Source organism: Alexandromys fortis, unplaced genomic scaffold (assembly GCF_014885135.2).
Source record: "Alexandromys fortis isolate MF-2015 unplaced genomic scaffold, M_Fortis_MF-2015_v1.1 scaffold_57, whole genome shotgun sequence".
NCBI classification, from domain to species: domain Eukaryota; kingdom Metazoa; phylum Chordata; class Mammalia; order Rodentia; family Cricetidae; genus Alexandromys; species Alexandromys fortis.
The window spans coordinates 5,128,494-5,246,754 of NW_026067941.1; the positions used below are offsets into that span (position 1 = coordinate 5,128,494).

General features: G+C 40.4%; 1 protein-coding gene across 2 annotated transcripts; it reads right to left on the bottom strand.

Annotated features, from left to right (window-relative positions):
* Positions 1–28,214: 28,214 nt before the first annotated feature.
* Ptn (pleiotrophin) lies at positions 28,215–110,971 on the bottom strand. 2 transcript variants are annotated; one of them, XM_050148044.1, is made up of 6 exons: positions 110,654–110,971; positions 72,983–73,029; positions 46,830–46,946; positions 45,771–45,944; positions 43,098–43,259; positions 28,215–29,013 (listed from the first exon to the last, which is right to left on the bottom strand). In XM_050148044.1, exons 3-6 carry the CDS (start codon positions 46,942–46,944, stop codon positions 28,958–28,960), a joined length of 507 nt encoding a protein of 168 aa, XP_050004001.1. In that variant the 5' UTR covers positions 46,945–46,946; positions 72,983–73,029; positions 110,654–110,971; the 3' UTR covers positions 28,215–28,957. The 2 variants fall into 2 exon arrangements, with proteins under 2 accessions (XP_050004001.1, XP_050004000.1); XM_050148043.1 differs by lacking the exon at positions 72,983–73,029 and having other exon boundaries at positions 110,654–110,969.
* Positions 110,972–118,261: the final 7,290 nt, after the last annotated feature.

Genomic DNA, 118,261 nt, shown 5'->3' on the forward strand with positions numbered 1-118,261 from the left:
ATTTGTATATTAAATATTTATATAATATATATTCAATATATATACATACACTAGAACACAAACTTTATTTTCCATTTATCATTTTGGCAAAGGTTTTAGTGCTTAGTCAAAACTATTTTGGAAACAATATGAGAGAAGAACATTGCATAAACTTCCAATTAATGTGCAAATATACTCAAACTTAAAGAGATATTAGAAGCATTTTGAAAATGCCAACTCTTATCTTCTTTGACTCAACTGTTATATCTGGGAATATGTCCAAAGTTAGTGAGCAGATATGCATGCTAATATATGGATAACTCACAGATAAATCATTTTAGTGTTACTTATAATATTATAAAGACTAGAAATAATTTGAATGTTCATCACTACGAGACATACTCAATATAGTGCAGGCATTCACTATGGTTTTCCTAAACAATTCTAGTTCATGGCTTTGTCCTATCATAATTACAGGTAGTCCATCACCCCAATCTGTTACTATTGAATTATCTTTTCTTGAAAATTGAATTGTAGGATCAGTCTAAGCAATATATTTTATCCAAAATGTTTTTGTATTTGCTGTATAATGACAGAAGCCTGTCTTACCTGACATTAGATGTCATATATGACATCCAAGTATAAAGTTGACTATAATATACAGCTACTATATTTATTAAAATATACATACAAACGTGTACTTAGATCTATGCCAATATTTATTGATATAATAATAATTTAATAACTTTTCCTCGTAGAAGTCAGGAAAAAATGGTTCATTTTTTATATTTCTACAACTTAAACTTTCACCATTAGCATATATTATGAAAATAATGAAGTTGCTTTCATTTGGAAAGAAAATCAAGTCATAAGCATGAATGTTTCAAGAAAATTAGATACTATATTTTAAAAGACTGACGCAGCCCTATGTCCATTAGATGGTAAAACATTTGGTTTCAATGCTAAAGATCTAAAGATCATATTTATGAAAAGATTCTAAGTCTTATAAAATACAATAAAATTTAACTTTATTGCTAATATCGAGTTAGTAGATGCATGGCAGATGATGGTTGGATGGATGGATGGATGGATGGATGGATGGATGGATGGATGGATGGACAAACTAATGTAGAGACAGAAATGTACAGGAATGAAAGTAAATCAATCGTTTCATCAAAGAACAATGTGACCACTATCTTAGAGTTTTTATTGTATTATTTCATGGCTCAGTATTAGGCCAACACTAAATAACAAGTGCTACTAGGTTAACATTAGATTAAACTGCATTTAAACTTCTACAGTTAAGCCACAGAATAGTAGAAAATGTCAGTAACAGTGATGGGACGAGAGTGAGCTAAGCAACGTCTCAGCTGTGTCTAAATTGCCTGCTTCTCTGCTCTGTGCTGTAGGCATTTTTAAACTGTCAACAAGAAGGAATTCCTTTAACTGGTTTTATATCATGTATAGCTTCTCCTTTCTCTAATTTTCTCTGGCTCCATCTACTAGATTTTAAATTTTACTTTATAGAAAGCAAACGTTAAAACAGAAAAATAGATGCAGAAGCAAAGTCAAAGCCAGGGCCTTTGCTTAGTTTGTCTTTGACTATAATTTTTAAAAAATTTTATTTGCTGCTGTCAAGCTTTATTTGGAAGAGGTGTCGGTGCTCAAGGACAGCTGCAAAGTCAAAGGATGGTCTGCAGAATCAGGAAGATTCTGGTGCCTTACTAAACAGCTTTGTGCAATGTACAAGTTTCTTCTTGAAAACTTGATATTCAATTGTATTAATTATAGTATGAAGCAATGACATCTTCAAATAACTTGGTCACTAGTCTATTTTAAAATTTAAATCAGGAAGGTGATAGTTTAAGAAGATTTAAAATTATCCTTTTAATTTAAGATGTATATTAAAATTACATATTAATATCAACAAAAATAGATATTTTCTTTTCTAACTTAGCACAGTATGATACTAAATGATATTTTTGCAATGGCAGTTTTTACTGTTCTGTTTTTCTCACATTTTAATGAAAGAAGGAGCATTAGTGAGCCAATCCTATTTGCTCTGCTGTATCCATTCTTGCCCTAAAATGTTCTGATTTTATGGCTCTCTGTCAAAGTAGTTTTATATCTGCATATAGTTATTACTTGGTGCAAAAGAAAACAAACATGTATCATAATTTCTTTAGATTTATTCATTTTATTATATTTGTTTGATTTTTTGCTTTATGTGTGTGCATCACATGTGTGCCTGGTGTCCACAGAGGTCAGAACAGAACATCAGATTCCCTGGAACTGGAGTTTCGAATGTCGTGAGCCCGAACCGTATTGAATGGTTGTAAACCACTCCTGTGTTGGGAACCAGACCTGAGTCCTTTGCAGGAACAGTGCTCTTACCTCTGAGCTATGTCTCCAGCCATAATAATTCGCATCATAATTTAACCCTCTTGAACACCTGGCTGATGTATAGAGGATGTGCCTGTGTTTCTGCTTCCAGGATAAATGGAGAGGAAACACGACTTCCTTAACTAGAGACATCCAAACAGACCAGTAGAAAGATAATGCCAGCCTCTATAATAAAAGATGATGATCAATTATATCTGTCAGCTTTTGAACGCTTCATCTGTGGTGCTTTATTTTCTCACTAAATACTCACATTTGTATTAGACTGATGCTCAGAATTTAGTGCTTGAGATAATAAACAAATTCTTAAAACAATCCTTTGACTGCAGCACTCAGAATCCATAGACTTGACCCGTCCCTGAAAACTTAGATTGCTTCTCTTTCTGTTATGCACAGGAAATCACAAGGAGCAGCATAGACGTGCACATCACAGAGAACCCAAGAGCACAGATGGCACCCATAATTCCGATATACAGCGAAAAATATAATCTGTGACTACAGTCACTAAACTGCTGAGAAGAAAAAAGGATTCTTTGAGTACCTCTGCAGACTCCTTAGCATGCTGCCATTGTATTTCTTTCCTTGAATCAGTAATCCCCAGGAAGCCAGCCATACAGGCCCTGATCTCAGGAGGGCTCCATAGCTTCAGCTATTTGAATGCGCTTCCCTACCTTATCCCACCAAAGTCTTCATCAACTCGTGAAATTCAGTTCCTAAGAAACAGTCTGGAAGTCAGGGGAAGGCGGACAGCAGCAATGAACTAGGACCGGGAGTGCTCGGAGATGACCCGTCAGAAATGAGTGTGTGAGGCTGTGTGCAAATGAGTTAGTGAGAAGCACTGTCTTTTCTGTGTTTTATTTTCTTGAGATGATTGGGATCCTAAAAAGAAAAGCAATAAGAGACTAAAAGGAGGGGGCGGATTCCAAGGCTTAAGCACCCGGTGATGTCTGGCTCTTCCACTGTTGGTCTCAGAAGGCTTTTCAACCTCCTTCCTTTTAGACTTTCTGATAAAGCAGATAATGAGAGCATACAGTTCAAAGGATTTGCAGACTAACTAAATAAAAATACAGGAAGCACTTGGAAAAACGCCTGGAATATAGTAAATGCTGCTTGTGAGGCTGATAGCATTACTGTGAGTTAGGCAAGGTGCTCAGAACGGAGTCATTCGTCCCTTTGCCCCCAGCCATGACCAGATATGGGGATTTCATTTTCTCCTTCAGATGTGATAGAAATGAGGCAAAACAATTTGTTTTTAGAAAATAATTTAATCTCTATATAAGAGAATGGCAGATTTACAAAACAGCTACTGCTACATTCTATAAAAACACTGATTTTTTTAAAGTGCATTTTAACCAAGAAATGTAGAACAGCCTCTAACAATTTGTGCAATCAAGGAAAAAAAGAGACCAAGCTGGTTTTAATTATCTGAAATTCAAAAGAAAATTTCTGCTGTTGGATCAGCAAGGAAAGCCCACAGAAAGCACAGACTAGCTTAGCGATATATCAAGGTGCAAGGGATGAAGGATGAAGGAAAGGAACCTTCTCAGAGGTACTGTCAAAACAACTGGAGTGGAAAATAAAAATGCTCTTTGGCTGCAATAAGGAAAAGAGAATCCACAACATTCCAGGTAAACCAGAGCAAGACAAAGAGAGCATAGGACTGTAACAGGAAGTGAGTAAGCAAGATGCAGCGTAAAAGCATCAGTCAGACCTAATCAAGCAAAGGATAATATAATCCACAAGTAACACTGAACTAGTAAATGGCATTTATTAGCAAGAGTCAAGTAGGAAAATTTGCATGAAAATGAAGCTGTACTAACACAGGCTGATGTTAGTTTTATGAAAATAAACCAACACTCAGATCCATAAGAGTTGTCTTACAGTTATGAGAGAAATATATACTCAAAACCCTTATACTTATGTATAAGGTATGCACACACACACACACACACACACACACACATATATATATACATATATATATATATATATGCTCAAAACCAAAAGGAAATACTTATATATAACTAACTTACAATAAAAGTAAACGGTAAAAATAGAAAATCTGACTGTACCCACTCTAGCCTCCTGAAGCAAAAATGAGAGAAAAGAAAGAAAGCAAATTCCGTGGGCAGAAAGATGCAACTAAACATGGGGATAATTAAAGGAATATTGAAAATTCAACAAGGAATATTGAAAATTCAGAAAGTAGCTGCTCAAGCTACTTTCATTTCTGTTTATATATCAAAACTACTCAAGACTCAGTCATTAACAAGGGAGAGAAGTTTATTCTTGGCCTACAGCTGTAGAGGCTGAAAATCCCAAGGTCAGGGGGTTATTTGGTCAACATGATATCCAGGGCTTCCTGGTGCCTTTTAGTGCATCCAGAAGACCAAAATGGAATGAGGCAGCAGAGATTTGCCTAAAACAAACAAACAAACAAACAAAAAAAAAAAAAACAGTCTCCTTAGAACAAACCCATTTGCTCTAAAGAAAGATATTAATCCTGTTTACTGGCCAAATCACCTCTATTTAAGATTAAAGGCACAAGGTATTAGATACTATTCCGCAATGTTTTAGTAGATTCCTCCCAGTGACCTCTTCTATCTTCATCCTTCTAGATGCCCTTGTAACCTCTTCCCCAAATCCCATGTTCATGTTCCTTGTGTCCTTTTGCTCTCTCCCTGCCCTTCCTCAATACCTATTTTCACTCTTTGTTGGTCTCCTTTTTAGTTTTGAGCTTTACTCACATTTACATCCATGTACATATGTGTGTATTACAGCTTGGAAGGCACACACAAGCCAGGATATGTGGTATTTGATTTACTAGGCCTGGGCTACCTTGCTCAATATATTTTTTCTGCCTCCATCAATAATCCATAATTTTATTTTATTTTCAGTTGAATTAAATTCCACTGTGAATAGTATATTTGTTTTCTCATTCATCTGTTGATGGAAATTTATAGTGATTCAATTTCCTAGTTACCGTGGATAGATCAGCAATGTACATGGATGTGCAATTGTCTCTGTAGTAGGATACAGAATTCTTTGAATATGTGCCCAGGAGTGGTATAGCTGGATCATGTGTAGTTCTATTTCTGGGTTTTTGAGAAAGTTCCAGACTGTTTTTGAAAGTGACTGTACTACTTTACACTCCCACCAGCAGTGTGGAAGATTCCCTTTCCCACATCCTCTTCAGCATGTGCAGTCATTGGTATTCCTGATAGTGGTCACTCTGACAAGGGTCAGTCGGGAGTGTAAAGTGGTTTCAATATGCATTTCATAGATTATAAGGATGCTGGGTGCTTTTTAAAAATATTTATTGGCCACTTGTGTTTCTTCCTTTGAGAGTGGTCTTTCCAGTTCATTTGATGATTGGCAGTTTGTCTTCCATCGCCAACATCATGACAGTCAAATTTCAACCTGAGTTTCAAAAGAGAAAAATCACAATACCAAGATGATGCAATTTTAACACACCAATATGTACACTAACAAATACATTATATAATCCAGGATAATTGGTCCTGGCTTTTGATTTGGCCATGACCTTACCTCTTCTTACTATCAACTCTGCTTTACAGAGATAAAGCTTCATGTTAGGCAACTAAGAAATTCTGAGAGCTGGAGAAATGGTCTTCCTTGGGGAAGAACAAGCCAATGGATTACCCCCAAATAAATGGTCAGCCTTGAAAGCATACATACAATCAACACTGTAGAAAGACCTAGCAGGTAACATGGTGTGTGTGTGTGTGTGTGTGTGTGTGTGTGCGTGTGTGTGTGTGTGTGTGTGTGTGTGTGTGTGTGTATGGATGGATGAATGAATCGGGGAAGAACACGCCAGTGGGTTACCCCAAAACAAATGGTCAGCCTTGAAAGCATACATACAATCAACACTGCAGGTAATGAGCAGGGTATATATGGGTGTGTGTGTGTGTGTGTGTGTGTGCATGTCTGTGTGTATGGATGGATGAATGTATTATATATATGAATATATATAATAGATATTGTAAATATTTCCTTACAGACAAAAGTAGTGGTAAACAAGGTAAAAGTTATCATGAGTGATAGTTAATAACTTGGAAGATAATTCTATATTGCTGTTAGATTCTTAGAGGAGCCTCTCTGCCGATGCAAATAATTCCAATCAGACCACATAAAAAATGCCCATGTTTAATGTGGTACTCTCAGGTGGCACTGGGAAAGCATGGTTAGAGGAAAGGAGAGAGGGGAGACCATGTGTTCATTCTCTGGTGGGGGGAGCCTAAGTAGCCTGTAGGCATTGTCCTGATCCTCCCTAGGGAGGGGTCACCACTTGGCAAGCTTTCCCAGAGGTAGAATCTGGACCAAAGCAACTCCCATTGGAGAGGGCTTGAAATGGAGCTTCCTGCCCAATATTCGAAAGATGGGTGCCAGGGGCTGGGATAAGGCCCCCAAATATAATATTCCAGACAGTTTGTATAAGGGGTGTTAGGGAGCTGGGGTGATGCTTTCAACCAAATAATTACATCAAGCCTTAAAAAGCAATCAAAATACTCCAGAATAATAACTCCTAAATAACTTTTGCCATTTACCCTTTTATTGAAAATAGATTTTTTTCACATATTATTGTAATGGTCTGTCCTACCTCTTTAAAAGACAAGCCATGCCACTCCCTTCCCTATCTGCTGAGACAAGCTGATCTTCAGCTTCCAGCCTAAGTCTCTTTTCCTTCTCCCTCTCGAAGAGGCAGCTTCTGCCTCTCCTCACTTCTCCCCTTCTCCCCCTTCTGTTTCTCTCTCCTCCTCTCTCTCTCTCTGTATCTCTCTGCCTCTCTGCTCTTTTCTCTTTTTCCCTTCCCCTCCATAACCCACTAAATAAATATTCAACCTCACTATGCATGGTGTGCCTATTCATGTCTCTGTCTTTCACATGCTGTGTGGTTCCCTGCCTGTGACCAGCCACCTTCGGAAACCTGCAGCATGATCTTGAGGCATGCCCATCTGCCTGTCTCTCTTCGTGACCAGCTGCAGCATCCCTGCCTGGGACTGGCTGCTTTAGGGGTCTGATGCCTGCTGCCACATGGCCTGTTGCCACTGCTCAGAGACCTGCAGCAATTCTGCAGTTGCAGCAGTCAGGGATCCTGCAGCATTCTTACTAATCTATTACATTATACCTTGATTATGGTTTCCCCAACCTCTGTTCTCAGTTCCTCTCCACTTCCCCTCCCATCTGGATCTATTCTTTCTCATTAGAAAACAGACTCCTAAAGAATAAGTAAGACAAAACAAAAAACTAACATCTTGGAATAGGAAAAAAAAAAAAAAAGAAAGAAAGTGCCCCTCCCCCAAAAGTGCAAGAAATAGGTATAAACAGAGATCTACTCATTCACACACTCAGAAATTCCATTAAAACACTAAACTGGAAGACTTTATATATTAAGAACTTGCAGAGTAAAAAGAGAAAAGTATATAAATAAAAAAAATAAAATTAAAAATGATACAAAATTTAAAAATAAGAAAAACTCTGGCATGCCGTTATAAGACAAGGACCCACCAAAGATGTTGGGTTCATTTTCTGTTGGAGGAAGTACATACAGCCTACCCTTAAGATTAGTTTGTTTAGCCAGTGAGACTCCCTAGGAGGAAACTTAAATTTTCACTTGTAAGTAGTTATCAGTTGGAAATAACTTCTGGGTTAGGGATGGGGCCATGTATCCAGTTCTACTTTCAGCTCTCAGACCTCACCTGGTACAAACATGTTCATGCTGCCTCCATCTCTGTGAGTTTATACGTGTCTCAGAGTGTTCTGTATAGAAGGCCTTGTTTTCTTTGTGTCCTCCATCCCCTCTGGCTCTTAACCCTCTTTCTGCTTCCTCTTCCACAGGATTCCCTTAACCCTGAGTAGAGGGATTTGATGGAGATGTCCCATCTAATGCTGAGTGTTCCAAGGTCTCTCACCGTCTGCACAATGTCTGATTGCCTGGTGTGGGTCGCTGAGTTAGCTCCCTTCCCCTGTAGGAGCAGGTTTCCCCGATAATGGCTAAGCAAAGCACTGAGCTCTGAGTATTAGCAGTATGTCATTAGGAGTCATTTTATTGCTACATTCTTCTAGTAGTAGAACAATAGTATTTGGTTTTACCCTTGGTCCCTGGGCTATCTAGTTTCAGGTTCTCAGTCACCTAACTTTTATAATAATATCACCAGAATCTAAATTATAAGTGATGGTATGCCTGGATAATGAGAATAAACTGTGTCTTCCTGTATTATGCCCAGGAGAGAGTACCTTTCTGACCACCTCCTAGGCTCCTTGCAGCCTTGCCCTCAGAACTAGCCAGCTCTTCCTGCAAGTGTCCACATCTCCTTCCAGGTCAGTGATTGATTGTACATCTTCATTATCTAGGCCATTCATGCACAGAATGTGGAATAGACTCAGCAGCCAAAGAAGGAAACGGGAAAACAAAATTGTGATTTGGGACGTGGTAGGATTTAGGTAGGAGCTGTGTTTAAACAGCAACTGTGGGGGTCCAAAAATATGAGCCTATTTCCACCTTGTCTGAAGGTCAAAGAGTTTGAGGTTACTCACAATTGTTGACAACCACCAGGGCTACATATCCTTACCTAGGTTGTGGTTGCGTGTTTCTTTGGACATTAAGATGGCCCACACAGTTGAACCCACTCCACCCTGACCAAGGGTCAGGATATTCAAGTGTAATTCTGCTCCTTCTTGAAATAGAAGGTTTGACCTTGCGAGTGGCTGTCTTTAGGATACTAGGTCTAGGGAGGGTTCACTGCCTAAACAACAGAATGTTAATGACTTGATGTCTCAAAGTGTTGAAGCAAGTCACAGTTCTAGTTGTCCTTTGTATCTTGTTAAAGTAGTCTTTTGCCTTATTCCTCTGCTGTACTGGAGTATAAAAGTGTATGGAAATTTAGTGCGGCAATTTCAGTATTCACTGGAACTCCCTCCCAGTACTATCCTGTGTTTTTTGTTTTATTATTTTCACTGGCATCTTCATATTCTTTACTAATTCTTCTAATCCCCATGACCCTACTCTGGTAAGTGGTATTTTTGTCAAAACTGGTCTCTGACAAACAACATGCTAAATTCTATGGTAATCCCATTTGGCTGTCAGTGTGTGTGTGTGTGTGTGTGTGTGTGTGTGTGTGTGTATTCTTTCACAGTGAAATGAAAATGCCCTTGAAAAATGAATGGTTTTAATTAACATATAAATATTTTCTTTCTGTATCTTGGAACATTGCAATTATGGAGCAGGGGGAAACATTCAGGTCATCCAGGTCCAGTAAGCATGGACACTTAGACCCCATCATGAAACAGTTTATTTTATTATCACAGAACAAGAAAAAAACTGTTGTTTTCCAAAATGATTTGCCACCCCAGTCTTAGGTTTATAGGACCATTCACCCTCTCAAGGCCAGCCTTGATCTGCTAAGAACAATGGCTGTAGGAAAGAGAGATAGGTCATGAAAAGGCAACAAGCTTCACTGCTGTTCCCCAGAAATATGAACTGGGAAAGTGGAAGAGAAGTTCAGGATGTGTTGGTGGAAGAGAAAAATGGATGGAAAGTCAGAATAAAATGTGAAAGATAGGAATTACTGCAGGTTGAAAACTATATTTGTTGTTCTGTTTCTTTAATATCTACAGAGCGTCATTTCAAAACAAGTAGGAAAATGAATGATAAATTGAAGAAATCTCATCAGGTGGCAAACCCTGGCTCTCTGAGGGCCTTTCTTCTGCTTTATTTTGTGTACCCTTGTCTTTCCCTCAGAGATAATCTGCCAACAAATTCACTGGAGGCCCAAAACTCTGGTTTAAATAAAGTAAAACAAATGATTGCCTATATATGCAAGCATTTAGGGTACTTTTATGAAATTGTTCAAAGAAAGGTCATCCCAGTCCTGTCATAAATGTCATTATTTTAGCTAAATTGCAAGATAATTTAGGCTTTTTAAATGTTTCAGAATATTTGTTTACACTGTAAAGATGTATCTTTGCCTAGATGCCTTCTGATTGGTTTAATAAAGAGTCTAATGGCCAATAGCTAGACAAGAATAAGTTAGGTGGGACTTCCAGGGACAAAGAGGACTCTGGAAAGAAGGCAGGTGGAGATGCCAGGAGATGCAGATCAAGCCAGATGTTCAGGCGGAGCAATAACTGCTACAAACCACATGACAAAATGTAGATTAATATAAATGGGTTATCTTATGTTATAGGAATTAGTTAGAAACAAGCCGAGGCTATAGGCTGAGTTTTCATAAAATAAAAGTCTCTGTTTCATTATTTGGGAGCTGGCTGGAGGGACAGAGAAAGACTCATTATAGTTAAACATCATTATTTTGATTTGGTTTGTCACAATCATTTTAATACTTCATTCTGAAATTTGTTATTTAAGCTACTCTCCAAATTCTATGTCATATGCCAGTTTGGTAACCATGTTTTTTAAGAATTTCATCATGCCATTAATAAAATATAAAAATGACAAGAAAAATAGAAATCAGCAACATTGTGTTAGAAATGCCCCAGCAAACAGAAAGTGGAAAATGGTAAACATCTCTGGAGTGGCTGTTTGATAATCTGCTGAACCACCCAGAGTATTTTTCAGTGTATCATTGATCACGAAAGACAGGTAGAAGCCATTACACCCAACACGTCATCCCTATCTTTAAAAGTCAGTATATTTTAATGTATTAGTAATCATTAAGCCCAACACACACACCCCGTAGCCACATAAGCTTTTCTACAGGCTCAAAAAATAGTTAAGACTTCCTTGGGTATTTATTCCAGGGACTCCATGTCAGTATGCTTGGAGCATTTTTTCCATTTTCTATAATGAAAAGCCATAAAGTTGTTCCCCCGGGAGTTCTTTCTTTCTTTCTTTCTTTCTTTCTTTCTTTCTTTCTTTCTTTCTTTTTTAGTATTGTTCATTTTTCTCAAGATATACCCTCCATTTCATAGGTTTCATAATTCCAGCTACCTACATTGTGTATATCTATTATTTTGGAACTCTGTCATTATGTTGCGAACAACATAGCAGTATTTGGGAACCAGAAAGTAGACTGAGTGTGAACTTTGCATAGAAATGGATTGAGTTTCTTAATATTGCTAAGATAGCTTGGTATTTGGAAAACAGTTTGTCTTTTCCAACGTTTCTGCTAGCTGGCCTTACTGGCTTGACTATTCGAAAACACTAACTCAGCATCTTGTACCATTTAGCTCGTTTAAAACTCTGTGTCTCCTCTTACATATAAAGGTTTAAAAAATGTTTCCTGCTAAAAATCGTGGGTTTGAATAGCATTTTTGAAGCTTTAACTTTATTTTCAGCAAACCTAGGGTTGGTCAAATCCTCATTTTATATTTTATGATTGCATTGATTTTAATCACACTTATTTTAGCGATTTCAGCCTGCCTTTGACTAGGAATTCACCTTCTCTCACCCTTCCCGGGATCTTCCTCAGGTTTGCTGCCCAAGGCTCAGGTAGGTTGACCACCAGGTATCCAGAAAGCCTTCTTACAGCAAGGACACACTGATGGATGGCTCTGTCCTCTGTAGCTTCGCCACACAAGGGGCATGCTTTCACTGCAGTTCCTTCAGAGTCCACAGGATGGTGGCCTTGTCTCCACAAACTGGATTTCAAGTCCTGCGTTAGGACTTTATTGGACTCAGTTTCAAGTTTGGCTCTCAAAGCAGCTGTCAGCTTGTCAAAGTTCCTTGAAATGGGAGCTTCTGGGCTTGGGCCCCCTCCACCGCCTGTGGCTGTGATGCAGGCATTGTGAGTTGCCGCGTGCTTGCAGTGAGCAGCAGAATATCCAAAGACTTTCTGATCTTCTTCTTCCTCTTCTTCTTCTTCTTCTTCTTCTTCTTCTTCTTCTTCTTCTTCTTCTTCTTCTTCTTCTTCTTCTTCTTCTTCTTCTTCTTCTTCTTCTTCTTCTTCTTTATACTAGTGTGTTTTGTTTCTGAGTTCTACTTTTCTATTGGTTTATTTTAGCCCAATTGAAATTTTGAGGACGGTAGATAAAAATTCACAGCGAGGACTTAAGTAAGAAATAATATTCTATTCTCTTCATTGTCCTCTATTCTTAATTATTTGCCTTCTGAAGAGCATTGTTTGACAACATGTGGATTCTGAGTACCTAAGGCCAATTCCAAATTGATATCTATGTCAAGTGAAAACATATGTGAGATTTCAAAAGTCCAATACCAAAGGGATAATGCAAAAAGTTTTTATGCTCTGATGTATACAAAAATGCTTTTAGTGTATTAAGTTGAAATATGCTATTACACCTGATTTCATTTGTTATTTCTTAATAATATTTACCAAAAATTTTGAAATTGCATGCATTTTTTTCCAGTTCACAAAACAGTGCTGTTGTACTGAGTTTTTATTGAAGAAAACTAGATGGTGCTTATCAAGCACCAAGAGAGAGTTCTAGTGTTTCAACATGACAGTTCCTCATTCCCTGATAACTTAGCAGGCTAGTTGTCAAGCCTTCCTTGGAATCTGGATCCTAGAAAAACAGGTGAGACTTTGATGTGACTATGGCTTAGGTGGATCTTACAGGGTCCTAGAGAAGAATTGAGTAATTGTGCTTGACCATCAGAATAACAGGTGACTAAATGATGCATACTCCCTACCTATAGATGTTCTGATTTTAAAAACATACTATAGATTGTAATCTTATACTTATTTTTCCTTTCTTTTTCTTTACTTGTCAAATCTCATTATGTGAGAGAGATGGGAGCTCAACAAGTGCAGACTGAGGAGCACCACCTTCGGTCATAGTCTAGAACTGTAATGATAGACTGGAGAGTGGCACGCTCAATGTGATAGTCAGAACACGAATGCCAGGCAACAGAGTGTGAGGTCTAAAGCATGGATAGCCATTTATCTAAATGATGTAAAATTCGAAGCATGATTTGACTCTTCTGGAGGCATTTGCTGTGTAAGCAGTTACAAAATCAATACACTCTACTGGAGCGCCAGCAGGTTCTTCCCACCACTACTTAATGCACTGTTTTTATTTTTGTCATGATAAATCATTGTTTGAAATAAACAAGTTGTTTTAGGGTGAAAACTGGATATTAGCATGATTGGATCTGAAGAAACCATAAGACTTTGGTGGGCTGGTGAATGGTGAGTACCTAGAGAAGATTGGTGCTGCCGTTCAGGAAAGAATTAAAATTTAATAAGAGAATTGATTAAGTTACCACTTCACTTAAGTATTCACATATGGCTTCTCTTTCCCCTTCATGTGTGCTCAACCTATGTTGTATGTTAGAAATAAAGCAATGGGGAAAAGGGAGTCACCGAACTCTCCCACTGCAAAATGTTCTTTATTCAATGGTTTCCACTTGCCTATTGCTAATAAGAAATTAATTTCCATATAAAAGGCCATTTGTTGGCTTCATGGTTTACTTCTTCTGAAAACAGATTTATGTGTGAAGGCATTGTACACGTGGGTGCTTGTACGAGGCAGAAGATGGCTTTGGATCCCCTGGACTGGAAATCCACGAGATTGTGAGCCGCCCATGTAAGTGCTGGGAAGAGCTCTCTTAACTGCTAAGTCATTTCTCTTGCCCGTCCTGCAAAACTTCCCTTTACCTGGCTTTGTGCTCAGGCTCCCTGCTCTATTTTGTGAAGCTACCACCACCATGTCTGGTTACATATGTGATCAATTGCTGGAAGCTTCCCAAAGATTATTTACCATGAAAGCCTACGAAAATGATTGAACTTCTGAATGATTGCAAATTCTCACCATCAGTTTAGAAACTGCATGTGGCTTAGCTTACACTAGGAATTTTATATGCCCCTTGATATGTAAGTTCTTCAAGGACATGTTATCTACTTTGTTTAATGCTCTACCCCAAGATTGAGAAGAATGCCTGGCATACAGTAGGTAACCAAAAAAAAAAAAATACATGAATAAATATACGAATGAATGAATGAATGGTAATATTAGATTAAATTGATCTTTAAGCCTGGACTCTTAAGAACTGGACATCACACCTACTGAACGGGTTTAGACTAGGCCAGTGCATAGACCTTTCAGGATTTCTGAAACATAGTCAGGAGGGAGGCTGAGGCCCCACATCCATTTTGTCTATAGAAAGGTTGGCTGTCTGGAATTATTCCCAGCAAAGTGGATAGCCTGGTTTCTGTGAGAATAATGGTGCTGAGGGTGACGCAGTAGCATGAAATTACCCAAGACAAAAAAAAAAAAAAATAGCATGAGCACCTCAGTGAGAGCCACAGCAAAATCACTGGCAGAGGCTTGGAGTATAGAATATTTGCTTTCTAAGGCGCTAACAAGGGACAGCCTAATGAAGGCCCGCTTAGTCTGCATAGGTAGAAAGCTCTGGGTTTGATGAACACAGGAACAACCAAAATGATTCAATTACCAAGCAGAGTAATTAGTTAGCTGAACTAGGAACGCAGTGGCACACGGCCCAGCTGTGTCAGGTAAGGAGGTACATGTCATAATGACAGGGCCATGGAATTCAAACAAGCCAGCAATGAATATTAAAAGGCGATTGCAGGAAAAGATTAACAGCTTAGCGGACCTCCCTGGAACCTTGATTTTAGACTGTTTGACTGTCAGAAATGAATATGTATTGTGTAGGACACCAAGACTATGGTTATTTATTGCTGCAGCCTGAGCAAAGCCAGCAACAGAGGTCACCCTTTGTTCTTTGAGACAGTCCAAAGTAGAGGGGCAGGTGGCCTAATCACTTGACAATATGTCCGAATGCTATTCAAGGAGAAAGAAAATATGTCTTAAGCAACAGAACTCAATTTTATTTCTTGCATAGGAAAAATGTCAGGCGTTTGTCTAGAAAATCAAGAGGATAAGTTCACTTTAAGCGAGTTCTATCCAACTAATCAAAATATTGATAGAAGCATCAAGTCTCTTGTGTATACATTGCCTAGACATTTTATTTCTTGGTAACACTAACAGAAGCCAGTATGTATCAGAGGGTCATATAAGATGTTTCTGCTATACAAGACTTTCTATATCTGGCCTATAAAATCTATCTTCTCAAGTGTGTCCTATAGTCAGCAAGAGCATAGTCAGGTATTTCAAGATGACTCTTTCTTCGTGCACCTGTTCTCTGTGGACTCCACAATACTATAAGGGCTGCCATTCGTTCCAGTTTTGGAGGTTTTCCTTGATGAATAGAAACTCTCCCTTCCCGTTACCTCCTTAACAGCATTCTCTTCCCACCAATCTCATACAATGTGAAGAGAGGCTTCTTTCAAGAGGTTGTTATAGTTTCTTTCACTGTCCCCTGGCTGGGAATGAGGTTTCCTGGTGGTTTAATTTTGCTGTGCCTCCTCCTCCCTTGGGTTTAGTTCTATCCATCACGATGGGTATCAGAGTAAAGAACCGCATATTACTGTGAAAATGAGAAGTGTGACTATAAAGCAAATGATGCTTTAACTAATTCAATTCAGGACGCTGTCTACTCTGAGAGTTTTAATGGTCTGGCATCAACTGGAGGAATTTTGGAAACAGGTACAAAATACAAAAGTATCACTTGGGAAGGTCAGGCTGTACACTGGAAACTGTCTCACTGGGCAACATGACATGGGCTAGTGTTCTTTGGCTCGAAGATCCCCAGTTGGCACAAAGAATAAATTAGCATAATAATTTTAGCCAACCATGACAGAGTGGACTCACATTAAGCATGCTGTAGAGCTGAAATTTAAAATCATAGTCTCTGTGAATTAATTCGTAGAGATGAAAGTAACTGGATTTTGGGCTCAGTTTATTGTTGTTTTGTTTTGTTTTGAACTCTTGGCTCTTTTCTCTTTATCTCTTAGGGGGCCTGCCACCCAGCTCCCAAATAAATTACACAAAGGCTTATTCTTTCTTATGAACGTCCAGCCTTAGCTTAACTTGTTTCTTGCCACCTTTTCTAACTTAAATTATCCTGTCTACCTTTTGCCTCTTGGCTTTTACCTTTTTCTATTTTTGTATATCTTTTCTTTCTTTTTTATTCTGTGCCTGGCTGTGTGCTTCCATGGCTGGCCCCTTCTTTTCTCACTCTTGATCTTCTTTTCCCAGATTTCTCCTCCTATTTATTCTGTCTGCCAGCCCCTCCTACCCCGCCTATTCTTCCTCCTGCCTAGCTATTGGACATTCAGTTCTTTATTAGACCAATCGGGTGTTTTAGGCAGGCAAAGTAACACAACTTCACAGGGTTAAACAAATGCAACATAAAGAATGCAACACATCTTTGCATCATTAAACAAATATTCTACAACATAATCAACTATTAACACATTTTAAAATAGTATTCTACAACATTTGATGCTGACAGTAACATGGCATTGCTTTTCTTCCTATGTGGAGTATGTAGAGACATAAACATGATAAAAGTAGCCTTAAGGTTGGTAAAGTTGAGCTAGACAATACGAGTAACCCCTCTCTAAACATACTCACACTTAGATTGCCCTGTGGGTAGCTGCTGTCCTTCTTCCCCTGTGTAAACCATCCTGTCTCATCCTTAGCTCCCAGCTCTTATGTTAGCCACTTGGGTTAGTTACTTTTCTTGTTGCTGTGATCAAATGCCTGACAAATGCAACTGTAGGAAGGAAGGGATTACTTTAGTTTACAATTTAGTAAGAGGCGAAGTCTCACTGCAGCAGGAGGTGAAGGCAGCTAGTTACTCTGAGTCTGTGATTGGTGAGCAGATGGGGATGGATGTGGGTTCTCAGTTCTCAGTTCTTTGACTTTTCTTTTCTAGTCTGGTACCTCAGTCCATCCTGTGGTGTTGATCATTTTCAGGGTGGGAACTTGCCTCTTCAGCTAAACTTTTTAGGAAGTCTGAAGAGATACACTCTAGGGCCCGGGCCTGCCTCTTCTCCTGGGGTGCATCTTGAGGACATTTTCTGGTCAGCCAGCTAAAACATTCTGTTTGTTCCTGTGCTCCCTCTGCCCCGCCTGGTGATTAGCTGTAGGGCATTGTTTATTCCATCTTTGGAGTGGTAATTTCTCACATGCCTGGGTGGAAAGCCTTGTGCGGCAGCAAGGTATATTAGGATTTCCCCAAGGTTGAATAAATGGCATTCGGCTGATCTCCTTTCGAATGACCCAAGTCTCTTGTATGTTCTTTCAATCTCCAGGCCCTTGCCCAACTTGCATACTGTACAGTGGCACGCAAACTGTACCAAGAGGGTAACACAGAATCGGGTGTTACAATACACCTTGTTGCAGGTCTCATTAGTTCTAGGAAGACAACAATGAAGACTCTCCATCACACTATCTCTTTTCCTCTCCCAACTCCTAGTATCTCAGGTCTCATCTGTGTTTGAAAGCTTTGTGGAAGGAGTCTTATTCCTTTTAATCAGTTCTTTTCATCTAAGAGCGACTGTTCTTTTTAAATGGACTTTACATGTATCCTCTGGGACACTGAGTTTATGATCACTTTTAGAAAGCAATCACTTCTTAAAATGTATTTGTTAATGTCTCTAAGCTATAAGTGCATTTTTGTATTTTAATATGATGTATTAATTGTATATCAAAATAAAAATATCATATATAATATGTGCTATACTTGGATCTGTATTATACATGTAATGTGTGCTATATGTAATATGTAGTATATAATATGTAAGTATATAGTATGTGATGTACATATGATGTGTGTATATATGTACATATGTGTATATATAATATATACATAATATATATATAACAAGGAAAAGCACAAAAATTAAAAATATATACTGTAATTCTTTTTCTAATTAAATTAGAAAGTACATTTGCCAAGTCAACAGCTGTCTACAGCATAGCAGAGGCATCATTAACCTGCCCTGCCAATGGTGCCAGGACTGGCGCAGCTTCTTTATATGGAGACTTTTGCAGTGTGCATTAGGTTTGCATTGGTGGTCTCCATCACCAACTCAACTCCAAGGGGTCCTTTGATTTTTTTTAATTAAACATATTGATTTCACTGGGATGGCAGCTGCAAGGGTTCCTTTTGACAGCTTTTTCTTTCCACCAATGGCCCAGCCTGGCAGATATTGAAATTACTAACCATACCCATTCCAATTAAACATTCTGGAACTTAGACTATTTGGGCATGACTGGGTCTGCAGACGGGATTGACCGTCTGTGACCTGAATGTTATCTAGGGCGCGTTTCTCACTTGCTCCTGCAGACCTCCACTTCTGCAGACAGTCATGATGGTGTTAGGCACAGTCTCCACACAGTAGGTATCCTTTCTCTAGTACACAGTAGCCAGCAAATGTCTAGAGACACACTTGGGGAAGGGCCAAAGGGACCACTGTCATAATTCATTGCCATACTGTGTCAAAGACTTTCCCTTTATTGAATTCAACATCTTTCCAGTAATTTGATTGTAATTATACATAGCTTAGAATTAAAACCTGAGCAGCAAATTTTAGAGGACAAACGCCAGGCTCTCCTTCCATCTCCACTTTTCCCTGGCTGTAAATATCCAGGGCCATAGTTACCGGTTGCTTTGCCCACTGCTCTGGTTTTGTCTCTAACTAGGATAACTGATCTAAGGGCTCCATGAACCATTTCTAAATTCTCTGACAGTCCAGTCTGTTTGGCCATCCCTCAGCTCCCATGATTGCTAAGGTAATTGAAGTTCCTGGGTGTTGACTTTTAAAGATCAGCACTCACTGAATTTCTTATTGAGTCTTATCCTTATCCTTCAAGCAGTGGTTTCCTGGTGACCCGGTGGCCTTAGGCAATAGTGTGTCCCTGGACTCACAGGACAGCAAGATCACCTCAGGAGGTTTTGGTCTTCAGATTGACTACTCCCCTACTACTGATGTTGTTTTCCTGTAACTTCTGATTTGAACTCTCCACACTTTTTACATAGCTCTGAGAATCTTCCCATAGTTCCTCCAACAGGGAGCTTCGTTGACAGACTCTTGTGAAGGTATTAAGTCATTTGTCCCAACCAAAAGAGAAAAAAAAAAAAAACCAAGCAAACAAAAAAGCCACAAACCACAAAACATATCCTTCTTTATTAGGTGCTAAATTTATATCATTTCCAGCTGAAAATCTTACTAGTGAATTCTTTCGCCCACCATCGGAGCACAGCACCATATAAAGACTATTGTTTCCATCCATACAATATGCCTTAAGAGTGACACACAGGATGCAAGATGCACACAGTTACAAATTCAGTTTCTCTACAAGTAATTTGTTTGTATAGGAATGTTCCACATATCATTTGTGACATGCTTATACTAAAATACTCCATTAATTGAAATTTACCTGAATCTTGCATTTTTTTCTTTATTATTCCATTTCCTTACATGTTCTAGAATACAATGCCGACACTACACAGATGTACTTCTCAAGTTCTCATAGTTTAGCTTTGCTCTTTAAAAAGGTTTTTCCATCTAGTTCTGGTCTACACACCTCCAAGCAGTGTTTCTATGTTGGGTCCAGTAGATCCTGTGGTCATTTATCAATTAAAACTAAGTGGGTATTCATTGTTGTTGCTGCTGTTTATTTGTTTGTTTCTTTTACTGTGAGATGCGTCCTAAATTTAATAGACTAGTTCTTAGGTCAGCAATAAATAAAACACTCTCTGAGCCAATACATAAAAGGTGGCATAGAAGATAAATGCATATCTAAAGTGTGAAACCATTTACATATAATAGCTTGGCAATGTTCTGTAGGATATTTTTATTCAGGTTCAATCAGAGTATATATTTCAGCATTGCTCTATCTGCATTCATGAAGAAGAATACATGGAAGAAAGTATAAAAATGTACTATGAATTACCTCAAGAAACTTTTCCTGAGTTATTAAATATTTAACATGCTTTTATATTATTAAATTCATATAAAAGAAATGAAAAGAGACATTTAACTGTAACTCTAATTCATGTCTGTGTCTCTTGATATAGTTTATTTTGTTCTCCTAGGCTACAAGTATTGCATTAACCTAATGAAACACTAACAATTGCTATTTAATATAATAAAAGTTCCAAGGCTCCTGTTTCATCATTGATATAGGAATCTATGACTTAGCTAGAAGAAAGCATATTTATTTTCATGCAGTACTAATGGGACTAAAATCACTGGTTTTCTCCCTTGTAAGAAAGACTGATAAACCACAGTAGCATGAACAGTATTTGTGGATTTGTCATTGATTGACAGATTCCTCCCACAGTAGACAAGTGCCATTACGACACACTGCCACTCTCGGGAGCTCGTCTTACTTGATTTGTTAATAACGAGACAGAGATTTTCTAAACAAAAATTTTGTTTTCTCAGTATAATGATAGTAGTATTTTAATATAATTGGAGTCATTTATAATCAAATCTATTTTGAATTTAATAGGCAGTATTCTGTTAAGGACACACGTTACTCCAGATAGTCAAAGAGGTTTATAAAACAAACAGAAAAAATGTTAGGAATATTTTTCTGCATTAGATTTTGTCTTTAGTCTTCTTCATTCTTTTGTATATCCCTACAGCATCTATTAGTTTTCTCCAGAAGGCTCGAGAACTTGGTGCAGAAGGCAATTGCTAACACTGTATGAGTGAATAAGATTTTATACTTCGCATCCTTTTCCCCGTTTCTTCACTCTCTTTCATCCATTTTGATTCTATGAAAATGAACTCCCCTTCCTCAGTGCCCACTTGAAAATAAAAGTGGCTGGCTTTAGAAAGTTGCATCTAGAAACAAAGGTTATGTGTGCACGAGAGATTCTAAAGAAAGGAAGAAGATGTTTGAAGACGAAACAGCTGCAGAGGGTAAGACCAGCGCAGTAGGAAGAACCGATAACAGCATGGAGAATACTTGAATGGAGCTTAGACGGCCTGACCTTGGGAGAACCGGCAAGAAATGAAAACACGTATTGAACAAGCGAACAAGGAAACCACAGTTGTAAAGTCAAGCAGAATGTGGAGTCCTGGCCTGGAGAATGGGATTGCACCACATCGCTCTCTGAAGCTCTGGCAAGGTATTCAAGCAAGAATGAACTTAGGGTGGTGATGGTGTGCCAAGGTGCTGATGAAGATGGTCAGGGAGAGGAAACCAGACCCAAGTCTTAAAGAGACTGCACTTCCGGGATGACTACAAACTAATTAGCTCAGGACCCGAGAAATTTTGAAGTAAACTCAAGACTTTATCTCTGATATCAAAGCCCAGGTCTTGCTCCTGGTCCTGGGTTTGAGGTGTATATGAGAGAAACAAAATGTGATCCAAACGTTTGTTATTTTACCAGATGGTAATAAATAATGGAGTGGAGAGTGGTTAGTGAAGATGGGATTTGATCTGTTGGGGGGGACGTGGGCAGGGAACCTCACTGGTTAGGTGAGAGCATCCATTCCCCTATTCGGGAAGTCGTCACTCTCTATGACACCAGGTCTCTGATGCCTGGGGTACCAGGTTATTGTGAAGTTGGATCTCTTGGGATCAGAAGAAAGCAGTATTTCAGCAATAATAGAAGAGGGGGAAATCAAGAAAGAACGTAACTGGACAGCTGGAAGCAAATATGAGGCAGATCCAAATGACCTTCATTATTTCTTAGTTGGAAATTTTCGCTGATTTGCTAAATTAATTGCCACTTTAACTCTTTCATTGATCAAGCTGATGATATAAGCCACTTCCAGGTGGCAAACTAAAATTCTGTCTGTGTAAATACTGTCATTTACTTGGGATTCTCCTGAAATTAGAGATGACTCTTCATTGACCACCAACCTCCTTTCTTTGCATTCAACTTGTATATAGTTGAAACCCATGCAAATGCATAACTTCTAGAATTTCTTTTTAAAATCTTAATATTTCAATCAATTAAAATGCATATTATTTTAATGCATTCTGACATTCCTTTTTCATTTCAGAGAAGTGAATCCGTCTTTGGAGAATTCTTTCCCTTCATTTCCGTGTGATTCTGGTAGACTGTCAATAAGAAGACCACAAGCTTTGACAATAAAGGAACCATTTGACCCTTACTAAGGAGCATCCCACACTAAGACTTAAATTGATTGGAACTAATGAAGAGCTATTAATATCTTTGGTCCTGCATCTTTCAGCATTCTCATTCCTCTAGCCTTCTATAACTCAGTTCCCTGAGCTGCTGAATAAAGTTATAAAAAAATTTTCACACACACAGAGCTTTAAAATAGAAGTTTTTATTATCTGTGACTAATGAATACTGACTTTTGCAGAATCTGATGCTTACAGATCTCCAGGGACCACTGGAGTATGGAGAATTTATTATTGTGCTAAGGTCATAAAAATGAGATCAACATTACTCTTAGACTAGTAATATATATTGGAGAATTCTGGGATGCCTGGGTTACTGAGAATGAAATTTATAAGAATATAGGAGAATTGTACATTTAATGCTAATGTTTTTACCTTTAGAGCCTTCCTGTGACCATATCTAAGGATATCTTTTGGTGAATTGCCATGCAACATTGATTAATGAATCAAATTGAGAAATGTATCATGCAGCTTATTAAATTAGACTAGGTCAACTAAGGGTGTTCTCCGCCTATCTTATATGAATTTTGAGGAAACTATTGGGCATGAGATACTTAGCAAGTTTATAATTGAGCATTTGAAACCCTCAAGAAAATTCCAACTTTGAAGTCTCTTGCCTTTGTTCATCTTTTGTTTCCTTTGCTTGGGCAAACGGGGTCCCTCACAAGAGAACTAAACAGCTCTTTCAGTCTTGGCCGTCACTGGTACACAGCTCATTATCATTGTTTTCTAACCTCTTGGACCTTCTCCTTTTGCTCACATTGCTTTATCTATAGATTTCTCACTTCTCCTGGAATTTTATGAAAATTCCCTTCTAAGAACTTTTGCACTGATTGCCCTTTGTAGTTGCTCAACTCTGTCTCAAGGTCATCGTGAGATTTGGTCACCTCTCTAGGCTGTTCCCTTAACTAGCAAGTCTGCCTTCTCTATTTACTCTCTCTCTCTCTCTCTCTCTCTCTATATATATATATATATATATATATACATATATATATGTATATATCCACTTCATCCCCAAATTTGCCCCCAATAACCTATGACTCTAGATTAACTTTCTTATGTAGTTCTGTCCTTAAAATATGGGCTTCCCTTTTAAGTCCTTTCATTTAACCATTAGATTTTGGCTTAAAAGGTGGTCAGATCCTGGGTTGAGGCCTATGAAGGCTTGGTGGTTTTCATTTTGAACATCGGAGTGCTTTGTGAGGCCATGTAAAAAGAAAAGACTGGTCATTTTGATGGACACACTTTTTGGGAAAAAATGATGTACGGAAAATATGAAGTATTGAAACCACCTACATGTCCAGTATCAGACTTCAATAGTCTGTCTCTTTCTGTAAGAAGTCACATGAATGTGAGTCAGATTAGCATCATATGGCACATAGTCTCATGGAACAACGGGGAAAATCATGCCATGCCATGCCGTGACACGACCACACTTCGACACATCAATTCTATGCTGTGCAGCAACATTCAGTGTGCCTTTCCCCCATAGGAGTATCAATTTCCTGAACACCAAGATGTCGTTTTGTTCTTTGTTGAACTCCCAACATCTGTACCAGTGCTGAACATGTCATAATGATGCAGAACAAATGAATGCATAAATTATTAATGAATATAAGTTAGGGTAGCCTATGGGGAGAAATGTATGATCCATGCTTAGAAGCAGAAACATGCCCAAGAATATTTTCAGGAACTAATCTGTATAGTTAACCAAGATTCTTATTTGCTCAAAAAGACTTTGGAAGCACACTTCTTAAAAGAAAATAATCTCATTTTGAATTTGGTTAGATTTCTTGACTAGGGTGTGCTTGTCAGAAAGTGTGAATTCAACTTCCCACCTAAGGTTAACTTTCTTTATTAAATGATTGGAAACTCTGGTCAAATGCCACTCAGAACAATTGTTCAGCTTGTTAGACATCTTTTAATTTAGAGGGAAGGACTCAAACATTAGAGGATAGATTGGGGCGGCAGCACAAACCCAGTCCTGTTTCCTTCTAACAGCTCAAAATAAGCATTTTATTATCTCTATCTGATCCTGATTATAAGATTGGTAAACTTATAATATAAACTAGTAAGAAATGCAATTATAGCCTTTTCTCTCTTCATCTAGACTACTTGAAATATAGAATTCTGGAAAAGCCACAAAGGCTTAGATTAATACAAGCCTCTTCAGCTGGGCAGGAAAAGAACATCCATTTCTCAGGCCAAGGGAAGGCAAGTTGTTTGCTGAGATAGCTCACCTTTTAACCCAAAGGAGAGGTCACACAATGAAAGTTTCCCTTTGCTTGTTAAAAATAGTCCTTCATTTCATGGGGCATGGAGAATGCCAACACTTTGTGTCACAGTGTGATTCAAGAGGCTGCCAATCCCTCAACCCCTATATACTATAATTGTCTAAAACATTTCTAAAATCAAGCTGATATGAGTTCACAATTTGGACAGAACACATACTCTTGGCATATGGTACACCATGGGAGATAGATGTGCAAATCGAAAGATGTTTGTGGGAAATGAGGGCAGCCAGACAGCACTCAACAGATCTTATCTATCACATGTGCCCAGAGTTAGGACATCTAAAGAGTTCTCCTCCATAGGGCAAATTAGATAATTCTTTTGCAAACCTTTACTTCTTACTCTATGAACTCTCATATTTCACTGTATGTCCTCCTCATATACAAACTGTCTGTATTTTTTCCAAAGAGTGTTTTTGAATAATACTAATTCATTATCATTAGGTAGAACTTACTTGACTTGGTGAGCACCATGATAGATAATTGATAAGTAGGTAGGTAGGGATAGATAGATAGATAGATAGATAGATAGATAGATAGATAGATAGACAGACAGATAGATAGATAGATAGATAGATGATAGATAGCACATCTATCTGTGCCCTTTGCTTGAGTGCCATGATGTTTCTCCTTCTCTCTAGAATGCGGTCCAGTACTACATACTTAGACATAATACTCAATTTGTGATGTTGGCAATTTTGAAACGGGGGTCCAATAATTCTGGGCCCCTGAAAATAAGATTAATGTCCACATATCTTATGGTAATAACGTTCTTGGGAATGAAAATGACAGTATACGAACAATTGTTGATCTTATGTTCAAGTTTGCGTTCATTTTTTCACAGTTAATTTTCCTGAGCCCTCAAGACCTGGGATTTGTGACAACATTTGTCCTATAGTAAGTAATAGATTAGATGTTTTATATCCCTGACAGTAGAAAGGTAGCTTGTTGTATTACAACTCTTTTGTGTTTTACTGTCGACCTGTGCAGCACGTGGAGCATCCCATCTTCCCTGTTTACTTGTATCTTCAGTGACGAGTCAAACAGTTTCCTCGTGGAAAGGTGGAGCCTTGCTCGCTATGCTCACGTCTCACGCTTGTCTGGTGATGCACAGACATGTAAGTACCAGGAAGCTAGCTGTGGGGAATTCAAGGTAAGCCCCCATAGAAGAGTCAAAGTAATGCGTTTGCATCTGAGAGAATCCTCTGTTCCAGCTACAGGCCTACCACACATCAGCCGTCATACTCAGAGGAGCAGCAGATCAAGAGGACATTTCACAAGGGGTCACAATGTAACCGAAGGCAACCTTTGTTTCTCCTGTGTATGAAGAAAGAGGAAGGGGGAGAAGGAGGACAGTGGAAAAGGACTGAGATGAACACAAAGAGAGAGAGAGAGAGACAGACAGACAGAGACAGAGAAGAGAACCTAACCTAACAGGTGCCAAAAGCCTAATTCTAGAGGTACAGCTGAGACCTATGCCTTTTCCATCCACTATTTTACTTATTTTTTTTCCTTGGGAAATGCTCAGAGATAAATTCGCTGTTTCGTTCCTCTTCAACAGAGACAACAAGATGTGAAGTCGTTCATGTTTTTACAGTGACTCTCTGCACACCCGGGGGTAAGAGTCTCAAATCGTCAAGATCACCAGAAAAGTTGGAGGATGGAGAATCTGTACAACATACTGAGCAAGAAGCCTTTCTGTACCATGGGAAGTCATATTTTTACCAGGGTTCAGGCAAAGCTGTGTTGTGTCTTCCCAAATATAGGATGGAAATCACTTTAAGAGTTTGAGAAAACGAAGTTGGTTTCCTTACCTTTCTCTTCCCATCTTTCAGGAACAATGAAATGTCATTGATAAAAATGGGGACACTTGAGGAGAGGGCATTTTCTTGACATTGTATCCAGTGAGTGGCAGTCTGCTATTTTCTTATTTGTGAGCACCATTGGTTTGGTTAACTGTTTCTTACACCAGTTCAGTGCTTCTGTGCACTTAACATCTTAAGATGTTCGAAGTTCTCAAGACTTAAGGAGAGTTGAATGTCATACCAGGTGTGAGGGTGATTAAGATTGTGACCCCATTTTCTTCTTGCAGTGAATTGGGGAGCTGTTAAGTATATGCCAAGAGTCGTAGTTGACACGGCAGAGAACACCGCCTACTTAGATTCCTGTCTTGTCCTGTGACTAACGGAGCACATCATGGTTATTTACAGGGTTGCCTTTCCCTTGGGAGATTCTGGTCTAGTTCACCTTCATTCATCATTGATTCATGGCTGACCGCTTTGCTTGCATGATGATGACAACAGTGTTAGTCTGGAGTCTAACAAATGTGGCTGCGGAGTCTTTCATCACTCCACCCTTTGCTAATACGCTGTCAAAACCCCACTTGAGACATTGCCTTTCTATCCCCGTGTCCATCCATCCCCATGAGTACCTTGTCCTATGAAGGCCGGCACATAAAAGGACCACATTTCTATCTGTGTTTCTGACAGTTGGGCTTTCCACGGCACTCTGATTTTATTAAGCACTAATACTTAAGATGCTTACAAGTTCATCCTTGTTAAGTTCCCCACTGGCAGCTGGCTTTGACTTAGGGCTGAAATGGACTTTTCAGCTTCCCAAGCTCAGGTGGCGTCTTGGACAAGATGGCCTGCAAGGCTTAGCTGTGGATGCCTCTGGCTATTTATATATAATGAGCTATTTTGTGGCTAGTCCACAATGTGCAGGGCTGCCGTCTATGAAAATGGGTTTATGATCATCTTGGTAGACAGATACTTGATCATCCAATTTGAATATCTTAGGATCGGTCATGACTCTGTCAAGACTTTGTGCCATAGTCTAGAGCTTTCCAGCATCTTTGTTTCTCTGAGAGGGAGAAACCTGGGCTTGTTTACTCAAGATTACACTTTAATGTCAACTGAGGAAGGAACCCTCAATCTCTTCAGTATTTGCGGTATAGGACAGACTGCAAAATCTTGTTTCTGGAAACTGTCAGTTTGTTTGCGGTTTGTCCTTATCATGCTTATCCCAAACTCATTCAATAGATGAACCTTCCTCTCTTGCATTAAACACTAATTTGAAGCTTTATTGAAATTTGTTGAATTCCATCATGAATTATTCAATACTGATACTGTCAAGAGTCTTTTATCTCAAATATTTGGAATAAGGGATATCATATTTGAATTTTTTAACTATGAGGTGTCTAAGGAAGGGAATCTAGCACTAAGTACTGACTTGAATTGTTTCCTATGTACCTTGTACACACAATCCCAGGTAAGTTTATGCAATACTTCTGTGTGCTTGAATTTTAACTCTGAATCTTCCCTGGGTTCACGGGCAGAATTTTTCATGTGTGAAATCAGGTCTGTACACAAAACTGTTGGGTATTTAGCACATATCAGATTTGGTGTTTAGGGATGTTCAGCCTGTACACCTTACTAAATCACAAAAGAAAAGAAAAAAGAAGAAGAAACACATTAGTAACATTTGTGCCCATGAGGATTTTAACTAGCTTGCGTGATGGACTTTCACAACATGGCTGACAAAGAGAGAATTACAATATGAAAATATTGCACACAAACCACCTTTTATTCAGTATCACTTTGATTTATTTTTCCTAGATTCTCTTTCCTCAGATGGAAAAATAATTTCATCAAGAAAACCAATGTTTCTGCCAAAGTGAAAGAATTCCATGTCTTAATGCTTTTTTAAAAAAACAGAAATCACCATGAATGACATCACTGTTTTGCCTTTCTCCTTCTCTCAATTTGTTAATTTTTAAGAAAACATCCCTGGCAGAAAGCAATGTATTTCTCTCCAATAGAATGATTATATTTTATTGCTGCTTTGTTTAGTATATATTTTTCACAATCGGGAAAAAAAAGTCTAGGTGAAAACCTATCTAGCAAGAGAACTAGTTTACATGGTTGTAGCATTTAAATTGCTGCGTGGGGGGGGGGATGTAAAAAAATTAAAGAAAAAAGATTTAAAGGTGAAACATCATAGAACATCAAAAAAAAAAAAAAAAAACTTACCTCAATTGCCTACCACCTATCACATACTACAGCTCAACTTTCTAAACAGTATTACAGTCCTTTATTATAAGCCCCTAGTGGTTCTATGGCATACATTTTTTTAAACGCTACTACAAAAAAAAAAAAAAAAGTCTTTTCTCGTTTTTTTTTTTCTTTTTCCTATCGTGTACTTAAGCTACAGATAACTGTTGAATAAAAAGACTACGGTAGGTATAAATGTAATAGTTAATCCTGTTTGCTGATGTTCTTTTCCTGGCCCACGGAAGGTGGCGTCTTTTAATCCAGCATCTTCTCCTGCTTCTTGCCTTCCTTTTTCTTCTTCTTTGATTCTGCTGCAGTTTAAAAGAGGGAGAAAGAGAACATCATCAGGGTACTAATCTGTGAGAGGGAAGACAGGTTTCTTATAATTGGCCAAGTTCAGCACACAAAGTGTTGGCTCTTGCTAAATTGCCAGAGTGTGTACATGTGCACAAACAAGAGCCGGGGGAATATCTATAAAAATAAGCAAGAACACAGCCTACCTATGTGTACCACTAAACATGCTTGTTATCATGTTGCTTGCTTCCATTTGGAATGTCAAATATTGTTTGAGGGTCCTGCTTAGAAAACATATACAGCAGACTGGCCTCTCTTGGGAGTGAACCGGATCTCTTCCTGATGGAAGGCTTCAACAGCCTGGTTTAGCTCCAGTGCGTCTCAGAGTCCCTTCAGCTGAAAATGTTCATTAGCATTCTTTTTCTTTTCCTTCTGAGCAAACAGTTCCTAAGTGCTTCTAGTCTGGATCTCCAGCTGCTGATACATTCAGGCAGCTCTTTTTATAGGAGAACAATGGACCATATGGTATATAGTCCATCTACAGGGTCATAGAGTTGGGTGAAACACAGAGGGTATCGACCTGCCTTCTACTAGATCCACACATTAGCCCATTAGGATTTGCGCCAAATGGCTCCATCCTTCTCTATTCAATCTTCTTACATCTCTCTTTGACTGATATGAGAACACAGAGGGTCACATTTGGAAGGTTAACATTGTTTTCTTACGTTTAAGAGCAAAGCCTGAATTAACTCTCTGGATAAAGCCAGTTTCATTTCAGTAGTTTTCAAGGTAAGACAAAGGTTTGGTATGAGCATGAGGGTCCCCACTTGACCTAGGGCAGAACTTCACTTGGTGAAGCCAAGTGCTTTATAGTGGTCATGCAGTGGCCACTCTCCAAAGCATTTAGAGTCAGGAGGACCCAGACACTGATGTGTAACAGTAGAACACTTTAGTTCACACTGAACAGAGACAAGTGACATGACATGCCAAACATTAACTCAAACCCCAGGCTCTCCATCACTTTCTCCCTCCTGGACTAATCTCGTGAAGCAGACATGCTTGCTAGAAAATGAGCAACATGTGAGGGGTAGGGCTACTGTTGGGGGAATGTCTTCTCTGTTCCCAGCTCCAGATATTTTACACATAACATGAGCTCATGTAGAAAATATAGAGACATACATCCATCACAGCAACACATTGATGTTTCAGCCCCCTGGGTTTGCAAACCCTCATCCTTTCTTTGGCCTATGACTAAGTTCATAGAGGAGTGTTCATGGTTGGGACACAGATACAAGATGGCCCTCGCTCTGTAAAAGTTCACATTGTTAGATTAGAGATGCCACTGTGTTTGCAATTAGTTGGAAAGTGTTCCTAAAGTCCTGAGACCTTCTAACAAAATAGCAAAATTTCAAGCACCTCCTATTGCTATAAATTATGATTATAAGCTCCATCATTATGATGGACTCCAAGAACCAAAGGAACTACTATAAAGTGTAGCAACTACCTGTTGTGGGGTATTTGTCCACTGTATGAAGATGTATTTCTGTGACTGGTGTGATAGAGAACGGAATGGCCAATAGCTAGGTAGGAGAGGATAGATAGGTGGGATTTCCAGGGAGAGAGAGAAAGAGGAGTCATCTAGACATGAGGAATGCACCAGGGAGATGCAGAGGATTGCAGGATGTGCAGTACTGAGACGAGCTAACGAGTCACGTGACAGAACCGTAGACTTAAAAATATGGGCCATAAGAGCTAGTTAAAAACAAGCCCAGCCAAAGGCTAAGCTTTCACAATTAATAATAAGTCTCCTCCTTGTTATTTGTGAGCCAGCGGTCTGAAAGAAAGTCAAACTACAACTGCCAATAGGAAAGACGAAGGAAATGAGAAGAATGGGGAGAATGTTTCATGTCATAGCACATCCTGGGCCCATCTTCTGCATGCACAAACCTCGAGACTTTTGTGAAGCACTTACTAAAAAGCAAGTGCCAACTTGAAGTGACATCTGCTTCATGTCACTCCCTGACACACATCAGCCCTGTGTCGGGCAAATCAGTCAGTCTGCCAAGTGGCAAGAATAAAACCCGCCTCCTCATGGAGGGATACTGGGATTGAGTCCTGTCTGAGATGATGGGCTCTGAGATCCACTTCATGACAACTGCCTCCCAAACATTTATTTCTTCAGTGAGAAACACATATGCACGCCATTTCCACTATGTACCAGATGCAGCTTGAGCATCTCACATGTCATGGCAGAAGGAACAAAACTGCATCCTCAAAGAGCTGGTATAAAAAAAATTTTTAGAAAGAAATGTTTTCAAGATTCTTCTATGTGCATATTTCAAATTTTAAAGATATTTAAAGGCCACACTTATGTTGAAGATCATGCCAGGGTTTTAATGGCTTGGGGACCAATTTTTCTTGCTAATTTACTGCAAATACATTACAGATTTCTGTGGCATAAAGTAGTGAACATCCACAAGGAAAATGAGTTAATAAGAAGAAAAGTGTTTATAAATTTTAGGCAGTGTGAAAAAAGGATAATTTCTCCCCTCTGGGTTATTTTATCATTCTTGGAAATATTAATAACTTTTCTGTTTTTAAATGTAGCATGAGCTCATGTAGACAATATAGAAACATTTTACATTCTAACAGGAGTTGTCCATCATTTTACAATACGGAAACAAAATGATTATTGGTAACTTCTATTTATATTTCTTCCTATTGTTTTTATTAGGGATGCGCTGAAAACAGTGGAGTACTAGAGAGATGGCACAGCGGTTCAAGTATTTGCTGCTCCTGGAATGGACCTGGGTTATTTTCTCAGCACCCACATACAGCTCAGAACCATCTGTAGCTCCAGGGGCAGGGGATCTGATGCCTTCTTCTGAACTCTCTGGGCACCAGGCTCTGACTTGGTTCACAGACATACAGGCAGACAAAACACTCATACGTATAAAATAAAAATAAATAAATCTTTAAAAATCTGTTGAGTCTACTTTCTGTGAAACATGAAACCTTGAAACATGACCAAATAGTATTTTAATGATAGAAAATAAAGTATCCCATTTTTCTAAACAGTTCTTCCTTTATAGTTCATTTGGATTGCTGCGATGGCTTTTTTTTTTTTGTTTTTTGTTTTTTTGTTTTGTTTTGTTTGTTTTTTTTTTTTTTTTGCTCACAATCAAGGTGCATTAAAATGTTTGTCTGAGTATAGATTATTAGGAGATGATCCCCTGGATAGAATAAGGCATTTTAAAACTCCAGATCAGTATTGTACTGCACTACACTTCTTGTAAATTCTAATCCAAATTCTTATCAGCAGCTTCTATGAGATCTTATCACGTCAGTTTGCTCCACAAAGCTGAATAATCAAAGGATTTGAGCCATCTCCTCCTCTCACCACGGGCCCTTAGAAACAACCGTTATGCGGTTGGCAGAATAACTTCTAAACTATTTTCTATACTAGGGAAATGAGAAAAATGGTGTCGGGGGGGGTCCATTTAAACACTTTAAGGACAGATACTTTCTAAGTGAAAGAGTTGAGTATTCTGGGGAAGATTTATCTCAGTTTCATAGCAAAAAAAATGGCAGGGATGAAGAAAGTAATGTGGTGGTTTAAATAGGAATGGCCCCCATAGGCTCGTATATGTGAATGCTTCGTCATTAGAGAGTGGAACTACTAGACAGGAACTGGGAGATGCGGCCTTATTGGAGGAAGTGTGTCACTAAGGGTGGGCACTCCTACCACTCAAGAGACAGAGGCAGGCAGTCTCTGTGAGTTCATGGGCAGCCTAGTCTACAGACAGAGTTCCAGGAGAGGCTCCAAAGCTACAGAGAAACCCTGTCTTAAAAAAGCAACAAAAATAGTAATATATAACATGCTAAATATTATACAAAGTGGTACAATACAGGTAGATTATTTCTTTCAACCAAATAGAGCCAAGTTAACAAAAGTCCCTAAAAATATTTTCCAAAGGAACTCACGCACCTATCAATAAACTGTTGTAAATAAAGAAACAAATAGCTATAAATAAAGTGAATAGGCAATAATGACATCTAAATAATGTAAACCAAATTTATTTTTCTTTCTACAAGCATCCCAGTCTCTTTTCCCTCCCAACTTCCCACTTCCTTTGTGTGTGTGTTGGGGGGGTATATGAGGTCTTCTTTGCTTTCTCAGAAAATTTATAATGTACTTTCTATGTATAGTTGACATGAAAGAAAAACCAGCCATGTGTTGGTGTGTTAGGGTCACTGATTGACTTGACTCTTCCATATACAAAGTAGGAAATGGACAGGTTTTATTATTAGTTTACTAATATAGTTAGTTGCACAATCCTAATATTCTAACACCTTTTCACACACAGAGATGATGGCTTTCTCTTTTTCTGCAAAAATCTCTTCCCTTTCCTGAGTCGGTGGGCCACTGTCATGATCTTGCACTCAGCAATGGCTTTCCTACTGACATCTTCCACCCCGAGGCAACAGGGATGACATCTAAATATTTAATATATTATTTCTGAAATGAGAAACATTTGCCGTACTATAGATGATAAGCAATTATTTTGATGAGATCTGCTAGAAATGTCACATTTCCACTTAGCTCATTAATGTTTTCCGCTGCCATACCCAATAACACTTTAATATATGATCAGCATCAGTAAAATACCAAATGGTGATTCACAAAATGATGAGAAGTGTGAACATCAGGATATGAAGATTTTTATAACCCTGTGAATTGTTCCTTGTTTGCTTCCATATGAATTTTTCTTGGGGGTTCAAAAAATGGTAGACATGGATGAAATGAGGTTAAATATGTTCTCCCAAGTACATGCTAAAGCCCCAATCCATGTATATTGTGGGGTCAATATATCTGGAGTAATTCAGGAATAATTCAGTCAAAATGAAGTCTCAATCTGGTGACTGGTATCCTCAGAAACCTGAGGACACTGGAAGAAAATAGCCTTTTCCAAGCTAAAGAGAGAGATAGCAGAAGACACCAACCTACACAGACCTCAGTCTTACTTGTAGCTTCCAGAATCATGCAGCAAGGTATAGTGTTGTTTAAGGTATTGAGTCTAGGGTGCTTTGTACAGTAGCTCTAGTGAACAAATACATCACTGAATTTGTGTCTGACCAGTTCATGTATGTATGTCCTTAAGATCCTCTCTAGAAGGTAAAAACATGTGCTCTTGCCCTTTTCATTCGTCCTACAGAAGAAGAGAATATGTTTTAAATGTATCTTATTGACACTGAGGACAAAGAGGCGGGGGCTGAGAAGGAGGATCAGTAGGCAAGGTGCTTGTGGCAAGAGTATGAGGACTTGAGCTTGAATCCTAAGTGCTTATGTAAAAGGACAAGCTTTTCTATGATGGGCTCTGCAGTGCTTGTCTGTATCCCAGCTTAGGTAATGAGAGAGACAGACAGGCAAAACATTACCCAGCCAGCCTAGCCAAATCGGTGATTCTGGTTCAGTGAGTGATCTTGTCCCAACAGGCAAAGTGGAGAAGCTAATGAAGAAGACAGCCAACTTCAATCCCCATCCACCACGTGCACATGAACACACATGCATGCGCACACATACACACATTAAAATATAAAGAAGAGGGGAAATGAGAATTATTGCACACATTCTGTCATAGAATCTAGATCTGTACATGTAGGTGTATGACACATGACATAAAAGCAAAAAGAGACTGTCTGAGAGAGGAAGGTGACCGGAAAGGTGGAAAAGGGGACACGGGAGAGTGATGAGAGGTAAGGTGAGCAAAGTCCATATGAAAATGTCACAGTCACACTCATTATCTGACTATAAATATTAACACTAGAAAACTTATGTCCGATTTTATGTTCGATGATGGTCACACAAACACACACAGCATTAGTCCTGCTCCCGTACGTCTCCACGCTGGTACTCCTGCTTCCAAGCAGAAGAGACTCGGTACCCATCTGTAGCACAGTCAGTACCAGACCTTCATCGCTCTCCCTCAGTCTTTCACAGTCTGCCAGTAACTTTCATAGCGGCTGAATTTATTATTTTTTTGTGTCTAAATGAAAGCTAGGAAATAAGGAGCTTTTTATTTATTTTTTTAGAAAAATAAATAAATGTTAAAAGTCTCCTAAGACTGAATACTAGGAACACTTTAATCTGTGAAAATTTTCTCCAGACTTAACCTGTGTGCCTAAGCAGGAGCCTAGGAACACTTTTACCTGCTCCCAGCCTTTGGATTTCTGATGAGATTTCCTAGGAATATTGCTTATTCTTCTAGAAAAAAAAAACCCTTTGTTTATTTTCTTTCCTTTCACTGCCTCTGCGTCCTGAGCCCCAGCCAGTCTGCTTTGATTTCCCTGTGGGCTCCCGCCAGCTTTGCATCAGTGCAGAACTGAGCGGGACTGCTGGGAGCAGGGACAAGTCCCTCCTGACAGCGCTTGTTACCTGGACCGCTGTGCCTCTGACACAGAGAGGCACCAGAGCCTCCACGATGCTCAAAGCAGAATCAAGATGATCTGGTTCTGTCTGGGAGGCCACTGGTATGGCAGGGCGACTTGATCTACTATTCCTCACTTTAAAACACTGTGCCCTTATTGTAGGGTCTTAGTTGGATACATACAGTACTAAAAGCTCTCATTTGGTTTCAATGCAATTGCTATACAAAGAGAAACTTAAGCCAGGAACTGTCTAATATGACTCATCCGTAAATGACCCCACATATATTTATATGACTGGATGTTTTAAATTATCACAAAACAAAACAAATCATCCATTTTATTTTTATAATTTCATATACTCTTCTGGAAGTCTTTGGTATAGAAATAGCAATCTCTGTTTCCAGCTTGGCCATTTACTGGCAGGGTGAACTTTTATGAATTGTAATTCCTAGACTGTAAAATGTGGTCAAACACCTATTAGCTGTTGTAAGGATTAAGGGAAACAAGCTAGGCCAATAAATTAGCATAAGGCTATACAAGTATCCGATAAGTAAACTAGTATTATGATGCTCAAGAGATGATAATAACTACAGAGAACACAAGAAGTACTTCTTGACTGAGAAATTAGAAGGCAGAATCACAAAGACTTCCTGGGAGGGAAAACCCAGAATCTCCAGCCCAAAAACGTAATCAGTGCGAATGTTGTTTGATTGTGCTGCCTTCCTTAGCTCTAATTATTACAGAGCTGTGTTCTGTGTGGGCAGCTAATGAGCCTCTGAAGTGTGGAATTTACCCAGGGAGATGCAAGCAGACATAGAGTGAGGTAAGCTCCACAAATATTTATAGTTCCTCGTTCTTACGTCTGCCTTGGCAGTAGGATGAGAAGTTCTTGCCTAAGGACAAGATCTAAACACCCAAGAAATTCTTTTGGGTGGATGAGGCCCCAGCAGATAAAGGAAGTCAGTGTAGGAGCAGCCAGCTCCAGTGAGCCAGGCAAGAGAGTGTAACTGCATAGATCATTCATTCTTGTGCCTGTTCACTCCAGCCAGGTCCCATTCACCCAGCTCCTGAAGTTTGGATGCTTGGCTTCACTGGTGTAGAGCGCATGGACAATGTGTAGAGCAGAGACCAGGTAAAGTCCAGGCAGGATCATCCTCCTGAAGGCTGGTAAAGATTCAGGATGAGTCTGGAACTCATTAACTTCCTTACATAGGATCTGTGACATCTATATCTACATGGGCAAAGGCTATATGTGATGCAGAAGATCCAGACTCAGACTGCGGCCACCTGTCCAAGTCCACGACTCTGCTTGTTAGGATGGACTCCTACTGAGTGCCCAGCTTCTCTAACGCTTTGGCTCCCGATCTATGAAACCAGAAGTTGCAGTACATACTTCAGAGCTTTCTGCCTGTTTTGTGGTAGTGCATATACACTACGCTAAGTTGTGAAGTGTACAAGTAATTTATGGCTAGTTCTTACTACAATCACCACAAGTCTTCTTCTATCAGAGGTGTGAATTGTGAATTGGCCATGGTGGTGCACATGTAATACTACTGCTAAGAAAGGTGAGGCAGGAGAATTGTGCATTCAGCACCAACCTGAGCTATGCCGTGACTTCCAAGCCAGCCTAACCTACAGTGTGGGAAGTTGCTTTAAAAAAAAAAAAGAAAGGAAGGAAGGAAAGGAAAGAAGACAAAACAGAACAAAAACACTGAAAGTACGTACATCAACAGGATGTAGAAAACAGGAAAATAGTTTCAAATTTCTTGCACACTTATCAAGCACGTTATCTATGGTCCTCATTTTCATTTTTCTTTATTAGTAATATTCTTCATTTATTTGGGGGGAATTTCATATATATGTACAATGTGTCTCCATTTCATCTTAACAACATGGCTCTGTTGTATTTACTGTCAGCAGTTTGGAAGGCAAAACACATCACTCTGACTCGAAAGGAACAGAGTCAGATCTTGCTTTGGGTACGATATTATAAGCGGAAAATAAAAATATAGGTGCTATCAAACATTTCCTCAAGCAGAATAGCAACAGATGAAAATCTGAGTGCAGTCTGAGAAAGAGGGCTTCTCTCTGACCAAGAAGCATGGATGTCCTACCGTGTACCCCATGCTGCCTTTCCTACAGACCAAATGGAAGAACAAAAGTCATCAGCACCCCCCTTCTCCAGTCAGAGTCTCAGCCGTTGAGGCAGGTCCTGAGCCATCCTGCAGGGACTCTGCCCTATGTAATCTCTCCACATGGTTAAAAGTCCAGAGCCTAGGAAAGTCTGTATGCTCCGTACAGTGATGCCTCTTCCTGCTGGATGACAGAACCCACACACCCCCACCTCCAAAATGGGGGAAAATGTTGAGGAACTTCTTTTATCTTCAAAAGAACAAACAAAAGAAATCTATTTAGTGGAAAGAGAATGGAGAATGCTGGGAATATCACTTTACTGACCCATTTTCCCATTCAATAGTCAGCTGCCAAAAGCGGCACACTGCACGCAGCGGAGCCTGGCTCTTTGACTGTGGCCATTCTTTTCATCTGTAGAGATGAATCATCAAACCTAAGAGAAAGCTAGGCAGCTGTCCCAGACAGAGCAATGAGATGGAAAACTTTTAGAAATAGCTAGGAAAAAGAATGGGTATTATCATGAGTGGAGAAATTCAACAAGCACCTGGTAGCAGATTGTAGATTGGAACAAAGCTAGCAGACTAACTTTCATTCATTTCCTCAGCTACCTGCAGGACAGACATCTAACTTTGTGCTCCTGCCATGGACCATCCCAGGCACATTTTGGACAAGCCCCAGGTGCCAGACAAACTCAAAAGTCAGTGATCACCCTGCCAACTAAAGCAAGCTCTAAATGAACTTCAAGATACCACAAATGCTTCTAATTTTAAAATCAGCTGTCATTTAAGACAAAATTCAGAAAATCCATAGCTCACTGAAGTTCCCACATAAACCCCATGCCCAGGCCCCACGTGCATATCTGTGCTGGTTAGAGGTTGGTGCCTGTGTCATGGGCTGAACCACTCACAAAGATGAGGCTGGTGGTAGGACCATGGTTCCCCACAGAGGGTCCCTCCCAGGCCCCTTGCTCATCGCAGTCATTTTCTAACTTCCCAGTGACCCAATCATTTAAGGGGACCCTTGAAATATAAGATTCAGGAAATTTCCTGAGGTCTTTGCTGTGGTTCTTTCTACAGAACCATCTGCATAGGGGGACTCTTATTTTCCTCACTGTTAAAACAGCTCAATTAGCTCCATGGAGAAAAATAATGATTGTTTCAAGAAGAGACCTAACTCTATTGTAAATACGTCCATTGTCTTGAATAAAACCTCTCTAGGCAATGCTGTCTTCTTGGAATTGTAGCAATGCCTCCTCTACTACACAAAGAGAACGGTTCCAGCTAATTATACATGCCCTAATACATTGCAACACTCCTTCCCAATCTGAAAGATCAGTCCACTAAATACTAAATCAAGACCCTTGCAGCAGGCTGTCCTGTGCTGACAGATAGAAACTAAAGAGCCAAATATATTTCCCAGATTCCTTTGCATCAAGATTCTGAGTTAGATCAAGCAAGTATGTTCAAATGAGATATGGAGGTATAAACGATACATGAGAAGCACACAATAGGTACCAAATTTGGAGATATTGGATGCTTACACACACACACACACACACACACACACACACACACACACGTGCGCGCGCGTGTGTAGAAGGGTCTGATTTGATAAACAAGCTACTCAGATTTTCAGGCTTTGAGTCATTGCATTGCATGCGCTGAGTAGGGGGTACTTTCAGTGGAAAGGTTTTTGCTAGAACAATTTCTTGTGGGGTAGATAGATATTTTTACTGGATCTGTTGCCTTTGGCTGTATTGTTACTGGCCTTGCACGGTCCAGGCCAGATCCACTGGGCTCCTGGAGAGTCTTTGAACTATATAATACCCTTGAATAAACTTCCTTCTGCTTAGCCAACTGGTGTGGATCTTAATACACCTACAATCAGTAGCCAATACAGGGTTTTCCTGATTAAATTAAACTTGATTAAAACTCTTTTCTTTCCTAAGCAAATAAAAGTTGTAGTCTCCAATATACTTATTCCCTTAATTGTCACTGCTAGGTTGGCAATAATTAAGTAAGTTCTGAATATATCTGCCCGTCTTAAGAGCAACACTGCCTGGATGGACCCCTAGGAAAACTATACCCACTTAATGTACCAAATATATCCCTTTGTTACCCCTCTCTTCTGAGTATACAATGTTGAGGTTTTCTTTGGATTAAGAATGTTTCCCACAGGCAAATGTGGGAATCCACATTTAAGACGATACCCTATGTCATTGAGATTGTAGATTTAGCTTGAAGGGTATAATTTGCATAATATTAACAAAGTAGCAGCAAGTACCCATTCTACATTTTGAAAGGCTGCGTTGACAGAATGTACTGGAATGAATTTTAACACAATTTTTGCCTGAATGGTCTAGTTAGCAGTTTTGCAATTGTTTTGTTAGGAACTCTAGACACTATAGGTTCCTTTATTTTCTTATCAGCTACTCTAATCTTTTACCTTATTAGCAGTAGTAAAGTCTCAAAGACATTTTCCAGGCTTTCTTCAAATTAGTCGTGAGTATTCAAAGTTCTACCAACAACCATGTTCCATGCTGAAATTTAATTATATAGTCTTCATATTAACCTGAGTGTTTTCTGAACTAAACTGTAAGAAAGAAATGAAGAAAGAAAGAAAGAAAGAAAGAAAGAAAGAAAGAAAGAAAGAAAGAGGAGAGAAAGGAAAGAAAGAAGAAAGAGGGAGGGATGGAGGAAGGAAGAAGAAGAAAGGAGATTGCTAAAAAAACAAAAACAACATAAAACTTAAAAACCTAGCCTGGCCATGTATTTGGTGAAAGAACTTAAGACTGGGAAAAACGAAGAATCAAGCTGTAACCTCAGAGACTCAAGTATTTGAAATAATTAAACATGTTTTAATGATTGTTGGTTTTCCTCAAGACCACAATATCATATGTTATTTATTTTGGAAAGTCTGAAAGCTATTAAAAAGTTTCATTCAGGTTGGTCCCATGTATGAACAAAGAAAAGAAAATGTATTCAGAAGACAAGAACATACCTCAGGCTATGCTTTTAGACACCAGGCAGGATGGCTGTGGCTGAGCCATCAAATTATTGCTGTATTTATTTATTACACCAAGGCTAGATCAGATACTAGGCAACTTCCCAGAAGCTCTGCCATTTAATACGTCTAGACAGAAGAACAAAACACCTCACATGATAAAAGTTTCATGAGTTTACAAGATGGGCGGTAGCGTGGAACAATATCTGCCATGTCCATCTGAGGAAGGCCTGATTGCCTGGTCTGTGGATTACAAGCCATAGAGACTCTTAGAAACAATGTCTGTGTGTGGAAGGGCAGCTACCATCTCCCATTCAGCCCACTGACATGGGGCTTTACAAAGCTCCAGAGCTTAGTTTATATTAGCGTAGTTTCCATAATGTATGAGCAAGCAGAACAGGGAGTTATGAATGCAGAGCTTGCCAAATCTTGACTATGTCATTCCTGAGAGATACACCACCGGCTAAGAGCAGTATCCAGTATTTGTCTCCTCTCTAATAAGGTTGCATGGGCCCTTATGACATAATGTCTGTACAGTACAAAGAGCACCGTGAGGGAGAGGAAACAAGCATGATAATGGCTATGGAGGTTCTCACTTGGTACTTGTATTGTGTTTATTGAATGCCCATAAGGATCTTTTTCAATTGTGGACTATTAAGGTTTTTGACAGTTTTTTCTATTCACTAAGGTCACCATCACCCTGGACTCCTCACCTCTTCTCCCCATTTATCAAACTTTATCTTTCCTCCTCCACTGCCACAGGGACGATGTGTGTATACACCTCTTCTCTGGTCAATGGATTTCACACTAAACAGGGGTACTTTTAATTTCGACACTGTAACAAAATCTTTTAAGGAGCATTCATCCTGTTGGAACTACCAGGTGTAATTTGGTCGGTCTGACAAAGTTGGGGCAGTGGGAATTTTCATGGCTCCCTCGGCAAGCTCTTGCGTACAGTTCAGGCAGAGAACCATAGGGGATGCCTTACATTTTTCTTCCTTGCAATTCTCTATGGATGCTGTAGGTTTGGGTTCAATTACCACTTTGAAATAAGTCAGTCTGAAGACTGAATCTATGAACTTCCTTTCTGAAAATGGCTCCTATTTTTTTTGTTTGTTTGTTTTTAAATCTGGTATTGTCTAGATAAGCAACAGAGTTGGTAGACACTCCTCTGGAAGGCAGTCAAACCTCAACTCTAGCATCTGAGGTCCTAGAGTACCTAGTTGTCATGAACTTGGAGGTAGCCCTTGCCATTGCCAACTGCATCAAATGATGGAAACCTTGGCACGTGGAAAGAACCCTCTCTGGTCATCAGTATATATCACCAGCTGTCTTCAGTTTCTGGGGGATTTCTTTTTTCTTACTTTGGCTAATCACCAGTATTTATTTGGATTTCTCCAGTGAATCTGAAAGGATGAATTTTCAAGTGTATTTTGAGAGTCAAGTACAAGGAGAGGTCAAGGGGGTATTTTCACTTGGATTTCATTGAAGCTTGCGGCATGAATTGTCTGTGGGAGCTGCATGAAGCACCACGGCACAGGTAACAGGTAGCTTACATAATAGGCATGTACTCTCTCACCCTTCTGAGGACTGGAAGCCTGAGATCAAAGTGTTGGACTGACCTGGTTTTCTGTGAGACTTCTCTCTGTGGCTGGCACTCCCCACCTCCCACCATGTCCTCACACGGTCCTTTATGTGTCTGCTTTCTAATCTCCTCTCATTAGAACATCAACCATATTGGATTTGATCCCATTCCTCTGACCTCATTTGAACTTACTTACCTCTTGAAAGTCCATACTTCTAAATATAGTCACATTCTGAGATACTGGGACAGGGGGTAAAACTTGGAAATACAGATTTGGAGTAGACAGAATTCAATCCAGCTAGCCATGAAATGAAAGGATTTACCACCTCCTGGGCTTCCTCCGGCTGGCCTTCCATCTGCATGAAACCACAGCTATATGGTTCTGCTTTACCATCTCCAGCATCAATGCAGAGCCTGGCATTCTGGGAACAAGTAACGCTGCACAGTTTTAAAATTCTGTGATGAATGGGTGTGGAGGCTGAAACACCTCAAGCACATAAAGGCTCTGAAATAAGTCCAAGACATATAAAGGCTACCATCTCACGTAGTAAAGGGAAGGAATAGGTACCATGTCTTTTCTGAGTCTGTGAAAATTACATTGTAGATAATCTGAGAGAGGCCTGATTGAAAGTTCTCTGCATTACGAACCCTGTGAGTTTATTTATCTTGTCTCAATTTGAAAACTGAGACAGATGTAATCCATGCAAGAGCCATCTTAACTAGCATGGTTTGCTGAGGCATTCAGTTGTATTCCTGTTCAGTTCCTAACGCCCGAGGTGTTCACGTCTGCAGAGAACGTCAGTTTGAACTCGGAGACCACCGACGGAGAGCATGCTGCGGAACTCACAAGTGGGCATTTTTCAGCCACTGTCCTAACATTCTCTCCTGGAATATTTGGGCTTCATCTGCCTCTCCCAGTCTATGAAAGCTGTCGGAGTGGCAGCCTCTTACCTTGAGGCTTGGGCTTGGTGAGTTTGCCACAGGGCTTGGAGATGGTGACTGTCTTCTGGCAGTCGGCGTTGTGAAGAGCTCGCTTCAGACTTCCAGTTCTGGTCTTCAGGGCGGTATTCAGGTCACATTCTCCCCAGGCCTGGAACTGGTATTTGCACTCAGCTACAAAGCATGACAAGATGAAAGAAAAATCATTAAGAGAGCTTACTGAGGTGATAATAAAGGTGCAATTTTGATGTCCAGATTTTGGATTTAAGCCATTGTACATTCTCAGGCAGTTATTAAGAAACAACACAGGGACATTCCATATACTTTTTGCCCAATCCCTGCCCCCCCAGCTTTGGCATTTTGAATAACTGTGGACCTATCCTGTAAAATGGGAATTGATGCATTTTCAAGAGTGTAGGCAGATTTCTTCAGTTTCCTATGCATGAACATGTCTAGTTCTCTCCATGTAAATGCACATGATAAACACCATCAATGGGTATGTATACCCATTACAAGTCCCAGTGCAAGGGGCCCACTGTCACGTGATTTATAGTCACTGTCCTCTTACCTCCTACAATCACAACTGTCTTCTCCAGCTCATTTCATTCTGGAGATGAGATTTTAAGCTGTGTAAACTGGTATGTTTTGCTACTCTGGCAGCCACAGAAGTTAGTAGATAGTGTACAAGCCTCTTGAACTGGAATAGCCACCATACATACAGTGGTGGTGGGAAATTTTCACTCAGGTCACTGCAAGAACAACGGGTGCTCCTAACAACTGAGCATCCCTCTGGCTCTGAGACTGGCTATTTCTTTACTTAGCGTACGTTTCTGGTGATCAACTCAAATGAATCAACAGTATCTACTTTTATACAGCTAAGTAACCTTCTATGACACAGATATATCAAAGTTTATTTATACCTTCACAAGCTGAAAGATGCCTGGACTGCTTCTATAGTTTGTCCAAAATATACACATATGCATATATAACATATGCAAATGTTATATATTCATGCAAGGGGTTTTGTGAAAATGTTCCCCCCCCCGGAATAAAAAGCGCAAGAAACTGTGGAGTTACATGGTAAGCACAACTCATGTTCAACTTCATACAAACATAGAACAAGCAACACCTCTAAAAAGTAATATTCTTTTTTTTTAGGATGGCTGTGCCATTCTTCATTTCCAGGGACAGTAAAGACAGGCCCTAGCATCTCTGCATCTTCACTGGCATTCGGTATCATAATGTTCTACTCCAGCCATTCTGATGGGCACATAGTAATATGTCACCAGGGTTTCGATCTTTCTTCCCTTAATGGGACAGAAAAATGGACTATCTTTCCAGGTGTCTATTCATTGCTGTATGTCTCCTGAGAAAACATGTGTGTTGATATTTACTATCTTCCCGGATAGTTAGGGTTGTTGGTCTGCTTGCTTGCTTTGATTCTATATTGATTTTTGAGATTTAAATAGATGTTCATGATATGAATCCTTTAAGACACATCCCGCAAACTTTTTATAAGTGAGTCCATACTAGTTAAAGTCTAATTTATGTGAACTCTATTGCCATCATGGCAGTTAAAGCCATTCATAAAAACATGCTCCTAAATTACAGAAGTCAGGGCACATGCGCACACATTCATCCTCTGTCTTTACTTGCATTTTAGCTACAATGTGTTTCTGTAGGGTACAGGTAGGACACCATGGTCATTATGTCCCATGGTGGTCAGGAAAAAACACAAAGTGTGTGATGCAGAAGAGAAAGCCATTTGGATTTTTGAATTGGCATAGGAACACTGGGAAGATAACTCAGTGGATAAAGGGCTTTGCCTCACACACACATGAGAATCAGAGTCTCGGCCCCCAGAATCCACATAAAAAGCTGGGCAGATGTAACAACCCAGCTGTAATCCCAATGTTCTGAAGTCAGAGACAGGGATCTCTGTGGCAAGCTTAGTGGAATCACTGAGTTCCAGATTCAACAAGAGACCCAGCCTCAGAAAATGCAGATAAGAGCAACAGAAGAAGACACACAGCTTCAACCTCTGGCATTCACACAGGTGACCTGGACAAATATGCACTCACAAACACACAAGTGCACATGAACACTACACAATACAAAACACATACGTGCGTATAGATGGATGTGTATGGTTAAAGATAGAAATGTTGGATAATGGGTTAAGGATGGAAATATTGAATATTGAAATAAAGCTGAAAGTGTTGAGAGAACTTGTCTCAAGCAGATCTATCAGAACACCTAGAAGGGAAAGTAGAAAGTGACGTGGAGGAGATGACGGAACAGGAACATTTTTGGGAGGGCACCAGGGCATGTTTTGTGCCTGTATAAGCAATGATTCTTAACTACAAATAGTTTTGACTACCAAATGACATTTGTCTAGTTTTTTCTGTATTATGGTTAAAAGAAAAAAAAAAACTGGTAAATGACAAGGATGTTGCTAATTATCTTATGATGTACAGGAGAAACACAAACAAAGACAGCCAAAACCCATCTCCTAATATCACTAGTGATGAATCTGAGAGGCAAGCTCTCTGGTCACCTTGTGTCTAAGAAAATAATGTATTTAACATAAACGTGAACTGGCCTTCAAAATAAATTTGATAGAAATATTCCGAAAGACTTTCATACTAGTAGACTAAAGCGACAGGAGCACAGGGTGAGACTGACCTCCAAACTGCTTCTTCCAGTTGCAAGGGATCTTACATCTCTGCGTCTTCATTGTCTGCTTGCACTCGGCGCCAGTGCGAGTGCCCTCGCGGGTGCCCAATCCGCAGTCTCCACTGGTGGGGACACACACGCTCCACTGCCATTCTCCACAGTCAGATTTTTTCACCTTTTTCTCTGCAAGGAAGGACACGAAAGCAATCACCATGCAGAAATGTCCCAAACTCCTCAGCACCCTGATTGTGAAGTCTATGTGTTTTATCTTTATCTGCATTGTCCAGGAAGACAGTGGGAATATGACAGATGTCTTCTCAATGATCAAATCAATGCATGGTTTAGAGAAGAGATGAAGAAAACATGGGGGTGGGGGCAGGACTAATACTACTAAATGATGTGAGTGATGGAAACTATTCTAAGTGAATTGCTAACATTTCCTTTTAGAAACAAATGCTTCTCAGTGAAGGCATTGCCTTCCTGCCTGCTTCCTGACCACGATGCTGTGAGCTGTGATGGACGGACACCTCTGAAGCCCTTAGTGAAATAAAGACATCTTCCTCTTAACCTCACATCTCAAGGGTTTGAATGCAGCAATGAACAGTTAACTAACACACGTGCGCCAGAGGCAATCTGAAGATTTGTGTAATTTTGATGAAAACCTTTGAAAGTATGAAATTACAAAAAGAAGAAAATATTTTTGTAAAAATAAAAATCTCAACCAGTTTATTAAAAGTTTGAAAATGAAGAGGAAAGGTCTATTAGAGGTACTAGCAGTCACACTAACAATTTCATTGAAAATTGATGATCTGGTTTTGTTCTGTAGATAGAAAGGCATAATGGAAATGTGGTATGGTTTCATTATACACCCCCAAAATCACAGCCCACTCGTGACTATGCAAGGGCTTGTGCATTCAGGAGTAAAATGGGGCAATATAAAACAAGTCTCATGTAGAGTTTCCCTAAATAATTAAAAGGAATTTGGAAATGATGGAAAAGACCAGAAGCAGGTGGCTGGGTGCGCGGTTACCATCCAAGGAAGCGTCTCTCTGCGACTCCACTACTTACCTGGCTTCTCTTTCTTCCCAGCCTCAGCAGTGTCCACAGCTGCCAAGATGAAGATGAATACCAAGAAGGCAGCTGCGAATTTTCGACGTTGCTGCTGGTACTGTTGGGACGACATTTCTGGGAAGGAGGAGAAAAAAGAAAGAAGGTGATTTCAACCCAAGTCAGGATGAAGATTCAGCTCTGTGATGAAGCAAGCACCTTCCCTGAAGCTTCTGGAGCACTGGAATTTAGGAAAATTGTGTTGATTATTGCAAGTGGAATTGTATCATTTCCCCCAACAGCTACAGAAAGCAATAAGTCACATGGCCATTGACAATATTCAACCACTCACCGTATCAGATTTCACAGCTATTTGTTATGTACGCCCCTGGGGTAATGTAAGCAAGAGAATCTTAAAGACTGATTTTGAGCAGATTCCTACAGTCCATCTTGCTGCTGGCATCGCTTGGTAATAACAACTCCAGTCATCTTCAGGATGCCTGGAGGTTCCCGGAAGCATCCACCGCACCGCAGTCACAGGGCTCTTCAGTGTGGCCATGGCAAATGATAGCGCACAGTAATGTACTGACTGGTTTTTTATGTTTAGATACAATTGCCAGTGAGCAGCATCTCTGATTCTTATCTATCCATGTTCGTTTCAAACATAATATCATCCCATTATTTTTATAGAGTGACTCACAGAAAAAGAGCAGGCATGCTATGATACTAAAAAGTTATAAATAGACTTTACTCAAGAACCACTAAACCCTCAGACCTGGGGAACAGTGATTATACTTGCTCAGAAGTTGAAATACCCCTCATTTCACATAAACCAAAATCCCTAGATAACACTAGAAAGACCCCTGTTATACTTAAAGACACTTGTGGTAACCTTCCGCCAAGATGTTATATTGCTGAAACACCCTTGAGGAAGCCATTGACTACAGAAACTTGCTTGATAGTCATTTACTTCCATTTGCTGTTAATGGTGTTGTATAGATCAAATGAAAGTGTAGAAATAATCTTTGGTTATTATTAGTCTGTCCTATTTTCTTTTATAGCAAAACTAGCAAGAGATTAGTTTTTAATGATTTTACAATCTCTTCAGTGAATAAGACTAATCCTATATGTGTGCACTCATGTGTGTTCATGTGCGTAATGTGTGCGTGTGTACACACCTGTGTGTTGGTGATCACTTATCATGAAACTTGCTTTTCTAATTCATAAATATCTAAAAATTGATACCATGATTACTATGTATCAATTTTCATACATTAGAATTGTCACTTATTAGTGTTACATTTTCCTTGCTATCAATGACTGGTTTCAGTAGTATGAATAAACATATTTTACCTCTGAACAAAAATTAACAATTTTATCACTTTATCATTTAAAACATGAACTTTGTTTCCATGTACAACACTCAAGTCCAAATGGATCAAAGATCTCAACATAAAACCAACCACACGGAACCCCATGAAAGAAAGTGGGAAGCATTGGCACAGGAGACTACTTCTTAAATACAACCCCAGTAGCACAAACACTGAGAGAAACAATTAATAAATGGGACCTCTTGAGACTGAAAAGCTTCTGTGAAGCAAAGAACACAGTCAACAAAACAAACCAGCAGCCTACAGAATGGGAAAAGATCTTCACCAACCCCACATCAGACAGAGGGCTGATCTCCAAAATATACAAAGAACTAAGAAACTAGACATCAAAAGAACAAATAATCCAATAAAAAATGGGCTACAGACCTAAACAGAAAACTCTCAACAGAAGAATCTCAAATGGCCGAATGACACTTCAGGAAATGCTTAACATCCTTAACCATCAGAGAAATGCAAATCAAAACAACTCTGAGATTCCATCTTAAACCTCTAAGAATGGCCAAGATCAAAAATATTGATGACAACTTATGCTGGAAAGGATGTAGAGTAAGGGGAACACTCCCCTATTATGGTGGGAGTGGAAACTTGTACAGCTGTTTTGGAATTCAGTATGGCAGTTTCTCAGAAAACTAGGAATCAATCTGCCTCAAGACCCAGCAATATCACTCTTAGGCATATACCCAAAGAATGCTCAATCATACTCCAAGTATTTTGCTCAACCATCTTCATAGCAGCATTTTTTGTAATAGCCACAACCTGAAAACAATCTAGATGCCCTTCAACTGAAAAAAATGGATAAAGAAAATTAGGTACATTTATATAATGGAATATTACTCAGTGGTAAAAAAATATAATATCTTGAAATTTTCAAGCAAATGGACAGAACTAAAATAAATACTAAATGAGATAATGCATACCTAGGAAGACAAATATAATCTATATTCACTTTCAAGTGGCTTTTAGCCTACAGCCCACAACCCCAGAGAATCTAGACAACAAAGAAGACCCTAAGACAGAAATACATGAATGCAATTAGGAAAGAGAAAAAAAAACAAGATCTTCTGAGTAAATTGGGAGCATGGGGTGCAGAAGAGGAGGGTGGAAGGATAGAGGGGATAAAAGAACAGGAGTGAGAAAAAAATGTATAGCTCAGTTAAAAACAATAAAGTATATTTCAAAAAAGAGATGAACTCTGCTTAGCTACTCAGCACCATTCCCATCCCCATCCATAATCCACTATTGGCAGCTTTGCTCTTCCTAAGGCTGCATTCTCATGATGCTCTCACTGAAATGTCCCCGGCAAACCTGAGGTGAGTCCTCATCTCGTGATTAGACAGGAAACCAACCTAGACTCACTGATTTGCAGGCTTATCGGAGTTCTCAGAGATGAGTTCTCTGTGCAACTATGTGATGCACTTTTTCCTAGGACAAATACCATTTAAAGTGATTAAGCATAAAGGACTACAAGCCCTGCTTTTTCCAAAGGCAACTAACTACCTTCTTTAAGTCCCTAAGAACTGTGGTGAAACTTCAAAATTCATAAAAGTTAATTTTAATAAAGAGTTAATTTCTCTTTCATTCAGGATTTTCAATTTTGACTTCAACGTAGATTTTGCTTTAATGTGTGAAAATTACCTACAAATTACCCTTTTTTTTCAGTTTTTCAAGATAGGATTTTTTTGTGTAGCTTTGGAGGCTGACTAAGCAATGGGGTGGTGATGCCCCCGGTAAGGTCAGAAGTCATTCTGATTAAACCAATATTTTAATATCTCAGTTTTTATGGGACTATAAAAAGAGTAAAGGTTTAAAAAAAGAGAAAGAAATGCACTGATTAAAATTACCCAAGTAGACCAAACAGTATTTAACACCATTTGAGTGCTCCAAACAACACTCAGCTAACTTTCTGGCACCTCCCTGGTCCAATAAATCTGTGAGTGATATATATGTGTGCAGATAGCAGCTTGCATGTGGCATCTTAATATTTGCCTATTTATCCTCAGCATCACAGAAAAGCTCAAGCTTTCCATGCATAGAGTTTAATTTTGCTTGTTCTCCAACATGCTGGGTACCAGATGAACATAGAAGTAAGAACAAGCCCCCCTCAGACACACAGAGCAATTAGGGAAGTGGCTAATTATTCTTCACACTGAGAAAAAGACACAATGGAAGAATAAAACTTACTAAATTGGCTGAATTCTTTTGAGGAATTTCTTTATTTCTTACCACCTTCTGCCATCTTTATTGTATTTGACCTGACAGACATAATTCACTGGGTTTAACAAATTGGAAACTACCACAAATGGAATCTGGGATGCGGTGCATACTGTTGAGTTATGTCAAAGAAGCCTGAAATTCAATGACAAATAAAGGAACTTACTGGAGAAAAGCATTCACTTGTTACACTTCAGGGCTGGCTAGAATGTGTAGGAACTTCCTCCTTCCTAAAGCAATGGAGTAGGGTCTAAGATTTTGAAAATAGCAATACCTGGTGTAAACACAGACAAGGATCCTGGAAACTGTCCCTGCTTATCCTATTTAGAAAGACTAATAGAGTATCTGGAAGCAGAATTTTTTATTCAAACTTTAATACTACCACTGATCATTTTCTGTCGTTGAACAAAATCAGAACATCACAACCCAGTTGGTTTTGCTATCAAAAGAGTGGGAGTGAGCTGTAGGGTTGGTAACTGCTAGAGATACTTCTCATAAAAGCTACAGGATGCAGACATGAAGATAACACGGAATTACATTTTCAGCTTGGCTTACCTCTACCACTCTGTGGTTTGCATAGAAAGTGCCCTTTGAGAATTAGAAGCTTGATTCCCAAATCTAGCAAGTCGGGCTTTGAAGAAGTGAGTGGACTTTATCAGAGATTGAATCATGGATGAATTGGAAATCTGAACAGTATTAGAGACAGCGGAGCTGTGGAAGATGGAGGCTGGCTGAGGCAGTAGGTCACTGAGGGCGTGTCTTTGAAGGCCATGTCTCACCCCACCCCCTTTTGTTGCTTCTGTCTGCTTCCCCACCTCGGTGAGATGAACCGACAGACATCTCCTACAGTATTCTGGGTCACCTTGCCCTCAAAACAGTGGAGTCAGCCCACACAGACTAAACTAGTTGATACTGTGAGCCAATAGAAACCCTTGCTTCTTTAAACTATGGGACTGTTTTTCAGTGTTGAAAAGTTTGACAACACAATTTTTTTTATTGAAAAAATATAATAAACATCAAACTTGGCGTTTTTGTTTTATATCAAAGAAAAATGTCTCAAGACAGAGAAATTATTTAATTAAAAATCAGCTAAAGGCTCCATTAGTCTTTTCAGGACACAGATTCATTCTGCCTTTACTTTTGGAAGCACAATACAAATTCAAGAAACAACTCACAGTATATCCTTTGAGTCCTGAGACCAGCATTGAAAATTAGTGACAATGTCAATGCAATTCAACTGTGTGAAGTGAGGAAAATCAACTCCATTTACAAATATATTCCATGCCCTTTCACATGGAAAAATATCCTCTTCCATCTTTTTATTTGGAGTAGTTAAGACAAAGGCCCCCCCCCACCGTGCTTAGAAGTTGCTCCTAAAACTTTGATCTTGAAAAAGTCACAGAAATATAGCTTAAAATGGAGGAAAATTAAGCTAAAATAATATCTTAGCTGTTTGAACCACTGGATATATATATATTATATATATATGTATATATATATATATATATATATATACAATAAGCTGGAAAAAAATCATTGCACTCTCCAGAAGTGTATCATAAGGAAGACTGATCAGCATGCCTAAAAATGCATTTGTATCCATTCACAACACTAGAACATACTAGACGTTTTGTGCTTTACTTTCTTAAGTGCCTATGAAATAATATTTTTTTCAATCCACATGTGCTCAGCTATGTTCATAGCAGCTTTGTTTGTCATAGCCAAAACCTGGAAACAACCTGAATGCCCCTCCACTGAAGAATAGATAAGGAAAAGGTGGCACAGTGATACAATGGAATACTACACAGCAGAGAAAAATAATGACATCTTGAAATTTGCAGGCAAATGGATGGAGCTAGAAAACATCATATTGAGTGAGCTAACCCAGACCCAGAAAGACAATTATTATAAGTACTCACTCATAAGTGGTTTTTAAACATAAAGCAAAGAAAACTAGCCTACAAATCACAATCCCAGAGAACCTAGACAACAATGAGGACCATATATACATGGATCTTATCTACATGGGAAGTAGTAAGACAAGATCTTCTGAATAAATTGGAATCATGGGGACCATGGGAGAGGGCTGGGGGGGGGAGGAAGAGGCAGGGAGGGGAACAAAGAAAAATTTATAGCTCAATAAAATCAATAAAAAATAAAACAAAATAAATAGTATTTTTAAGCTTGTAAAATGAAACATAAGACACTGAAAATCATGCAAAGACACAGAATACCTGAGTGAATCTTTATAAAAATAGACGTCTTGTCAAGGGACTTTGCACATTCCTTGTCCCAGCTACAGCTCATCTCTCAACAAGTAACTCACAGAGAAATTATTTTCTTGTATTTTTGAGGGTTTTATTTAAATATGTTTTAGACTTACCTACTTAAAAACATCTAAATGCTTTTTGGCTTGCTTTTAACATAAATAATAACCAACCATCCACTGACTTCTAGTTCTTGCTTTTTACATTTTTAGAAAATACAAACCATTTAATCAATATACCCCACATTCTGGATTTTGGTAATTATATATTTAGGTAGAAATCACTATTCCTCTGTCCAGATGAAAATTAGCAACTGGATATAGAGCCCTTCCCAGAACGACTTCTAGAATTCAGTAATTAGCCAATTATGTCTCCTGTGTGACCTTGTTCTTCTGACTCTACTGAAATCTCTGAATCACTCGGTTTCCTTAAGTTTAAGATCAACTACTTAGTTCACTAGTAGACAACTAGTCAAACATAAAAAACTTAACAATTCAAAATTAAAACAAATAAAACTTAATATTCATCTAAGTAATATTTACCTTCTTTAAAAAAAAAAAAACTAAGGACAACCATGTACTTATTGATACAAAATACCCCAGGGATTTCTCTGATGTGTTCTGGCTTGGTAATATACTAATGAATCTATTTTGGTGAAAAACATGTAGCCTTTCAGTTCTGTCCCTTATAAATCTTTCCAAAGTGTGTAAGTTTCTTGAAAATTTCTGTGTTTGTCAAATTGAGCTCTCAGTACACAAAACCCATGCAACAATAAGGAAGGGAAAACAAGTTCTCTACAAGAACTCAAGACAAATGAATATATCTGATAATATTTGCTATTTCCTTTATAACATGACTGGTATCTAGATGTACTTGTTAATTAATGGTAGATCAAACTAGTTAAATGGCTCAAATTATCTGCATTATTTCTTTATTGCTTTGATCTATATAATCAAAACAAATTAGAAATTTAATTTCAAGGTTATAGAATGTTCTAGTTTCTTCATGAGCATTTTAATGGTTATGTACTGCAATTAAGTACAAGAGCAATTAATAGCACAAAGCAGTGGCTCTCAACCTTTCTAACGCAGCGACCCTTTAACACGGTTCCTCATGTTGTGGTGAACCCTACCAAAACATTATTTCATTGTTACATCATAACTGTAATTTACTGTTATGAATAGTAATGCAAATATCCAATGCACAAGATATATGATATGTGATTCTCAAAGGAGTGATGACCCACAGGTTGAGAACTGCTGTTATAAAGGGAGGCCAAAGAATCCATTCTGCAGAGAAAATCCTTAAGCTCAAAAAGTAAACACTTAATAGGTTTCAGGAAGTCCCTGAACTGACAAGGCACACTAGACTCTACCCTCACCAAGTCATTATAAAGCAGTAAGTGTTGGGAGCAGTGAACCCCCAGATCTTGAATTTCTTGTAAACAATTTGTTTTCCTCTGCTCTGAGGCAGACTGCAGCTGCTCTGAGCACGAGACCCTCAGGAGTTCCTGATGGCAGGGGAGTGGTTTCTGGTAGGTTTGGCTGGGGCGTGGCTACCAGTTACAGATCCCTATATAAGTGGCTTTTGTACACAATCAAGGGGGCATTCTTGGGGCATTCCTGTTTCAAGGATGACCCATGTCTCTATCTGTGAGTCTTTGTGCGTTTCAATCTCCAGCCCCTTGCCAGGTTCACGATCTGTATGATAGTGCATAGAGCGCAGATGGGCGTGGTGCGCTACAAGTAAAGATTGCTGGAAATACCCTCTGAGTGAGACCAGCCAAGCCACCTGAAGGAAACGGAGACCTGCAGTGCTGACTTAGAAGCCTCCAAAACAGTCTGAGAAGCCTGAATGAGGTAAATCAGTCCGGTTGCTTAGAAGAGGCTCAGGTCAATCTAAGTATCTTGAAACGACACTCTCACGCTTATAAAGCCACACAGTGCAGTACAGGTTTCCTGTCTTCACGGCGACAACTTTTGGTTTGTCTTTGAACACATGTTTGCTCCTGTCAGTAACAGCTCACCCATACTCCTGTAAGTTATCCCAATTAAGTTTACTTGTTCCCCAAGCTGACTTTGCCGGTATTCTTATGTGAATCTGTTGTTGGCTCCCTGTCTGGAGTAGCAGACATTCGTTCTTGTCTCCTGATAGTGTCTCCCAATACATTGTAATCCAGCAGACACACAGTATCTCTCCCCTCTGTATTCTTCTATGTTACACTGCAGTCTTCTTACAGTTTGTCTTTAGCTGACTCTGTTATCAGGCTTCTCCTGTAATGGATACTGAATGTTTCCTGGCCGGGATGGCAATGCACACTCCTTTATCCTGTCTCCTGAATCACCATCCTACCTCTCTGGTTTTCTTTTACTCTCCCTTCATCTGAAAAGCTTCTCTCTTGAGAGCGTCTCTCACGTTGTCCTCTCTCACCTTACCAATCTAGGCTTCTTTAGCCACAAAGAAATATTACACTTCTTTAACCCTGAAATGTTTTAATCTGCCAATGCGAGCTTGTGCTGCTTCATGTGATAGGAAATCTTCCCCAAATCTCTCTATCTGGCTAAATTTTTTCATCTTGGATGCTCGAATCCCAACAATTTCACGTCTCTGAAGACTTTGCCAAAATCACCTTGTTTTTTCTCTGATCCATGTCCAGTCTAGAGACTCGGATCACAAGCAAACCCTGAAAGCAATCGTCATGTTTTATAAATTCAGTGAAATGGAAGAGGAAAAACAGGTAAGAAAATGCCAGGATCTTTCACAACTATTCGATTTAGGAAGCAACACATTTAGGTAAACAGAATGCAACTTATAAATGAACTTATAAATAAAATAAAGAAGATAGGAAAACAACCAGCTACCCACTGTGACAACTGATCATGCATCTACGCACACACAAACACATTTCCTCATCTGGATTTGCTTTTCTATAATACAGAAATGAACTTCTTGGCTTACTGAAGCTTTATTCTTGTTTGCTAATTATATGTCTATATTCAGAGGCCACGCTGTGTAGAATTGTAACACATGCTGGCCATAGAAGTCACACTGAAGTCTGCAGGTAGAAGTATATAGAAACATAAGAACACATCTTGGGGGTGTGCAGACAACAGCATTTTTCTCTATTAGTGGAGCTAAAATATATGCTATTTTAGATATATTTTTGCCTTTTTTTAAAGGCCAAAGAACCTGGTATTTTTTTTAAAAAGAAAAAAGAAAAATTAATTCCTTTTTCCTCACTGTGCTTGGGAGTGCAGAATCTTGTTGGGACTAGTTTATTCTAAGTCAAAGATCTCTTTGACAAACATAACACCCTTTTTTACCTTTATGCTTTCTGAATTTACTGAACAGTAGTGATTTTGTGGCTTCCAATTTTATATATGAGAACTGGTTTCTAAAGGAAATTTCTATAAGTTTGGGTTATGTTTTTTCTTATTCTTTGATTACTTTCTTCCTATATTTTTAATTAAAAAAACTTCATTTTTATTTTAAATAACTTCACACTGGCCTAATGTAAAAAGATCTGGCCATTTCCTTGGAGTCGCACCATCTCATAAAGTCACATATCGGGCTTATAATATCACTAAGTCATCATTTACGCCAACCTTCTTGGACCTCCTTATGCAAACACTAAGTCTTGAAAGAAAGTGTCTGAAGTATAAGCACAGAACACACAGCATAGGGATGAGTCCAACAGTCAATGCCCACTGCAATGATGAGCAGACCAATTAGACAGATAAAAGAGGGCATTCAATTAATTTTATATGACTCATGTCCTAACAGCATGCAACTCTCAGACATAACCATTTCAATGGCATAGTTGCAGCTGCCAGAGCGTGTGATAGTTTAGATACTTCCAGTTCTCATAACCTCTATATAAAGTGGGCGTGTGCTATGTGAGATATGAACAGTGACTATGAGGCAGAGTCCTCTTAAATAGTCCTGCAAGGTGGGGAGAAAGAAGAATTGAATGAGTGTCATGTGCCCCAGTAGTAAATGTATGAACTGTCCTCTCTGAGTACCCTGGCCCAAGTAGTCACCTTGCTCAGGAGAATGGAGGGTGGGAGAGAATTAGGACGTTTTGTTTATTGATTTACATATTTACTTACATATTTATTTTGGAAACCTGTAGACGTTTCAACCTTCTCCATAAAGAAGGAAGGAAATGAGGGGAACTTGAGGCAGAAGGGCCACAGAATCAATGCATAAAGATGGTATTTGCAAGATGTTTAGCCATGTAGCATAGGAAGCAGCACACAGCAGAGACTAAGTCGCCTACAGGAGACTGAGGCAATGACTAGAACTGATATAAAAGTGCTTTTAGAAAATCAAGTGTTTATGACTTTAAAAATCTAGTTTGTTATTGGCCTTGTCTCATTATGGGAGATTGGAATGACCTTTCTCATTTGGGGGCATTAAAAAGCAAAGGAACGTATTGACCAACTGAATCATAATCTAGATGTAAGAATCACTGTTAGTAACAAGTCGAGAATAAATGTCCTCGGTTGGCTGCAAACCTGACTCTGTATTGTGCAGCCCAGCTCAGTAAAAGAGCGTATCCCAAACCATGTAACCTTGGCTACAAATGGAAAGGATTAGTGCCAGGAGTGTTACTGTGCTTTCGTGTTGTTCTAAAAAAAAAAATTCAGTGTGGCTTTACAAGCTACTGTGTTCAGACAACATGTCTAATATCTGGTGACTTTGCTCATTCAGGCGGAGTGACTCAATTAAAAACATAATTAACAAAACAGCATGCAGATTTTCAAGTTCACTGGCATGCCACTAAGCAAAGGAGTAGCGCCACACACTCTGGAGAAAGATTAAGAATACATATTGTGGTTCTGATCTCCGTGATGTGTGTGAGGCAGGGAGTTCTCCAGGCAGCATCAGTCTCCAGTGCATCTGCTACTACTAAATATGATCAATAACTACTAAAAACGATCCATGCGAAAAGAATTTTACAAAGGAATCTGATCAGTTGATACGAAATATTCCATTAATTCAGAAAGGTAAAGGGTATAAAAGGGTAAGACACAGGATGGCTTTGGAAATCACTTATTTTCTCTTATTCATAGTTCTAGGATAGCTGTCGGATGTGCTAGCAATACTATATTCTGAGACAAGGAAGAACTGATCAAAAGGAGACAGACTCTGATCCTATTCCTCCTAGAACAGAAGGCCCTGTAATACATTAGCCTGGACAGCCCTGTTGTCTATGAGACCCCAAGTAGAGTGGGCTTTGGGAAACCCTCAGGTGTGGCGAAGTGTGGATTGCACGTAGACAAGACTGTGTCTCTCCTAGAAAGTGTCACAATCTTTGTGGGACTGGCTAACCATGAATTCTAAGCCTCTGCTATCCTTTGGTGCCCATCTGTGAGTAAGAAAGTTGCTCTTTGTAACTCATGAGGATGTTTTACCTGGAGCATGCTGGCTGATACTGAAGTATACAGGTGGTATTTTTAGATTCTTCTAGAATGCATACAGATGCATGGTAAACTTGATTTGCACTTAGTTATTATTCAAGCTAGCAAAGAAAGTTTTCCTTAGAATGTGAAAACACATCTACACTATAATCAATCACTCACCCTAATAATTTGGTATTTCTCTATAAAAATATAAAAAGGTCTACACTTGGACAGAAATGTTTTTAGTAGTTTGCTTTATTTGACCGAAAACTTTGAGAAAATTTTTTCTTTAATTATTATTTTATTGCATTTTTGTCTGTGTACATGTAAAGTCACGTGAATGCAAGCACGTGAGAGCCAAGGTGAGCATGTAGAAGTCAAAGAGTAATTCTTGGGAAGTGAGTCTCTCTGATCCAGGGATTGAACTGAGGTTATTAAGATTGCATGCAAGCACCTCTATCTACTGAGCCATCTTGGTGAACCTGTGAAGCATTCGGTAGAGCTCTATGCATATCTATCCAATTTCTGGACCTCTTTGAATCCCTGGCAGAAACAGGAAGGTACTTTCTTCTCCTTCATTATGGTAGAAGCATTATGTCTTTCCTCAATGCTTCCTAGCAGATAGGCTTGAAGTTTTCTTTTAGTTTTAGTGTCAGGAGCTCCCTTAGTGGCACTTTGTCCCCTTGACTCTGGGCAACCTTTTTTCTTGTATCTTTTCAGTTCAGAGACCTCCCAGATGCCACATTGACTATGTTCTAGGTTCTTCTACCACTGTGACTCAGCCGTGTCACACACAAAACCCAGAATCCAAGAAGCACTGTCTAAATTAATACTATCTTGCTGTCCATACTGCCTAATATCACGTCTAGAAGTTGGCCTATGCTTAGTTAAATAAAGCAGGAAATATAAGAGCCTCTACCCTTCTCTGCCTTGCCCCCCACCACACACAAGTGCTGCAAACTCCTTCCCATGCAGTTCCTGTATTACTCAGAAGGTTTCAGATGGGTACTGAGGCACCACAAGGTAAGGCTAAAACATGTATTTCCTTGGTTTAGCTGGCAAATGCTGGGTTATGAATGCCTGGTTCCATACTGGAACAAAACCTTCGAGTAAATGAACTGTTGCCCAGGGAGCCGTTTGGACTGAAGCTGGCCTCTGCTTCGAGAACGGAAGAGCTGAACCTTGCCATTCTTGATTTGCATGCCTTTCAGTGACTATTTCAAGTTGATTCAGTTCATACAACTCTCGCTTTCATTTAAGGCCTAGCTCATTGACTACAAAGAAAATAAAGAAGCAGAAAGGAAGGACAGAAATGCAAGGAAAAGCTTCATTGATTATGCAGTGTTGCTTTGGGAAAGGGGAAGATCTTGTTAGAAACCTGGCAAACTTACTTCATTAGGGACCTACTGACATCTGTAGTCAGAGGGTGCAAGGTGGTTTAAAACTTGGATTGTCCCAGTAGCTTGGTGGGGGTGCTGGGTCCCCAGCTGCTTTCTCAACCACATTCTCTGAATTCCTCCTCATGCTTTAAGCAATGACAGAGAAAAGTGGCAATTCAGAAAGTTATGCTGAAGAGAAATGAGGTACATTAGAAAGTAGACTCGTGACAAATGAGAATGGTGAGTCGAATTACTGACCCCATTCCCTAGAAAGCAGATTTCTGCCTTCTGCATACATGGTCACATGGGCCTCACTTCCCCACCCTCCTTTCTCCTATACACAGCCACACTCAGTTTCCTTTCCCCAAAGGATCTGCTGTGTGCAGAGTTGGTGGACCGATTTGCGTATTACCATCTGCTCTTAGGTAGTATGGGAGAGTCAGCTACATCCTGACCCTTGCAGAGACTCTGAAGAAGGGCAGCTTCCACATTAATGAAAGGGCTTGAGTCCTTTTCATTCTTTCTTTGGAAGTATCAACTGTTCCCATCGACTGGCCTCCCTTCCTCCCTAGAAACAATCAAGCTTAGGGATAAAATGACTATTGAAAATTAGTGAAGAATGATCAAAATAGTTCATGCATACCAAAACAAACCTTAGTTTTCTAGGAATATGTCTAAATTACAAAGGCTGCATTGCTTCTAGGTATCTTGGTTTGTAGAAATTACTGGAAAAATGTTCTCAATATATACTTATATATATAACTATAATTAAGCTTAGATGACTACATTCTAGAGAAGTAAACGAGGTTAATGGAGATTAATCTGTTCTGTAAGGAATGCTATTAATAATCATAATGACAGCATGAGAAGAGTTCAATGTGCAGGTAATAGATATTGGGATAAATCTGAAATCACATTGACAATGGAATCAAGAGTAATAGTGTTCCAGGTGGTGTACAACGTTGACCTGAAATAGATCAATCAGAGGCTAACAAGGTAACTTATAAAACGTTGCAACTAAACACACTTCAATTGATAAATCTAATCAACTTATTTACAGCAGCTCACAAGGAGCAGGGGAGGGCTTTCTTGAGCACACGCTTAATGTGCACCAAGGAAAATGTGAGTGGAAAACAAAACAAATGAACGACCCAGTCTCTGGCATGGCTAGGGAGTGCGAACTGCTGGAAAGTTCTTCCTTATGTTGAACTGGAATCTGATATTTTTGTTTGCTGCTTGTCAGAGAGGAATGAGGCTGATGTCCTGCCATGTCACGAAAGATGGTGGGTTGCAGAATGGGTCCCAGTTATAACATGTCTGATGTGCCTGGGACAGCAGGGAACTACCTACTAATGGATTAGTGATTATACATCCTGTGGGTACTAATTATAGCTCAATTCAAAGGTGTAATAGTCGCTAACCTGGATCTTATAACCATAAGATGTTTTTTTTAAGTGGGATCTAATAAACCTTGCAACTACATGTAGGTAAGAAGCAACATTCCATGTCACCTTTCTAGTCCTATTGTCAGGAAAGCACCTAAGCAATTGGCAATCGCTGAATAAATGAATGGATGAAATTTGAAAGACTGACTGGCCAAACCCAATGCAACCATAGCACATGGCTGATACTCTTAGGTTATTCATTACCATTAGAATACATGTGTAAATTCTGTACTTTGGCTGTGAATTTTCAAGTATGTAATAAATTTTAAAAAAATGAATAACATACCCAAGGATGTTGGTATCTGAATAAAATTAAAAGAAAATTATTGTTAAAAATGATAGATACTCCCAATAACTCCCAACAAACTCCGCTTTGTCCTGAAATCTACTGCCTTCACAATACTGTCATCCCCATGTCAACTGAGATCATCAAGAAACACACTTAATGAGTCATTGTATAATTGACAAGACAAGAAAGTTCCACACTCTACATTGATAAAACAAACTTACAATAAAATTGTTGGAAACCTTAGTACTCAACAACAAAGGCTCTCTGTTCACTACACCAACCCCAGTATGTAGGACTCCTGAATTTTGGCTCCATTGCAGTTCTGGGGTCTATGACAGCAGCCTCTTTGGAGATTGTCTTTAAGAGGATTTTTAGTCTCACCTCAGTGATCATGACAACTCAGAGTGGTAGCAAGATATCTTGCTCAATTTGTAGGTAAGTAAATGAAATTAACACCAAAGAAGCAAAACGGAACCATCTCCCCTTCAAAAGCAAAAGTCTTGTTTTTTCACAAATCCATTTATAATCATCAAATCACTAGTATAAATGTAAATCAATGCATTGAGTAATGAAAATATAGATCAATTGTGACTCTTTTGAGAAAGTACAATACAATTATTTGAATGAAGAGTTTCTTAATGTATTAAGAATTGGAGGATCTGATGTGCCTTAAATACTATATGACTTAATTTTCTTTTTAAAATTGTGGTTCTATACTTCATAGAAACAAATGATCAATAGCTATTTCTATTCACTAAAATGATCTTATTTTACCTTGCTCAATCCCCAATTCTGAGATAAACATAATGGGCATTGCTAATATTCAGTCAGCTAACTATGAGACTGGAGGTGTAGTAGATTGAAAGACTTAAACCAAACACAACTAGTTAATAGTGAAGACAGACAGGGAGTTGAGTTTACTAGAATCCTAATTAATAATTCTTATCCCAATGTGGTAAGATGTTTACAAAGCAATATACTGAATAAATTAGGTTTTGCCACTGAAGGGTAAGCAAAATTTGTTGCTTGGCTAGTACAACTTTTCTGCCTGCCATCTTGGACTTCCACATACAGAATTCCCTCCACTTACAGTGCTCCTTTGGACTGGCTTTTTCCAGAGGACTTGTACAAGTGACTTACAAATAACCCTGTAGGCCATATATCCCATAGTCCACATTTAATTACTATTACAAACCTTACAATTATTGTTGGGGTGACATGGGTATGACCCCTTTTTTCTAAGATCTAAGATAAAAACAGAATGTATAGTTTTTCCCCCAAAGAGTTTAGGAAGAAACGTGACCCTAAATTGATTCTTAGATTTCTAACCCACCCCTTGAAGTTGTTTAATGATATCATTCAAATGGCTTTACAGACATATTAAATTTTTATGTAACACACCAATATTTCATACTAACTTTGTAAAGGCAGCTGTGGTAATTAAGAGAAAAATACTACATTGAATTAAAAGCTTTACAAGATCCATGTTCACAAAATATTTACAATGTAGCCAATTTTAAAGACAGTCCATCAAATTGCTTCTACTTTTTAGTATTTTCCATATTATTAAAGGTACATATGACAATTAATGTCAACTGTTTATCCTTTCTAGAAGGTTGGTTTGATTATGTGAAGCCATTTTTTTTAAACATAATTGAAGTCAGAACCTGACCTCCCTGCCTGTTATGTCAGGATGACATTAGCGGATGTTTACATAGTTGGAAACTCTCACCTCCATAGTGTAAATTAGATCCTTTAAAGCAGGACAGAGATTAGAGTTTGGTAAAATTTAGAACATAATGATTGATTGAAGAGAAATGTTTGAAATGTGTCTTGATAACTGAGTTGTCATTTAATAACCAAGAAATTGATTGTTGTAATGAGAAAGCAATTTGCCTGTATTGGCTCTCAGCAATTTTGTGAAAAACAAGCCTTAATGCCCTTTCTGCCCAGTTGACTATTTCTCAGAAGAAACTGAGAATCCCTGCTGGGCATCAAACTCATTTTTTTTTCTAGGTATTGCAGGTGACATGGAACATGGTGGTACTACCAGCTTCTTTTGTATTGTTAAACATGATCTGTAATTACTGTTACCGCCTTAAAAGACATCTGACCATGTTCTAGGAACATGCCATTTAAAAAGCATATACCTTCCTTGTCAAATATACTCTTTTAATTTTATCTGAAGCAAGAAGTGGTTCAAAATTTAATGCTGAAACATAATAACCAAAAATACGTATCTGCACTAATATAGAAGGTGCTGCTTATTTGGAGGAAGCAAAGCCTTCCTGTAGAATTTGGAAACTTTAGACCTCTCAGTGCCCAAGAAAACTAAAACAATATGTAATATATTTTTAATGTAATTTTCAGTGAAGTACTAAAAGAAAAGTTAGCCTGTCACCTGGCTGTGAGTTATTTAAAAGGCCAACAGCAGAAAATAAGGTAAATCTGATAATAACATGAGCCTCTCCATGACAACAATACAAACATTACTATGTGCTTTTGCAGTATAGGCAGGTGTTGCTCTAGGGCTGAGTATATAATGCTTTTTTTTAACAACTATGAAAAGCTTATAAGACAGGTAATGTATCACCTTTTTATAGAAAGAGAAGAGTCAACCAGTTACACTTATTGCTCAGCTCATACACACAGGGGGTGATAAAATCGAGTTCTGAAGCTGGCTTAGCTATTTCTTAAGCCTGTACTCTGAAGACTAATAAGGGAGGTGAGAGAGTGATTATAATAGAATTAAAATTTGGAGCTTGAGCATCAGGGTGACTTTTATACAAGATGATCTCTTTTCTTCAGAGGGAACAAGCAGGGCTATGAGTCACGGGAAGTGAGGCACCCTGACTAGGGACTACATAGAATTCTGTCTATCTAAATACTTAATCTTCCCCCATCATTTAGTAAACCACTAACATAAGAGTTGCTGTAGGTTATTCACAGTCAGAGTCAGGGACACAAATCTTTCAGTTTTAAACGAGGTAAGAAGATCTGAGTGGATCTGACTCAAACTCAAGAAGTTGTTCCATCTGAATCTTGTGACCAACAACAGGGTAACTCAAAATTCAAAACGTGAGAGGCATTTGGCAATAGGCTGTGATGTAAAAGGGAGGTTAAGAAATGTGCTCTATCTATCTGTCATTTATCTATCTATCTATCTATCTATCTATCTATCTATCTATCTACCTACCTACCTACCTACTTACCTACCTATCTATTTCTATTGATGTCCTCCAGGTGAGAGTCAGTGGGAAAAAAAGGTCCTCAATCAACGTCTTCAAGAAACTCAATACCAGCCAGTCTGAGGTATTAGTGTTATTGTTTGAATGTGACAAATCTCCATAGGCTTATGCTTCATGCCTGGGGACCAGCAGCTGGCAATAGAGACCAGTGACTGGGGGCTGATGGTGTTAACTTTATGAAAAGACTAACCCATTTCATTCGTAACAGAATAGAGTATTGAGAGGTGAGCCCTACTTTAAGGAAGTAAGCCATGAGGTCAACCTTTGAAAGGTGCATCTTGTCCTGCTTTCTTCATCTCTACCTTTACTTTTCCTTTGTCCCTCAGGTGGGCAGCCTCTTCTGTCATGTGCTCCTACTGCCATGATATTCAACCCCATCACAGAACCACAGCTAAGACCTAGCTCACTATGGACTAAAAACTCTGAAAGGCTGCATCAAAATCAACCATTTTCCCCTTAAACTGTTTTTCTCTGGTGTTTTGCTTTGGTGACAAGAACTGATTGATCTAGGAAAAGATTATTCTCTATAATCTCCAGAAACCACAACAACCAAAACCCAAGCCAAGAACCCAACCAACTCTTGACCAAACGTCTAATCTACAGAAATGTAAGCTAATAAAGGACCATTTGCCTTAAGCAACCAACTTTTGTAGTAATTGATTACACAATAATAGAAGAAAGGGAGGGTTTCGAAATATCTTCATATAACAACAGTATTAAGCCAAGATTAGGGTTTAATGAAGTTTCTACAAGCAGATTGCTAGGTGATACTAATGAGGTAGAAATCAATGGCAGCTCCATTAAATTGCTCTGGCCATCAGATCATGTGACCCTCGAGGAAAACAATGGTAATCTGGTTAATAGGGATATACTTCTTCATTGTGTTCAATGTGCTTCTACATGTGTTCACCACTTGAGCCTTGTTATAACTCAATGCAGTAGAAAACCAAACATTATCATCTCTCCTGACAGTGTAAGACAGTGGTTCTCAATCTTCCTATTGCTGCAACCCTTTAATACTGTTCCTCGTGTTGTGGTGACCCCCGACCATAAAATTATTTCATTGCTATTTCAAAACTGTAATTTTGCTAGGGTTATGAATTGTAATGTAAGCATCTGATATGCAGGATATCTGATGTGAGACCCCTAATGAGGTGGCAACCTACAGGTTGAGAACTGCTTGTATAAGCCCTGAGTACATGACTGGCTAAGAACAGCCTCAGGGATTTGCAGTGAGATGGGGTGAGCTAGAGATGACGACTAAGAGCTTTTAATTTCTCTTAAAAATCACATTTTACTTTCAAAGCTGACAATGCTTTGACAATACATGGAATTATGTTCCTCTTTCTTTCTCTCTGCCTATTTCAATACAAAAATAACTATTAGAAAATAATATGTACACTATAATAGAAAATATAATTGAAATACTTGGAATAATTATTTCATCCCCATGTCAAACATTAATACCACTTACAAAATATAGAAGACTTTAAAGATTCCCTTAAAAAATTTAAACTGCTGTTGTAAAAGTTTGAAAGAAGCTCAAGAATGATCGAAGGAATAGCATGAAAAATTTCCTACTGCCAATAAGGAATTAATTAAAACATTTGTAAGATGAAATTCCATGTAGCTATTAAAATGCAATCTATAGTTATTCATATCACACTATCGTTCATATTTATCAAAATGAGAATTATGAATTCCATGAGTGCAATACAACACATTTATTAGAAAGGTCTAAACTTGCACACACAATTATGCACGTGTATAATATTTATTTTTTGCTTGGCATTATCCTTGAAATGTGGAGCATTTTGTTTTCCTTTGAGGACTTGTATAAATTTTCTGCATTTTAAAGAATACTTTTAAAATATCTTATTTTTTTAACTTTATGCATATTACTGGTGATTTTTGTCTGTGTACCTTACGGTGCCCACAGATACCAGAAAAAGTTGTAGGATCTCCTGGAATTGAGTTACAAATAGTTGAGTTGGTGCTGGGAATTGAACCCCGGTCCTCTGGAAGAGCAGCAAGTTCTTTTAATCACTAATTCCTCTCTCTAACACTAATTTTAGTCTCTAACATAAAACATTTATTATCAAGAAAATAACACTGAATTTGATTTTATTTTGTACAGTAGCCTGGCTGAAACTATCCTTAGGTCCTATAGCAAGGAAACAGGGCTACTATTAAATGTCTAAGACTCTTTGTGAAAGTTGAAGGTTAAATACCCTTACTCCGTAAAGGTCTCATTACAAATCACTCTTTGCCTCCAGTAACACAGCTGGGCATCTCTGCATCCTGCATCTTCAGTTCATCAGCCAAAGCCACAGCTCTCTTGATATTCCTGACCACCTATTGGACTTCAGTAGCAAGTGCTAACTAATGTCCCTAACAGCACCCCAGACTTAATCAGGTATTGTTTGACCTGAAGAAAGACCTGGGAAACCCTTGTCTTCTCTATGATAAGTATAGATGCCATTTTTTCCAAAACTCTGCCTGAAGAAAGCTGAGGTATATTGTCCTTCTTCGTTTTCTCTGGAGGAGTGTGAAAATGCCAGTCTCTCCAGCCATTGCCACCTTTAAATTTCTAGCCAAAGGTAGTGAGATAAAAACCGTTGGGATTACTTTGACACACTTCCAAATCTAGTCCCCTTATTCAGGCCATGTGCTGAAGCACCATCCCTATGTCATTCACTTCCTCCCATCCTTCAGGTCTAGAGACCAAAGGTGGGATTCCCAACCAGCCAGAGAAACCTCGGTCTGCCCTGAACAGTCCAGTAAATAAAAACGTTCTTACTTCTGTCTGCTGTCATGGGCGGGGACTGTTCTATTTAGGAGACTGTTCATTTTAGAGACTGTGGGTGGTGATTCTGATACAGTGTAATCATCTTCTAAAACAACAAAAACTATTCATCAAAATGTGAAATAACAAGATCCAGTTAAAGTCAGGAAAAGAAAGGAAGGAGTCCTTTGGTCTAATCCTGTCAAAATAATTCAATTATTTCGGTCCTGAACTTACATGCACACTTACTCATTTTGACAGAGATGTCATTTACAATTGCATCTTGCATTCCTCTTTTGAAAATGTAACAAACCATGAAATCTCTTTCCACACTTCCATTTAGTGTCTTGATTTTATGCTTATTTTTTAATAACGAAGTGAGTGCTTTTTAATAGTGCAAAGCTTAAAAACATTTCTTTTACTGCACTGATGGAAAAATGGAAAAAATTAAAAGCATGTGAAAAATTTAATAACCTTTAATGGCAAGTGCCTATTGCTATGCTAAGCTTTAAGCAGGATCAGTGTCTGATAAAAAAAAAATAGGAGAAGGTCTATGTGTAGATGGGGTAGGGAATGCTGGGGTATTTGAGAGTTTTACTTACCCAAGGTTTCTATAAAATAAAATAGCCCTTCTCCAACTACTTGGAAGGAAAAATTAATGTTCAGGTCCATAGGTTTAATTTGAAACACTAATTTTCATGGAATTCAATAACATTAAAAATGACAAGAATAAAAGAAGAAATAAAGCAGCAGTTATTTTTTTGAAGACTTAAGATATTCTGAATAAAAATATCAAAATCTTGCCAAAGTCCTGTCAGAACCAGTAACAGCATCTGAGGAGTACTGAACAATTTATCAACATATAAAGTAGCTTAATATTCCATTATCAAATAAAAGGAAATTAATCCCTGAAACCATTTATCACAAAATTCAATATATTGGCATAAAATTAATGAACATTATTCCAACATTCTATAAAGAAATAAATGAAATATTATTGGAAAAAACAAGGTAAATGCAAATGTTATCCCTACCCCTACTCATATGCATAGGTCAACACGCTCAATACCATGAATGACTCTCAAAACTACTTAGTAATTGTATGCCATTCTCAATTTTTTTTTTGGAATATGATAAGGTGATTCTAATGTGTACATGTAATTTCAAAAAGCCAAAGAAAACTAAGAAGGTCAAGTATCAGTAATTGAATCAAAATTATAATAGCATTCAACAAAAAGTACACATGTAAATATCCTTGATACAAAGGAATAAGCAAAAATGCATATGTAAAGCCCTTGAGAAACAAAAATGAGGCACAAGGAAGAAATTCACATAAATCACATCAGCATAGATATCTACAATTAGGTGGACTAGCAAACAGTAAATGATGAGGACATTTTGAATTGCGGGACTGCCTGGGCTGAATTGTCAGGCTGACAGTCTAGAACATTCCTACCTAGTAGATACATCCCATATCCGTAGGTCAGTTATGTCTTCCCCACTGCACCAACTCCTGAGTAAGAATGTTTTAGCCTCATAGTTAGGTCAAGCCTGTCAGTGGTAACTTCATACCAGCAGCCTTGCTGGTTCTACCAATATCTCCAAGGCTGTTTCCACCTCCTGTAAGGCTGCTTTCCTGTCTGAGAGTTCTATCTGGTCCTGCAAATAGTTCAAACCATACAGGTGCTGTGATGGGCCCAGCAGAAGATGAGTTGAGGGACAAGCGATAGGGAAAGCACCCATGAATAGGAGTGGAAAGAGGGAACTTGTGTGTGTGTGTGTGTGTGTGTGCTGGTGTGAGTATCTTCCCTGCATAACCAGTGTAACAACTGAAGAGGAATCGGAGGGTAATCATCCCTAAGTACATTTTTAAGACGACATCATGCAACTAATAAAGTTTCCAACAGACATATTTAAGATGCTAGTCTTTTTGCGTGGAAATAGAGTTGTGGAGGAGTGCTGAGAAAGAAATGTGTTATCTCAGGAGGTAAAGGTTTGGATGATTCTCCCAAGCGCAGGATCAGACATATGGTGGAGTGATTGTCCTCGCTTATTCTTTTATACAATTTCCTTAGGACCAGTTCAAGTTCACAGCAAAACTGAGAAAAAAAAACACAGAAATACCACATATGTCCCCTCCAACTCCCCATACATAGCCTCCTCCCTTATCCACATCCCTCACTACAAAGGTTCATTTGCTGCAAACCGTGAGCCTACATTCCCATGCCATTGTCACCCATGGTCCACACTTTAGAGTGAGATTCATTCTTGTTATCTTTTTGTAGAAAGATATGGACAAATTCATGGTGACATGTATCCTCCATTCTTTTATCACATGGCATGGTTTTACTACCTTAAAGATCTTTTGTGCTCTGTCTCATCTGACTTTTTAATGGACCAGTTTATTTCAGATATGAGACAATGGTGAGAAAGGGCAAAACACTGAATCATATTGAATTAATTCTAATAATGTTACTTACAACTATATTGTTCAAAAGCTTTCAGCATTGCCAAGGAAAATAACAAAATGCCTACAGTTTGCTCTAAAATACTAAAGGAAAAATTTTGGTGTACCATGTAAGGCATATCGACCAAATTCCACATACACCACGATTCTGTTCCTGAAGATACACTTGCACACTTACAGGTAATACTGACTTCTATTTTTGTTTGGTTGGTTGCTTTTTGTTTTTGTTTTCTTTAACTTCCCTATGAAGAAGCCAAATGCAGGCAGGCATAAAACGAGGCATAAAAAGGCTTCTTGGATTAGTGCTACATCTATCTCTTCATTGCTATTGTGTTGGTTTCCATAGCACAATGAAGGGAGTTTCTGTTCACTTTAGCTGAGATACTGAGCCCAATCAACTTAGGTTCTAGAGAGAACTGTTGAGTCCATGGAGATGCCCTGTACAAAATTTAAGGTGGTAGCTCTTCCTCCAAACCCAGCATTTATCAACCTATGTATTGCAACACCTTTTGGGGTCAACCAACCCTTTCACAGGGGTCACCTAAAACCATCAGAAAGCACAGATATTTACATTATGATTCATAACAGTAGCAAAATCACAGTTGTGAAGCAGCAACGAAAATAATGTTTTGGTTGAAGGTCACCAGAACCTGTATTAAAGAAACTGTATTAAGTGATCACATTAGGAGGATTGAGAGCCATTGCTTCAAGTGACCCCAAGCCTACTCTCAGGTCCACTGACTGTGCCGTTCTTTGCCCTCTCCCTTTGGGTTGGGTATGGTTCCTTTGGAATCACAGTGCCTGCCAGGCCTGTTCCTGAGTATGACTTTCCTTTGTAAAGTTAATAGCTGGCTACTTCACTTGGCAGTCAAGTATTTCACCAAATGCCAACTCAGGATCACTTGTTTCCCACTGGGACATCTCATGCCCCACCAAGAGCATTTGTCCTATTTTTGCATTTCCCTGTCACCTACCCCAGCCATCAGAAAGCTGGCCAAGTAGTAATTACTAAAAAGTCCATTATTGATTGTGCTTGGCTTTCCCTTCTTAGTGCTTCTAGGTATAGGAATAGTGGCACATTTGTAACATCTTCTAGAAGATTAGGCAAGCAATAAAAAAGAAATTTCTGTGGGATATCAAGCTGGTGATTTATGTTGATGTTTATGTTAGCTTTGCAACCTAACAATCTAGATAATTCTTGTCTCACTTGTAGCTAGTAAGTCCACAAAAGTGAGTAGTGAAAACTGGAGTGAAATACACATCAGATGTGGATTTAGTGAGCACAAAAGATAATGCAGAAAATACCCTCAATCCAGTTACTTATTCAATCAATAATGGACTCATTTATTCCAAGGATCAGCCATAGTGAAGACTTGAGTACGTTCAGTTTATACTTCAATGGAGCTTAAATATAAATAGATAAAATTCAAATTTTCATTCCTCTATGAAACTTGGCCCTCTACATAAGTACTATGATGAAGATAGAGAGATAGATAGATAGATGATAGATAGATAGATAGATAGATAGATAGATAGATAGATAGATAGATGATAGATAGATATGAGAAATTTATATATACATATATAAGTATATCATATATATAAGGAATATATATATATATATCCTCAAAATATATGTTAATCTCATCGCTTAACACTCGCTGTGTAATAAAATAACCACTAGACCTATGTGACTATCAACACTTAAAATGTACCAAGTATGAACTGAGACATGAGGTAATCAACCCAACTTCCAAAGATACTGTAATTACAAATGATTCCCTATTATCTCATTTGTATTTCTTCATGTTTTAAGAAGTTTAAACTTGAAAGGGATCATGAAATGAGCCAATCAGTACTCTTCTGAATGCCTGAATTAGAATCAAATATTGAAATAGTTATAGGCTATCAATGGATTATGAGTGTTGTCTGCAGTTATTATTGTAACTTTAAAGTGGTATATTAAGTACATTATTTTATATATTGATTTCATGGTGAAATACATCATTTTAACACATTATTAAAATTAACTTCGCCTGTTCTTTTTGGGTATGATTACAAGGAAAAAAAAAGATCACACGTGGGAATTAGGTTGTATGTGTAATCTTTTTCCATTCAGATGGTGTTTAACCACATGGAAGGGGGCTTTGCCTTCTCAAAACAAAACAAAACACTGTGGCATAAATGGATGAAGGAATGTGGGAAGTTTAAGCTACCTCAGCTCCTCTCCTATCCCTTCTTTTCTGTTCTAGAGGGGTCATTTGTCTCTTGAGCTACAAGCATAGGTACCATGATACTATGGAGAGATGGCAGAGGTTAACCAGAAAGACAGATCCCTCTGGCCACAGAGTCCTCACTTACTGAAACATGAAGAGGAAAAAAAAAAGAGAAAAAAAATCCTGCAGAATTACTATCTCCTTCGGCAGAAATACAAAACTGATCTGCCTCAGATAATACTGTGTTGTTGAGGTCAACATGTGCAACCACAGCCTGCCTTCACCCTTGCTGCCATTACCATTTATAGTAATCACTATGATAACTACTTCCATAAGTCACCAAAGATAAAAAAATTATCAAAATTCCACAATTCTGGAGAAATTCTAACACTAATAACAGCTCAAAGAGAAATTTAATACTAATGAAAAACCATCATAAGGCTGACAAAGAAGGAGAAGTCAACAAAAGAATTTCTAGATATGTTCACACGCAGGAGAAATATATAAAAGTGTGGGGACACTTTGGCTTATCACTTCACATCTCTCTCAGATGTCTGACACAGAAGGATTATCTTGATATCGACTGCTTTTCCAATGAACGGTCCGTTATAAGAGTCATTAAGACACCAGTGACGGAAAGCAAAGACCTCACCTTGCCTCCTGTGCTGCAGCTGGCTGCTCCAGTGCTTCTCTGGTGACAGTGAAGGGGAGGAACCTTGTGGATGCTGAACAGAGAGATTCTGTGTCGCCTCTGGCTGAGCAATACCAGGCACCACACCATGTAGCGCACAATGACATACCATGGAAGCATAGAGACGCGATTATTCTCCTGAGTATCTGAGGATCCCGACATTGCTGGCCTCCATCAGACACTGAAAACCAATGCAGACCAGAGGCCCCGGGGCAGCCTACTTTCCCTTTCCTTCTGCTTATCGTCCTACAGGAAGGTTGCTATGGGAAGTTGAGCAGTTTCTCTGCTGTCTAAAATGTCCAAAGCATAGCACAAGTGTCCCAAAGCAGCACTCGTTTCTACCAACGCAGATATTTCCCCATGTAAAAAGAAGTACATACCTCAGGAAAGGACACAGCATGTAAAGAAGTTCCTTGACTTCAGGAAGCTCCCATGAGATACAGTCATATAGAAAAATGATAAAGAGTAAAGTCATTTGTTGAAATGAGTTCATCACGAAACAGTGAAGTTCGGTGCCCACACCCCAAGTATCCACCATCACCTCCCTCAGTGAGCGTATTTTGGCTTGGCTTTCCAATGGCTTTGTGGGATGCAGAGTCATGAATGTTGCACAGGAGGAGGTGATCAAAGCTCAAGAGATTTTTAAGAGAAGTGAATGAACACTGGTCTGAATGTTTGGATCGACTGAAAGTTTCCTGGATAATAGTAGCTTACGGAGAAGGGTCTTGACGGAGAGAGGTGGTGGGTTCCAGTGGAGTCATTGATGAGCTTTTGGCTGACATATCTCTCAAAACCATGTGGAAAGGAAGAAGTGCCACTGGAAAGAGAAACGTGAGTGGACCGAGCAGAGCAACAGCGGAAGGTCTGATGTAAGGTGGACGCAGGGCATCGAGAGCAGCTAGACAGAGGCCGCATGAGGAGAGAGCAGTCTGTAGCACAACCTTGGAGCTTAGAAACGCTGACCGCTAAATAACAGCTCAGAGTTACTTCTTTCCAACGTCTGTTATTCCCCTCCACTGGCCAAGGCCAAACAGAAGCCAGATGGCAAAGGAAGCTGCTCGTGTTTCCAGCCTCCTGATACTCAGAGCAGCACAGAGAAAAGGAGCAACTAGAGTTTGGGATGCATCAGAATATACCGGGTGGAGCTAAGCCCTACCGAAAGGTAATCTTTGGACTAGAAGGGCCAGGGTGGGGTAAATACCACCTATGCCCTCACCAGTTTGCTCTGAGACTCAGTCTCCCATTGCCTCCATATGAAAAGCTCACACTGTAGAGAACAGAACCATCTCAAGCATCCACGATAGAGAATCGCAGCAGGAAATGCCTAAAGCGAGGACTAGCAGCAGAGATAGGGAAGACACAGTACAGGCAGCTTTAAGAGAACCTAAGAATCCATCAACAGAAAAACATTGTTGTTTGTAACCATGACTTTCCAAAGTCCTGCAATTTGGCCTAATCCAATTTTTGATTAAATTTTGATTGAACTAATCCTCAACTCTATATTTAATAGATGAGGAAAAGGGGACTTCAGATTTTCTTTTTCTAACTTAGTCATATATTAACCTGAGCTATTCAAAAGTTTACTGAGTCTCCAATTAGCCTATAACCAGAAGAATATGCCCCAGCCATTTACTATAAGTTCTTAAATGTGAGAATTCTTCCCCAAAATTTTCTGAATCTCATAGAGGTTTTGATATGAAAATGTTGGTAATTTAGGAGTAATACATTTTTTACTATAACTGAAGTTTCAAAATCTATGGCTGGCGCTGGGAGACACACTGAGCCCCACCCCACAACCCTGCTCAGTACACTGTATCGAGCACAGATTGTTGCCAGGGTCACCCTGCCTCCTGTTTTAGCCCGGTGGCCTTCAACTGTGAAGGAAGATTATTTCTGGCTTTCCTGCCTAGCCTAGCAGGAAGCAACCAACGCCACCAGTTCCTTTCCAACTCCTTCATCTCCCTGCAGGGGCTTGAGTTCTCTGGAAAGAATTTGAGAAAGGACAGAACAAAACAAGACTTGTTAATGTTCCTTATCTAGAACTCAGCCAGTGAGCAAAGACAAGAGTTGCAATCAGATGTTTCCTGGGAATCAAGGAAATGACAAGGCTGGAAGTGTAGTTAGGAGGACCAGACTGGCCTGTCTCTCCTGCATGCTACCTCCTAGGTTCAAATCCGAGGGAAGGCTTGAGCTTCAGACTGCTAAGAAGAAATTAGGGACGTCTAAAAAGGGTCTTATTAAACACTGAGTTTAGACAGGAGCTCCCTGACCCTGGGGTTAATGAAAAGTTCTTTGGAACTTTCCTGCATGCTTCTTCAGTGGGGCTGTGCTGCCTTTGTGTAAGGGCTCCCAGCCAGAACACTGTTCAACAACTGGTGATTCAGCTCGCTCCATTCTTTAGTAGCCCTAACATTATTCTGTGTAGGCGTTCAGTACCAACTCTACCTGCTTTTAAACTGTAAGAAAACCTTCAACTACGTTCTTAATATGAGCTGCCATTCGCTGAATTTTGATTGTTATTTTTGGTTTTCTCTTTCTCTTGGCCGCTGTCATAATACTAAATGTTTTGTTTGTATGCCTCTACTTCATCTAATCTTTATCAGTACTTCATCTAATCTTTATCAGAAGTCCTTTAGGAGGTAAATGTCAAAGCTCAATCACAAACAGAAGAGCCGAGTTTTTAAGAGATCATCTTATTATAGAAGGGATATAAGGAACAGCACCAAAATTGTACACAGTTACACTGTGGTCCATCACACAAAGGACACAGAAGGGCAGTGTGCTAGATGAAGGGGAGATGCCCAGACAGCACAGTGCTTGCTGGGCAAGCCTAACGACCTGAGTTCAAATCCCCAGCACTCACATAAAGGTTGGTGCAGGTTCACATCTCAACTCTGTAACAGGGTTAGGAGTGGGTTGATGCAAACTGGTCCCCAGAACTTCCTGGTTAGACAGGCTAGTGATCTCAGCAAAGGAAGTCAGTCAGTCAACCTGTGCTCTCCATATGCATGCGAAGAACGGTTTAAAGATTAATTTAAAATGTAAACCATAAAAGCATAGCACATCTAGCAAACTACTAGAATAACACACACACACACACACACACATCTCTCAAGAGATCACCAAACATGGTAAGCAATTATCTCCAAAGTGGAAAGAGAAATTTGTCAGTATGACCACAGCTATGCCCTGGTGTGTAGACATAACCCCATCACATCTGCAACCTTTATCTTCAGTGGAGAATTTGCTCTGACTCCTGGTTTCCATGGTTACCCCACAGGAGGGAAGGGGCATCACAGGAGCACATTTCTGTGATCCTTTTCCTGCCTGAGAATCAGCCCTCAAAAACGGTCAGCTGACATTTCCTAGAGACGATGAAAAGGCTGGAGAACCACAGTGGCCCCTGAATAAAGAGTCCTGCTTATTGAATAGACCATGAAAGCCCCAAATTAGTGCCCCATAAACACCTTCTCCAGTGAATCTAAGCTTTAAGATCCCATCATGGAGTACCTGTGGCTTTTTGTAGCAAGACTTCTAAATAATGTGCCCCAAAGCAAAAGTTAGAGATGAGGTAACTGCTAGCTCCATGTAAGCAATGTGACTCTCTTTTCTCAGAAGATCGAAGCTAGGTAAACACATAGCTGTAGAGGTAGATAGTTACACTAAAACTCAGAATTTCCTGTCCTTCGAAGTCAACAGAGGTATGCTTTGCTCAGCTTTCTTTTAAACTTCATGTCATAATGAACACATATGTGTTGAGAGTTGAGAACTAAGATCTAACAAGGCTGAGATAGCAACAAACCTCTTTATGCCTATATGTATAAGTTGGAAGTAATTCAGGGAAATAATTATAAAGTGTGTTTGTGTGTATGTATTCTTGTAATTTGCTGGCTGTGTTATAGTTACATTTTAAATTAAACTTTAAACCATTCTTTTAAAGAAAAAAGGAATTTTATTGTTTTTGCTGTTTTATTTTTCTGTTCTGTATTTTAAGACAAGTTCTCATATAAGCCACGCTGGCCTTGCATCCACTACACAGCTGAGTCTGGCCATAAACTGCTGATCCTTTCATGCTTCAGGCATGCATCACTACACCTGGATTAAAAACAGGTATCACGTTGTTTAGAAAATATAAATGTCAAGGAGACATAAGAGAACTCAGTATAAGAAATTATACTTCCTGGTTTACATAAGCAACCAGACAGTACGCACATTTTCGTATTTGACCCCAAGCGTTCTACGACACAAGCAAGCTGATTGGTATTATTCCCATTTTCTAGCGGCAAAACCTCATCCTCAAAGAAGCTGAATGCCACGTTGACACAGATAATGAGAAACCATGCAAGGGCAACAAACGACGCCCTCTGATTCTTAGTTCCCAGACTGCTGGGATGTGTCTTTGAAAAAAAACGTGGTGTTTAACTGCAAAAAAGAGAAAAACATCTGTTGCTTTTCAAGTCAAAATGAAGAGGTTTAACAATCAGGTGCAATTCAATGGGAGAAAAAGACAGAAAGTTAGAAGTGATGGAGGGAAGCAAGGCAATCTGAAGCAGAGGAGAAGGAATTGAAGTTGACACTAACTTACACGGAGCACCTGCTGACACCTGCCTGAACCATCAGCCCCTCCTGTCTAGCCTACGTTAACATTTCTTAAAGATGTGTCCAACAATGTGGTTGCTGTCGAATTATCAAGACCCTGGGAAAGCAGAATATAATGTCGGTCCCCAATTCGTACTTAACCTGGTTGGTGCCTCTATAATTCTCTGTTATAATGATCTCATTGTGATGTTTGGAGGGCCTTAGGATAGAGAAGTTGTTATTTAATGGTGGCCTACACTTTGCAGGAATGGCTCAGAATAGCTCAATTTGTATCCACTCCGCTCTGCTTTTCCAACTCTTTAAATAAACGATGCAGTTTAGATCCTTCCTGCAACAATAACCACGGCTTGTATGGCATCAGTGAAAAAGCACTTGATGTCTGTGCCTATTCATCGCATTGTGCTTATTGTAATAATGTCAATAAGGCAGTGTTTCTATGGGCCAGCTGCAGGGGGCATGGAAATGACTTTGTTTCATAACACCCACACTGTATGTTGTTTTTGCTATGGTGGTATTTTGTTGGATGTGGCTCTGGTTCTACTAAACGCTTTTGACTTGAAGAGTTTATTTACAAGATTTATTAACTCTTTACTTTGCCTATCCCGCGGCTGCAGTTTCTTAAATCACTCATACTGAGGTTCCCTATTGCAGAGTCCATGAAGGCAAAATTCTGTTTCCAGGACAATTCCAATGAGCTACTTGACTTTAAAACAGCTACTTGGGTACCATCCTTCTATTTCATTACAGACCCAGGCTGGACCTTGCATTTCAAGGAAGGAATCAGATTGTTATTTTATTGTTAGAATTATCATCTTTCCCCAAATAAAATAAGAATTCCCATGAAAATGTTGCAGTAGATTCTGGGGTGTACAAAAGTTACTTGGGGAAGAGACAGAAATCTTTAATTAATTAATAAAGAAATAAATAAATTAAAAAAAAGTTACTTGGGTTATCTTTAACAAAGTGGGACTATTTCTAAGGCATCAAATAACTCCCCCAAATAGAGAGAGCACTTAAGATGCCTATAAGAAAGTTTTAAATATATCTTATTCATCATTCATTCTTTCTACATGCACTTGTGAGACACTGTAGGCCATTGTGCTATGGATAGAAAGAAAAACAAAATGGAGACCAAGTGCTTCGAAATTCTTTAGAAAAAACTATATTTGATCTTGATATTAATTCATTCCTTGCCAAAATGATATCAAAATAGCAATACAAGTCAAAAGAAAGTACATTCCATTCTCTGATTATTTTGATAGAATTTCTTGCATTTTAACCAGGAGACACAAAACCAGCAAGCTTAAATGCAAATATACCCAGGGGCTGCATCCCACTGAGTCTTATAAACTCACTAGGAAGTGATGAAGAATCTCACACAGCATAAGCCTGTCTCACAAGATGGCTCTAACATCGAACAACAGTTTACCACATACATCGCTTTAAATAAAGTTGTCTCTAGAGGGGAGGCTTTACTTGTGCTCATGGACTGCACAATATTCGCCAAATCCGGCCTCTGAGAAGATACAGAGTGCTTTCAAGCACAATGCCCCCATATAAAGTCTTCAGAGACCATCTGAAACCACAGCAGAGAATAGGACCTGACCCTGGCTTTAGAGTCCTCTCCTTTTCTCTGATCTTTTCCTCCTTTCCCCCTCCCTCCCTTTGTAGTTTGCCTTTGGAGGGACAAGTATTTGCCCTGTTTCTTTGGGTTACAATATGTTATCCCTAGTGGAAATCAGAGGCTTGAATTCAAAAGGTGATCACTCTTGACCTTTGACCCCGGTGCCTCCCACCCTGCAGTTCTGTCTCCATGGAAGTGAATAGCGAAGTGGAAAAATGGGAGCAGGCAGAGTCCATAGCTATTCACAGACCACCTCACCCCACCCCCCAAAGAGAGAGAGAAAGATGAATGAATCTCATTCATCAATAAGCAGGAGATGCAGAAGAATGGTCTGTTGGCTGAAAGGCAAGCTAAAGGATGGCAAAAAAAAAAAAAAAAGAGAAGGAATGTCAGGGAAAGAGAGGCAGGGGAGTAAGGAGGTTAGCAAGGAGAGCAAGCTGCAAATTCTCAAAAGCCAAAACTCAAGATGAAAAGCTGTATCACAGATTTCTCCAGGAGGAGTATCTATAAGGAGACAGCAGTTTCAGACGTGAAAGTTTGGGATTCGGTGCACCACCTTTTTTTTTAAAAAAAAAAAAAGGCAACACATTTCAAGGAGACATGGAAGGAAAAATCAGGGAACATGGTGTGAGCTAGCAGACCCTTGACAGAGAGGTATCTGCTGAGAGAGTCAGGGCTGGAAGCTGAGAAAGTCCAAAATTGCTACAAAGAAACACTTCTACACATCAGAAAGTCAGTTACAGTAGCTAGAGCAATCTGACTGGCACCCAGCATGGCTGGACCTTTGGGTATGCCTTGAACCAAAGATAACAGAAGAAAGGCACCCATATCTGGCTGTCCAGATAAACGGCTTGCTGAGAGCACAGGGCCCGACAAAAGACAAAGTATTTCATTTCGGTTGAAGAGTGTTGAATTTGGGGTGAAGACTCCAGCACTAAATCGGATGGCATTCAAACCTAGGGAGAATCCAATAATTAATTGTCCAGGTATGACTAGGATTCCTCTTCTTCCTCCACGTGATCTAGATAGCCCTTAATGCATTCATCATGCATCTAAAAGCCCGTTTTTGTCCTGATTTGATTTGTTTTGTTTATCCTATGAGTGCTACCTCCAAAATTCTTAACCGTTCTAAAGAGCTTTTCCTTCTTTGTAAGTCAACACAGTCACCACGGGCTGCAGATAAAGTGCCTTACAGCGAGAAGCTATTTTTACCACTTCTCAGTCGATTCTCCCGCACCAAAAAGACAGCAGTTACATCAGGGTGGGCGGGTAGGGATGATGCTCGCAGGAAACATGTCCTCCTGCTTCCTCACTGACATATTCCAGCCACGTTCACAGAGAATTCTAAAATTATTTAGCAAGAAATTTGGCACTGGTCCTAAATGTCTGTTTGCACATTCCCTTTCTTCCCCCTTCATCTCTCTTGACACTTCTCTGACTGCATTTTTTCTAGAACTGTCAGATTTCAAGCATAAGAATATAAATGAAGGAGATGATGGTTCTGATTGGAGTTGAGGAGGGGGATAAAAAGGCTGACAGTCAACTTTGGAAATTCACAGAAGCTGAACTCAAGTAGAGACCTCACTGAATTCTTGGGTATACATATACTTATCTCTGCCAGGGGCAGGGAAACTGGACACTACGAACATTACAAAACGGGACAGAGCCGTGCGTGTGGAAGAATGCACCACAGAAGAAGCCATCGGAGGCTCTGCCCATTGTCCCACCCTCAGAAGGAGCCTGAGATGAACATATAGCCAGGACTTGTGATTACCCCCACCTATACTGCTTCCTCGGCTCCTTCCTTCTGCTCTAGAGATTCCCAGGAACAACACCAAAATGGGAGCTCAAATGCACAGCCAAGAAGATTCAATTCCTCTTGGGCTTCTGCCAGATTCTCATTAGGTCCTGGACGTGTGAGCCAGTGCTGATTTCCATAGCTGATCTAGCTTAAATCTGCCCTTCCTGAAACACTAGCCTTTGTCCCTCCCTTGCCATATTTAAATGGGGATTTGGGTGAGAACACTACCAAAGGCCCCCTCATTGTTCATTCTTATGAAATGGATGGGTTCTAAGTCTTCCTCCCTGAAAGCTCTGACAGGGATGGCAGAATCCTTGCTTTCCACAGCAATTCTGCTTCGAAACAAGAAGCTGGCATTCGCAGGGAGGGGGTAATGCAAAATAAAGGAAGAGTGTTTTTCCTCAACTTCACCTCACTTCATGTGGGAGTGAGAGGCCATCCGCACTCAGGAAAGGCTAATTCCATAAATCAGATGCCCTGGCTGAGTTTCCCATCCCCTGGGAGCAGGGAGAGCTAGGAATAAATGAGGTCTTCTAGGAAATGAAAGAGGCCCTTTGAAAACAATGCCAAAGCCAATACAGCTTCACTAGCTTTTATTTATTTATTTATTTACTTATTTTAATAAAAGCAGAAAAATCTGGACCAAGGATAACAAAAGTAGCTGACTTTTTGTCTTCCGGAAAATTTGGAAATGCATGCACAATTTATTTACCTCTTTCTTGGTGGACACTTAGCTTTTCTTGGCTCCACAACTCCCTGACTGTTCAGATATCTCTGTACCTCCTTGAAATGAAATCTGGCTTATGGTTTTACAGGACCTTATTTGTGAACAGAATGTCGCAGTGAGAAGTAGACTTATCAGTCCCAGGAAGGTGGTGGGGGAAAAGTCTCAAAACTGAGAAGTGGGAAGGTCCACCATTAGTTCTGCCTGGCCAGTCACTACACTAGCTTTCTGGGGCCTTCAACTCCTCATGAAAACACAAGTGTGACAAACACTAGTAATAAAAACCCACAATGACTGATTCTAGTTTTCCATGCTTGTCACAAGCAGTCAGCCCTCAGCTGACAACCAGAAATTCAGTCTAAGTATCAATGGCCCCTGAGCCAGCAATTTGGAATATCAAACTTAAACGTTGAGCTCTGATGCTGTCTCATTTTTAAATACCTTCCGTATGGAGAGTCTCAGCCCCATGAGAGTTCATTTCTGATCTTATCCCTCCTTGTTGGCTTCGTCTCAGACTGAACCTCTGAGGTGCAATTTCGAAGATCCCCATAATTCCTCAGATATAAGTTTCCTTGGGGAACAGGAAAGGTCTTTATTCATAATGAAGCAATAAATGCATCCTTAGATTCTCAAACTAGGTACCCAGTGCACTGAGTACTTTTGTCTTTGAAAATCACTGAACAAACGTAGGGAAGACCTTTTCAAGAACACCTGGATGGAAAGCTTACTTAATTATACTGATAGCCTTTTTTTTTCAAAAGTTTCTTTTCTATTTCCTCTCATTTCTGACTAGAAGCAACATATTAAAATTTCTCCTTGCATGATTAAGAACCCAGACTAAATACACTTGGTGCTTTCTGTGTGCCCTGGCTTGTCACCCTGCAGTTAGTCCTCAAAGTATGCACGGGTATGCCCCATGTGCAGCAATGCTTCCCAATAAAAAGAGCCTAAAGCCACTGATGAACAGCAGAGTAAGGGACAGAGCGTGCTCATGAACGTCTCCCCTCATCTCCTGCATAACTCCCTTACCCTGGCTGCTCTACGTGGACAGCTGTGTTTTGCGGTGGGAGGCTGTTGCTGTGTCTTTGGCGGTAGGAAACAGCTTCACCTAACCACTGAATCTAAAGCCCCTAGTATTATACAGTCTGTTCCCTTTTATCCCAAGGAGTGTTGTAGGGCTCTTACTCTGGGACCCAGCAATGCCTTTGTAATTTTTCTCTTTCTGACCTGCCGTTCCTACTGTTATAAAAATTTTTATCTCATCCACCCGGAGGAAGAGCTACCTCTTACAGAGCCAACTCGGTGTTTATTGTCATGGATTTTATGCCCTGAGTCCTTCAAGGCTCGGGAAGCTCCAAAATTTATTTCTATTTAAAAGTCATGAATTTCAGTCTCATTGGACAATAACCACTTTCTTTCCAAGGTTATATTATCTTTTCCCTTTGCTGCTCAAAAGAAGAAAAGTAAAAGAAACCATTGGCAAAGAGCAAAAAGAAAAGATAGCACGGAACCAATTCTGCTATTTCACAGAGCTGGGTCATAGAATCGTGCACACATAAACCAAAACACACACGCATCCACACCCATATCCCACCAGTAGTGAGAACTTTCTCAAATCACCCGACCTAGACCCACCAAAGCTTCTCAAAGGACTGATCATCTGTTTCATTCCTTTTCCACGGGATCTTATACAAGGCTGTTTCCAGGGGGCTGGGATTTGCAGATCAATTTGCAGAGCATGAGATATACCACATTGGGTTAGTCTCATCACAATTAGCATCTACCATGCTAAGATGGGGTGACTGTGAGGTCTTCTGTGGAAGGCAGATGATGATCAAACATAGGATTGTTTTATCATGACTCAGGTTCATCTCTTATTGCTCTTCAACACAATGGCTCTCAGTGAGTGTCCCGAAACATAAACAGTGTTCTAAGGACTTAAAGCCTAAGAAGGAGCTCTAAACACAGTTCCTCATCCTGACACCAGTATTCTGACACATGACTGGTTCAAAAAAGATCATGTCAGTGCTGGAGCCAAAAGGTTTCCATACCATGTCCATTTAAAAAGCCACATTAAGTTAGAACTGGGGGAGAAAAGAAGGATAGAGTCAAAAATAGACACTGAAATGGAGCCAGGAACAGAGAACAAAATAGAGGTACTATACAGTTTCATGCAACCTGGAGGCCTGGGATGCCTGGGGAGAAGGTTTCATGTCATTATCACACAACGAGAAAGGGATCTTGTTTTAAAATAGTGCTGTTGCTGAGGGCAGAAAGCATCAATGGTCTTATCCAGTGTAAGATCCTGCATGCTGCAATATGGCCCTGGCCAGGTACCATGTGCCCACTGGTGGAATAGAGTCAAGATGGTTGTGCAGGTGACCAGCTGTTTTCTGATTAGAAAGAAGGCCTACTCCATGGAAGGGACTCCTGCCTGGTACTGTAAACTGGTCAGAAGTCCAAGGTTAAAGAGATCATAGGCCCCAGGGGAATCTAACTATTGCTGCTTACTAAATGACCACACTGTCAAAATGATTTCTAAATATTTAAGTTTGTAGCCATCCCCCACATAAGGGGAAAAAAGCAACAACTAACAGCGATGAAGGGCTAAGGGATCTACAAACCCTGCCAGACTTCAAACATGGGAAGCGTTTACTCCATGTCGTAAAGTAAGATGTAGTCTCTTTGGTGGTCAACAGTCAACAGTTCTGTTGCGCCATTCTCCAAAGAAAATTCCTATAAATTAAGGTGTGTAGCCAAATAACCCTGTTTCCCTCTATTAGGGAGTGAGTTTTGTTTGGAGGTTCCCCACTGCTTTTCTATCTAGAACAAAGAGCAAGGTTAAAAGAAAGGGATAAACAACTGGGAAGGTTGCCACCAAGAGAGTGGAAGGATGCACAAAGGAGTTTGCTTATGCTGATGTTTTCCTGGGTGGCTCACACATCCCTCTGCCTCCTTGGCCAGAGGCTTAGTGGTAGTTAAGCTGCTGAGCCAAGCTTCCTTATCTCAAATCTGTTTTAAATACCAACCTTTGGGAAATTTGTTGCTGTTTATTTATCATGTCTCCCACCCATATATTTAATAAAAAATAGAAGGTATGAATCACTGAATACATTTTAACATCCAGTCTAAGTGAAAACCAAATAATTCAAGCAGAAAACTAGAAACTTCCATTTCATTTAATAAAAATCAATCTTGACTTTGAAATAGTTATTTTCTTGTTTAAAACAACTTAATATAAAGACAAATGTATAAAATACATGAAATGGATAGAGACAGAATTAGTAGACATTGCCACTAAAGCAAATTAATGAGCTTTTTAACTTCTTACATGGGATTGGTGTGGAAAACAATTTTACAGTGATATTTAATATGTTGTAAAAAAAATGGTTTGAGGAACTTCACTACTATACTTTGGAAAACCTCTCTTTTTTGTTTCATTTGGCTCCCATTTCCTTACCCATCTTGCAGACACCAAACAATCTTGGCAGGACACAGTCCCCACATGTTTCCAGAAACATATTTTTTCTGATAACCTTTAGACTTCTGCCTCTCCCAAGGCAACCAGGTGTGATGGTTAATATTGTCTGCCAATTTGGCTGCATCTAAAATCACCTAGGAATCAAGCCACTCGATGTAACTATGATGAATTATCTAGTTAACTGTGGTTGAGAGACCCAAATTAAATGTGGGCAGAGGATGCCCATAAAAAGGAGACCATAAACCAAGCAATAGCATCCATTGCTCTCTGCTTTCTGAACACTGCTGCAGGAATGTGACAAGTCCCCTCAAACTCTTGCTGCCATGGCGCCCCCATCATGGTGAACTGCACCCTTAAGCTGTGAGCCAGTTTCTCAGGTTGTTTCTGTAAGGTACTGTGCCCCAGCAATAGGGAACTCATGCCTGGCAGTGGCTGCCCAGGCATCCAAGCTCTCTTCCAAAAAGCAGCATGTGAAAAGTAAAGTTTAGCAGGGAGAAAAAAATGTAAAGACCATAGGACCATATTTCCCAAACTATCTGGGAGGAGATTGTGGTGACAGTACCCAGTCAGATGTAAGACTTGGAGAACTCAGTGCTGAGGGGACAAAGGCAGTTGATGGGAGCTGTGTTGGAGCCATCTGGTCTGTAGGTAGCATTTCTGTCCATAGCCTTGCAATGCACCCAGAGATGCCTTCCTTCCTGTGCATGACTAAGTGTCATCTCACCTGAAGGGAGCCTTTTTGACAATGGGACACGCAGTCCTTCCGGTGTGACCCAGCTAGTCAATACACTCCCTTGGAGCTGCCCTAGATAGTATGTCTAGAATACATTTTTTAAACATTTTCAATAATTCTAGGAACAATTCCATCCCTACTCAAATCCTCAAGGATGGGACTGTCTACAGGGGACATTTCTGTAAGCAGTTTTTAAAAGTGGATGGTCTGTACTCACTCTTTCCCTTATAAAATTCTGCTCTCAGCCAAATTTCTCATAACTGTCAAAGGGTGAAATAGATTTCAGCTCCTATCTGCGTTAATAATTCTGATCATTAGTGTGACAAGATTTTCTCCATGGCCAACACAGTTATAAGATCTGATGTGCTACAGATGGCCTGTTTGCTGTGGTGAGAGCTTTGTATGGCCCTCTGGGAATCCAGGAAGACCCTGCACCCTCTTGGGATAGAATCCGCCCTCTGTAGAGTCACCCCGGGCTGAGCCTGAGCTGCTGCTTATCATTACCTAGCCCCTTTCAGTTGGCTGCTGGGTTAGGAGCCCAAGCCAAGGAAACACATTTGGAAAGCAGGGGGGAAATGATCGCTTATTTTAGCTGTTACTTTATTTTTATCTGGTGTCGTGTTATTCCACAGTCTGAGCAGGATGAAGAAATCTCATTAGAAAAGGAAAAAAAAACATATCTATGGAAGCTCAGCTTAAAGTCATAAATCACAACCAAAATGTTCAGGAGGCCACATAATGCCCTAAACAACACAATCCCAGGACCAGCTTTCCTGCAGCAGACTGTGTATAAGCATTCTGTTAACTAAAGCAGATTCAGCAATATATCACGGCTCGTTACTGCATTCCATGTGTATTGTGGTACGTTTCATAGGCCCTGGGGCACCTGGCAGAGGTGAACAAGAGACTTCAGTGCTATGTCTGCATTCCATAGAACCCAGACATGTACAAAATTTCTGTAGCACATTTGAAGACATACGTGGTGAAGTAAAAAGAGCTGTCAGAATGGCCTCTGTCTTGGGATATTGAATAAGCTTAAAAGTCAAAGCAAGCTCCGTCAGGTCCAAGCCCATCCTACTCTATGCTACTTTGTGATTCCTTGGTAGTGGTAGTGTTTGTCCTGTGTGTAACTGAAAACTTGGCGCATTGCTAACTATAATATATGTTCATCCTCCGTTAGAATGATACGATTTATTTCTTGGCTGATGCTGATAGAAATGTTGATAGCACGGACCAGGAATCTGACTCTCAGTGTGCTGTTCTTTTGACTTGGAAACCTAGTGAAGAACCACTTGACAGCAGAGAAGAGGATGCTGATAACTGTGCAAGAAAATAGTATCGCTGTGAGACAGTAGCTGAGCTGACTGGCCTAAGGAAACACATGCTTGGAGAACAGATGGCAGTTGGTCTTGGCCATTAGGAAGGGGATAAAGGGTAGGAGAATGATGGAACCCTAACAGAAGAAAGTGACAAGGCCAAGATAAATACCTCTCAAGTCACAGAAGAAAACCAAGATAGTCACCAGAGAGAGGGCTCTCCATCGCTTGTAACTTCGCGTTAAAAATGCCAAAATCAAGGAGTGAGTGAATGTGAGTGTGTGTGTGTGTGTGTGTGTGTGTGCGTGTGTTTTGATAAATTGCAACAATAGACAGTAAATTTAGTTTCAACAAATCCTCATGGGCAGAGTAGGAATCTGTATGAGATGGAAGATCTTGGTGCATGGAAAGGCCAGGCTAACTGAATCCAGACCAAGGCAGAAGTGTGAAATCTCTAAGCTCCTTTGAGTTTCCTTTTGGTTCCCTTTACTTCCAGCCTACCACAGTCAGGCGACAAAGAAAACAAACACAGGAAGGACCTCCCCCTCATTGCTGTATCCCCCAAGAGACCTCTTCAGAGCAGAGGAGTCTACAGAATGGAGCCAGTGAGTCTCTGGGCCAACCGATCCCTTACAATCTTTCCTGTTTTAAAGGTAGTTAATTCTGACATTCTCATTCCACACCTCAAGCTTCCATCCCCCAAAGCTGCACTTTCTGGAAGCTCTGAGTCCAGACTCAGCTTCACTGGCTCTCTCATGACTGTTGTGTCAGGACAGAACATGCACTTCTGTTTCTACCCTGAGATTTGGAATACGGGACCACTCTAAATATTATGGGAACATAAATCTAAGGAAACCCATTAGTGGACAAATAATAATATCTAAGAAATTCAGCAAAGCATTTTTCATGATCACATATGTTACATGACATCACTAAAGATAATTTTACTAAGACAAATGAAGGTCTCCTTTCATTAACAACAGTTACCTGTCTGTCTTTCAAACAAGAGTGTGTGTGTGTGGTGCCTGTGTGCTGTGTGCAACTGTGTACATGTAGATGTACTTGCCCACACATGTGTAGAGACCGGAGGTGGCCATCAGATTCTTCTTCTACCTTATTCTTTGCTGAGACAGGGTCTTTCATTAGATCTGGCACTTGGCGTTTCAGCTGGACTGACAGGCCAGCGTGCTCCACGGATCCCCCGGTCTCCACATCATGGTGCTGGGATCACAGCCGTGCCTTTTATACTTACCAAGCTGGTATTTCAGACTCAGGTCCTCATGCTTGCACAGCAAGCACTTAACCCCCAGAGCCAACTCCCCAGCCTCAGACAGCACTTTTATTGTGGCCAAACTGTCCAAGCCTTGAATGGAACTAAGGAGGGGGACTGGAGCCCTCCTGGGGAGCCCTGTTTTGCACACTGGACCACTTAAAGAATTACCTTTCCTGCAGATTAGCCGGCTGCCAAATCTGGTAAATGTCATAAATCTCCAAGAACAGGGCTGCACTCATGAGAAACCCCAGGTGTTTGACCATCTAGGGTGCTGAAATATGCAGGGCCAGCCCCGCTAGTGCCAAATGGGTCACAGCCACCCCTCTGTGCTTGAGTTTCCCAGGCCCCTTAGTGGAACTGCTCACAATTGGCTGCTTTGTCTGTCCCCAAGCCCAGCCTCTCTGTTGGATGTGGGACTGCTCTCAGGTTGATGTAAGCTCTCTCTCTCTCTCTCTCTCTCTCTCTCTCTCTCTCTCTCTCTCTCTCTCTCCACCCTCATTTCTATACATGCATGGCAATCTTAATCAGAAGCACATTCATACCCTACAGTTGTACAGGGTGTCAGTGAATCCTCGAGGGCTAAGAGGCAGGATGAGCAGAGACCTGGAGAAGCAGGGAGCACAGAAGCTAGGTGTGCATTCTCCGGCTTGCCTTTGCCTCTTCTAGCCTCCAGATGTTCATTATTCTGTCCCTTGGTCTCCTCGATGCAGGAATCAGAATATGATTTTGTTTGTTTCTCCCTCATAAACTAAGTGATTTAAATCTGAACAAGAATCTTTTAAATGTCTGGCTACTTCTAAATCCAAATTTCTTTTTCAGACTCTCCTAGCTGGGCAGTGGGTGTGAGCATGTGGGTAGCATGGGAATCTCAGAGGCCCCCTGGTCATAATCCCCATATCTCAGGCCATCTGCTCACATACCTAGGGGCTCCAATTGGAGAAATCCCGGAAACTTAGAAACTTTACTCATTTGCTCTTTATTTTAGAAACTACAAAATATTTCAGTCCCACATCGATTCAGGCACGAGCAGGTAGCTAGTTCCTTCATTTTGTTTCCTCTTTGTCTGTGGATTTTACAGTCTTCTTGAAAGAAAATCTCAATTAAATACAGTAAAGACAACCACACATAGGACATTCAGTATATCAACCAGACAGTAGTGAAGGGTGCTAACGGGGAAAAGAAATAAAGTCCTAAGAGTATAAAGTCCATTGTGACACTCCAGTTTCAGAAGCCACAGAGACGTATATACAACTTGGATCTGGTTAATTTTGGTGTGCGATGTTTATTTTATTTGCGAGGTTTTTAAAGTAAAGTTTCTAAAGTTTTTTTTTTTAAGAAATAAAGTCCTTGCATCATATAAATTACAACCTTTGCCGAAAGAAAATGAATGAAGTGAGACCCTGTAACCACAGAACATGTGCACGAGATTGGCATGAATCAGTGCCCTGGGAACACAAGCAGTTACAGGTGAAGGGACCTGCAGTGTGTAAAGAAATTCCTGATGAGATGGACCCTTCCTTAAGGAAGTCAGTGGGTGGCTGAAGGCTCATGGTGGAGGAAGTGAGAAAGGGGTAAAGTGTTTGAGTAACATACTCCTGATGCTAAGGCAGCAATTCCAGACATTTCCAAAAATAGGAAAGTCAGATAGAACACTCCAGAGTCTCCCATGTGCTATTTTATCTCTGTGGCTCTAGATGTTGACATTTGTAAACATTTCAAGCTCATCCATTTTTTTCTTCTTCTTTCTTTTCTTTTCTTTTTAATTTTAAGGCAACAAATGGTGGGTTCTTCATCTCCTTCTAACTTCACTTCCCTAGGCTTTTCAGAGATGGACCGTGTGTGTGTGTGTGTGTGTGTGTGTGTGTGTGTGTGTGTATTGAGTTAACGAGCAACTGGAGAAATGACCATAGGCTTTTGTGGGTGGTGGGACCTAGTCCCTTCCCAGGGGTGCTGACACTCGTTTGTCATGAAGTTATTAGTACCATGAATCTTAGGGACAGACAACTTGAATTCAGCTTTGGCCTTTGTTAGTAACTAACTGAAGATTTTGAGAAATGAGTTTAACTTAAACAAAACAAAACCCTTGAATTCCTTATAAAACAGAGCAATCATGTTTCAAGTAAGATGAAGTCCATCATCATAAAAGCAGGTCAAAATGCTAACAAAGAGAACTGACCCATCCCCAGTGAGCACCCAAGTTTTCTTGTCTGCTTGCTACCTGGCATTTTAAATGCAGGTGTGAGGTCTCCCCTTTGAATATTCCTATAAAATTGCTCTTACACTCCCTGGCGACTGGTTTTTCACTCACTAGGTCACCCCAATCATAACTGAGCTCTTTTTCTTCTGACTTCGTGTAAAGGGCTACCACATGACTTCTAAAGCAGCATGGATACTTTCTCCATGGAGGTTGTATTTTAAGACCTGCAGTTTCCTTAACACTGTTGTCAATGTGTATACCTCTGACACGGGGGTCATTAATCTCTAGGCTTTCCTACGTTCCTGTGGGAACAACTGAATCATAAATATGAAATATTCATCAGAACTTCTGCCCCCAGGTTTCAGTATTACAGAGAGAGACCCTGATTCCCTGCCATTGGGCGTCAAAACTCCAAAGATAGCATTACTTAGATCTTTGGGGATGAAGCTAAAAATATGACATTGAATCAAGATGAATGAAAAACTGGAAGCAAATGTCTCAATCATTTTCCCAAGACCTCTGTACCTTCATGCTTGTCCTTCTCTGTTCAATATCTATATCATCTATATCCATATATCCACATATATGTGCATGCATGTATATATGTGTATGTATATGTGTATATATGTATATATGTGTGTGTGCTTGGACATATATATATCCAAGCCCAGTCACATGACTGTGGAACCAAGTACTGAGANCTCTGGTTGTAGCAACTGAGTTAGAAAATCCAGAATTTCTCCCCTGGGGGAAGGGGTTACATTGTCATTTCATCAGAACCTGACTGATGCTCACATTGTCTCTTGGTGTCCGCAAAGAATATTCAAATCTGCATGGATGAGAATAAGGACGTTGCCAAGAGCTGGTGAGTGGGACTGAGGGGAGGGGAAGGCTGCAGACAAGACCTGCTGCCATTTGCCCAAATAGGCCAGGCATGTGGCCTGTTCCCTGCTGTGAGGACACCTGTTTTGCCAACACTCACGGCAGCATTTAAATAGTGGATTGGTAAGTGATCTACCATTCATTCCACCCTCTGAACTACTGACCTCCCTGGTCTACCCCATCTAAACACATTTCACTACCTAAGAGTCCTCATGCCTGGGTTCCGTGACATTTCAAAAACAAAAAACAATGCCATAGAGCTTTCTTAGCCATATGATCCCTTACCATAGTCTGCATACACCTGTGATGTTCCTGCTGCTTTGGAAAACATAAACGTAATACATCAATATTTACCCAACCATTCAGCAGCTTCGATTGTATGGCTACGATTTACATACCATAGGAAGATAAAAACAACACGAAACAATCTTACCTTTTCTCTTTCTCCTTGTTTTTCACTGAAACTTGCCCGCACACTACAATGAACTCCTTTTCCTAACACATCTAGAAACAATAAAAGGCACAGCGAGAAGAGGGTGGCTCTGACATTTCAGGATGAAGCAGCACAGCCCAGTGTCGCGTCGTGAATGAGAAGTCCATTCTCTAACTACTCGATCTGCTGTGTTGCAGCTGTAACCGCACCTTCCCGCACGCCTATGAAACTGAGCACTGCTGCTTTTTTTGCATGGCTAACACATACTGCATTGTATTTTTACAGAGATTAGGAATGCATGCTCGGTATCAAACTTAAATCAATGGCTGAGAGAAGTTCTAAAAGGCAGGGGCATCTTCAAAGGTGTTTAGATAGAAAAGGGCCAACATCGTTGGGAAATATGACTCTGGACACGGCATAGAGAAAAATAAACAAACTTCTCCGTAAGCTTGCCTTCATTTTCAACTTTGCATTCTCCACTTTCTGCTGGCTTTCTGACGCTCGCTTGTCAACTGAATTGCAATCCTCACAGCCGTTGTTTTTCACAGACCAGCTCTCTGTTTTGTCTGACCACACAGCTCACTATGGAGCCAGGCCACAGGGCACCTTGTTATCCTCCCCACACACCCCAAGGTGGTCATTCTTCTTGCAGAGCAAGCCGGGCTTGGGGAACATTCCCTGCTATGAGGTGAACCGCATGTGCTCCTCTTCTGATGAGTCTTCGTCCCACAATGTATTTTGTGCCCACAGGTGTCCCGTTCAGAGCACCCAGGCTAATGAACATCTGTTAGGACTCGCTTGCTATCTGTCCGTTCCGCTACCCTGCTCTCCGTGGTAGTGAATTATATAACCCGTGCACAGCTAAGCACAGCTAAACAAGCAAAGCAACTTCGAGGTCACCTCCTGCTGTCAGCCCCAAACTTGGAGGCTAATATCATTTATCAAACTCTCTTAAGGGCAAGCTTTCTACCTGCTCTTGGCTAGGAGTCAGAGAGATGTTTGTTTTATAAGAATAACATCTTCTCAATCAAATACGGATTGGGTTCCTCTGTGGATTTCAAATTGTTTTTGTTTTTGTTCGGCACAAGGCATATATTTTACTTCCTCGGAGGTCCTAGTCCATATATAGTCACCCAGAATGGTAAATCATTGTCTGCGCTCATCTCCAGGTGCTATTTATAAAATAAATAACCAGCAGGGGCAAAATTTTTGCAGACATTGCTGGTGTTCATCATGGATGCCGACTTCTCAGATGGTTAGGGATAATGGATATCCTGCATGTGAATTTAAAATTTATCTGTACCAATGCTGTATTCTTGCACACTGACTACTGTATGAGTGACCTTTGTCTATTTTATCAAAATCAAAACGGTTCTCTTCTCATCTCAATTATGTCTGATATTGACATCTTAGTGGAACTATAACCATATTTTTTGGTACAAAAACATAGGGATCTAGATTTAAATATATGAAAATGACAATAATAAAACACTGCCTTAATGCTTAAATTATGAAGAAGTTAACATAATCTGAAAGTTCTAGTTATAAATTAATTGTTTTTTAAAGTTTTACTCAAAATAAGTCATAGGTGAGTAGAATAAATAGAATCATATATTGAACATTAACAGATATTTCCTTGTCATAAAAACATTTTCATAAAAATCCAAATAAAGAAGTTTAAGTTTCCATGTTGAAATAATATGAAATTAACATTTGTAGGTTTGTTTGTTTTGCTTTGCTTTGCTTTGCTTTCTTCATCCCAGAAATGGAAGCATGATGGACTGGGACTGAGGAACCTCTCCACACCCTCATTCCTCACCCTCTTCTCTCCCTCACACACACAGCCCTCTGTTTCTTTGTTCTCTTCTCTTCTCCACGGTCCTTCATGCTGGCCAATTTTGTGCACGCTTGCCTTTCATGTACAAAGAATGAAGGCAGGCGCGTTCCATGCTTCTACCAGTGTGTTCTTGAGGCTTGGAAGAGCATATTCCATAAATAGCTTGTGTGGGTAGATAAATGGATGGACATGTTCTGCTGGTGGCCCCTGATCTCTATTTTAAAACTATAAAACCTACTCAATCTGCATCTTTTCAGGAGTGGCATAGGGACATATCCACCGCAGGAAGCTGGTAATATACAAGGTTACATGGGACAGTAGAGGTGAGATTCAACCAGACACCAGGGAAATCAACTGGGGAAATTACAACTGATCTGTGGCCTATTAAAAATTATATCTGATCACTAAAAACCCTCTTACTACTACCCATAAATGGATAGAGAAACTAAGATATAGGGAAAACTAGTATTTCTTTAATCTGCTGTTATAGAACAAAAACAGATTTGAAGATTTGGGAAAATTTAACAAGACTGACCAGAGTAGATTACTTTCTTGCTCTTGTGGGAAAATTTGTAGCATGTGACAGTTGCTTTTTCTTTCCTTGGAAAACTGTCAGGCACCTTTCTAGGTCTGGATCAGCTTCTAACATTTCACTGTTTAGGACCTAAAATCCCATTAAAGTGATTTTGCTGCTAGCTTCAGTCCCATTGGGAAAACCGTCTCCTTTTGTCAGGCCTGCGTTCCACATTTACAAGGATTAGTTTGTCTTCTGTCTTTGTGAAGTGTGCTTGCTGCACACAGAGGGTCTCTCAGATAGACACAGTGCCCATGTTCTCACACTTAATCTTACTCCGTTTATGATTTGAGTTCCACCTCCTGTTAAATCCCTTCCCCCTGTCTTGTGTGCACTTCTCTTTCTGTTGGCCAGTGTCTTCAGATTCCCCATTTCTGAAAAGATGTCTCGTAAGTTTATTACTGGAAGACAAGCATGCCACATGCCATGGGGTCTGGGCCTAACGTGAATAAATGATGCATATTTAGGGAAATGTGCATGCTACCTTTAGTTCGTACACTCAAGTATGAGCTACGTTGTTAGACAACTAGTGGCAACTAATTCAGCCATGTAATGGATCCAAGCAAAGTGAAGACTTCCAGTAACTAAAATTTTACTTCTCTGTCAAAGTTTCCAAGTGCCCCTTATCCCTTTATATGTGGGATGATCCAAGTTCAGTCCCTGGAACCCAAGTACAGGTAGGAAGAGAAAACCAGCTCCACAGAGTTGTCTTCTGCCTGCACATGCACACGCATGCACACACACATGCGCGCGCGCACACAAATAATAAATCTTTTAAAGTAAGACTGGTAATGGAACTCTGTCAGCAATGTTTTGAGCCACACCCTCTCTATAGCCTATCTTAATGACTCCCAGAAGGGCCTATGAAGCAGGTGTGATAACTGCCACACTCCCTTTTTCACACTTGCTTGGCATGGACTTCTGGCCTTTTCAGAACCTCGCTATTCCAATGCATAGAGAAGACAACCATAATCCAGCTCGTCGCACAGAAACCGCCAAGGAGGATGATGGGGTAAGATGTAGGAAAGCAATTTTCCCAACAGCCACATCGTGTATTGTTATTAGCTGTGACTCTCATCAGAGAAAAGTCTAAACAAAGTTTAAACTTCGCTTTAAAATATCAAGGGGGGAGGGATCACTAGAGACAGAAGATTCACAATCAGACTGGAGTGTACTCACTCTGGAGGAAGTTACCTTATTCAAAGGAACCAAGGAGGGGGCGAACCTTCAATGAAATCTATTATTTTATCCCCTTGGACCAGAAATTGTGGACTAAAGGCTTTCATCCACAATCACACTAAATACAACAGATTCCAAGCTAAATAGCTTCCTTACAAAATGCCTTGTCTAATCTGCTTCCCCAGGACACGTCCTGCCCCCTCCTGAATCACGATTAACTTGAGGCTTGGAATCCAGACAATTCCGACTTCCTGAGCTTTCTTCCCATCTAACCAAACTGGACAAATAAATTTTAAGGAAGAAAAATAAAATCGATCTGTGTCCCTGTCTTCCTGCTCTCACAGAGAGGGAAGAACCTGGAATGGGATGAAGAAAGTGGGAGAAAGAAAGGGAACATCTTGGGTTCCCCACAGGGCATGCAGAGGAGCCAAAGTCTTACCACAAAACAGGGACTGTGTTGTTGAAAATCCTCCCAGGACAGGAGCCCTTCACCCAAGAGCATCAGGGCTGCCGCCTCTGCCTTTGACTAGAGCCCCAAACAGGGTTTATCACACATACTGTTGTAAGTACTTACTGATCCTAACAGTCTGGCTTTCACTTTCATTCCGGGACTGAATTACCTGACTCTCTTTCCCACGCTGGTTGCTAAAGTAATGACTCTGCCCATAATCAGAAGAAAATTCCTCTGACACGGGAAAATGAACAGTGTCAGGGGAGATAAAAATCTCCATGAATGATTCAGTGAGCACTTGAAGGGTGCGTGGTCACTGGAATGGCAGATGACTTTCCTATCTCACCTGTTTTTTTTTTTTTTTTTTGAGACAGGGTTTCTCTGTGGCTTTGGAGTCTGTCCTGGAACTAGCTCTGTAGACCAGGTTGGTCTCGAACTCACAGAGATCCACCTGCCTCTGCCTCCCAAATGCTGGGATTAAAGGCGTGTGTCACCATCGCCAGGCTACCTGTTTTTTTTTTTTTCTAGAAGATTTCATATTCATCTGACATGAAGACCTGACTATAGGGTTTTCTTAAAAGTCATGGATCCGAAGGACCCCTACATGAAAAGCAAACATCATACAACACGTCTTCCAGAAAGTAAAAATCATTAGCGTGGTTTTATTACAGTATATGTTACTGGAGCTTCTAAGGAAGAAGTTGCACTTATGACTTTGGGAAGTTAGAATATAGTTGGCAGCCAGACTACCACCAACCAGGGGTCACAAGTCTGAGGCCGGTTCCTCCTGAAACTCCCAGGCGTCAAGAACACTGATGAAACTCAGAAACATCTGGGAAGCCTGTGCCCAGCTCCTCTTGCTCAGTTCCAGTGATCATCCTGCCTTAAACCAGGAATACTCACTTCTCCAAATGGACTTTGCCCACAGATTCCCTTTTCCAATGATGGCACTAGAATTCCCAGGTTGATCGATTTCACATCTCATCTGGAGTCACTTCTTGCTCGCTAACATTCTGTCGGGGTACTTACATTTCAGATTTTTTCATTTTACAGTGCCTGGTGAAAGGATCTATCCTAACTTCCCACTGACACCCAGGCCTTGGCCATTCATCCCATTGTCCACTCACTCATACAAGCATGGAAAGCATTAACCTTAAAAGACAAGTTAAATGGGGAGGATCAATTAACGTAATGGCTTCCGGAAAAGAATGAATTAAGTATTCACAACACCATTTCTACCTTAAATATGCTCACCTCAATATTCTTTAATCACAAGTCAAAAGATCCTTTCTTCTGGAAGCCTGTTTTGATCCATACTATTAACTTAAATATCTTTCTTATATGCCTTCAGTATGCATATCTAGACCACAGCAATGATGAATTATTGATATGCCAGCCTGCTGCCCTATGACTAGATTATATAATCTGGGGACTGGGAATCAATATATTTATGCCACTATTCCTGATATTTAACGTAGAGCCTGATTAGATGCTTAGTACATAGAAAGGATTTGGAAGGGAGGGGCAGAGGGGGACAGAGGAAGGTAGGGAAAAAGGGAGAGAGGGAGGGAGTGAAAGAGGGAGGGATGGACGGAGAAAGGGTCATGGAGAGATGGAGGGAGGTCATACTAAATAGAAAACATAAAACCAAAGCGAGTTTGGGAACAAAATAGGAAGTAACCTTTTCACCAGGGCAATAAAGACCCAGTTTTAATGGAAACTATGACATTTAGGCTAGGGTCTGAAATGTGAACAATATTTCCAAAGTCTGCACAGTCAATGGTATGGAGGGTGATGCCCGAAGCACTGCCATTCGTAAGCTATGTGTCTGCTCTGCCTCCACTGTACCTTCTCCAGGAACAATCTTCCCTATAATACTTTGACCAAGCGTCTTCCCTTGGAAGGGACATTCAGTGCTTCCTTGACATCTAACCCAAGCTTAGCCTGCACTGAAAAGGCAATACTAGTATTTTCAACATTTCCCCCCAATTCCCCTCTGACTCTCAAAAACCCACCTCAAGCGGCCTGTGCCCCCCAGTTAGGCCCTGTGCCCAAAGGCCCCACAACATCTCCAAACAGTCCCACCAGCCAAGGACCAAGTGTTCAAACGTACAAGTCTCTAGGGGGCATTTCACAGCCAAATCATAGCACTTGGTGCCATTTCCTTCTTCTGCCCCCGACTTTCTGTTGTGTATAATTCAATTCTGCCTTTTGTTTTAAATATTGCCCCTGCTTCAACTTCCCTTTTCTTGCAGAGAAGGTAGAGGTTTCCTCCTCTGAAAACCTTCATTAAATGGCTCTAGGCTTTTATTTTCTAATTACAAATGTTCCTTTTCTCTTATGAGGTCTCCACTAGGAATCCACAGAGTATAGTAACAGATGAGATCTTGTTGTAACAGGGACAATAGCTTGGACAAATATTCTGAATGTTGAAAATCTTATTTACTGAAGCATTCCTCTCAGGATAACCACCGAGTCCTGTTCTTCAAACAGATACTTGGTTATACAACTTCTAGAAGAAAGGGGTGCTTATGGTAGATTTAAGATTTAATTCCATGACAGGAATGAAAACACAATTGTCATTTGTATCTAGAAACCACTGACTTTACCTGTGATGTGAAAAAAAAACCCTGCCACTGTCCATTCTGCTCCTGCCCAATGCGGTAAGAATCGAGCACAACAAAGTGCTATGTATATGTTTCAAAAATTGAGGATAAAGGAACTTGAATGTTTCCACCATAAAGAAGGAGTATCTGAAGAGCTAAGTATGTTTAACCTGACTTCAACATTGCACACTGCATCTGTGTATCAAACATCACATGGAGCCTTATATACGTGTGTCATTTTCATGTTTCAGCCAAGAAGTAAATCTCAATTTACAGATACTTCCCACTTCCTTGTTCTATTGATTGAAATGAGGCTCTGACCCTTCAGCTCTTCCATGCAGTCAGATTAATGATGCCATTAGCTGTGCAGTCGTGCCCTTTGTGGAGGGTATATCATTTTCATTGCCTCTGCCCTCTTTCCTGTCGTCCTGGGGTTTCCTCCCAGTCGCCAGCCCTCCACGCTTCGCCCTTCTTCCAACCTCATTAATAATAGTCTCCAACCCAAACCATAAAAGACATTTGGAGGGATAGAGCCCCGATGCTTCCTGTAACAGAGTGACCTCGTTGCACACAACAGGCTGTAGGGCGTGGAGAATCCATCGCCTAACCTTTCCCAGCCTCTGTTCGTCCGTGCCCCACTGTTGGATGTCCAAGCTTGACAGTGAATGCTTTCCAATGGGAAACTGTAACAGGATTTTTTTTCCCATCCTTTGGTCCCCATTGTATGTTCAGCTGCTCTGTAGCTTGCTGCTAATCAAAGCCAGGGACTCTCATACACAAACAAGCACAGCATTGTGGCTGGAATACAGCAGTCCGACAATTGAGTCAGGTGATAGCGGGCTAGGGGATCAAACAGCAGCTCCTGGCCACGCTCCTACCACCAGTCCCAGATGAGCCCTCTCTTCAACACAGTCCTGTTGAAACCACCATGCCAGGCAAAGGGATGCTTGTGAAAACAAGTAGACATGAAACCGGATGCCATAATATGCAATTAGGGAGGTCTGGGCTAACAGCAACATTCATTATCCAGGACTGTGTTCTACAAACCTTAATGAGTTAGAAATAAATTAACAGTGTGAGAGCCTTTTTATTGGATCTGGCTATGAAGCAGAAGGGAATACGGAACTAAAATACTTCCAATATCTGTCATAAAACGGGAGGTGGAAGCAGAAGAGCGGTATCGAATGTCTTTGTGTTAGGCGGACTTAGACTACAATGTCAGTTGCGAGTCCGACCACCTTCTATGGAATGGCCGACCTGAGATTCGACTCCTTTATTTGGGAGCTGTCTTTATCCCACAGGGTTAATGGGAGAATTTAGCCCAGAACTTAATGCAAAGATCTAAGAATGTGCCACCCACTATAGAGAAATCACTCAGTAAGTACTCCTTGTAACTGCTGCAGCTAAAGAGGGCTCAAAAAAGAACAAAGATAAAAAGCAAGAAGAAAAAAAAATGTCAAGGTGTTAAGAATTATCTGGTGGAAAGGGACAAAATCCACTCCTGCCACAGTAGTGTCAAGGAGCAACGCTTCAAAGGTAGTGGTGGGCCCTATACCTACGCCTCTATTCATGACAGCATATCCTTGAGCACAGGAAGGAAAGCAGGGGTGGCAGCGGCCAGAGTGAAGGCCAGATACCATTATCTGTACTCAGTAGGAGGAGGCTGGGCTCTGGGTGAGGGCAGCATAGGTACTCGGACCGTCCTTCAAGCACAGAGGATAAAACAGGAGAGAGAAAAACTTAGGTGCCAAGAAAACAAGTACCCTTGCCGCAGTTTTCAGCCTAAGCAGCCAGAGATGAGTGAATAGGGGAGACAGAAGCTACACAAAGGGCCGATCCTATGCCTTTCTAATAGCAAGCATGGACTGAGTGTCAGTTTCATTCTAGTTCAGGCAGTGATATACTGAAAGTAGTCCAACACATGTTGCTAGCCATATGGTAGACATAACAAAATGTAGCTTTCGAACTCATAGCCACTGGGACTTGTACTTAGTAGAGCGGCTTCCATAAATACAAGTATCTAGTATCCAAGACAATCTAACAATTGAAAGTGCTTCATATAGAAACTTCCAAGTGGAAATAATTTCATTTAGAGGCTGCGTCACGGCATATACTTCAAGATCTGTGAATTTGCTTTAGCGAACATCAAGTCACGTTTCCACGCTCTGTAGTGTAGACCTTGATTGACCCTCGGCTGCACATGACCCTCCTTCTTAATGTTTCTTCATCTGCATTTCAGTAAAAGTCAAATGTACCTGATAAACCAGTTTCATTCTTTCTTTACGTACACCCTGAAAAAACTTTACTACTAGTTTTCAAAACCTTCCTGAGAAATGTGTGTGTGTGTGTGTGTGTGTGTGTGTGTGTGTGTGTGTAATATCTCCAATCCCAAGGATTCTGGGCTCATTTTAGGTTATGAACTTCTCCAGTACAACTTTCATGTTATGATGCAGACTACATACGAATATTCTAATATTCTCAACAAAGTATGATTTTGTTTTAAATGCTACCAAGGATCAAGGTAAGCCATCCCCTGTCAAGTTTCAAGGGCAACAACATCTATTCCTGTTTGAAATAAACAGCCTCTAATTCTTAGGCTGATATTCCTTGCTAAAGAAGAAAACTCACATTTTTTTTTTTGTGAATCCCTCTCCAGTTTCTGGTGCCTAAGGTCCAGGAATAATAATCCAAAAAGTCGCTATGCCTTGGTATAGATTTTTGATATCAAATGAGGGAAGAGGCAACTTGAAATGAAAAGGCGAAAGAGCCATATTTGCTTTTAATATTTGTATTTGAATTTTTGATAAACTGTCTAAGCATAAACTTATGAGTAGAAAGAAAATAGCACTGTGTACTACATTTGGTATATACAAATCAAGGCATACAACAAAGTCAGAAAGAAATAGATTAATGTACTTCTGAGCCCTGGGCTGAAGGGGAACCCCTCTGTGCTCCAGCTCAGGGAAGGAGATCCCCTCTCTTCTTTCACATAATTATCCATTAGTGAGGGTCTGGGGGTACACAGAAGGATGAAAAAGATGAGTAGGGGAGCAGCTTCAAGAGCCAGTTCTGGGTCCCGCACCTAGGATGTGCGTGTCCTGATTAAGGCAGGATTCTTACAGGCAGAGCTGACACTACTTTGTCTTCAAAAACTTCCAGGAAGATCAAGGAAATGACAGGGCTGCTCGTTCCCCATTGTGAGCCTGGTTTCATGGGATTGTCATAGCAAGAGGTATCTGGAGCCAGGAGATTGGAAAAATGAGCAAAATAAGCCAGCGCCAGAGCAATTTCCCAACAAACACCACTACAGCAGACAGACCCAGAGGGCACAATGGCATGCCCCGGGTCACTTGTCTGATGTGGAAGAATCTTCAACACTCTTTAAATGGAATTTTTCTGAGTTCTAAAGTTCCTTTCTACAGATTTAAAGCTGACCTCTCTCCCACTCTTGGATGTTCCCCTTAGACCTCTGCTCAAATTCGTCTTTCTTTCTTTCTTTCTTTCTTTCTTTCTTTCTTTCTTTCTTTCTTTCTTTCTTTCTTTCTTTCTTTGTGTGTATGTGTGTGTGTGTGTGTGTGTGTGTGTGTGTGTGTCTTCTTTGGAGCAGTCTTTGAAGTCAATGGCTCCCATTTAGCCTCTTGCAAGAAGATGAATCATTAGAAACCCACAGAGCCAAGCTACACTTGGGAAATGTCTGTTCAAGAAGAAATTGGTAGAAATCCACATCTATCCATTTATTCTGCTGACCTGTTTTTGATCTACATCTCCAAGCTAAATTCATTCACGACAGCCTTGAAGTCCATCTTCAAATCCACAGGCATCATATATCAGAAGGGAAACCACCTTTTCCTCACCATCAGAGCAACACTACTTACAAAGAGTGGAAACCACTGGGGCTATAGTTGGTGGGAATCCTAATACTGGCTTAGACTAGAAAGGCATTTGACTTTCACCCCTTGCCTGTGATCAACAATGTGGTTGTCAAATCCCAATTTGATCCAATTCACTTTCAACGAGAGCCAATTGTCCATTAGTCACTCCAAATAATAACAGAGCAAATAAATAACTCCCCTGAAGGCTGCCAAGCCCTGGAGCGACAGGCATCAAAGAGGTCTGCTGGCCTTGGAGCCTACCCACCTGCAGTGAACTAGAGGCACCCTGGAACCCTGGAGCAACTCAGAAGTTTCCCAGGCTCCAGGGACCAGCTGAGGAATTAGATGAATCCTGGGAAGGACCATGCAGCTGTGTCTTCCCTAGGGCGACTTTCTGTCTTGGCTACAGGGAAAGGGTCCTTCCGGTAAAAATGGAACACAATGTTTATGCAGCTTGACTGTGAATTGGTACATGCTAATTCTTCAAAATCATTCATTCTCATCTAAAAAAAAAAAAAACCTATCCTGGTCCAAGACAGGGCCTCTTCTTGTTTACCACATCAGATTTTTTACTTGAATTTTTCTGTTTCCATCATTTTAATAAGAATCCATAACTCACTAAGCAATTCTGCGGTTCCAATTTACCCCTATCAAGCTAAACAAATTGAATTTCCATCTTAATTAGCTCATTTGGTGGAAACAAATGTACATGTTAATGGATATATACATATTAAAATATTGCATGAGTCAATTACAGTGTTGATAGAAATGAAGGGCACACTATTATGCATATGACTATTTTTAAGTCACACCAGAAGCACTGCAAGTTTGTCAGAGTGATAATACATGGTACATGTTCAAAGAATATAAGTTTTTCTCATAAAATTTGATCATCCTGCTACATGGATATACTCTTCTAGAAGAAATAAACATATTTCTTTAGGCATATCTGTTTTCCTGATAAGATATAGTGGAAGCTGGGCAGTGGTGGCACACACCTTTAATCCAGAACTTGGGAGGCAGGGGCAGGCGGATCGCTGTGAGTTCGAGGACAGCCTGGTCTACAGAACGAGTGCTAGGACAGGCTCCAAAGCTAAGGAGTAAACCCTGTCTCGAAAACAAACAAACAAAAAGATATATAGTGGAAACTTATTTCATATGGTTTAAATTAATCAACTCACAAATTTGATCTACACTGAGTGCTACTTGATGGTTCACATATTCCCCAGACACAAATCAATAATTAAATCTCTAGGGTAAGCTCAGAAAGAAACGAGAAAAGGAAGACAGAATTTATGATATTCTTCCAAGACTTAAACATGCATTTTGGGTGGAAACTATTAAGTTGCCTACCCTTTTGCCTGCAGAACCATCAGGCTTCCTCATTCGAACTGCCTCTAAAGAACTACGGTACCCATAGGAATGGAGTTTGGGTTGTTTGTTTTATGGTAAGGTTTCTTTTCTTCTTTTTTAGAAAAAAAAAATGTAAAAATTTAAATCAAATTTCCTAGAGTTTTAGGGCATTCTTATTTTTAGGCCAAAAATTTTAATCATGGCTTATAGGGCACACTTGGTCAGCTGTCCACTAAGCGCACATACAGACACTATATGTTAGACTCTATGTTAAAAGAATGCTTTTGTAATCAGAAGCAAAGCCCTGTGACTAGGACGTATCACTGTCCACATTCTCAGCACCCGAGTGAGGTAGGCTATTCTGAAAACATTGTTCTAAGTCTTTGGAAAATTTCCATTTGTTTTATCTTAAAAGATCTTCTCTGTTTCATGGGATTATTACCAAATTGTATTCACTATTGATTTGAATCTGAGCTGCCTTTTCTCTGGGCATCTGAAACTCTCTTAGGAAGTCACACAGAAAGATGGTTTCTGCCCTTCTTCTATTATGATGCCGTAGAGAACAGGAGAATGCTGTGCTGGATGTCCAAATCCAGATGAGAATAACACTAAGAAAGTCTGTTACTTTCAACAGTAAGGGCAAAGTCTACCAAAAGCTTGCAGTAAGTTTCCAAGGAAAATCTGGGAGATAACACTTGAATCCCTTTCTTCCTCTACAGAGGACTCCACCAGAAGCAGCAATCGAGAGAACCCCTGTGCATGCAACCAGACCACTAGGACAGTACAGGAACTTCAGCCGATGCAATATCAGATCATACGATAGCTTTTAAGATGCAACCAAACACTGAAAACCTCTGGCCACGAACAGACAGACACAAGCACGTTTTGCATGTAGCAAGAAGGTTCCCCCAAGGATCCTCATGGGTTTTATTAAGCTATCGATGCCATATGCAGAAAGTTATGAAAAAAAAAAGAGCCATTTGTCACACGAACCTAGATGCCTTGTCACTTAAAGTATGATCCCCAGGCCAAAGAACTGTGGTCTCCCAGAATTCCTTTGATATGTACAATTCCTAAGGAAAATTAGGGCATCAGAACCTTCATTCCGGAGAAATCCTTGGACAACGGCCTGAACATGAAAGTTAGGTGGTACGTGTACTGTGCCAAAAACTCTAAAGACCTTAATGTGGCGAAAATAACCAATTGAAAATCTAGTGCGTGCCCTTCCAGACTCTTGTGAAGGATCTAGAACCCCAGAATTTAATACAAGACAACATGCCCGGTTCATTTTAGCCTCTTTCGGGATTGTCTTCCTACTTTTTTTTTTAAAGACTATGACTCAGATTTCCCTTTCTTGTTTCTTGTCACACATCCTTCCTCCTCCTCCTCCCTTCACTGGATCAAACTTACCTTCTGGCATCTTTAGCAATCTCTAGGTGTCCTGGGAAAATGACAATGACAGCAGCAAATAAGGGGCATGGCAAAGACGGGATTTGCTTGCCTGGGTTTTAGTAACATGAGTTCGTGTTTAGCAGGATGGTTTACAGCTTGTGAGAGCTTCACTCACTGAGGAAGCAAAGTGTGTCATCAGCATCCCCCCCCCCACTCCAAGCTTCCTTCCCCCCCAAAAAAGTTTCAAAAAGCCTGGTAACACATTCATCAGCTCACATTGGGCAATATACAGGACAGGAGTCAACTAGCGGCCTCTGAATCGGAGACTCTGCTTTTGATTAGGAGTTCCCTGTGTGAAAAATGCTCTCTAAAAGTGGATGGGAAAAGTCACTGTCTTTGGAGATCTCAGTTGCCAAATCTCCCAGGCCTTGGGCATGATCAATTTTTGCACTGTATTTCGTTAGAAAAGACAGCGATCTAGGAAAAGAAAAAGGTGTATTCTTTGGAGAAGCAGGAAGCGTCATGTTGGGAGTGCTGGAGAACAGACCATGAAAGATGAGAAGAGGGAAGAATTCAGCAGAGAGGAAGGCCTGCATTTGATACTGTCCATTACCAGACTCCCTATCCTATAGTCTGGTTGTATGAGTCTATCTCTTAACACAGAAACTCTGGATGGACTGCAGAAATCGGAATGCTCACACATCAAGTTAATCCATTGAACACAGAAAACAAGGACTGGCTGGGCGGTGGTGGTGCACGCCTTTAATCTCAGCACTCGGGAGGCAGAGGCAGAGGCAGGGGGATCTCTGTGAGTTGTGAGTTGGAGGCCAACCTGGACTACAAGAGCTAGTTCTGGGACAGGCACCAAAGCTACAGAGAAACCCTGTCTAAAAAAAAAAAAAAAAAAAAAAAGGACTGTTCTCAGTTATTTGACCTTATATATGTTAGACTTTAAGTCTGATTTGAGAGAATAATGGGAAATAAGTTCAATTAATTAAACAAAAGGAGAGATGGTCATACGTGAAAAAACTCTAAACTAGGGATTTTAAGATATTTGTTCTGTTGCAGATACATTTTTTAAAAAATATGTATATAGTGTTCTGCCTGCATGCCAGAAGAGGGCACCAGATCTCATTGTAGATGGTTGTGAGCCACCACGTGGTTGCTGGGAATTGAACAAAGGACCTTTGGAAGGGCAGCCTGTGCTCTTGGCCTCTTCTGAGCCAACTTTCTAGCCCACAGATACATTCTTGAAAGAAGCCATATTGCTTCCACTAAGCACACCCTATTCAGCCTACATGAAAAAATTGTTACAGAGATACAGGGGGCAAGTAGACTTTCGAAATTCTGAGAAGCAATGGCGTCACAGCTAGACTCGAATTGTGATGTACATTGAGTTGTTCTAGAAGAGCAGGAATTCTCTCTCCATGCTAGAAGCAGTCGAGAGTCAGAAGCCATGGCAATGTAAAGGACAGAGGAAGGTGGAGTGTGAGGCAGGCTGGACCCGTAGATTTGCAGGTGTTTCCTCTGGAAGCCAGGGTATCAGCAGCAACACAGAATGCTTGTTGTGAGGCCTGGGGATTGGGTCAAGGACATCATGGGATGGAACCAGCATTTAGAAGTAGAGATGAAGGGAGAAGCAGAGGAGAGAAGAGAGAGAGAAAACTTTAAATGTCCACATTTGCAAGCTGATGGGGGGGGGGAGGGAACAAAGAGAATGCGAGAAGGTAAGTATCCAAAGAGGTTGGGGAAAAAGTTGCCTACTGATGCATCATGGGGATCACAAGAGAGGATATCAGAAGAGGGTGGGGCTAGCAGACAATGCTGGTGTGTGCTAAGCACAAGGAAAGGCAATTTGCCACGGGATAAAATCACCTATGGCTTTAAAAGATTGTTTTCCCCAGAATCAGATGAGGGTATAATGGTCTGTGGTTGCTTGGAATCTATTTTAGGTGAATTTCTATTAAAGCGTCTCACAAGATAGCCCTGCTTAGGAGACGGGTGTGTGAACCAAAGGCTAGAGCATGTGAATGTGTGATTTGATTAAACTAGGGCCCGATGGTCAGTACCAGGACTCGTGTTGTTCAAACTTAATACAAAGTAGAGAATTTCTGTTGTTATTGTTCTATTTATGGAGTTTAAGAATCTAAGGCTTCTACTCTTAGGAATCCTGCCTTTTCTTTTTCTATTTGAGATGGGAACTTACCTAAAAGTCACTACAATAACAAGACTCTAAACACAAAAAGCACTGAGAAAGATTAAATTTTATTACTCAAAATGTCTCAGGCATGAACTATTGACTATGCTACATTGTTCCTACCCATTCTTATCCCATGGGGAATCACAGTGAGTGTGAGCCTCATAACGCACAAGCGCTACCATAGTTACAATCTTCTCCAATAGTGCTTGCTCACAGATCCCCTTTAGCCAAAAGCACCTCCCAGTGTCATAAAAGGCGGGTTACAGTTATTGATGTAGAAAGACTGTAACAACGGCATGCAAACTGCTATCTACAAGTTTGGCTTGTAGCACCTAGAAAAAAAAATGGCCCAACAAATGGTAACTCGGACAGGCCCTGAACACCAAGAATGGAAGGACTTCCCCATGAAAAGCCAGGGCACAAATTCTCCTTAAGCTAATTGACCCTGGATGGAAAAAGCAGGCCCCGCTCCCATAGAAGAGGCGGTATTCTTTCACCCTCGCTCCCAGGGAGAAAGGGTGGCCTGTGCCAGAGGACACAAAAGCATTTCCATTTGTGCATCCCATGGACCTCCAGGGAGAAAACATTCCTCCTCACCTCAGCTTTACCTGCAAAGCACAGTCAGAAGCGACTCAGGGCTCCGCCTTGGATGATCCAGTGTAAACCAGACTGAAGGTAAGTCAGGGGAGCTGGGGTGTGGAGCGTGCTTCATGTCCCACAGTCCTGAGTAGTCTCAGTGGGGCCTTACCATCAGTACAGGGTCGAGGACAAGCCCCTTGCTACCATGTTGCCATATTAAGTACATAAGTGTTTGGGAAGCTGACATTTATAACCTTAATTCTGACTTCAACCTACTGCTGACTTCACACCATGCCATCCAGATCAGGCAAGCCCCGTGTTCCAGGGAACACACTGAGGAGCAATAGACTCAACACGCTACAAATACCAGGTGGGGATGCCACTAACATGAGAAATCCAGAGTCTCTCCAAGAGAAAGGAAAAACTTGAAACCTAAAATATTTGATTTCTAAGGTTAACTTGGTTGATATAAGCAAACTATTCAGGGGTCTTGTGTTATTTTTAGTGACCAGGTCTTGTTAAAATGCAAACTAGATCATTGGATTGCAAAATTAAATAAATAAGGGAAAAATCAGATATTATTAAATGTTACTGTTTGTAAAAAACAAATAAGAAGTGTGAAAACTGCCAGGTGGTGGTGGTGCATGCCTTTAATCCCTGCATTCAGGAGGCAGAGGCAGGTGGATCTCTGAGAGTTCAAGGCCAACCTGGTCCACAGAGCGAGTTCCAGGACAACCAGGGCGACACTCTAGAGAAACCATATCTCAAAAAGAAAGAAAAAAAAAAGAAAATGAAAATGAAAAGTTTGACTAAATGAACTTGTTTTTGGTTTCCAGTGTTATAAAAGGGTCCAGGAAGACAGACGATTGCATATTATATAGTTACATGGCACACATAACACACAATACAATGTGCGGTCAAATATATTCTCTTCTCATCCCCCATGGGATACCATGTAGGAGTCAGATGGCTAAGGCATCATGTAGACAGTAGGTCTGACTCTCTCACAGCTCCGCCTTTGAGGACATAGCGTGCTTGAGCCACAAACAAACCCCTTGAATCCAGAATCCAGAGGAGCTACAGTCTGCATAAAGGCGGGGTGAGGGTGAAGAAGGCCCTGCCTACATAGGCAGGCATTTCACCAAGGGAGAAAACTGTCTTGACCTGGCTCTGTGAGTAGCAGCAGAAAGATTGCCTTCTTCTAAAGACTTACATTTTAATCAGAGAATTTAAATTTCAAAGTTTCTTATAGTTCGAAAGAAAAGTATTGGGGTTTTAAAATAAAATGGTTTAAAAACCACATCCTCTCATTTCAATGACAAACAACCACTGTTGGCAGTCTGAAATAACTCAGGTCCTAGGGAAGAGTGAGGGACCACATTCACCCTAATTTCCCTTGCATTTAAGTGGACTATAAGTGTTTCTAATGACTTGGCCTTGAAGGCACATAATTTACTTTAAAGCGGACATAATGAACCCCGGAAAGCACCAGCCTTCTGTTCTGTGTTGGCCGACTACTCTTCTGTTTCATTCTCATTACCTTTTAATATTCCCACGAAACAATTCATTCCCAGACGATCAAAGGGCTAAAGTGGGCTCCGCCGTTTCATCAGCGCCACATTTGCCTGGGATCATGAAAGTGCTCCATTATGTTGCTAGTTCAAAAGCTTTGCTTTGGTAGTTCCTGAAGTGCCTCCCAGGCCCTTCCCTCCAACACATGCACGTGTGCGCGCGCGCGCGCGCGCGCGCGCACACACACACACACACACACACAGAGAGAGAGAGAGAGAGAGAGAGAGAGAGAGAGGCAAACATGCATACACTTTCTTAAAAATACTGGGAAAAAAAAAAAAAAACCTTTGGTAGTCCCAGGAGGAAAGATGCTGAACAAGAAGAACTTTCTTACTTTGTTCTCCCTCAAAGTGTTCCAGGGCCTCACTCTGCCCCTACACCTCTAAAGTCCCTGTTAAAGGGAAGACAGGAATGAGTTAGCTCTCTGTATATAATCAAAAGTGTGTTCTTGTATTCATGTGCCACAGCATATTCCATAGAAGTGTGTGCACGCACACACGCATGTGTAAGAGGAGAGGAGAGGCTGTGTTTTGTGCACAAAGGAAGTGAATACATTCTTCTCAAAATACATTATGATAACTTAATTGAAACATCACCTCAGAGATTCTGGGTATTTGCCAAACTAGTCTTGCTCACATCCCTGGGTTCTTTGGATGAAATTGAAAACCTAAGTGCTTATGTGCCCGTTCGTTAGTATAATTGGTACTCCCAAGAAAAGGCAGAATCCAAAGCATGTCTTTGAAACTTTGGACTGAACTGTTTCTAGAACCCGTTCCTGAGCTGGCAGGTAGGATAGGGAGAGATGGTCTTCTGTCAGCAGACACAGGAGGGGCAGGCCGTGCCGCGCGTGTACCACACCTAAGTGGCAGCAGTTGGCAGTTGGCAAGCTTGGGGCAACCTGAGAAGTGGAGGTACGAAAATGAGAGCTGCTTGATGGATCTCTCTCTCTCTCTCTCTCTCTCTCTCTCTCTCTCTCTCTCTCTCTCTCTCTCTCTCTCTCTCTCTCTCTTTACTGGGCCAGACACACCAACCAAAGCTCCAGGTTTTACAAAGAGCACGAATGTATCCTCTCCCGCGCTCTGCCTGCTCCAGCAGGTAGCAGGAACGCCATCTCCACGCACTCTCCACAACACAAAAGCTGCTTTCTTGCCTCTCATCCGAGCACACCCTCACACACACACCTCAATTTCCCTCGGTTAGTTTGCCTTCTGGAGCACCTCGGCTTTGAAAATCAGTCCCATTAGCCGACTCCGGGCAGCTCCTCTCAGCCTCCAACCCCCACGGACTGCAGATTGCCAGGAAAGTGGCCTGGGGGTAGGCACACACTTCACCGGGGACCCTTCGGAGAAATCCACAGGGTGCCTTGCACTTACTTTGGCGTGCAGATGTCCTCGCTGACTTGCAGGCTGCCTTTGTTGCACGGTGCAGGGCGAGGTTTCTGCAGCGGACTCCAGGTACTGCTGGCTGCTGCTCCTGCCTGGGCGGCTGCGCTCTCCCCCCCTTCTGGATGGATGACTCAGTGCTTTCTTTCTTCCCCTCGCTCCACTTTGGATTTTCTTATGCTCTGGGGCTTCCTTGGCGGGATTTTTGGACGGGAAGGCGGGGAACCTGATCCTGCCTTGACTCAATTACACCCTGCCAAGGAGGCAAATGGAGAATGGGAGGGTTGAGAGGAGCCGGCGGAGAGAAGAAGCAGGCTGTGCGAGGGAGGGGGAGTGCTTTGCCCCCGAAATCTGATTGGGAAGCTTATGAAAAGCAGGCTACTCTGGGGGCAGGCTTTCCCCAAACGAATTTGCACGGAAAGACGAGGGAGTATAAAACTGTTTGTTCTTAACATCCATCCCGCACGATAATTTCTTTAACAAATTCCCAAGCACCATCATTTTTTTCCTCTCATGGCTCCATACCTCGACTTATCAAGTCGGGTATCTTAATTGGAAAACCGATGGCATTTTAGACTACAGTTTTGGTCCCACGCTTGCTTTCTTTCTTTCTTTCTTTCTTTCTTTCTTTCTTTCTTTCTTTCTTTCTTTCTTTCTTCCTTCCTTCCTTCCTTCCTTCCTTCCTTCCTGTCTTTCTTTCTTTCTTTCTTTCTTTTTCTTTTTCTTTTTTTAAAGCATGGTATACGGAGGGTAGGGGGAGTTAAGTGCGATCGCAGCTGCCCCTTGCTCTTTCTCTCGATCCCCAAAGTCCTTCCCCGCAGGGAGTCCAGCTAACTTCGGCTGCCAGCCGCAGCCCACCTGCAGTCACTAACCTGCGAAGAACCTTTCCTGGGTTGTCACTGGGATTGACAGATCTCTGAAAATTCCCAATTAAATGTCACTTTCCTTTAGGGGATTTTTGGCTTCTTTGGTGCCTCTAGAGACCGATTTTTTGACACGCTTTTGGCAAAGAACATGGGATAATCAGTGTGGCTCAAACTTGGGAGTTTGTAATGCTCAGAGAGTGAACTTCCCAGCTTCCTGCGACTTTTGACCCAAGAGGATAAAGTGACGTATCAGCGTTGAGTCTCATACAGAAACTACTGCACAACGATGAAGGAGTAAAACTCAAATTTACCCAAATATGTTCAAATTATAAAATGGACTCCAATTTCTCCCAATTCTGACATCACAGCCCTCCGACTCAACTTAATTAGTAAGTCTTATGGGATCCCATGACCTTTGAACCCTCATATCTCAGGACCATCCTGCAATGAGAGCCATTAGTTTATGGCAAGTTGTTTTAAGGATGGGCAGGGGTGGGGTGGAGGCGCTTCTGTTTACTGCTTACTGCACCGAGGCCCAAGAGTCCTCTGGGGACAAAAGAGGTGACCCTGCAGGAGAGAGCTTTTAGTGCATTGATTTTTTTTTTTCAAAGGAGGAAACAACAGAACTTTGTTGGCACACCCACGCCTATCTCCGCATCAGACTCTTCTCCAGCTGCCTTTCCTTGCATGCAAACCACCGTGTCTTCCTCAAGTCAGACTCCCAGTGACTCGGTTTCCTTTTCTAGTCTTCATTTCACCAGGGAGCAGTCAACCCGTTTCCACTGGGCTTTACCTGGATGCATTATGAACGACTCCCAAGATTTGTTTTTGCCAGTACCTTTACTGTAAGACACGCCTCAACATTTCCTTCTCTTCTGTAGTTATGGAATTCTAAGACTATTTCAGAAAGCCTGTCCTTCTCCTTACTACCCCTTAATTTTATCTTTATGTTTAGCATAGGCTGCTGTCAGTTCAGTAAACCATGTTGGATTAATTGTGGCACTTTTTGGATTCTCATGATGTCAACTCTGTTTCATTTATCACTTCAAAATATAACGTGTTGCTATAGAGGCACATGTGAATTTTAGTTATATCTGTGGTTCTCAAAAGGGAGAACCTCTAGGAGACACTTAGTAAAGTCTGGAGACATTTTTAGTTATCACAAATTGGGGGAAGATATGACATATTCTATCTAGTGAGCTCTCTAGGGAGCAGAGGTCAAGAACATACATCTTACAGGCCTGTCTCTATGGCCTGGTGACTCAAGAGCTTTCTGTGCAAATGTCAGACTGGAGTCTGGATCCCTGGTGCCCAATTTGTAGCCTATAATCCCAGCATTTGGGAGGCAGAAACAAGGACCTTGGAACAAAGCGATTAGCTAGACTAACCAAATCGTAAGCTCTGGGTTCAGCAAGACACCCTGTCTGAGTAGATAAAGTGGGGAGTTGAGTGAAACCTCCACAGGCAAACATACACATATGCATGCATACCAGCATGTATGTGGGTTTACACATATGTAAGCACGTGTTAACATATGAACAACACACACACAAATAAGTTGTTCCAAAATGTAAGTAGGGTCAAAACTGAGAAATACTAATGACATTATTTACCACGATATTTTGAAAATGTAAAAAGTGAAGAGTATGTTTTTTCCATAAGTAGAAATCTATAAAGGCAATAAGCTGCATTTTAAATCAACCAATATTTTCACCAAAGCCTAAGTAAAACACTATTAATGCATCGGAGATGCCCGACCTCAAATCTACATATCCTGGGAAGACTGATGCCAGATTTCTAGTCATTGCACTCACCTGACTACCCTTGGGGAGCCCTTAGTGTTTGACTGGATATAATCACAAAAAAAAAAAAATGTTAAACATGTTGACATCCAGAAAGCGTGTCTATTTGATCTTAATTAACAAATTAAAATTAGGGGGGAAATAATGTGATTAGTGACATGAAAAGAAAATGCTGATTTGGGAAGAAAACTTCAGAGATACAAATTTGAGCGATGACCTAAACAATACTGAAGAAAATTGGCCTGTGAAGCCTGAAGAGCCTCCACGCAAAGCCATCAGCAGAAAGGGCACCATCTGAGCTGGCTAGAATTGTGGCAGAGCGATAGAGCTCAATGGTGGGAACTCCCAGGCAGAGGGTTGGGTGTTCAAGTCGGCTCTCGGCAGCCTGTGTCCACCACAAGTAACTACTGTTTACTCCAAATGATCCAAGTGCCAATGAGAATGAAAAACCCCCCACTGGTTTCACAAGGTCCCTAAGCTGAGGTGCAGACACCACAGGAGAGCTAGAGTAGACACAGAGCCCCCAGCGGGAGGTTCTGTAATTACTCCTTGACTGAATGTTTCCCCTTACCCTGCTCCCCAATTGCTAGGAGAATAACTCCAAATGCTTTTGTTCTCTGAAGCTCGATCAGCAGTTACTATCACGGGTTTCTCTGCCCCCATTCAACCTCTCTAGGTGAAATTAATGACCCCCTGCATGCCTGTTACAAGACTAATAAGGAATTAATGCAAGGTGATTTGAAATCAGGAAAACTCTAACACAGCCCAAGGTTGTTTTGAAAATGAGGCCACTAATTCCTCAGTGACAAATACAAAGAGGTGGGTTACTAGCTGGATCTTTGAAAATGTGGAGGAAGCAGATGAAAAATTTGGTAACACTTCTCCTACTGTCTACTTGGCAGGGTGTTTGGATTCTTGGTCATCACTCTCTAGTTCTCCCATCTCCCTAGAATGCAAAGAACAATTCATCAAGCTATCTGTCACGGCTTGAGGGCAATCCCAGGAACACCTATAGAGAAATGCATTCTAGCAAGCATGCTTAGGTCCTTCCCAAATCCTGCCTCTTCTTTTTGCTAGCATTGTTCATGTGGTTAGGAGATCAGGTAAGCAATTTGTATGCATCAGACTTTGGCCTGTGACAAAATTAACTACTTAAAATACTTAACTACTTAATTAACTGAAATTAACTACTTAAGAAAGATTTAGTAGTAGAAGAAGAGGAGGAGGAGAAGGAGGAGGAGAAAAGATTAGATTTAGTCTATATTTCATATATTTAAGCCATATCAGTACCTGCTGAATTTAAGTATCTCCAGTTCATGCCCCTCTAGCCTGCCCTTCTTGCTAAAATCTGTCAACACGAGGTTCCAGATTGTCAAAGCAACCATAGACGAATAAGATGTTGTTAGGGGCAACACTAAGGCCTAGAAAAAAAGCAGGCCCTAATACCGAACGTGTGTGTGTGTAAAGTTTTTGCCTCAATTTTAGACAGAAAGCACCTACTTTTGCTATGACTAAACATTGCCCTTGTTAGGAGGCAAAAACTTCACATTTTAGTGGTTTCATATAATTTTGTACTAGTAATTCTAGCCAACGAAGTCTTATAAGAACTGAAAAGCATCAAAGGGAGTAGAACTGCCTTTTTCTTGGACTGGGGATGCACATGGAAGTCTATCAGGAGGACACAGAGAATCTAACCCCACGGACTAAGTAACCCGTAGTAGTGACCGTTTTCATCAGCATGACAAAGTACCGGACAAAAGCATCTTAAGTGAGGAGACTTTCTCTGGTTTGGGGGATTTTAGTCCATTATGGCACGGAAGGCATGGCAGAGCAGTTCAGCCTCTGCCACCAGGAATGTGAGGCAACTGTCACCACGTTTCATGGTAGGCAGGGAGCAGGAAAAGTTCAGGGTGCAGCATTTTCTACTTACACGGTGTCATTCAAGACACAAGAAACCACTCTCTTGGTTATCGGTCAGGGAGGCCCCAGAGGTCTCTAAAACAACAAAAGTGAATGTCATTGCCCTTGGTTATTCATTCACCATGGCTATAGAGTAAAGCACCAATGATGAAGATATCACATACTCTGGCTACAGGGCTTAGAGAAAGAAACCAGCCTCAAAACAACCAGGAAACTTCCTCCCCCTTGGCAAGCTTTCATAGTACCTGAAGGTGCTGTGTGTGTTACTGGAGAAAACACGACGGTCTTCCGTAGTTCGGGATCATACATACACTATATCAGATTATCAGTCAAGTCATACCCACAGGTGCAATAACAGTAGAACTATTATGGGGTAGCTGTTTTCTGGCCAGGTTTGAGACCTGATTCACAGTAGGGAATCTCATGCCTGGTACTGTTAACCTAGTCAAAGCCCATGGCTGTAGAGGTCAGAGACCCTAAGCCAGAACCTACTGCTGCTATTTTGCTAGATGGTTATGCTGTCAAAACCCATCTAAACATTTTTCTGGATACCATAGGCCTGGGCTACTCTTAGCCTTGGTCAGAGGAGCAGGTTTTTGCTGTGAGCAATAGTCAACAAAGAGACAGTTAGTCAAAGTTCAGAGAACTCGAGACTGGGTAATCAGGTCTAAACAAGACATCTGTATCAAATACCCAACCAAAGTTCAAATAACATCACGGAAGAGGAGGAACAGAAAAAAATGTCAGAAGAGAAGAATGGGTAGGAAGGCTGTGGAATTCTATTCTCTGGACATAGCATGGCTGCTGCACTCAAACTCACAGCAGCTGGGGTTATCCACACATGGTGGAATTAAGCCAGGCACAACTCTGACACAGGTAGGGTAGAGAATCTCTGAGGAGCTAGTAGCCATTGGTAGTTCCTGGGAAAAAAAGCTTCAGTCTTCTTTAAAGGATGTGGCAGCTCAAAGGATTCCATATATATTTGGAAAATATATATATACATACATATGCATAATATATATAGGAAATATATACAAACACATACGTGTGTGTGTGTGTGAGTGTGTGTATGTGTGCAAGCAAATACTTCGGACTAAATTTAGGGAAATATGCCCAAAGCTTGTACACCACAAACACCCAAAATTTATAAGAACAGTTTTAGCACAGTTAAAGAAAAAAGAGAGTTCCCATGCTTCAAAACAAAGATTTCAGATTGCAAAACTGTAAAATCTTTCCATACTTAGATTCAAGACAATCAAAACAAAATTTGAATGTGCTCTCTGTGTGGGTAGATGTGTTATGTGCGTATTTGTGTTTGTGTGCAGGTGTGCATAGCGGGTGGAAGCCAGCCGTCAACCCCAGCTGCTGCTCCTCAACAGTAACCCACCATCGTTAAGGGGATCTTTCACTGGGACTTGGGGCTTTCCAGTTCAATGAGACGCTTGGCCAATGAACACAGAGATTCTCCTACTCCTTCCTCAGCACTTGGGTGACTAGTGCTTGCCACAGTAGCATGAGTAATAAAAAACCTATAGACAAGCTGGGTGGTGGTGGCGCACGCCTTTAATCCCAGCACTCGGGAGGCAGAGGCAGGCGGATCTCTGTGAGTTCGAGACCAGCCTGGTCTACAAGAGCTAGTTCCAGGACAGGCTCCAAAACCACAGAGAAACCCTGTCTCGAAAAACCAAAAAAAAAGAAAAAAAAACCTATAGACAGATATTGGGGTTCAAGCTGAAGATCAGAAAAGCAAAGCAGCCAAGTCACTAGAGAGCTCTTACCTCTATGAAATCATCAGACTGAAGAGAGAGCGAGTTCCTGTCTCATCCTGCTTTATATTCCTCTCTAGTGCTGGGCTTAAAGGCATGCACCACCACTGCCCATCATCTACGGCTAACTAGTGAGTCTGCTAGGACTAAAGGTGTGAGCCACCACTGCCTGGCCTGTATTACTGACTACTGTGACTAGCTTTGCACTCTGATCATCAGGCAAACTTTATTCATTAAAACACAAATAAAATATCAACACGAATAAAATATCACTATATGCCACCATGACTAGCTTTCATGTGAGTGTAGAAACTGCTCATTTCTTTATCTTTGTGTGGCAACCAATTCTCCAACTGAGCTATCTTCTTGGGCCCCCAGCGTATATTTTAATAGAAAGTGATAACCTAATACCAAAATGTGTGTGGAAGGACAAAGAATAGAGAATAGACAAAATTTATTTAAACTGAAACAAGATTTAAAGATTCACAATGAGGGCTATAGAGATGGCTCAGTGGTTAAGAGCACCGACAGCTTTTCAGGAGAACCTGGGTTCAATCCCCAGCACCCACATGGCAGCTCACAACTGTCTGTTAACAATAATTACAAGGGATCTGGCATCCTCACACATACGTGCAGACAAAACACCAATGCAGCACAAATAGAAATAAATATTAAAAAAACATTCACACGTCGGGCGATGGTGGCACACGCCTTTAATCCCAGCACTCGGGAGGCAGAGGCAGGAGGATTTCTGTGAGTTCGAGACCAGCCTGGTCTACAGAGCTAGTTCCAGGACAGGCTCCAAAGCTACAGAGAAACCCTGTCTCGAAAAACCAAAAAAAGACGCACGGCGGCGGCGGGCGGAACCATCCCACTAAAATCAGGAACAAGACAAGGATGTCCACTCTCTCCATACCTCTTCAATATAGTGCTTGAAGTTCTAGCAATAGCAATAAGACAACATAAGGAGATCAAGGGGATTCGTATTGGAAAGGAAGAAGTTAAGCTTTCGTTATTTGCAGATGATATGATAGTGTACATAAGCGACCCAAAAACTCTACCAAAGAACTCCTACAGCTGATAAACACCTTTAGTAGCATGGCTGGATACAAGATCAACTCCAAAACATCAGTTGCCTTCCTATACAATAAGGATAAGGAAACAGAGAGGGAAATCACAGAAGCATCACCTTTCACGATAGCCACAAAGAGCATAAAATATCTTGGGGTAACCCTGACCAAGGAA

What these genes read in the sequence shown, in the direction of transcription:
- Ptn (XM_050148044.1), bottom strand. Translation starts at nt 46,944, where the DNA reads ATGTCGTCCCAACAGTACCAGCAGCAACGTCGAAAATTCGCAGCTGCC. An exon ending in TGGGAAGAAAGAGAAGCCAG is followed by an intron (nt 45,945 to 46,829) that starts GTAAGTAGTGGA and finishes CCTTCCTTGCAG; the next exon opens with AGAAAAAGGTGAAAAAATCT. An exon ending in CTGGAAGAAGCAGTTTGGAG is followed by an intron (nt 43,260 to 45,770) that starts GTCAGTCTCACC and finishes CATGCTTTGTAG; the next exon opens with CTGAGTGCAAATACCAGTTC.